The 121,896-nt window shown below is 41.8% G+C and overlaps 3 protein-coding genes across 11 annotated transcripts; 2 read left to right on the top strand and 1 right to left on the bottom strand.

Annotated features, from left to right (window-relative positions):
* Positions 1-22,972: 22,972 nt before the first annotated feature.
* On the top strand, positions 22,973-48,493 carry FBP1 (fructose-bisphosphatase 1). Its single transcript, XM_081066650.1, has 7 exons — positions 22,973-23,613; positions 34,241-34,403; positions 36,357-36,449; positions 41,860-42,000; positions 45,201-45,338; positions 46,358-46,477; positions 48,075-48,493. Exons 1-7 carry the CDS (start codon positions 23,444-23,446, stop codon positions 48,264-48,266), a joined length of 1,017 nt encoding a protein of 338 aa, XP_080922776.1. The 5' UTR covers positions 22,973-23,443; the 3' UTR covers positions 48,267-48,493.
* An 11,432-nt stretch (positions 48,494-59,925) lies between these two features.
* Positions 59,926-89,205, top strand: FBP2 (fructose-bisphosphatase 2). The gene is made up of 8 exons (XM_081065881.1): positions 59,926-60,214; positions 64,656-64,818; positions 66,964-67,056; positions 75,287-75,427; positions 77,594-77,731; positions 84,416-84,535; positions 85,755-85,941; positions 88,552-89,205. Exons 1-8 carry the CDS (start codon positions 60,045-60,047, stop codon positions 88,557-88,559), a joined length of 1,020 nt encoding a protein of 339 aa, XP_080922007.1. The 5' UTR covers positions 59,926-60,044; the 3' UTR covers positions 88,560-89,205.
* A 4,519-nt stretch (positions 89,206-93,724) lies between these two features.
* CTSV (cathepsin V) lies at positions 93,725-98,212 on the bottom strand. 9 transcript variants are annotated; one of them, XM_081066915.1, is made up of 9 exons: positions 98,038-98,212; positions 97,722-97,849; positions 97,048-97,301; positions 96,742-96,864; positions 96,499-96,645; positions 96,088-96,312; positions 95,490-95,652; positions 94,731-94,848; positions 93,725-94,095 (listed from the first exon to the last, which is right to left on the bottom strand). In XM_081066915.1, the coding sequence occupies exons 3-9, from the start codon at positions 97,048-97,050 to the stop codon at positions 93,996-93,998; spliced, it is 879 nt and encodes a 292-aa protein (XP_080923041.1). In that variant the 5' UTR covers positions 97,051-97,301; positions 97,722-97,849; positions 98,038-98,212; the 3' UTR covers positions 93,725-93,995. The 9 variants fall into 9 exon arrangements, with proteins under 9 accessions (XP_080923041.1, XP_080923038.1, XP_080923042.1 ...); XM_081066912.1 differs by having other exon boundaries at positions 97,165-97,301; positions 98,038-98,201; XM_081066916.1 differs by lacking the exon at positions 97,048-97,301 and having other exon boundaries at positions 98,038-98,192.
* Positions 98,213-121,896: the final 23,684 nt, after the last annotated feature.

Below are 121,896 nucleotides of genomic sequence, written 5' to 3'. Positions count from 1 at the left end.
AGGCCTACAACCTAGATTGCTTTATCCAGCAAGGCTATCATTTAAAGTTGATGGAAAGATAAAGAGCTCCCCGGAAAAGAATAAACTAAAGGAATTTATTACCACCAAACCAGCATTGCAAGAAATACTAAAAGGACTTCTGTAAATAGAAGAAAGATGAAAACAATCTAACTACAAATTAAAAACGGCAATAACTATGTACCTATCAATAATCACTTTAAATGTAAATGGATTAAATGCTCCAATCAAGAGGCATAGGGTGGCTGAGTGGATAAGAAAGCAAGACCCTTGTATATGCTGTATACAATAGACTCACCTCAGATCAAAAGACACACACAGGCTGAAAGTGAAGGGTTGGAGTAAGATATTTCATGCAAATGGAAATGAGAAAAAAGCTGGAGTTGCAATACTTATATCTGACAAAATAGACTTTAAAATGAAGAACATATTAAAACATAAAGATAGGCATTATATAATAATAAAGGGATCGATCCAACAAGAGGACATAACCCTAGTAAACATGTATGCACCCAACATAAGAGCACCTAAATATATAAAACAGGTACTGACTGACATAAAGACAGAGATCAACAGTAACACTGTCATAGTAGGGGACTTCAACACACCTCTGACAACAAGGGACAGGTCTTCCAGACAGAAAATCAATATGGAAACCACAGCCTTAAATGATACATTGGACCACTTGGATTTAATCGATATTTTCAGAGCATTTCACCCCAAAGCTGCAGAATACACATTCTTCTCAAGTGCACATGGAACATTTTCCAAGATAGACCATATGTTAGGCCACAAAGCAAGTCTTCATAAATTTAAGAAAATTGAAATCATACCAATTGTCTTCTCTGACCACAGTGCTATGAAATTAGAAATGAACTGCAGGAAAAAAAACTGGAAGACACACCAATTCATGAAGGCTGAATAACATGTTACTAAATAATGAATGGGTCAACCAGGAGATCAAGGAAGAAATCAAAAGACATCTCGAGACAAACGAAAATGAAAACACGACAACCCAAAAATCTATGGGATGCAGCGAAAGCAGTCCTAAGAGGGAAATTCATAGCATTGCAGGCCTACCTAAAGAAACAAGAAAAATCACTAATCAACAGTTTATTTTCACACTTAAGGAATCTGGAAAAAGAACAGCAAAATAAGCCCAAAGGAAGTACAAGGAAGGAGATAATAAAGATCAGAGCAGAAATAAATGAAATAGAAACCAGAAAAACAATACAAAAGATCAATGAATCCAAGAGTTGGTTCTTAGAGAAGATAAACAAAATCGACCAACCTTTAGCCAGACTCATTAAAAAGAAGAGAGAGAGAATCCAAATTAATAAAATCAGAAATGAAAGAGGAGAAGTGACAACAGACACCGCAGAAATACAAAAAAATTTAAGAAATTACTATGAGCAACTATATGCCAACAAATTTGACAATCTGGAAGAAATGGAAAATTTTCTAGAGGCATACAACCTTCCAAAGCTAACTCAAGAAGAAACAGAAAACCTGAATAGACTAATTACCACCAGAGAAATTGAATTGGTAATCAACAATCTCCCAACAAACAAAAGCCCTGGACCAGATGGCTTTACAGGTGAATTTTACAAAATGTTCAAAAAACAATTCTCCTCAAGCTCTTCCAAAAAATCCAGAAAAAGGGATGACTCTCAAACACTTTTTACGAAGCCACTATCACCCTGATCCCAAAAGCAGACAAAGACACCACAAAAAAAGAAAACTACAGGCCGATATCTCTAATGAACATAGACGCAAAAATCCTCAGCAAAATATAAGCGAACAGAATTCAGCAATACATTAAAAAGATCATACACCATGATCAAGTGGGATTCATCCCTGTTATGCAAGGGTGGTTCAACATCTGCAAATCAATTAATGTGATACACCACATTAACAAAATGAAAAATAAAAATCACATGATCATATTAATAGATGCAGAAAAAGCATTTGATAAAATCCAGCAGCCATTTATGATAAAAAAAACCCTTAAGAAAGTGGAAATAGAGGGATCATATCTCAACATAATAAAGGACATATATGACAAACCCACAGCTAACATCATACTCAATGGGGAAAAGCTAAAACCATTCCCCCTAAGATAAGGAACAAGACAAGGTTGCCCACTATCTCCACTTCTATTCAACATAGTGCTGGAAGTTCTAGCCACAGCAATCAGACAAGAAAAAGAAATAAAAGGCATCTAAATTGGTAAGGAGGAAGTAAAATTATCATTATGTGCAGATGATATGATACTATATAGAGAGAACCCTAAAGACTCCACCAAGAAACTATTAGAGCTGATAGATGAATTTAGTAAAGTAGCAGGATACAAAATTAATATTCAGAAATCAGTTGCATTTGTATATACCAGTAATAAAACATCAGAAAGAGAAAGTAAAAAAGAACAATTCCATTTACAATTGCTCCAAAGACTATAAAATATCTGGGAATAAATTTAACCAAAGAAGTAAAAGAACTGTACTCAGAAAATTATAAGACACTGAAGAAAGAAATGAAAGAAGATATAAATAGATGGAAACACATATTATATTCATGGATAGGAAGAATTAATATAGTTAAAATGTCAATACTGCCTAAGGCAATATACATATTCAATGCAATTCCTATCAAACTACCAATGACGGTTTTCACAGAAATAGAACATATAATCCTAAAATTTATATGGAACCATAAAAGACCCCGGATAGCTTCAGCAATCTTGAGAAGTAAGAACAAAGTGGGAGGTATAACAATACCTGACTTCAAATTATACTACAAGGCTACAGTAATCAAAACAGCATGGTACTGGCATAAAAAGAGACACATAGATCAATGGAACAGAATAGAGAGTCCAGAAATGAATCCATGCCTATATGGCCATTTAATCTATGACAATGGAAGCAAGAATGTACAATGAGGTAAAGACAGTCTACTCAATAAATGGTGCTTGGAAACCTGGACAGACACATGCAAAAAAAATGAAGCTGAACCACCTCTTTACACCATATACAAAAATAAATTCAAAATGGCTTAAAGACTTAAATGTAAGATCTGACACCATAAAATACCTAGAAGAAAATATAGGAAGAAAGTTCACAGACATTACCCAGAGTAGGATTTTTACTGATATATCCCCTTGAGCCAGGAAAGTAAGAGAAAAAATAAACATGTGGGATTACGTCAAACTAAAAAGTTTTTTCATAGCAAAGGAAACCATCGATAAAATAAAAAGGGATCCTACTGAATGGGAAAAGATAGCCAATGATATATTTGATAAGGGGTTAATATCACAAATCTATAAAAAACTCACTCAACTCAACTCCAAACAAACAAACAACCCAATTAAAAAATGGGCAGAGGACTTGAAGAGACATTTTTCTAAAAAGGACATACAGATGGCAAACAGACATATGAAGAAATGCTTAACCTCACTAACCATCAGAGAAATGCAAATAAAAACCACAATGAGATACCACCTCACCCCAGTCAAAATGGCTATCATCAATAAATCAACAAACAACAAGTGCTGGCGCGGATGTGGAGAAAAAGGAACGCTTGTGCACTGTTGGTGGGATTGCAGATTGGTGCAGCCACTATGGAAAACAGTATGGAGGTATCTCAAAAATCTGAAAATGGAACTACCTTATGATCCAGTAATTCCACTCCTAATTATCTATCCAGAGAAACCCAAAACTCCAATTCAAAAATCTTTATGCACTCCTATATTTATTGCAGCACTATACACAATAGGCAAGATGTGGAAACAACCGAAATGCCCATCAATAGATGACTGGATTAAGAAACTGTGGTACATTTACACAATGGAGTATTATGCAGCCATAAAGAAGAAAGAAATCTTACCATTTGCAACAACATGGATGGACCTAGAAAACATTATGTTAAGTGAAATAAGTCAGACAGAGAAAGACAAGTACCATATGACCTCACTTATATTCGGAATCTAAAGAAGAGAATAAGTGAATGAACTAATCAGAAACAGTTTTGGAGACAAAGAGGAAAAACAGGGTTGTTAGATGGGCAGGTGGGTGGGGATAAGAGGGAAGGTGAGGGGATTAGAAAATAGTTGGTAACCACAAAATGGCCACGGGGTTTCCAACTATAATTATATATATATATATGTATAAAAAAGTAGTTATGGGGATGTTGGGTATAGCATAAAGAATATAATCAATAATATTGTAATAAATATGTATTGTGTCAGAGGGATACTAGATTTGTTGGGGTAAAAGATGGGAGAGGGTCTAGGGGCAGGGTGAAAAAGGTGAAGGGATTAAGAAGTACAAATTGGTGGTTACAAAATAGTCTGGGGATGAAGGGTATAGCATAAGGAATATAGTCAGTAATATTGTAATAACTATATATGGTATCAGATGGGTACTAGATTTATTGGGGTGATCACTTCGTAAGTTATACAACTGTCTAATCACTGTTATACACCTGAAACGAATATACTATTGTATATCAACTGTAATTGAAAAATAAAACAATTATTTAAAAAAAAGAAAATAAAAAAATTGCTAATAGAACTTCAGCAAAATTAAGAAATTTAGCTCTTTAAAAGACTAGTAAGAGAATAAAAAGACAAACCACAGTATGGGAGAAAATATTTGCAAATCACATATTTGATAAAAGACTTGAATGAATGATACATAAAGAACTTTAAAAACTCAGTAAGAAAACAGCCAAACTTGGCAAAAGATTTGAACAGACACTTCACTGAGAAAAATATATGGTTGGCAAACTGGCATATGTAAAGTTGCTCAACGTCATTGTCATAGAAATGCAAGTTAAAATCACTGTGAGATCAGATTTCCTATCAAAATGGCATAGTAGGCAACTGCTGTGCTCACTTTCTCTAAGGACCACATCAATTACAACTAAACCACAGAACACCCAGTATTGAGAATCACCTGAAATGTAGCTGAACCAAAGCCCTACAACTAAGGACATGTAGAAGAAGCCACCTCGAAAATGGTCAGAGGGGCAGAGCTGCGAAACAAGCTGGTCCCACACATGCGTGTGACAATTAAAAATCGGGAGTGATATCTCAGCTGTAGAGGTTCCCTCCACTGAAGAGCGAGGGATCCCAGCCCCTCCACAGCCCAGGGTTTCAGTGCTGAGGAGAGAAGTCCCCATAATTTCTGGCTGTGAAAACCAGTGGAGTGTGGCTGAGTGTGATAGAGGGCTCTGCACTCCCAGGCGCTCCTGTTAAAGGGACTGAGCATAGACTTACTCGCTGATGGACTCACTGTTTTTGAGCTCCAGCTCTTGGGCAGCAGCTTGAAAATTTCCAGGGATATACGGGGAGGAACTGAGTTGTCTGGCTCCAGGATGAGAATAGGAAGGGCAGCTTTCTCCCAGATGAAAGAGCTGGTGGAAGCCATTGTTTCTTTGTTGAGCTTTGCATGCAGACACAGGCAGATGCCTTATTTGAATCTCCATCAAACAGACTATCACCTTTTGACTGCCCTGCCTAGTGATTCCCTGAGACCATGTCCCATGCAATTTTTAGGCACACCCAAGCAGCTTCCGGTGGCTTTTCCATATAAACAGCCTGCCTTGCCTCACGCTGCGGACTTTCCTAAAATCTCTCAGAGGTTCACAAAACCCAAACAAGCAGCATCTGGCTTTGTCATGTCCCGTATCTCTGGCTAAGCAGCCCTAAGCCCAGCTAGGCAACAGCTAGCCTTGGTTCGCAGCTTGGCCTCTTAAGGTACCTCTAAGTACAGTGTGGGTGGAGGCCATCTGTAGATTGCTTAGTGGCTTATGCCAGTTGGCCCTGGAAGGGTACAGACTGCAGACGAACTGGGCTTGTAGCAGATCCCCTCCTAGGAGGCTCCAGGACTGGCAAGTCTAATGGCTAGCTTCAGACTGGGTTGGAGTATCACCCTGCCATACCCAAAGGGCAGACTGGGTAGGAATCAGAGCCCTGCTAAAGCGAATCCTGCTCTGCAGTGTCACCCCTGCACAAGAGCTTTTCCACTGCAGTCACAGCCAGTCATCACAACCAATCCGCGTGAAGGTCATGCCTTCCCACTGACATTCAAACAGCAATCACGTCTCAACTACAATAGGCCGGTACACACAACCCACACAAAGGACATTCCTGGAGCACCTGGCTCTGGTGACAGGCTAGACTGCACCACTGGGCCCCACAGGATACCTACTATATAATACCGCTCTACTAAAACCAGGAGGCATATCAGCCCTAATAGAAACAAACACAGGGAGGTAGCCAAAATAGGGAGAAAAAGAAACACGTCCCAAATGAAAGAACAGAACAGAGATCCAGAAATATGGTCGAGATGTGGAGGCAGCCTGCGTGTCCATGGATGGATGAACAAATAAAGAGTAGGTGGTACATATATACAATGAAATATTGCTTGGTCATGGAAAGGAATGGTGTGGGGACAAAGCCCCAAAAAACAGTTTCCAGGCTCTCGGCCTCACATAGAAAGGTGCTGGCTCGGGTAGTAAATGGCCATCAACTGTGATCAGATGGCCAGCAGCTGTGGCTAGTTGACCGTCAGCTGTAACCCGTAGGCCATTGGCCACTAATATAACGGCTGTGGCTACGCTAGCAGGAAGGGAATGGGGGCTAGCAAGAAGATGGTGGTTGGCAAGCGTGGACTGCTGTTAGGCAGATTATGTAGATCCTGCTTCTTGTGTCTCCAGCCCAGCCGCCAGTGAGAATATATTGGTTTGACTTCCCTACCTATGGCTCCGTGGGTGTTCCTTTTTGGCCTTACCGTGTCCTGCGTTCTTGGGCGGGGAGTGGGAGCTGAGACCCTGCACGACAAATGGCGCAGCGAGCAGGGTCCCCCGCGTGACACATGGCGTAGTCGGCAGGATACGGTGCTGGCCAAAGCTTTCCGAAGGGCAGTGGAGCAGTGTGTGCGTATGAAAGCTCAGTCTGAGGAAGACCAGGAGGAGCAGCTGCCGGAGAGCTCGACCCCCATGGAGGGGTGGAAAGAAGTGAATGGTTCCCCAACCAGCAGAGGCTGGAGAAAGCGGAGAAAGCGAAGGTTGTTGCCGCCCTGTGGGCTGGGAACTGCTTGCTGAGGCAGCCCGGATGCAGGACTTTTAGTCCCAGGAGGAAACGCTTGCTGAGTCCTCCGTGGGAGATGAGGGTGAGGTCAAAGTCATCCCTCACCTCCAGGACAGCCCTGGCGAATGACTATGGACTATGGGGAATTGCCTTCCATCCCTAATTTATTGGACGCTTGACTGTTTGGGAACATACCACCATGTAGTGGGACTGGTTTGATGTTTGCTTTTGTGTCTTGACTGGCCGCCATTGATAATATGTAAGCACCTTGATGTGAGCCGCTGTTGTTCCAGCACGGTACCCCAAGAGGCCCAGAGAGAGACTGGCAGTGCCCTGAGAGCCCTGGCTGTGCCCAGGAAGTCTGGCTGTGTCCAGAGAGAGTGGCAGTGCCCAGAGAGGCCCTGGCTGTGTCCAGGAAGTCTGGCTGTGTCCAGAGAGAGTGGCAGTGCCCTGAGAGCCCTGGCTGTGTCCAGGAAGTCTGGCTGTGCCCAGAGAGAGTGGCAGTGCCCTGAGAGGCCCTGGCTGTGTCCAGGAAGTCTGGCTGTGCCCAGAGAGAGTGGCAGTGCCCTGAGAAACTCTGGCTGTGCCCGGGGAGACAGGTGGTACCCTAAGAAGCCCAGGATGTCTGGCTGTGCCCAGAAGTACTGTGGTGGTGCCCTGAGAAAACCTGGCTGTGCCTGGGGAGACAGGTGGTACCCTAAGAAGCCCAGGAAGTCTGGCTGTGCCCAGAAGTACTGTGGTGGTGCCCTGAGAAAACCTGGCTGTGCCTGGGGAAACAGGTGGTACCCTAAGAAGCCCAGGAAGTCTGGCTGTGCCCAGAAGTACTGTGGTGGTGCCCTGAGAAACCCTGGCTGTACTCAGAGAGCCTGGCTGTGTCCAGGATATTGCATTCACCTCCAGGCTCCTTGCACAGGGCCCCTCGCGGAAGACGCTTGTCGCGTAGATTGTGAGGCGAGACCCTGTAGGGGTGGAGTGTGGAGACAAAGCCCCAAAAAACAGTTTCCAGGCTCTCGGCCTCACATAGAAAGGTGCTGGCTCGGGTAGTAAATGGCCATCAACTGTGATCAGATGGCCAGCAGCTGTGGCTAGTTGGCCGTCAGCTGTAACCCGTAAGCCATTGGCCACTAATATAACTGCTGTGGCTACGCTAGCAGAAAGGAATGGGGGCTAGCAAGAAGATGGTGGCTGGCAAGCGTGGACTGCTGTTAGGCAGATTATGTAGATCCTGCTTTTTGTGTCTCCAGCCCAGCCGCCAGCGAGAATATATTGGTTTGACTCCCCTATCTATGGCTCCGTGGGTGTTCCTTTTTGGCCTTACCGTGTCCTGCGTTCTTGGGCGGGGAGTGGGAACAGAGACCTCACAGGCCTCCCTACCGGACTCCCTGCACGACACAAGGTGTGGGCAGGGCTGTGCTTTCTTGGAAGACTCCAGGGGAGCACTTTCTGGTCTCTTCCAGCGTCTGCTGGTTCCAGGCGTTCCTCCGTTTGCTGGCTGCAAAATTCCAGCCTCTGCGTCCTCCTTCACATCACCTTCTCCTCTGGGGGTGCTAATCTCTCTCTGCCTTTCTCTATAATGGTGCTTGTCATTGGATTTAGGGCTCACCTGGGTAATCCTGGATGATCTCATCTCACTATCCTGAATTATAGCTGCAAAGACCCCCCCTTTTTTTTCTTCAAATAAGGCCACATTCAGAGGTTCTGGGTGGACATATCTTTTGGAAGGGGCCACGATTCAACCCACTGCTGTCCTCTTTAGCACAATGGTTCTAATATTTTGTTCTGGATATCAACATTTGGTCTAAACTTGAACCAGTTTGAGTTGTATATTGAGTGGTATAAAGACTATGACCAAATCTGATATTCTCATGTGTCTAAGACTACTTACTTTTTCAATACTTCCATATAAAAAAAGGCACCCAATAATTTGCTATACTGGGAGTAGGGGATATATATAGAACAAAAACTTATTAATGACAAGTTTATGCAACCTAGACAAAGAAATAAAAATTTCAAATAGCCTGTGACGCTATAACAATAACAGAAATCTGGCCAGCAAGGACTTGGATTTAATTAAAAACGTTAGAGGAGTGACTGTCTCCACTGAGCCAAGTTTGCTAGAATTGGTGGCCCTGGGTTAGCGACATTTGGATTTCTCCTTCAACTGACAGATGTCTACTAGTCTAAAAAGCTGAAGTTGAGGGCAGAAAGAAAAAGATGTTACAAAGAATGTTCTTCACAGACAACAGTGGCTCATTGTACTTCCTTAGCAGAAAGTCATTAAAATTATGCAAGTATTGGGATGTCCCTATGTTCTCTGATCCTCACTTTAGAGATTGAGCCACTGAGGAATTTTAAGGCCATAGGAGGTATCATTAGAGCCCCAGCCAACATATTTAACTCAGTGTGAAATGTCTATTCTCAGACGATCTGTTGTAAAGTGTAGGGTTGTTTCCATAGCATGAGCAGTCTAGGTGGCCGGATTTCATATTACCTGCAGCCTGTGGACTACTAGGGTCAGAACAGACCCTCTCCCCTTATTCTAGGTCCTCCAAGTCATAGATAATGTCAACCAACCTGATGTGTCCTCCTGTATACGCTGGACCACTGTCCAGTTTCAGAACATCTACTCATCAGTACTCAGCTAGCAGAAGAACCCTAACTTCTCAGATCTCTGTTCCAAGAAGGTGGTATGTACACAACCAGTATGCACTCTCTGAGGGCCATGGAGGTGGCAGCCTGGACCTGGAAAGCAGGGTTCGGCTCTGAGGGCTATGCACTTGGGACTTGCTCTGAGTATCTTTAGTTTGCATCTCCAGTTTCATTCTCCATTCTTCTCCAGCTTCTGTAGGCCCTGAAAGGCCGACCTGCAAGGTGGCATCAAGTGTTCCTTTGATCTCTGGCTTCCAGTAGAGTCTAGCCAATGCAGGTTTTCCAAGAGATGGAAAAAAGTGAGATTGGAGCATTTTATTCATGTCACTTCAGGGGCACCTGGACAGGCCTCAGTGCCTCAACCCCAAGTTCTCAGCTCCTGCCTGGCAACCACTTCCACCCTGCCCTCTTTGTGTGTGGGTTCTGGTAACCTTCGGCCTAGCGGTAATAATGAAGTCCTTCCAGCCTTACTCATTCTAGGGTATTGGATCCTCTCTCAAGTCTTACTTTCCCCCTGCCTACAGCCTTGTCAGCATCCCTTTATGCAAGTCTTCTGAAACCTTCCTGTGGTGAATTTGCCATCTGTTTCCCATAGGGACCTTGACTGATGTGACTCTCATTTATAAAAATTAAAAAATAATGCCCATCTCCTGGTGTCTTCAGGATTAAATGTAATAATACATAAAAAGAACTCAGCATAATGAGCACATAGTTATATGTTCACTAAATGATAGCTCAAGATGTATTTCAGAGTAGAGCAGATATTTAACAGCAATTCAAATCAATTCAATCCAGTCTTCCTAATATTTATTTAGTCCCCGCTAGATGCAAGGAAGAGAGCTAGCCATTTTCTACAAATTGCATTAGCAAAATTCATCACAGGCTTGTTCTTCAGAGAACTCACAACAAGCAGCTTCATTTCCCTCTCTCTTTCCCCATCACATTCAATCATCATTTGACAAATATTTATTGAGGGCTTACAGTCTTCTAGGTCCAACCTAAATAATACTTGGAGATAAAATTTTTAACAAAATAGAGACACCTCTGCTTTTAGAGAGTGAACAGTCTCGTGAGAGGAGAGAGGCATCAATCATGAAATCACAACAGTGGGTGTGTTTTACAAACTGATCATAAGGGTTCCGAAGGAAGAAAACTTGTTTCAGTAATGTATAAAACCTGGCCTGAACCCAGGTCAGGGAATGCTTTGCAGATGATATTGGCTGAGATAAAAGGATAAGTAGGACTAAATCAGGCAAAGAGCAGGTAGAGAAGAGTGTTCCACTCAGAAAAAAAAACTCCATATGTAAAGGCCCCGTGGAGCGAGGGGGCACAATTCATCCAGACTAGAAAGAGTGAAGCAATTGCTGGTGTTGCAATATGGGCGATGACACTTGACAGGTAGACGGGGGCCAGATGGCCCAGGCTCTGTAGGCCAGGTTAACAGTTTGGTTTTTATTGAAAACAAACATGGAAACAAGCAAAGTTATTGGAATATTTTAAACAGGGGGGTTTCGTGATCATTTCGAGGTTTGAAAACATCACTTTGGCTGTAACAAAGAGAATAGGGTAGACATAAGAAAACCAGTTCGGAGGCTTTTTCCATAGTCTGGGTGAAAGATAATAGCTTGGGCTGGAGTGGTAACAGAACTGAAGAAAACTGGATCAATCCAAGATACATTAAGACAAAATGAACAAGAAAGTTGGAGGTGGGTTATATAGAGAAAATGAAGGAGGGGAGTATCAGAGAAGAAGCCTATTTCTGTCTGGTTGGTCATGTCATCATTCAAGAGATGAAATATTGGATGAAGATTTTGTTTGGTGTGGATGTTGAGTGATATTGGGTCTGGTGAATAATGTTGATAATGGGACAGGCTATGCATGTGTGGAAGACCATGAGTTTGACATGCCTTTTGAGACATCTAGATGAAGAAGTCAAGAAGAAATGGAAGTGACAACACCAAATGCTGCTGAGGAAGTGGAGCAACTCTCACACATTGCTGGTGGGAATGCAAAATGGTACTGTCACTCTGGAAGGCAGTTTGGTGGTTTCTTACAAAACTAAACACAATCCATCTATCACGCTCCTTGGTATTTACTCAAAGGAGTTGAAAACTTATCCAGTCAAAAATCTGCAGAAGGATGTTTATAGCAGCTACCAAAACTTGGAAGCAACCATGATGTGCTTTAGTAGGCGAATGATTAAACAAACTGTGTTACTTCCAGACAATGGAATATTATTCAGCACTAAAAAGAAGAGTTATCAAACCATGGAAAGACACGGAAGAAACTTGATGTATATTATTAGATGAGAAATGCCAATCTGAAATCCTACATTTATATGTGATTCTAACTATATGGCATACTGGAAAAGGCAAAACTATGGAGACAATAGAGAGATCAGTGTTTGCCAGGGGTGGGTAATGGGAGGGCTAAATAGGCAGAGCACAGAAAACTTTTAGGGCAGTGAGAGTATTTCGTATAATACTATAGTGATGAATACATGTCATTATATATTTGGTCCAAACCCACAGGATGTACACCAAGAGTGAACTGTAATGTAATCGATGGACTTCGAGCAATGGTATGTCAATATACGTTCATCCTTGGTAACAAATGCACCCCTCTGGTGAGTGATGTTGATAACGGGATAGGCTATACATGTGTGGGGCAGGGGGTAGATGGGAAATCTCTAAACCTTCCCCTCAATTTTGTTGTGGACCAAAAATTTGCTCTAAAAAAAGTTGTTTTTTTTTTCTTTTTTAAATAAAGCAATAGGATAAAAAGGTTGGGAGCTCCAAGGGGAGATCTGAGATTAGAGTTTAGTAACCGTTAGAAAACAGATGGTAATTAAAGTCATGGGCTGGCCTTGGAAGAACACTTATTGAGAGGGTCCATGAAGAACTCCAGAGAGGTACAAGGCAAAACAGGAGATTGTGTTACAAGAAAAAGTGAGCAGCTGACAATGTGTAATGTTCCTGAGAAGTCAAGAGGAGAACTGAAAAATGTCTGCTGAATTTAGCAACATAGACATCATCAGTGACCCTGACAAGAGTTCTTTTTATGGTCAAATGAAGGTCAAAGATAACTTGCAGTAGGGTGAGGAAATGGAGGAAGTTTTTATACTCATTGACACTTTTCTCATCTTCTCAAAAGATTTGACTGTGAAATGGTAACTGGAGAAGAGTACAGGGTGTGAAGTGAAAAATTTTGTTTGTAATTCTTTTAAGTCGTGAGGGATTTGAACGTATGAGGTGTGATTGAAAAATATGGTGAATGTTTAACTAAAAAATTATTACACAAAAGACACATTGCCATTAATCCCCCTCAAAATACTCTCCCTCACTCTGAACACTCTTATCTCATTGTTCTTGCCACTTTCTGAAGCAGTTCTGGAAGTCCTCTTTCGTGAGTGTCTTTAGCTGCGCTGCCCTCACTGCCTCAATGTCCTGAATCATTTTGACTTTGGGGAAGAGTCAGAAGTCACACGGTGCCAGCTCGGGTGAATAGGGTGGATGAGGGCACACCTCATCCACAAATAAAAACCATAATGTTTTTATTTGACAGAGATTGCCATATAACAGAAGCAATGTGTGACACGGAGCCTTTCCATTGTGGTCACAAGATTCAGTGAATGCTGCTGCCGAGAGCCATCCAACAGAAAGACAGGGATCTTCAATACGGGAAGTGGCGCATCAAACCTTAGTCAGGTGTGAGCTATGGTTAAGAGAAGGTGTGTTTTAAAGTAGGCTGTAAATCATCCTCCACATCATGACAACACTCCGTGTTGTCATTGTGTGTCCTCATCCACCTTATTCACCGTATCTGGTACCATGCAACTTCTGACACTTCCCCAAAGTGAAAATGACCATAAAAGTAAAGTTTTGACTCAATTCAGGATGTAGAGGCAGCCAGGACAGCTCAACTAAAGACACTCACGAAAGAGGACTTCCAGAACTTCTTCAGAAAGTGTCAAGAAGGATGGGATAAGTGAGTTCAAAGCGAGCGGGAGTATTTTGAGGGGCATTAAAGCTATGTGTCTTTTACTGTAATAATTTTTTTAATATAAACATTCACCATGTTTTTTGATCATACTTCATTTTTAATTGGTAATGAGACACATCCATTTGAGAGGAAGTGGTTGCATATGCAAGAAGGAGACAGGCAAACAGTGGTGGAGGTTTGCTGAGAAGGCAAATACAGGGCTTCAAAGCTCAGATGCAGGATTGGTATTAGGAGTAGGAAAGGAGGAGTGGACGGGGAAGGATGTAGTTAGATTTCTATGCAGGCAAGAGAAATTTAAAAAGCTCCTACTTGAAGCTTTAATCAGTGAAGTTGGAGGTGAGAGGCTGGAGGTTTGAGAACAGGAGAGAAAACTGATTGGAGAAATGTCCAACAGAATTGAGGGCAAAGGATGGCTTTATTAATTGATGGTGAGCCCCATGTATCCAGTTGGTGTGACTTTCTCTAGTAGTGCCCAGTAGAGAGAGCAGATAGGTGAGTTTTTCCAGGTGGAGGTAATGAAGAGACAGGAAGGCAAGGAGTTGAGAGACTTGCCAAGAATGTCACTGAAATGAAGCCTCATGAGATCTATGCTGGAAAAGGCTGGAGCAAAGAAGGTATTGGATTAGGAAAAAGTAAAGAATGACTAGCAAACTTGAGATCATCCCCTCACTTATTCTGTGAACATTTACACAATTACCTTGGAGAGAATTTATTCTGCCTTCCTCCTGGTTCCTGAGGCATTCAAGTACAGATCATCCCTCACCTAATACAACAGTTATTTGTATTTATGATACTCAATAATTATTTATTGAACCTACCATGTGCTGTCAAAAAATAAAACAAAGACCATCAGAACCATATTTAAATATAATAATAGTAATAATAATAATAATAATAATAATAATAATAATGCTGAGTTTATTTACTTGCCAGGCAAGGGAAAACATCAGTGAATACAGTCACTGACGTGTTTTCTGGGAGGAGAAAACTCAGGGTTTTTAAGAATGAGAAAAAATAGGTTTCGTGGTGGCTATGCTAATTAAGAGTGGACAACGTGCACCCTGGATAGGATGGTTTAGAAAAAGTCTCATTGTTCACTGGTGAAAAGAGTCTTCAGTGAGTTCCAGTGTGGGTCCCTTCCACTGGTTAGAGCCAGTTGAGGTGAAGCAGCTTTCCGTTTTGGTTATCTCCTCAGCAAGTGCTGCCCAAAGTGGAAGTACTTTCTTGTCACCATGTTCTATGCCCTGGGGAAGCAAGACCAGTTCCTGTCCCCTTGGAGCTGAGAACCCAGTGTAGAGGGCAGAAAAGTAATTGGGCAGGTACAGGGCTGTGTAATAAGTAGATGACAGAGGCAGTCCAGGGACAGTGGGGGCTCAGAGGAGGGTAGCTGACCCAGCCCTGGGGAGCTAGCCTTGGAGAGGAAACCTGCCTGGTGTCCAAGAATTACCCAGGACAAGTGAGCTTGCAGAGAGCAGGGGACTGTTTCAGGGGTGAATTGAAGCAGCAGCTGGCCCAGCCTTGAGGCAGGAGAGCACTGGGCCTCACACGTGACCTGACTTGGAGGTCCTGGAAGCCAGACAGGCTAAGAGCATGGATTCCAGAGTCAGCTTGTCGAAGTGTTTTTTTAATTTTTATTAAATTTATTGAGGTGACAATTGTTAGTAAATTTACATAGATTTCAGGTGTACAATTCTGTATTACATCGTCTATAAATCCCATTGTGTGTTCACCACCCAGAGTCAGTTCTCCTTCCATCACCAGCTTGTCGAAGTTTTAACCTGCTTATTAGCTGTGTGGCCTTGGGAGAGCTACATAACTTCTCTAAACTACAGTTTCCTCATTTGTCACGGGGGAATCATTGCTACAATTAATCATGAGGGCAATTGGGACCAAATGAGATAATTTGTTTAAAAGCATGATGCTAGGTGTGTCACTCAACAACATCAGCTGTTATTATTACTCAGAGTCAAGAAGAGAAAGAAGGAATTTTGTGAAAACATTTGGTTCCACCTTTTTGTTTCACAAATGAGGAAGCTGAGTCCAAAGAGATTAAGCGATATTCTTAAGTGAGGTGGCTTCTAGCAGAGCCGGTCCTGGAATCTGGATGTTCTCCTTCTCTGCCTCATCTGATGATAAACAAGCAAATGTTTGTTTAGTGCCTGGGTTCCAATCCCCACTCTGTTGCTTGTGACTATATGGCTTTAGGCACAAGAGGAAACCTGTCTAAGCTTTGGTTTCATCTGCTGTAAGAGGGGCCAAAGCCCTCAGGAGGCTTTGGGGCCTACTGACTAGATGAGTACCTACAAACCCAATTCATTCTGATCCTTCTTATACATGCAAGCTCATATGTAGTCAAGGCCCTGAAGCCTCTGCCCTGATTCCTTCCTTTCCAAGTAGGGATTAACCTAGGTGACAGGCAGCGAGGACAAATGGAAGAAACCCAGCCTATGGTGGTTTCATTATGCCTTCCTTCTGGCCTATCCTCTTGTTTCCTGACATGACGAAGGCGTCATGTGGAAGACAGGACGCAGGTGAGCACCCAGGCTGATGGTGAGATGGTCAAGCTTTCCCTGTGAATCCTTTGGTTCCGGGCCATGGCCTTGGAGAGTTTGGCCAAGTCACTAGGTACAAATTCATCCTCGCAGAGTGAGCTGTCAGAGGACATGAGTGGGACAGCTGAAGAATGTGGAGCTGGGGCTGAAATGTGGGGCTTGGTGACATGTGGTAGTGGTCGTCCTGCTCGAATTGGGTTGTTTTTTCTCCCAGACAATGGGGAGCCACGAGAGGTTTGGGAGTGAGGGAATAATAAGATCTGAGTGCGTCTCCGCATTAAGGGCGGAGACAAAGGGACAGAGGCTGGCAAGAAGGAAAAAGATGGGAGAGCTGATTCGGAAGGAGCACAAAGCTGGCCTGATTGGACGTGGGCCTGGGTATGTGGCACAGCCAAGATTATGGGTCTGTGTGATCAGACAGTGGCAATATCGTCCTGCCCAAATACGTCCTCAGAGTTTCGAATTTATTCCATATGCTGTCTGAAGTGTGGGGCCTCTGAGTAGATCAGTACCTACGTACCCAATTCATTATAATTCTACTTACAAATCAAAACTCCGATGAAGTCAAGACCCTGGTAGAAAAGGAGCCCCTACCCCAATTCCTTACTTCTAAAGATATGGGCTCCTACTGGCCTTTATGGCTCCCACCCAGAGCATCACGGAGCCTCCCATTTGGCGTCTTTTCCTCCACTTTCTCTCCACTTCAATCTACCCTCAGTTTTACCTCTAAGGAAAACAGAATCCTGGAACACGTCATTTGTCAAAACTTTGATGGCCCTCTGCCTCCATGGTGCTTCTAAAACTATATCTGGTGAAAAGCCAGTTTTAAAAAGTATTTCCAATGCATCATGGGTTATTGTTTTTATAAAATGTAATAAAAATGAATTGCTTGAAAAATGAAATAAGAAAGATATAAATACAGGTCCCAATTTTTAATTATTAGATTCAATATATATACATTTATTCAGTCCAATTACTATAGCTTTTTACTCTCAATTTCTGCATTTATTGTGGACAGGTCACAAATACTGCAGACCAGACCCCACCTGGAGTAGCAGTCGCTCTCAGGACACCCTTCAGACTCCGTGCTCTCATGTTCATCCCTTCGTAGTCTCAGCTAATTTACTCTCCAGGCTCACTATTATACCTCATTGAAACTCTCATGTTTCCAACCTAGTTTACTCAGTGTTGCTCAAACTCACCTTCAGCTTTCTTGTGGTTCTTTGCATTCTCCCTAACCCCAGAATGTTGTATCCTGGCTTCCAAGCCTCCATACCTTTCTAAATCCCAGCAACAATAGCAGCAGCAGCAGCTGGAGTCTGAGCATCTTCAAAATGCCAGGCACTGTGCTTTTATTCATGTTTTCACTGAGTCTGTGTAACAGGTAAAGTACTAATGTTTGTAATTATTTGCGTCTTGCATAAATAAGAGCAGATCTAGTGTTATCCCTATGATAACAATCGTGGGCAGAGGAATGGTCACCTCTCAGGGCCAGTAAGAGCTCAACACTGGATTTTTGCTGGAACCAGGGGGGAAAGCTGAGCTGTGTTGATGAAAAACATCCAGCCTAAGAGAAAGCTTATAAGAGTTTCTTTGAGCCAAACTGACAATTGCCGGGAAGCAAAATCTCAACAGACTGAGACAATGCTTTGCAAATTGGCGGTCTGCAGCTTATTTTATACATAGAATCAAAGGAGGAGGGTTACATGAAATCCATTGGTGATGGATTAAAGGGGTGGGAGAAAGCAAAGCAGGGAAATCTCGGATTGGATAGAAGTAAATTGGAGAGACAGTACTTCTTTCACAAAGGTGGGTACAAGATATGGAGATGTTAATCAAGGGACAAGAACAATAATGAGGGATTCTATACTTTTCTGCTCTGGCCTGGAAAAAAGGATTACTGACATTCCAAGGATGTCATCTTAGGTGCAAAAAGACAATAGACAGGCCCACTTAAAGGCACCGGTTACCTTTATGAAGGAAGCTTTTAGCTAAAGATATGACTTCCCGCCATGGCCCACTTAGTTATGGAATTTGTTATGCTCACGCCATCTTATGTGGTTATTTTCAGTCTTCTGAGCTTGTCAGATTTAATATGGGGCCTCTTTTCCGTCCACAGCTGGTAGAACACAGGTCTGGAAATGCCTGTGGCCATGCATGCTACTTAGAGGGGAGAGATGTCTGAGCGAGATGACACAGAGGAAAGGAAAGCCAACATATGCACAGACAGGACCCTGCCTCTCACCCCAGTTCTAGTCTGCTTTGCTCATTATAGTGGATGCTGTAACATGCCACCTAGTTCCTCACTACAGCGAAGAACCTGCTCTCCAGCTCCTGGGACTATTGCTTTGCAGAAGAGAGCCACCTAGTCCATGGCATGCCCCTTCTCAAGGCAGCCTGCAGCCAGTGACTGGTTGGCATGTGGATATAAGCCCTGTCCCCCTGGCTCCAACTCAGGACAATTCTGAAGGCTTGTCCCAGCTTCAGAGATCCCAGCAGGGCTGGCTGAGCCCTTTGTTGCCACCGAACCATGACTCAACTTCCCCGTCTTCCCCACCCTGCTGCTGCAATAATCAGCCTGTTCCCAGTAGTATCAGCAGGAGTAAGGAAAAAAAATTAATTTTTTAGATAGGAGAATGGACCATTGCAACATGGGGTGGAGCAGTTGGAGGAGAGCAGGAATCATAGAAATAGAACAGGGTGTGGGAAGGACCGGCAAGAAGTCAATGGGTCCAAAGCAAGAGGGGACAAACTTTAAAACCTTGCCACATGAGGAACAGTTAAAGGAACTGAAAGTATTTAGTGGAGAAGTAAAGATTTATGAGAAATATGGCAGCAGCCTTCACATATATAATAGACAATCAAGTAAAAGCTGGATTAAACTCATTCTGCTGGGTCTCCCCTTTTCTGCTTTGACCCCCTACAGTGCATTCTCACATATTTGGATCAGGTCATGTTACTCTCCAGCCTAACATCGCCGAGTGGCTTTTCACCACACTGTGAAGAGACTGAGTGTCTTGCTGTGATGTGCAAGGTCTTTCCTCATCTGGCCCTTGCCTTCCTTCCCAACTTCATCTCTTATGGCTCTTTCCTCATCCACCCTTCTAGACACACTGGCCATCTTCTCGCTATTCCTTGACTGTATCAGCTCATTGCTACCTCAGGGCCTTTGCACCTGCTGCTCTCTTTGCTTTGTCTTCTATATGTTCTTCTATGAGCTCTTCACTTGTCCCATTCCTTTTGTCTTATATCAGAGGTCATTTCCTAAGAAATCTTTTCCTGATTAGTTTCTACCTCAATGCCCTGTTTTATGTTCTTCATAGCAATCTTTGCTCCCTGAAATGGTTTTGTATCTTTGTTTTATTATGTGATTCTGTTTCCTAACTATCTCTTTCACAACGAATGTAAGCCTCATGTGGACAGAGATGTGTGTCTTGTATACAGGCTCAGCCAGCCCTGCCAGGACCTCTGAAGCTGAGATTACCCTTCAGAGTTGTCCTGGGTTGGGGCAAAGAAGCCAGGACTTACATCCCTGTCATAACCTCAGAGTGTGATATGATTTTGGCACAGAGCAGGTGCTCAATAACTATTTGTTGAGTGAAAGAATGGATGAATACAGGTTTAAGAAGTAGCCCTAGAGTTAATGGGTGACAATTCAGAGAGCAGATTTTTTTTGAAGCGCTGTCAGCAGGCTCAGAGCCTCACCATGGAGGCCACTGCCACCTAGCAGGGAACCAGCAGGCTGGTGGCAATGTGGGGATTGGAATCAGACCAGGATCTGAGTCTTGGCTCTGCCACTTCCTGGCTGGCCACAGGCCTGGGACAAGTTCTTTGACCTTCCAAAGCCTTAGTTCCTTCATCAGTAAAGACAGGAGCATGAGTACACCACGTCATTGGGTGCTGCGCTGGTTAACCTTTTCACTGTGTTAATTCATTTCAAGTTTGTTCTCCAAAATGTGTCAAAAATCCACAGAAAATAACTACAATATTTATATTTTTAAGTAATACAGTTAAGGTGCTACATTTTATTAAAATAAATGATTATTTTAAAATGCAAAAATTTCTTATTGTTATTTATTCTTGAAAAGCACAAAAATATAGAAAAATGTACATCTGCTTTCCTAAACTTCCTTTCTGGAACACTGAGCTCGTGGGGGAACGTCGAATGCCACAGTTAGCGGCATGGAAATATCGTTTGACTATAGACGAACGTCGCAGCGAAAATGTTTTAAAGCCAAGTGCTGGACATTGAACAAGTGCTAAATAGGTGTTACCTCTACAGCTTGGCTGTTTAGTTTCTGCTGCTTAAGAGATGACAGGTTCTATCTCCATTACTGGCAAGGGGCCACTGAGGCCACAGGAGCTGGGGACTCACCTAAAAAAGCACTGCTACCGTCCCTCTTTGAACAGCCGCTTGGTACCTCTTTCCCTGTCACACTCACTAGCTACTAACTGCACTCTTGTGTGTGGGGGAGTAAGCAGAAGTGCCCTTGGTTCAGGGGTGGGAGTGGGGAGGTGAGTGATCGTTCAGACTTACTTCTCAACTTCCTGTCTCTGACACAAACCAGAGCTGATCTCCTGGGCGGTGTGAGGAAAAGGTGGTCACTATTTCTTTGCAGGACAGAGCTGTTACAAAATGGGTAATATTGCACACAGTACTCAAAAGCTGCACTATTGTGTGAATTGGAGTGTGTTTTGTGATGAGAGAGGAGGGGAAATATTGTATCCAGCACGGAGCAACTGCGCAATGGGGATGGGTGGAGGCGGGAGGGAGAAATACCATGTGTGGAGGTGCCCGCCTTCCTCTGGTCCAGCATCTCCCTGGCTCTCTGGCTAATCCCCAGGTGATGGGTTTATGCATTTTGACCCTGAGAAGAGCTAGTCACAATCACTCTACATGATGGAGGAGACATAATTGCACAACAGGTGAATACAGGTAGAGGCTATCCATGCCCATGCCCCTTCAGCCCCTTTTTGATGGTAAGGGAATTTTTTCTGCTCAGATAAAAATAACAGTCGACACTACCCATCTAATGGAGGAAACACTTACATAGAATGTACTGGCCATGGTTCTTAAATAATTCATCTGTATCACTTGTGTAATCCCATGAGGTGGCCACAAGTTTTAGCCCCAATTCACAGATGAGTGAAATGTTGCTCAGCAAGGTCAGTAACTTGCAAGACTCAAACCGCCAGTGAGGGACAAGGCCAGGACTCCAAACCAGGATTTCTAGTTTCAGGGTCTCTGCACTTGACCAGCATGTGAAGTGGCTTATTCCTAAAGGGATGGTTTGCCTTGTAGGTACTGGGCTCCCCATCCCGATGGGTGACAGGCCTCAGTAATTAAGCCAGACAGAGGTGACAGGAATCAATTACTAAGCTAGACAGAGGTCTGTTCCTCGTATCTGGTGTGTCCTCTGGGTCAGGCTCAGAGCTGAGCACTTTGCCAAAGTCATCTCATGTCATGCTCATGCCACCTCTGCCAGCTAGAACAATAATCCCACTTATGGATGAATAAACTGGGATTCGGGAGACTGTGTAATGACCGAGGTCTCTAGGCTGGTGAGGGCTGAAGCAGGGAATGTAGCATGCCTGCTCAATCCCAATCTTGAGCTCTTCACCTCTTACCAGGGATGGTTTCCAAGAGATTAAACTTCAGGAGGGCAGAGGTGGACTAGTCAACTGTTACAGTGCTGGCTGATCTGAGATCCCGAGGAACTAAATGTCTGACACATAAAGGGGCAAACTCTTGAACAGAGCTGCTATAACTAGTTGCTAGGCCAAAAATACAAGTCATCACATTTCAGATTTTATAGTTAAGGAAATATTTCTCTTCCAAGGCTTCCTTCCCCCCTTTAACACTCTGCAGCGTTTCCCCTGAAAAGCTGCCAGAGGAACAAAGAGTTAAGTGGACCCTTAAAAGGTCTGCTCTCTCTGCAATGGTATCAGTGTCCCCTTGGGCTATGAAGAGACAGTAACCATTTTTCTTGGTAGTACCAGCACCTGCCCTCATCCAGAGGTCCCCATCTCACAACCCTGGGAACCAGCATCAACACACCAGCCAGGTCCCCGTGACTGAATCCAGTCGTCAGTTTTCAGGTCTCGTATTGCTGGCCCCTTCTACAGCAAAGGAGTCGGGTGTTTTATCTATTTTGTTCAGGCTCTATCCCCAGTGCATAGGACGTGCCGGGCACATAGTAGGTGCTCAATAAATGTGTTCCATGAATCAGTGCCTGAACTGCCTTAGGACAACAGCATTGTGGCCACAAAATGATGGTCAGGAAATGGGACACTGAGCTTCTGGCCTCAGTGTAGCATCTTGGAGACATTTCCCTGTGTCTGCTCACACTGTTTTCTCTTTAAAATGGAGGTATTGGAAACTAAGGTCTCCCCAAGAGCTGTCGAATTATAGGAATCTTGAGAAGAGGCCTGACTCTTGAGAAGGACCCAGACGTGGACCATCAGACAGGTGAGGGACAGGGAAATCCCCTTCTTGGGTTTGCCAGGGGATCTAGTTGACAGGCCCAGCAGGGATGGATGGAACAGAGGGCAGGGGGTGGGGACGGGGGCAGGAGGCGACAGTGGAGGAAGGAACGCAGCTGTCAGTGACCAGCTGTGCTACGCTGAAGTTATGTAGCCTTCCGGACTTCCGTTTTGTGTTGGGGGGACATCGTGAACTATCTCCGTGACAGGTCGTTCGTTGCAGGGACTGAAAGTGATAACGCAAGTGGCCCACAGCAACGGTCCCCAATGCCAGTGGCCGTCCCCAGCGGGCGCCGAGGCTGGTTGGGCAACCGCGAAGGAAGCGGAGGTGGTGGCCAGGGCCAGCGGTGGGGACAGCGAGGCTGGAGGAGGAAGGAAGATGAGAAAAAGTGCCGGACGTCCTGTGGATGGAGCGGGCGCGGCGCCAAGTTGGAGGGGGCGGGGCCGGGCGCGGAGGTGTTCCCGAGGCGGGACCTTGACCTGGCGCCTATAGGCTCCCCGCAGGACACACCGGCGGGGACTCGTCTTGGGCCAGTCACTCTAAGCAGCGACCCTCCGCCGCAGTGACCCGTGCTCCCCCCGAGCGCGCCGCGTCCCGCCTCGTCCCTGCCCGCACCTGCCGCCCAGCGCGCGGCAGCCCGGCCCCAGCATGACGGACCAGGCGGCCTTCGACACAAATATCATTACCCTGACCCGCTTCGTCATGGAGGAGGGCAGGAAGGCCCGCGGCACCGGCGAGATGACCCAGCTGCTCAACTCGCTCTGTACCGCGGTCAAAGCCATCTCCACGGCCGTGCGCAAGGCTGGCATCGCGAACCTGTGAGTCAGGCCTCAGACGCCAAGTCTCATCCTGTCGGTCTGTCCCGCTGGGGATGTGACTGGCAGCCTGGCGCCTGGTCCTCTGGCACTCCTGCTGTCAGCCTGTCTGTCTGTGACAGCTGAGAGTTAGTCTCTGTCTCTGTCTCTGTCTCTCTCTCTCTCTCTCTCTCTCTCTCTCTCTCTCTCTCACACACACACACACACACACACACACACACACACACACACAGGTTTGCCCAGCTGCCCTCAAGCCTCTCCCTTAAGCTTGGAGGTGCCCACCGCCCGGGGGGCCTGTCTTCCTGTCCACCCTGCCTCCATCCTGCAGCTCTCTCCCCGGGGGCTTAGCAGCATGCCTTGACATCTCTCTCCGTCTCCTGGTGAAGCTGTCTGGTGAGGTGGGCACCTGCCTGCTGGCCATACCCATCCTAGCCTCACATAAAAAGTGCTGGCCCAGCGTCTTCTTTTCTCTTTCTCCTTTTTGACCTCCTTCATTCCCTATGAAATTGGGGTTCCAAGTAGAGTTTCTAATCTAGTATGTCCTTGGGCATAAATAAATCCGGTTAGGAGCCAGGGAACTCCCAGGCAGGCTGAAAGGAAGCCTGCACTGCCAGAGCTCTCAGGAGCAGCAGTGCTCTGTGCAAAGGGTGCAGTAGGTCTAGTGGGACCTGAGACTATGCATTTCTAAGAAGTTCTTCTGTGGGAGGTGTTACCCATGCTGCAGCTCTGCAGATCACCTTGTATGTAGCAGAGGAATCACGGGACATGGGGATTCAAAGGGCACATTCTTGTGAGGCCTTTGTAAGCAACACAAATACACTTTGATTTATTCTGGTGTGCACAACCTTTTGTAGTTATTTGGTCTTCACTTTAGCTGAAGGGTACCTGGATTTTGAGGTTGCTCCTATTCCTTCCTAACATTTCCCATTAGGGACACTATAAAAATTGCACATGATGCTCATAGCTGATCTGAAAAATTAGAACCTCTGCAATCTGGCGTCCTTTACTGGTAAGTTATTTGGCTCTGGTCCCACAGCACGGGTTGATGGAGTTGACTCTTAAAGAAGGAGTGTCCAGCAGCGGGGTAGGCCTGGCTGGGAGAGGAATTGAAACAGGTATGTTAGGAAGCTGGTGACTCCATCACTATTTCACCTATGGCGCCTCTTAATAATATATTTCTAAGAAGCCATTGCTTTAGGAAACACACTCAGTTAAACTCTTACTTCACATTTAATTTACAACAAGTAGAGGTGGCCTCACAGCTTTGCCTGTGTCTGACAACCAGAGGGTTTTTAAAATAAAGAGTGCTTGTCACTTCCTGTATTATTTTTAAAATGTGTCAGTACCTTTCACAACTCCAAAGTAACTTGGAAATGCAAGATCAGATATGAAGTGTATGTTTCCCACCTTTTAAGAAACCTCAGCGCCTTAGTGGGACTGTGGGACCCTTAGTGATCCTGGGACCTGGACAAAGGGCACTAACATTGGCGATGTAAAATACGTATCTCTGCAGACTAGATAGTTGTGAATGCCAGGTTTAAAAAATATTATTGTTGTTATCATTACAAACTGCTTAATAAGTTGTACTCATTGACAAAAATTCAAGGCACTCAAAAGAACACAAAGGGAAAGGTGAAACTCACCTCTAATCATTCCCTGGGGTGTCCTGCTGATGTAGGAATATTTTCCTGTGAGTCCCCAAAAGAAGGAGGACTATGTCTTTGTGAATCCCCAAATGATGTAGATGATGTTGGATCTGCCAGCAGTTTCTGGGTGTGGGCCGGGATCGTGTCTCGTGAGAATGGAAAGACAGACCCAGGAGAGGCAAAGAGTTTTAAAAAGAGGATAGTTTATTGAAAACAGAGTCAGAGCTCCCAAGTGGGAGGGGGTCCCGAATAGGGGTGCCCTGTGAGTGAGACAAGTGCTCTTACTTTTATACTTTCCCTTGCCTACTTGAAGAAGGGAAACTGGGGCTTTCCAATGAAATTCATCTACCAGGTTTATTCTGCTTGCCCATCCTAAAGGAATTAGCAAAATAACCCTCTCTTATCTATCAGATTTGCTCCATTTGCCAGGCCAAAAGGAATTTTATGATTAACCTCAAGGCCTTTTGTCCTGGAGCGAAGGAGTGATTTCAAAACCTGGAGTTTCAGGATATGGCTGTCTTTGTTTATTCCACCAGGGAACTCCCTGTGTACCTAGGGACATGCTAGCTAATCTGTGTCACTGCCTGAATACTTGACTGGTTATTTTCTCAAGTCCTTCTTTATACTCATCTAAGTTTATACATGGATATGTATTGACATATATTCATATGTAAATAGCAAACAAAATGGGATCACACTTAACATATTCTTCTGCAGGTTTTTTTCATTCAACCGTATATAATGACCATCCTTTAATGTCAGAACATGTAAATCCACCTCCTTTGTTTTCACTGCTGCCAAGTGTTCCACTGCATGGACATATTACAAGCTGTTTTACTCTTTTCCTATGTTAGCACATTTCACACAGCGTGTACTCATGGAACATGCCTGGTCATGTGGGCTGGTGATGGGGAGGACCGGAACTCAGACACTTAAATACTTAAGCACTCCTGTGGGAAAATAAGAGTCTGGCTGTCTCAGTATGACATGCAGCTGGAGTGGCAGCAATAAGACAAGATCTCAAGTCAGGGCTCCAAATTACATTCATTATTAGCTTTGATGTCCTCGATGCAAAGGCTAGCATGCCTGCAAATAGCTTGTTAGTGCTGAAGACTTCCCCTAGAGCGTCATGTACCCAGAATGACAGGATGATTGCCAACTTGCAGGGACCTTACAGGAACCAGTTTATGGGGCTCAGCCATGGATGTCTCATCAGGAAGACATCAGGAGTTTTAAGCCCAGAGCACAGCTGGAGCATTCGTTCTGTCTCCCCCTCTCTCTATCTGTCAACCAGTAGTTGCTCTTTAGCCACTTTTCTTGCTCCTAATAAGATGTTCATAGAATCATAGAGTTTTAAGCTGAAAGCCTCAAAAGTCACCTGGTCCCACCGTTCTTTGTACAGATGGGGATCCCGAGGCCAGGGAAGATGAGATAACCTGGCCTATAGCCCTGGTTGGGCTCTTGCACCAAACACATATCTCTTCCTTTATTTTTTAAAAATCAGTTAAAGCTGACCCAACTCTAAATCTCATCTATTAATCACATTTTTTTATGTGATTTAAGATTTGTATCCCAGGAAGCCATTGCCTTACACCAAACTGTTCTTGAAACCTTATCTCTGTGTTTCTGGCTCCTCTGCCCACTCTCAGGAGAGATGGAGGTCGGCCAGCCTTCTGTCCTCTCATGAGACCAGTCAGGGGCCTGCAGGTGGATCTGATGGATTCATGATTCAAATATCAGTGTTCTCCCACTTCTCTATCTCCATTCCTTTGGGAGAAAGTGGTCTTCCAGTGGCTTAGGCTTCTGCTTTAGGCCTGTTCAGTTGACTTCCCTTGTATGTGTTTCCAAATTACTATTTGAAGAATTCACTGGTTCCATTCAATTCCACAAAATGATACTGAACACCCACAATATACAGAGTTCTAGAAAAGCCTGAGAGATGAGAATGGCACAGAACTTACACTGTAGGAAATATACTATAAGTACAGAATTAGTTTTGAAACACAATAGATATTCTGAAAGATGCTTTCATAGAGGTGCCAAAATTAAAGGTGAATGCAAAGGACTGAGGAGCTTCGAGATGGACATCCCAATGGGCAGGAACAGAGGGTCGTAAGGCCTGAGGGCCGGAGAGCCTTTTAGGCTGGGCTGTCATGTGAGGAAAGGTGCCCTGTGGGAAAATGTTTCTGGAAAATTTGCTCATTCAGTTTGATTGAGGCATGATGCACACATTGGGGTATTTGTGGATATTTCATTGTGGGTACATGGGGAACATCAAATGGCAGGGGTGAATGAATACTTTATGTTTTGGGGGGTGTGCAGTGGAAACAGTAAAGGTTTTTGAGTAGGGTAGTGCCATGATTAGATATTATTCTGGGGAAGATATGACTGGAAATGCAGAGTTGGAAGAGGGAAAGCTAAGACATGGGGAAAACCAGTGGAAAAGGAAAGGGGCGAGGAAAGTGGAAACCAGAGCTAGAACAATAGCGGGGAGGAGAGAGAGGCCCTGGGAGAAGTTTGAGTGTGGAGGGGGTGAGAAGGGCAGTTTCTCAAAGAAGAGTCTTAGCGATTGAGAGCAGGGCCCTGCCATCAAAAACAAAAAGAGTTCCAAAGGAGGAGCTGCTCTTTTAAGGCTGGGGAAGGGTGATAAGATGATTCCAACATTTTGGAAACATTGAACTAGAGTTTTAGAAGGCTATCCAGTTGGAGATATGGTCCAGCCTGCAGTTGGACATTCCAGTCTGGAATATGAGCATGCAGCACTGACTAAAGATTTGGCTCCTGGATATTGGTCCAGTCTGCCCTGAGGCAGACAGGAAGAGCTGAAAATCAGGACCGGATGGAGCAGAACAGGAACATGCATTGCTTAAGAGCACACTTTAGAGAGAGATGAAGTTGGGCTGAAATTCCGGGCTCTGCTATTTAATTTCCATGAGGATTTGGGCAACTGATGTAATATCTCTGAGATTCTGTTTCCCTACTTGTAAGACAGAGACAACTGTCTTTTTCAACCTCAAAGTGTTGGGTGAGGATGAACTGGGTTCATTTAATGAGTACCAATATTACCATCCATTGTTTTCCTCGGCTGAAGATTATTATTATTTTATTTTGTAAACTAATTTATTTTTATTTTGCTTTTCATTCCTTAGTAGTTGCCCACATGCATATCAGCCAGCATATGTTTCAGGCATATATAACATTATATATTTAAAGAATGATGCACCCACAGATCAGTTACAATAAACCTCCCATCATGCTCAAGTGGCGTCCAGGGATTTGCTTTTATATATGGGGTCCTCTCAGTTTCGATGGAAGAAAATAATAAATCACCTAAGTTTTAATTTTGGAATTACAGATCAGTTAACACATGTTCAAGTTTATCTTCAAATTTGCAGACTTTATGACATTAAACTTTTGGGAACTTTATCAGATTTATTTTATATTTCTTGAATTATCTTCTTCATATTTCCAAAGACTGAATTGTGACTTCCTTTCCATCCCAGAAGCACAGCCAGCCACATTGCATCCTACTGGCCCATTTTGGCTGGCGAAGGTTGGGGTTTGTGACCTTTCAAAGCTGTTCGGGTTGGTGCTTCTCATTCAACATATTTCTGATATGACCCTTGGATGTCCCTGGCTTGGGTGAATGGTTGGTCATTTACCTCAGAATCAATTAATAACAAGTCAGTGTCACCTTGGACTTTAGTAATAAGGATTAAATAATAATCTGCCTCCCTTTTTGTTCAGTTGGGTGTTCTGAAAATGAGCTTTCCCACTTGGTTCTTTTGTGTGCTGTCTGTAAAGGACTGCCTGCTTCACGCTGTCGTGGCTTTCATGCTGACATCAGGAGGAAATGGTCTGAAGTTAGCAAATCAAGGACATTATTGAGAATTCTTCCCTAAGTGTGGTCCTGGCTCTGGACCTTATGTCTGGGGCTGTGCTTCAGGAATCGTAAATCACAGGTTCTGTAGCTCATTCCTTTCTAGAAACCATATGCCAATTTAAAAACAGTGTTAATATTTAACCCAAATTTCTAAGGATTTTAAAATACTGACCAAATTAATTTATTTTTCTAAGGCGATCCCCATCATATGAATTAAAATAACAGTTTTTTCAGATTTTTCAATGAGGTTTACAATAAAAGTAAGAGATATTACAGACAATTTTTCAAATTGATTTTTGCTGCTCAAATGCCAGTAAGAGAACTTTTGTGTCTCTAGGGGTTTAAAAAGGAACAGCCACAGGGGCTTAAACCCTGACAGGATCACCCCACAGCCCCAATCTACTTGGGTTGCAGAGCCAACTAATTTGAATAAAATGGAAATTAAATGTCCTCAGCACCTCAAATGAAATAATATCCCCAATGAGACTTTAGTCAGATATGAACTTGGAGCACTTTTTTTTTTATTAGTTTCAGGTGCACAAGACAAAGTAATACTTAGCTGTTTATCATTTATATCCCTCACACTGCGGACCCCCCTCCCCCCATCCACTATCTCTCTGACATCGCACCAAGCCATCACATTTCCACTGTCTCCACTCCCAATGCTGTACTCCGCCTCTTGTAAGTATATACATATACATATATATACATATATATGTATATATATATATATATACACACAATTATAGTTGGCATTCATTGTTGTTCAGCTTCAGGTGTACATTGCAGTGATCAGGCATCTACATCTTCCCTGAGGTGGTCTCCCAAATGGGACACGTGTCCATCGGATACCCTACACACTTTCTTTTAATGTCAGTTGCCTGTGACATGGTTGGGCACTGGCTGTCTTCCCAGAAGTTGCCTGCAAAACTGGTTTAGAGGCTGTGGTTTCCCCTCCCCCTCATAACCAGCGTTTACTTGGTGGATGCCTGGGGTGTCCCATTAAAATCAGTGATGGCTGCTATCAGGCTGCTGTGACTTAGGTGCATCACATGGACAGGCGCTCGTTGTCACAGAACCTGGAAACAGAAGCAATCCGTCAGGGAGCTGAGACACCTTGATACATAATCAGTGAGAAAGAAAGGCCACATTAGGACCCACGTCTCTGTGGCTGTGTTCTTGCCAAGACCCGCCTTGCTTCTCAGCATGGTTGTATGACCCTGGGAGTTAGGGGTGGGCATGGGATGAGAACAGACTCTCCTGCTCACTTTCCAGGCTCTGTTCTAGCCCTTTCCCTGTATCAACTCATTTACTGCCCCTCTCCGTACACTATGCCCCTCTCTGTACTCACTTACTGCCCCTCTCTGTACACTATGACGTAGATATACTAATTTCCCATTTTACAGACGAAGAACCAAAGGGTAGAGGTGCTACGTGGCTTGCCCACGGTTGCTTAGCACATGGCAGGCAGAGCTGGCATTTGGACCCCAGGGGTCTAGAGTCCAGCCCATAGAGAAAAGCCCGTGATGTCGCCTTCCCCTCTATAATCACTTGTGTTTAGGAAAAGCTTCCTCAGCGGATCATGTCACTGGCTCAGTCAAAACTAAGATCCCTGTCCCTGCTTGATGAGCACCCAAATGCTACTGACTGCTTTTCTGTAGGGTGGGGCAGGCAGCTAAGCCTAGAGGTTTACAGCTTGCTCAGGTCCACCTGCTTCTGCAACCTTTCGACTTGTTCTCTTTCTTCATTGATTGTAAAGCACAGTTGGCCTCTGGCCTGCTCTTTGACAGGGTTGTATGATGGTTTCTAGCATCCCTGCAGCCTCATCTGCTGCTTGGTTCTGGACCCAACGAGCAGCACATTTGGAACTGATCTAAAAATGAGCCAGGTGGTGTATGGAAGGTATTGCTTGTCCCATGGAGGGTGGTGGGTGCCACATCCTCCAATCACAGTGGCTGGTACGGAAACTCCTTCCAAGTGAAGCTAGCCTGCCTAACTCACTGGGCTCTCCCAGAGTCTGCCTAGAACTCAGTTGATTCGTTTTCTAAGCCCGGGTTCAACCCGCCCTGCAAAGGCCAGGGTGGTGTCACCAAGAGCTGAGGCCCACGCCTGCTATTGATTCTGTAGGTGGTTACGCTGCTTCTTCGAGTGGCTATTGAAACATATGATGAAGGTTCTTGTTCATCTATCTGTCAAGGCCTTTGAAGAATAATGGCTGGTCAGAATGTAGACATTTATGGTTTCTAAGGGAGTTTCTGAAAACTTGTGGAGAAAATAAACTCCATGTGTTCTTCAGCTAATTAGTTCCTTGAGGATATATCTGAGGGATTTTTCCCTTTGCCCAAGTCGGGGAAGCCTTGCCTGCTTCTGGCTTTTCATTGACCTGTGGAAATAAATTCCCTGGGGACATTTGCTGCCTCCCCAGAGGAGTGTGGGGAGGCGCCTGACTGAGCATTTGCCTAGCCCAACTCATCATGACTGAGCAGAAATGCAGGGCTGTGTGAGAAACATCACTTCATGAGCTGACATGCAAGCAAAGACCGCCCAGTGATAGGATATAAAGTCAGATATCCTTATTGTTGACATGGCAGTCTGGGAACTCATTCTCTTGAACAGTTTCTATCTTAAAATCACTTTCTTGTGCTTTTGTCAAAGACTTTCCTAATACTAGGTCTGAGATGTCCCAGAAAAGTTATAAAGTGCCTGCACTTTGAGTTGGAGGGGCCTAGAATAATCTACCTCCAGGGGTTTTTTTTGTTGTTGTTTTGTTTGTTTTTTATGCTTTACAAGCAACTAGAGGATAGTTGGAGAAGGGTCCTTTTGGTTACAACAGAAGAGAGACCCTCAACAGAGGTTAAAGAGAAGGAAGGGGTGGGCAACCACCTAACCTTGCAGGGAGGTGGAGCCTGAGAAGTGGCCAGTTATCTGTGATGGGTTGGCAGTGAAGAAGGTCATTTCGGTGTCAGCTGTGGTGAGTGTTCCCACAGCGTTCATCCTGCAGTGTTTTATCTGACCTATACAACTCCCATGGTAAACAGGTGGTGCTACCCTCAGTGACCCAAAGGCAGGAGCCACCTTAGAATCCTGGAGCAGCAGTGAGGAACGCAGCTGGTGGTCTTGGCTGGACAAGTCTGCGGCCTTGACACTGACTGTAACCTCTCACAGGCCATGGCATGATCTGGGGCCGTAGGACTTGCTTCTCACTTCCTCTTGGCCTGCCGCTGAGTATGCAAGTTCAAGTAACGCAGTCCAGTAGCTCAGGAACTCTCCCACTTCCATTCAATCCCACTAGTCAAATGATGGGGACTCTTCTTTTGGGACACAGTCACAGGGAAACCAGTCTATCGTCGGCCGGTGAGACTGGCCCAGGATCACCACCAACCAGAGCTGGCCGTGCAGATCTCTCCTCTGTCTCCCTTCTCGTATTTCTTAGCTCTCTGGATCCAGGCATCAGGTTTAGATGCCCAGGTTTAAAAGGCTATGCAAATGTGCACAGAGTACTGCTCCCATTTGGAAATGTGTGAAAAACAAACTCCCTATTTTCTGTGGGTAAATTTCTAACATGGAGCTCTTCTGTGGAGCCATTACTGGTGGACTTATTTGGGCTCTTTTAGGGCATTTTTGTATCCTCCCTTCTGTAATGAAAAACATTTAAGGTATCATTCAGCTTGAACGGCCCCTTTGCAGTGGAACCTTCTTGACCTTCTAACACCGCCCCCTCTTCTCTTTCTCCCCACCCCCCCCCACGCACACCATCCCCTGGCTTATTAGAGCGAAGGTCACAATCTGATATTACCTCACTCATTCAAGAGCACTTGTTTGTTTCTTGTTTGCCTCACTTACTAAAATATAAGCCCCATGAGTGCAGAGATCTCATTGGTCTTGTTCTGCACCGTCACCCCAGCAGGTCAGACAAGGCACAAGGGTTTGGACAATTTCTGGTGTTGGCTCACATTTGTCTAGCCAGAGACAAACAATTCAAGAAAATGCATTTTGTGGAGAGGAAACAGTGGATGCCGTGACAATCAGTTCCCAGGCGAGTGCTCCTAGCAATCCGACCAAGCGTGTAGTTGGCCCCTTATCCCACTCCCAGCTGTTCCGCTGTTCCTTCCACACCTCTACGCTTGCAGCCCCACATCCAGTCTCTTGGTTTGTTCTGTGAATCCCCAGTCTAAAACCTTTCCTCTCCTTTCAGTGTTTCCATTCAGCCTGCCTCTTCCCTCATTCTAATAAACTAATCTGCAGTTTGGACAGGCCACTTGAATTCTGGGAATTCCACAATTACTGACTTGCAGGTACCTTGAAAATAAAGTAGAAACTGCAGGCTTTCCTGTCCGTCCAGCCCTTAAGACTCCTGCCAGCGTCACTGGGGTTGCCAACACGAGAACCCTGGCCTGGTAGTCCGAGTGAGCTTCCCATCTCTGCTCTGCCACTCCTGTTTGGATAAGCTCATTGCTGTCTCAGAGGGAGCATCTGCCTTTATAAAGCGAGGTCATGGGACCAGTCAGTGTTCCTTTTCTTTTAGGATCTTTTCAGCTATAAAACCATTGACTCTTTTGGCTTCACTCACATCTCAGGCTCCTCCTACCCAGAAAAATCCCTTGCTTGCTGTGTCTCTCAACTGATTTCATTAAGCATTAATCCATACCTTTGGGGGTAAAAATTGGTTCTTGGAGGAGGTGAAAAAAATTAATCTTTTTGTGTATAAAACTCAGATATACACACCAGTGCATAAACAGATATACACTATTCTTGTAATATTAAAATTAAAATTTCATGGAGGAGTATAATTAGGAGCAAAAAAATATAAAAAAGCCTCCTTAGAAGCCATAATGAAAAAAGGAGCTTGAGAAGCATGGATTTTACCACAAAGGGGTGCTGGGTACTATGATGGGTACCAGACAGGTGAATGACAATTTTTCCTTCCCTCCAGTCAGTAGCCAATCTAGAGGGACAACCATCCTTTTCTGTTCTCCCAAACCACGTGTCTTCTTTCCTTTTGTTCTAAATTCTACTACATGCTGCTTTCAGTGGGTTTGTGTGTACAGTTACATTGTTTGGTGGTCACGGCTTATATTTTTGTGGCTTTTCTTCCCTCTAGGTATGGAATTGCTGGCTCTACCAACGTGACAGGTGATCAAGTGAAGAAGCTGGATGTCCTCTCCAATGACATGGTCATTAACGTGTTACAGTCATCCTTTGCAACCTGTGTTCTTGTGTCGGAAGAAAATAAACAGGCCATAATCATAGAGCCTGAGAAAAGGGTGGGTCTGCACTTCCACCATCCAGGGTTTTAATGTAACCATTTTTTTTTCTAGTTACATAAATGACTCCAATTGTTCAGCCAAGCTAGATTCTTAGGAATCATCCTACGTCCCTCCTGAAACATGAGTCATTATTTTGCGATTCATCCTCACTATCATATTACAAGCTGTCCTTTCCTGTCCACGCCATCACCATAATTCATGCCATTATCATCTCTCCCCTGTATTCATACATGGGAGATACTCAAATATACTCATAATCTCCACTCCTAACTTTTTATTGTCATGTTCAAGGTTCTTTAGAGTCTGGCTTCGGTTTTCTACCTCTTTGCTTCATCTTCATCTACCAAATTCCCACCCTTCATACCCACCTGTCCTGCCAATCTAACCACTCACAATCCCTATCACTGATTTATGCATTGGAATCCATTTGGAATCCTATTACTGTGATTGATTCTTGAGGGCAGAGAATGAATTATATTCTTCTCTATTTTCCAGCATCTAGCACAATACCTGGCACATTGTAGGGGGTCAACAATAAATTATTGTTGCAAAGAGGAATGAAAAGAATGTATCTAGCTTTTATAGAACAATTATATGATAATAAAGAAAAACTTGAAATGAGAAGTGCATTTATATGGGCTTACTGTCTTTTCCTGTTTGAGTCAGATTGGGGACATGAGGGAGTAGAGTTAGAAAAAAACAATCAGAAGATGAGTTTAAAGAGGCTGCCTGATACCCAGTCTTGACCTTTTGAAGAGCATAGGGAGCCCTATCTGATTAATTTGTTTTACACCTTTCTAAAATACTGCAGACTCAAAGTTCATGTTATTCTCTGCGGGTCTTCTCCAGGTACTTGGCAGTGTTAGGCATGTGGATTGAATTTGTTGTTCCATGTTCTCTATCGGTCAGCCCAACTTCTCTGGCTACAATATGCCTTCTTAATAGGCATGTTCCTAATTTCCAAAAATTGCATGATGTAGTTTCTTCGGCATCAGTCAGAGTGATTTGTTAAGAGCAAGTGGTCAGGGAATCAGAGAATTGTCTTAATTTGATGCAGAAATTTAAAAACCACATCTTAAAGCAGCTAATATGGAGATGGAAATATCCCCAGTGGTATGCGGGTGAACTAATTCTCTCTTGAAAAAACAAATCTCTGATTTCTAGCAGTTGTCAATATCAACTGTGTAAATACTCCCCCATAGTTGACTTCAAGCTACCAACATGACATCACAGAAAGCAGAGTTGGAAGATGCACAATGAGCTCTTGAGAACAGGTACCAGCCACTCCAGGAAACCACTGACAATCCCATTCAAAGGAAGCATCTTTGGTGGTCCCACTACAACAGTAGTTCATTTCCTGTGGGAATTCCAGTTGGGATATTGTTGAGAACTCAGCACTGCAACCCCAAGTGTCATCTATAGACCTCCGTGAGAAGTTTGTTATAGATCTTACTGTTGTCTTTGCTTCACCTAAAGAGTTATGTCTTTTTCCCTTATGAATAATGAGAAATAAATGACTAACTTTGTTTAGCTTCTTTCTTTGGCTGCTAGGAAACACATTTTAAGAAAGGAAAAAACTATTAAAATTGTAATACTCAATATATACCAATAACAAACGATGGATACAAGTCACAAGTCATGTTTGACTTCTGCAATTACAAGAGGTGCTCAAAGTGTCCAGACACTTCTGATTACGGAGAATTACTACTTGAGCAACATTGACCAATGTTCACTTGTATACATTTTTTTGGCGCCCCCAGTATATATATCATTGTTATTTTCATTCTGAATGCCACTCATACTTTCCATGACAGAGTATAAATAAGACTCATATTTTTTGAACTTTCTCCTAGATTCCCTTTTTTACCCCCTTCGTGTATACTCTTTATTTTGCTACAATGTGTTTATTTTTAAAGTAAAATTGTATTTGTTGTTGTTGTTGTTGTTTAGGGGAAATACGTGGTCTGCTTTGATCCCCTTGATGGATCTTCCAACATTGACTGCCTTGTGTCCATTGGAACTATTTTTGGCATCTACAGAAAGGTAAAATGTAATGTATCTTTTTGATCCCTGGTGTGGGATCAAAAAGAAAGTTAAGATATCAATGATAAACGTCTAAGTATTACTTTGTCTTATGCACCTGAAACTAATTTAAAAAAAAAAAAGAAAGTTAAGGTCTAGCATCCAGGCCTGTTTCATTATTGGTGGAACAACCAGAATGTATATCGTGAAACTCTGTGGGGCTTGATGTAGGTTTATATCATGAATTTTTTTCTGCATTAGCTATAAAGTGAAGATCCATTAAGTTGTTAAGAGAAATGAAGTAAAACATGGGTAGGAAGAGAAAGATATTTTACTTTTTTAACTATATCTTTCTTTTGTAATAGAAAATAAAATTAAAAATAAAAGAGACAGTAGTGGGCAGTTGCAGTGACAATACTAATTAAACTGAGAACTGGGAAAGTGTGACACCAACAGAGATTATATATGCCAAAATTGTCCTTTAGATCCCCTAAATCAGGGGTCTGTAACCTATGACCCTCCCCAAGGCAAAATCTAGCCCGTTGCCTGATTTGTATGGCCTCTGAGGAAAAAATAACCCTCCTGCATTTTTAAAGGATAGGATGAGGAAAATAATCTAAAGAATATTATTTCATGGCCCATGACATTTATATGAAATTTAATTTTCACTGTCCACAGTTTTAATGACATACAGTCAACTCATTTGTTTACATGTTACCTTTGGCTGATTTCATGATGCATTGGCAGGGTTAGGTGGTTATGATACAGAATGCACAGTGTAGGCTGTTTACTATCTGTACATTTATGGAAAGAGTTTGCTACACACTCCTGCAGCTTGGGGACGTGGGCCCCTGCCCTCGGTCTTCCATCTGTGTGACCTGGGTAGGTAACTCTAATTCCAGCGCCTCTCTTTCCTTCTTTTTCTTGAAGTCTGTATGTACACATGCATGTCGTGGTGGTGCTGGAGGTGGTGGGTGGGTAGTGGAAGACCATTCAAGTATACAGACAAAATAGAATGAATACCTGTAGATCCATCATAAAACAGTACGAAATCTAAAATCTGTCATCTTGGCTTCAGACTTTCTTGTTTAATTTAGAAGTAAAACTTCACAGATGCTGCTGATGCTGAACCAGTTTCTTTACGTTAGAGGACAAGTTGGCTGGTGTAGCGAACTGTCGAGGTTCCTCTCACCTCTCCTATTCTAGGATACAATGGCCCTGACTTCAGTAGTGAGACCCTAATTTTCACTTTATTATTCCAAATGACTTGTTGTCTGGTATTGCACATCATCTCATTTCAAACATATGGACAGTAGGACCACCATGGGACAGTACCCTTTCCTCTTTGGAATGGTTTTTGCTTTTTTCTTGGCTGAGCAAGAGATGTGCATCAAAATCAAATTGAGTAATAGAAGGTTCTAATACTCATACCAGAAAGGCAAAGGCAAGAATTTCCCTATTTTCCAAGTCATACCGTAAAACATACCATTCTTGTTATAGACATGGAGGCAGGTAATTTTACCTGCTACATATCAAATCGATAGTTTATCAAGAGAGGTTTGTAGCAAAAATTTTCATGTAAAGGAAGACCGCTGGTTAATGATTCAACCAAAACTAAAGCAGTGCAAATGTTTGCCAGCCCCAGTTTCCACCTCGACCCCCACCCTCTCCCAAATAAAAATGCTTTGAAGGGAAAAACAAAACAAAACTAGAAAACTGAGAGACACTGGCTATCAACTAAAAAAAATCAAACCAGCTTGCAACAGCAGCTTGAATTACGAGTGCTACAACTCAACTCTGAGTCTCCATACTCAATAAACCTGAAGCGACTCTCTTAAAATACTGGGAAAAAATAAAAAGATGAATGTGACACTGCCTTTAAGCCATTTCAGTTTTCAGAAAGCTTATTGATTGGGCTTATGGGACATAAACATCGATGTGCCTGATGCTTCAAAGGTGATCTTCCCTGCTTTCTGTGGAGATGGTTCTAGGCTACCATTCAGCTCCCTGGGGCACCTGCTCAGTGGCACAGCACCTGCAACTGGAATCAGCAATAATATTAGGCCTTGCCCACATGATACCTGGAAACAGGCTGCAAAGGGACCTGGGAGGGCATGTGGCCCAGTGTTCCATGCAGTTCCTACTGCAGCACCTGGGAGGGGTCACCCATCTTCTGGCTGGGGACATCCACAAAGGGCAGCATTCCCCTGAGGTGTTGGGCAACCATCATAGCTAGAATGTTTGTCCAAACATTGAGTCAAAATCTATCTCCCTATTTCTCATTTGACATTTTAGAGCATCAGAAAATGAGACTCTTTTACGTGTTTAGAAATGGCTTTTCTGCCATCCCTTCTCCTCCCCTCCTCTTTATAAATCGTCTTTAAGTGAAACATCTTTCAGATGAGATGATTTTTAGACTTCTTGCAAGCGTGGTCACCCTCTACTGGACACATTCTAATTTGCAAGGTCCTTTAAAAATATTCAGTCCCCACATATAAAAGTAGAGTTTTAAAAGTGTTCTATCAGGTTCAGAATCCAATTCACTTCCCTTTACTGAGCACAGGGAGACTTATTAATAATAACATATGGAACAACAGCTATTAATAATAGCTTTCTGACGTTGACAGTTACTAGCTCTATGGGACATTGGACAAGGTAACCTCTCTATGGCTTGTTTCTTTATCCATAAAGGGGAGATACTGAAAACTAAGTATAACTCACTGAAAATAATGCCTGGTACATAAAAAGTGCTCAATAAATCACAGGTATTAATATTATTAGTATTGTTTTGTGTATTAAAATTCAATGGACATATCACAATTCAAACTAACTTAAGGAGGGAAGGAGGGAGGGAGGGAGAAAGAAAAAATAAAATTATTGGTACAGGTAACTAGAAAGTCCAGTAGGTAGATCTTCTTCAGCTGCAACTGCATTGAGGGACTCAGACCATGTAATCAGGACACTTTCCATGTTCATCTCTATTGTTTCCCTCCTCTCTGGTGGCAACATGGCTGTGGGCGCGTCTGGGCTCACATCCAATCCTCTCAGCAACTCAAGCAGAAAATTCAAGTCTCTTTTCCAACAATTCCAACAAGCATATTGTGTGATTGGCTCTGACTGGCTTGGCTTATGTCACGTGTCCATCCCTCAACCGATCTCTGTGGCCTCAGGCATGCAATGATCTGGTTGGCCAGGTGAGGGTCATGTGCCCATCCCTAGAGCTGAGAGTGGGGGAGATAGTATCTTAAGATTAAGGTGCAGTTATCAGAAGAAGGGTGATGGACTCTGGTCAGGCAAAACCAACCAATGTTCACTGCAGATTATAAATTCGTTGAGGGCAGCGAAGTCATCTTATATATTTTTTTGTCTGCCAAGTTTCCTGGTGCAATAGTAGGTAAACAATAGTGGCTGAGTTACTGGGGACTCTGCCAAATGCCCTGTGAGACCTTCTGAGGAGGGTTCAGCTGCCACTCTGAGGGAAAAACTTCTGGTGACATGACAGCCCCACCACATTTTTTTGCTTGACTTTCTCCTCTACCAACTCAAGTCTCCAGGATCCGTGCTGTCTTCCCCTATACTTCTTATGGGTTGGTATGCAATAAAACAAACCAATACCTATGCAGGTGGTGGCCAGGGATGCTTTGAGACAGAAAAGGTCCAGAGGCTTTCTAATTTTGCCAAGTGCTTTATTCACACAGTCTCAAGAGCATCCATGTGAGGATGTAACGGAGCTCTTGGAGCAAAGGCTTTCACTGCTGGGGGCTTGGAGGAGGGGATTCAGGCATTCGCAAGGGAGTCAGGCTACAAAGGAATTCCCCCAAATCCGTGATTCCATGGCATTATTTTCTATTTCTTTTAAGTATGCAGATCCTAGGCAGTGTTACCATTTCTTATTCTATGCAAAGAAGTCGAAAATTAAGATTATTTGGTGACAGTATTTCAGGGAAAGGCAGTTTACTCTTATACCTTCCCCACAGGGAGGCATGGATGGTTCTGAGCGAGGTGAATCTCTGCGGGACTTTTCTTAGTGGAGAAATGATTACTCCAAGCTTTTAGCGGCTTCCAGTCAACTCATTTGTTTACGTGTTTTGCCCTTGTTTGATACAGCGAGCGCTGCACTGGCTGGCAGGGTTAATGGTTGTGATAGAGGACAGTTAGAGGCCTGAGTCCTTCCTTTATGTCCCTGGCTTTGAAAGAAGCTGGTTCCTTTTTCAAGGTTGTGCACTGGCAAAATTTTGGGTTGTGAAAACAACTCAAATTTTCAATACTGTGTTTAGTCTGTGTTTAGCGCTACTGTGTTATCCTGTGAATACAGACCAAACTAAATCAAATCACTTGACCCAACCCAACCAACCAACCAGATGAAAACCATTTTATTAAACACATGGAGTGGGGATTGAGGGGGAAATGGATGGGAAACATGCAGAGAAATGGTTTTAGTGACTCTTCCTTTTACATGAGTAGTTTTTAAACTTCAGGGCATTTTCATTTCTGTTTAAATTCAAGAAGAGAGTACTTAAGCAGAAAGATTTGTTTGGGGTTGTTTTGAGGACCAAAGAAACCAATCAAGTGTTAATAAAGCAGATAATTATCAGTTAGTAATCACTAATTAGGAGTCATCTCCATAAGGTGTTCCATTCCTTAATATTAGGTAAACGGATGTCACAAATCCCTATGGGCTGTGTTTTCAATGACAAAGAGGTCAGCGTGCATGTAATGTTCTAAAGTATACATATTGTTTCGTTAAATTTTTTGTAGTTCTGTGTGCATGTGAGTGTGTGTTGATACTGGTTTGTGTTATGTATTTTTAGTAGATGTGCTGCCGAAGCGAGCACGTGTTATGTATTTTTTACTGGGAGTCCTGGTGAAAAAAAGGGGGAAGTGTCTGCCCTCCCCTGTAATGACTCTGGAGAGATGTTCTAATTTCCCATATTTCTGAGAATTTCTTTGATGTGCGAGTAATGTGGACCACACAGCTCACTGGGGGGTGTGCTGCAACTGGCAGGAGCTTATGAAATTGCTTTCCTCGCCAGATGCTCAGCCCTGCTGCCCAGTCTTAATTTGTTTAAATAAAGATGGAGTAGGCAGGTGAAAGACACTGATGCCTATAATAAGATTAAATTAGTGGGCGCTGGCAAGAAGGCATGCTCTTTTTGAAAGTGATAATGGAGAAATGAGAGAATATCAAATCAATAAATTTGGAGGAGGGCCCTGACTGGAAAGAAGGATCCAGATGCAGGAAATTTGGGATATGTGGGAAGGCTGCTGTGGTCATATAATGATATTACTGATTAGTGGAGGAAGGCCCCTCTGGGAAGATGTCCTATTTCATTAGGAAAGCACCTTGTTAATGCATCTTGCTAAGGGTTGAATTGGAAAAAAGAACCACAGAACAAAACCAAAACACATTTTGTTTTCTCTCTGGTCCTAGAGCTCTACAGGTGAGCCTTCTGAGAAGGACGCACTGCAGCCAGGCCGGAACCTGGTGGCTGCTGGCTATGCACTCTATGGCAGTGCCACCATGTTGGTCCTGGCCATGGAAAATGGTGTCAACTGCTTCATGCTGGATCCGGTGAGAAACTCTGTGGGAGGTTAGGTGCTTGTCTGGTGGCTGTGAATGAGTGGGGTGTGTGTGTGTGTGTGTGTGTGTGTGTGTGCAGGGGTCTATAGAGTGGGAAACGAGGCCTGTGGAAGGACAGAGATGATGGGGTGGAGACGGGGGTGAGCGTCAAATGGAGGACAATGTGTACGTCGAGAATATTATTGAGGTGAGAAATAATATCTGTCCAGAGAATAAGAGGATGTCTTTGTTCCAAGGTGAAATCTTTACAACAGACATCACTCAACTGACTCAAGTGCTCGTTGAGGCCAGGCAAGCCATATAAATCAGTAAAGTGTGCCGGGGAAGGCAGGTCCGGGGTGATGGTGGGAGCTGTGGTGAACTGGAGAGATCCAGCAGTTGGTACTATTCGGGAACGGGGGCCCAGTCTTGCCAAGGCTTCCAATATTTATCAAGAAACACTGACTTTTTAAGAAACACTGACTTTTTTAAAAACGTAATGTTTCTATATTTGTAAAACACCTTGCTAGCGAACTAAGACACATTTATGGACCGGATGGGGCCTGTAGATGGTCTGTTTACCACCCACTATATCCATTACTAGCTTATTTTCCTGAGGTGAATGGGAGTTCCAATTGAAGAACTGCATTGTTTCTTCAACAATAGCTACCAAATTTGTTTGATGTGCACATGCTCGCAACCCTTCAGTTAACCCTTGCAGCTCTGACAAGGCTTTAACGAACTCAAACACGTGAAAATAAAGAAGGAAATTAAGATAATTCTTTAGTCCACTTTAGAGAGAAAAGCTACCTTACGGACAGGAGCCCAAGGTGCCATGAAAAATATTCGTTAGCAGTTTTAATTTGTGGATAATTTCTTCTACGTGTCTATTAATTGGAGTGATGCATTTATTCAGTGAGATGATAGTTTCAACAGAGCAGATAAATTAGGGCAAGGAGTCTCTTTAAATATTCGGCGCAACTAAACCCACCATTGAATATAGACTCCATAGAATAATCTTCAATAGGTTGCCATGTTCATTATGTGTTTGGTCCATAATGAACCATAATGAAAAGAACTGGGTTCATGAATACCTTTTGGTTTTAGAAACGTCCTTGGATGACATTAAGGAAACACGTTATTTATTTGATGCTTTTTGCTGACAAGGTGAACACAAGGGCTAGCAGCCACTGGAACCGTGTGAGGCCCGGGGCTTGTGCGTTGCAGGTCCTACCAGTCGAAACGCAGGTTACTTTTGTGCTCCACACTCTTGCACAACTGGACTTTGCCTCCTTGGAAGGACCTGCGCTTGATAAATAAACAACTGTGGGGAACAGCACTTGTTTAAGCCTCCAAAAGAGGTGACCTCAGGGAAAGTAGTGGCAGAATCAGAGCACAGTTCTCTCAGAGCCCAGGGGACAGTTTCTGAAATCACTGGTGAGTGCTGATTTATCATCTCGCCAGACAGTTCCTTCTTCCCAAGACATTCTTCTGGTGGCTGCTCTGTTACCTTTGCACGTGTAAAGAAAATTGAATCTCTCCTTGTTTCCAGGTTGCAGACTGGTGTCTCTAGGAGTAAGTTTCTGTGTATTTGATAGTCTTTTGCCTCCTCCCACCGAATGGCCACTCAGTATTTGGAAGAACAATGAAGGCTCGCTGTAATATTCCCCTGCTGGCAGCCCTCCTGAATCTGACTAACCCTCTGCTGGCTGATGCCTGCAGGAGTGAGTCTTGCACCAGCTTAGCATTTCTTTCTTTTCATTTTTGTCTTGCTTCAAGGACAGGCTGACAGTTTCTGCTAAAACACCCCAACAGCTATATTTGCATTTCTGGCGGGCTTTAGCTTTCACAAAGTTTTTCGGTCTCCTGTCTCCATGTACAGGAGACTTCCCTCCGCCACACCCTGGATGCTCTGGCCAGGTACCCGGGTGGGGTGTCTGCAAAGCATGGCTTCATGAAGTCTGCAGCATGTGCTGTGTGATGGCTTCATTTTCCAGACTTTTTGCATAAAGATATTTATTTATTTATTTATTTATTTGCTTATTTATTTATTTTTCTGACTACAAAAGAATCTTTCTACATATTCGTGGTGAAAATGTTTCGAAAAAGCAAAAAAGCAAAAAAAGGAGAATCACTCACAAGGACACCTTTCAGTGACTACTGTTAATTCTAGTTTCTTTTTCTCTCCCTTCCTTAATCCCTCCCCCCTCCTCTCCCTCTCTAGATCCAATAGGCTCCACATGGGCAGCGACTAATCTTTGCTATGGGAATAAATGGCTGGGGGGAGATGTATTGAAGGGGCTCCCTTCTTCTTAATTCTTGCCTCCATGGAGCAACTCGCCTCCCCAGATGGGCAGAGCCTCAGTCACCCTCGTGTCAGTGACACTCAGGAATCCTACACTTTTCCTCCAAATTTCAGTCTCTTTTGAAGAAGCTAAGCCCTCAAGGCATCAGCTTAGCGTTAGGACTTTGTGGAAGGACGAGTTCTAAGAAACATTTTGCTCAGCGAGCAAGGCACCTGACATTATAGGTGCTGTGAATCAAAACTCAGGGTTTTATATACAAAAGGGTAATGTCATCGAGGTAGAAATGGAACGCTGAGAACAGCCCTGAGCATGCTGGTGGAACTCAGGTGTCCACCTGTCCTAATAGCCCACCTCTTATCTGCACCAACTTTTTCTTTCTTTTTGTAGTGGCGCACACATCTTGTGTTGCTTTGGACACAATTCTTATTTTCCTTCAGGGTTTGCTACTGTTTTACATATTTCTGCCTTCTGATTTTTAATGCTTTCTTTCTTCTTTTACTGAAACCATTTGAAAGCAAAGTGAAAGGTCTCCTCTATCCCCTGACAATGTCTGCAGCAGCCTCTTGTCTGCCCCCTGGTTCCTTTTCACGAGTCTCACCACTGACTCTTCCCTGGCCCTGTCCTGTTCACAGTTCTTGGAGAGGTGGGCTGGACGTACTGGTGTCCCCTAGGGCCAGGAGAAACTCCCCGCACTGGTGACCGTTTCACAATGTATACAAAAATCGAATCATCATGTTGTACACCTGAAACTAATATAGTTACATGTGAATTATACCTCAGTAACAAAAACCATACAACACACAACCAAGCATGGGCATACCCACAGTACCCTCAGCCTGTCGCATTCTCAAACCGGCCCAGAGGAGACGGCTCATGACCTCTCCCCCTTTCCTTCCTGTTTCACAGGCCATTGGCGAGTTCATTTTGGTGGACAAGGATGTGAAGATCAAAAAGAAAGGGAACATATACAGTCTCAATGAAGGCTATGCCAAAGACTTCGACCCTGTTGTGACTGAGTACATCCAGAGGAAGAAGTTCCCCCCAGTAAGTGAGGACTCCGGGGGAGGGCCCCTGAGCTATGCAGAAATGTGTTGGTTCATGATTTACCCTAGAGGAAAAAGGTGGAAGGGATGAAAGCAGTCCCTGTCAGTCTTTGCCAGTTTCTCTTGGCAGAATTAAATCAGGATAATAAGGCCAGCCAGATGAATGAGTTCATGGCGATAAAACATTTTTTACTTCTGGGGTCCCTGATCCCAGATGGTACAAAATGTGGTTCTGTCACCCAGGCACCTGCTCCATGGTGTCTGATGGATTTCTAGCAGTCGTCTCAAGACTGAGAGTATCCATCTTGGTATCTGTCTAAAGAGGTTACAATTACTGAATACAAAGAGAAGAAATGGCTGTCTGCAGAGCTGGTTCAATGTGGGAATATCCAGTTTTGTCATACTTTTGTCAAACGCCATTGAAGGCTGCTGTGTCCTGGGGAAGAAGCCTACATGTTGTTAGCATGACATTCAGGGCCCTTAGAGCTGGCCCAGGCTCTCTTTGCCACTTTCTCACCTCTCCTTCCACCTTACTTTAGATACCCCTCCTGTCCCCCTGTACTCTGGCTGCACCAGGCTTCTCCCCAGGCCCCAGACAGAGAGCATTTACGTCTCTACGTTGCCACACCTGCCTTTGCTTATACACTCCCTCTCCCTCAAGATGAAACCCCACCCTTGCCCAGCTCCTTAGCTTGGTAAAATCCTTCTCAACCGGCAAGGTCCTGCTAAGCGGTACCATTTATGTGATGCCTGCCCCAACCCCATAACCAGAATCAACTGCACCCTTCTCGGAGCTTCTGTGGGAAATTTGACCCATGTAAGATGTGTGAGAGGCTGTCTCCATTATTCCATTTTCTGCTCCTGGGGAAAAGAGTTTTCATCACATTTCCTAGCACAGCCCCAAACACACCCCTGGTAGGTGCTCACTCAACAATTGCTGTATCGAATTAGTGTAGAGGACACACAGAGTACTTCCTTTCTTTCCCTCAACTCTAATTATTGCTGGTCTTAACCTTGCAGGATAACTCAGCCCCGTACGGGTCTAGGTACGTGGGATCCATGGTAGCCGATGTGCACCGCACCCTTGTCTATGGAGGGATCTTTCTGTACCCAGCAAACAAGAAGAGCCCCAAAGGAAAGGTAAACGAGTCCTCTGAAGAGTGATTGAGAAGCAGTACATTTCATTTGCAGCCCAGGGATTTGACTTAGGAAGAAAGAAAGGTTATGAGAGCTGTTAGACTCTGCAGTAGGGTGCTGTGGCATACTCCTATCTGGAGTAAAGGCTGTCCTGGTGATCAGCTCAAAATGGTCTTTCGAGAGCCCTTCCATTGCTAATGATAAGTAATGGTCTAATGGTCAGGACGGGACTAAAAGGGCTCAGTGCGTCCAGGGGGTATATGGTTTGGCTTGGGCAAAATGAATTCCATTCATAAAGAGAAATGAAGCAGTCCAGTCGCATTACCAAGGCAGCAAATCAAATATGTATTGTAAACAGAGATTATCTTTGATTGCTTTCAAAAGGCATAAAATAGAAATAACTAAAGAGTCGACATTTGCTACTTGGAAAATCATATCTTTCGAGGGGAAAAAAAGACTCTCTGGGGAAACCTAGAGCTTTCAGGTGAGCTGTTCCCACTGACCACCCACAGCATTCGTGCGAGCTGTGGGGTGGCTATGCTGGCTTATGCTGGCTAAGGGGCATTCCACTTTTCTTCTGCACAAAGGGACAGTGGGTTTCCTTCCCAGGTATTGTCCTTTTGTTTTCCCCAATAGACAGACTGTCTTTCTTTTTCAGTGTGAAAGAAGGAATAGGAACAAAAATTCCCTGAAGTTAGTTAGAAATATGTATATTCAGATATGTTCAGATCTCTGTTTATGGCATATGGTGTCCATTTTACTGAAGGCATTCCTATTTACTTAAAAGACCACTCTTGCCATAGCCACCTCGGACAACCCAACCTATGTGATTGGCCTGCTTTATAGCACTTTTCTCTAACGCCCCCCCCCCCAAATTGTTCCTTAACACAAATACGGAGTTTCCTTCTTTTTTTAGTTTTGCAGATCTGGCCATGACACCTGTATGGAAATAGAGTCAGGAAACACCTGCAAAAAGCTGTCTGCTCAGTAGGCAGACTGCATGAAAATATATACAATAAAGAAGTTAATATTTAAAAGTAAATGCCAAGGCGTATAATATACTAAATCCCAACCCTCAAGCCTTAGGAGAATTATAAAAGGAATGTGTATAGAATTGCAAACAATATTATACTGTTTGGAGGAGCTAGTCTGCTTTCCAGATGTCTGCAGCCAGACACAACCATGGATTTTTAAAATGCTTTTAGAATAGGCAAAGCTCCATCCAAAACACATACAGAATCAATCATTAGGTCCAGTTTCCGTGCTATAAAGAGAAGGGAACCATCACTTCTGCCAAAATGTCATTCAGTCCTGAGTCCAGGTGGTCTGTCTCACATTTTCATCAAGCAATCTATCCCTGCCTCTGGCTTGATAAATGGCTTAATTTAACCAAATGACTAAATTAACCATTTGGCCTTATATGCGACCTTGGTGTGTGTGTGTGTTGGGTGGGGGTTTACAACCTTATAAGAAGGAAAGGGAGAGTATCAGTTACCTTGAAAACTTCCACCAGCTCTGCACTATTTTGCTATGGAGTTAATCCCTTTTCTCTGTAATACCTTCTGGTGTGAGGACACTGTTCTCTACTCTTGTTTTCCAGCTGAGACTACTCTACGAATGTAACCCAATGGCTTACATCATGGAGAAGGCTGGAGGATTGGCTACCACTGGGAAGGAAGCTATATTGGATATCATTCCCACTGACATCCACCAGAGAGCGCCAGTCATCTTAGGGTCCCCTGAAGATGTGACTGAGTTCTTGGAGATATGCAAGAAGCATGGTGGCAAGTGAAGAGCCGACCTTGCCCACACCAAAAAGAATTGTCTTTTATCTGGACCTTTTATCTCACATGGCGCTACCCCATTCTGACTGTGCATTGTACATTCCTAGACTGCAGAAATAAAAAGCATGGATATTTCTCACCATCAAATGCTGTGTAATGCCTGGTGCTGCCTAACCAAAATGCTATTTATATAATGCCACTGATGCTCGAAATATATTTTGAGTGGATTGAGGCGAAATAAACATATTCTTCCTTTTTCTAAAAAAACCCCACAAAAACAAAACAAACAAAAATAATAATCTTCGATGCTTTGTGTCAAATACTACTGTGTTTCCCCCAAAATAAGACCTAGCCAGACAATCAGTTCTAATGTGTGTTTTGGAGCAAAAATTAATATAAGACCAGTATTATACCCAGTATTATATTATATTATATTATATTATATTATATTATATTATATTATATTATATTATACCGGGTCTTATAGTAAAATAAGACCAGGTCTTTTATTAATTTTCACTCCAAAAAACACATTAAAGCTGCTTGTTTGGCTAGGTCTTATTTTTGGAGCAACATGGTAGTAATAGTACTAATAACAGTTAATGCATAGAACATTAGATAACTCACTTCATCTTCACAGCAACCTTATGAATTAGGTGCAATGAACAACCCATTTCACAGATGATGAAATCAATGATAGAGAGATGAGGTAATCCCCCTAAAGTCTCCAGCTAATGAGTTACAGAGCTCAGATGAGAACACAGGCAACCTGTCCACTAAGCTGAGTTGGCGTATTATCATTTCTCCTATGTGTTGTCTGTTGAGGTCTGGGCAGAACTAACCTGAGCAAGGCTGTTTATACCTCTGGGAACTGGAGATAAGTTCGTGGTGGACCATCTATGACCTCTCGGCCTCCTATACATGGGTATAATCATCTGAGTCACAAATGAAGGTTTACGTTATTAATGGTGACTTAAATAAAAACATAACACTTTACTGAACTAACAAAGCCTAATAATTTCTATGGTCTAATTACCATAAGGAAAAATATTCATCATAAAAACAAAATTTGAGAAAATAGATTATTATTGCAAGTGAGTGTATTTCTTACTAGGCTCTCTGTATAAACAGTTTCTCCCTTAGTTAACCCTAGCTCTTTCTGGACTAGAATATCCAAGATCATGGCAAATTAGTTATATCAGGTGTTAAGAAACATCTGTGGCCTTTCTTGAGCTCTAGATTTTTTTTAAATTATTTATTCTTACTGGTGAACTTGAAACAGGTTTTTGTGTAAATCCTGCTCCTTTTCCTCCAAACGTTGCTTGTTAATTCCATGGTTTTCCAGAAAGGAAACTTAGTTTGATCTTAAACATTATATCTGCTTTTGTCCACTGATTGGACCCAAAGCCAGTATTTCTCCCACTCCAATTGTGGCTGGACCTCTCAGTAAAGTCCCCAGACTTGCAAAGCACCTTTTGATTTTTAATCATCTTGTAAGTTAGTTCTTATAACTTCTGGTTCTCAAAGTATTGAGGGAGATGTGACAGTCTGGGAGCTGGATGGGAAATGATACTCCCCCTCCTTGCAGCCATGATGAAACCAAGCAAAATCACAAACAGATCCCTTTCCTCTGCTTTTGTTTGTGTATTCTGTGTGGTGTTTTTTGATTGAACCATGGGTTTATTTAACTGACAGTTTTCAATTGATATTTGTTTCTGTTCTAATGTGGATGCAGCCAATCTTTCTCTGAGAAAGAAAGACAGGGACAAACCCAGACAAACAGCAGCACAGCAATTCTTTGATGGTTCTTGGAACCTCAAAGCTGGATTTGACCATGGAGATCCTTTGATGCTCTTCACCAATGAAAGTGAAAGGATGGCGTTCACTGAGCATTGTGTTCAGAATTGGCAGGAACTCAGGTCTGTTGGTTGCCAAGTGCCACATCACTCTGTCCCTAATATGGGAGACCCCCTCTTACTTCTAAGTAAGCATATAAAGGAAAACAACTACCTCTAACCACTCAAATATTTGGTTGTTAAGGATTTTCTATCAAGTTACAGCATCAGCAGGATTTCTAAAGCAGCCCTCATACCTCTCTATTCCCACCTACTGGTATTGCTCTTAAAGGTTCCATAGCCATACCCTTCACCCTCCACATTAAAACAATATTTGACCATTAACCTAAATTCTAATATTTTAAAGCAAAATTCTCTATAATGAAGTACTTGCTGCTTTGTGTCTTTTGCCAAAAGCTAAGAAAGCATCCTTCAAGTTTGACTCCAGGGCACCTATCTTCCCTGGCTTTGCTACCACGGCTATGCCACTGGCATTTGCTGGAACATTTGGTTACCAGTATGGAGGTAGAAGCTCTACATGAGTATCACCGGTTCCCCAAATACCCAGAGTGACTTTGGCCTGATTTCCAACTTTAAACCTCAGAATAAAAAATTACAAGGCATACCAAAGGGCAAAAAATATATTTTGAAAAGACAGAGCAAGCATCAGAACCAGACATAGCAGAGATGTTGGAATTATCAAACCAGGAATTTAAACAATTCTCCAAGAATATTTAAAAATTTTTAGCATGTATGCACCTAACAAAAGAGTCAAAACTGATAGAATTGCAAGGGGAAATAGATGAATCTGCTATGATAGTTGGAGATATCAACAATCCTGTCTGAGAAATGGACAGATACAACAGACAGAAAATCAGTAAGGACATAGTTGAACTTAACTATACCATCAATCAATAACATATAATTGGCATCTTTAGACTACTTCATCCAACAACAGCAGAATACACATTTTTCTCAGGTTCACACGGAACATTCACCAAGGTAGACATCATCTGGGCACATAAAGCACACCCTAACAAATTTAAAACAATAGAAATCATACAGTGTCTGATATCAGATAACAATGGAAATAAGCTAGAAATCAATAACAGAAAGCTAACTGAAAAATAACAAAACACATGGAGATTCAACAACACACTTCCAAATAACATATGGATGAAAGAAGTTTCAAGAGAAATTTAAAAATACTTTAAGTTAATTGAAAATAAAAACACAACTTATGAAAATTTGTGGGATCCAGTGAAAGCAGTCCTTAAAAGGAAATTTATAGCATTGAATGCATATGTTATAAAAGAAGGACAATCTAACATCAATCATTGAGATTTCCACTGTAGGAAACTAGAAAAAGAAGAGCAAATTAAATCCGAAGTAATCAGAAGGAAAGAAATAAGAATTAGAACAAAAATCAATGAAACTGAAAACAAGAAATCAATAGAGAAAAATCAACGAAACCTAAGCTAGTCTTTTAAAAAGATCAATGAAATTATAAGCTAACTAAATTATAGGCTAACTAAATAAGAAGGGAGAGGACACAAGTTGCTAATATCAGAAATGAAAAGGGGGACATCACTACAGATCCCACGGACATTAAAAGGATAATAAAGGAATACTATGAATAACTCTATGCCCATAAATTTTATAACCTAGGAGAAATAGATAAAATGAAAGACAGAATCTGCCACAACTAATGCAAGAAGAAATAAGCAACATCCTGAATAGGCCTGTATCTATTAAAGAAATTGAATCAATAATGAGTAACCTTCCAAAATAGAAATCACAAGGCCAAGATGGATTTTGGTGAATTCTACCAGACAATTAAGGAAGACATAATATCAATTCTCTAAAATCTCTTTCAGAGGATAGAAGCTGAGGAAATATTTCCTAGCTCATTCAATGAGATGAGTATTACCCTAATATCAAACCCAGACAAAGACATTCCAAGAAAAGAAAACCAATATCTCATGAACATAGATGCAAAAACCCTCAAAAAAATATTAGCAAATCAAATCACCTAAAGTATAAAAGGAATTTTATACCACGGACAAGTGAAATTTATCCAGGTTTGCAAGTCTGTTTCAGCATTTGAAAATCAATTAATGTAATCCATCACATCAACAGACTAAAAAAAATATCAATGATCACATCAATAGATGTACAAAAAGCATTTGACAAAATCTATTCATGATACAAATTCTCAGTAAACTAGAAATAGAGGAAGATTTTCTCAACTTGGTAAGAACTGTCTACATAAGACATACAAATAATATCATACTTGATAGTGAGAAACTGAAAGCTTTCCCACTAAGATCAAGTACAAGATAAGGATGTTCCCTCTCACCACTCCTTTACAATGTCGTACTAAAAGTCCTTGCTAATGCAACAAGACAAGAAAAGGAAATAAAAAAGTATACTGATTGGGAAGGAAGAAATAAAATTGTCTTTGTTCATAGATGACGTGATCATCTATGTAGTAAATTCAAAAGAATCAACAAAAGAAACTTCTGGGCAGGATTCAATGCAAAAGTTAATTGCTTTCCTATATGCCAAGAATGAACAAGTGGAATTTGGAATTAAAAACATAATGCCATTTACATTACCTCCCAACAAAATGAAACACTTAGGTGTAAATCTAACAAAATATGTACAAGAGCTATATAAGGAAAACTACAAAATCTGATCAATAAAATAAAAAAAGGACTAAAGTGAGTTCATGTTCATGGATAGGAAGACTATTGTCAATACTGTCAAAATGTCAGTTCTTCCTAACTTGATCTGTAGTCCCTGTCAAAATCAGTTATTTTATGGATATCGACAAACTGATTCTAAAGTTTATATGGGGAGGCAATAGACCCAGAATAGCCAACACAATATTGAAGGAGAACAAAGTTGGAGAACTGATGCTACCCAACTGCAAAACTTACTATAAACTACAATAATTAAGACAGTGTGGTATTGGCAAAAGAACAGACAAATAGATCAATGGAACATAACAGAGACCCCATAAATAGACTTTCACAAATATAGTCAACTGACATAAAATAGGCAACTGATCTTTAATGAAGAAGCAAAGGCAATACAGTGGAACAAAGATAGTCTTTTGAAAAATGGTGCTGGAACAAGTGGACATCCACAGACAATTAAAAAAAAAAGAAAGAATTTGACACAGACCTTTACACCCTTCACACAAATTAACACAAAATGGACAATACACACAATGTAAAATATAAAACTTCTAGAAGATAACATAGGAGAAAACCTAGATAACCTTACGTATTGTGATGCCTTTTAAGATACAACAACAAAGACACAATCCATGAAAGAAAGAATTGATAACCTGGACTTCATTACAATTAAAAACCTTTGCTCTGGGAAAGAGAGTATCAATAGAAAGAGAAGACAAGCCATAGACTAGGAGAAAATATTTGCAAAGACACATCCAACAAAGGACTATTATCCAAAATATACAAAGAGCTCTTAAAAACTCAACAATAAGAAAACAAACAACCCAGTTAAAAAATGGGCCAAAGACCTTCACAGCTGCCTTACCAAAGAAGACAGACAGATGGCAAATAAGCATATGAAAAGATGCTCCAGGTCATGTCATCAGGGAAATGCCAATGAAAACAACAATGAGATACCAGTATACACCTACTAGAATGGTGAAAACCTAAAACACTGACACCACCAAATGCTGGTGAGGATTTGGAGCAATAGGAACTCGCATTCATTGCTGGTGGGAATGCAAAATGGTACAGCCACTTTGGAATACAGTTTACAGTTTCTAACAAAACTAAATGCACTCTTACCATATGATCTGGCAACTGCATTCGTTGGTATTTACCCAAAGGAGTTGAAAACTTATGTCTACACAAAAACCTGCAGAAAGATGTTTATAGAAGTTTTATTCACAAGTGCCAAAACTTGGAAGCCACCAAGATGTCCTTCAGCAGGTGACAGATAAATAAATTGTGGTCCACCCAGACAATGGGATATTATTCAGTGCTAAAAGAAATAAGCTAGCAAGTCACGTAAAGACCTGAGGAAACTTAAATGCATATCACTATGTGAAAGAAGCCAGTCTGAAAAGGCTACATACTGTATGATTCCAACTATGTGACATCCAGAAAAGGCAAAACTATGAAGACATTAAAATAATCAGTGGTTGCCAGAGGTTAAAGGGGAGAGATGGATAAATAGGCAGAGCACAGAGGATTTTTAGGGTCGTGAAAACTCTGTATATTATGATAGACATATGAGGTCTGACAATTAAGTTTGAGAACATGTTGCTAACTTTTTTTTTTTATATCAGGGGGATTATTCATTATGAATTTGTACCAACTAGACAAACAGTTTACCAAATTTACTATTTGGAAGTGCTGAAAAGGCTTCGTGAAAAAGTTAGACGATCTGAACTTTTTGCCAACAATTCATGGCTCTTGCATCACGACAATGTACCAGCTCACACAGCACTGTCTGTAAGGGAGTTTTTAGCAAGTAAACAAATAACTGTATTGGAACACCCTCCTTAGTCACCTGATCTGGCCCCCAATGACTTCTTTCTTTACCTGAAGATAAAGGAAATATTGAAAGGAAGACATTTTGATGCCATTCAGGACATCAAGGGTAATACAATGACAGCTCTGATGGCCATTCAAGAAAAAGAGTTCCAAAATTGCTTTGAAGGGTGGACTAGGTGCTGGCATCGGTGCATACCTTCCCAAGGGGAGTACTTTGAAAGTGACAGTAGTGATATTTAGCAATGAGATATGTAGCAGTTTTTCTAGGATGAGTTCTCAAACTTAATCATCCAACCTCGTATGTCATTACACATTTGTCCAAACCAATAGAATGTACAACACCAAGAGTGAACTCTAGTGTAAACTATGGACTTTGGATGATGATGATGATGTTTTAATGTAGGTTCATCCTTGGTAACACACACACACACACACACACACACCATTCTGGTGAGTGGTGTTGATAACAGGGGAGGGTATACATGTGTGGGTGCAGGGAAAATGAGACATCTCTACATCTCCTCTCAATTTTGTTGTAAACCTAATCTGCTCTAAAAAAGTAAAGTAGTTTAAAAAATTAAAAAGAAAAAAAACATAGTAAAATGAGAATATAAGCAAAAGGTACAATGGGTATTACAAAATTAAAATATAGGTCTAACATATGCCAGTCCCATCTTAACTTTGTTTTTGCATTTGAAAAATGTATGTAGCACTTTCCTATCTACTTTTCACACACTGAAAAGTGGACTTGGTGTAACTATATTACAGAAAGTAGAAATTGTACTTTTTATTTTCCATCTTTGTTTTCTGTTACCCACAAAGTTGATGCTTAAGCATCAAGCTGATTTCACTGGTACATGAGAAAAAGTGGGCACAATCTGCAAAGAATCAGATTCCCTATGTGAAGCCAGTTTAATGTGGCATTTAATATTCACTGCTCAGGTATGTAGTAAGTCCTGTAGACACAAATGTGCAGATTTTTTTTATTTTGCTATAATTGTGTAATTTTTTGCATTTTTACCTGATAGCATTGTTTCTTATAATAAAACCTTTTCTGATTGAAAACTTTTTTAAAAAGTACATATGTGGGGATTGCATGAGAGAGTATATGTATAGCATCTTAGCAGAGTTTTGCTAACAGAGAACGGTCTCTCTGTGGATACTCTAGAGTCACGTAATAGATCTTTGTCTTTGGGTGAAGGACCCTGATGCATGAGTAGGTTTGCCTCGCTTGTCGGGAGGGTGTGCTAGTCCTCATGGACTAAGACGCGGGTCAGTGAGCATCTTTCTCACAGCATAACAAGGCCGTAGATAGCTTTGGGATCACCAGTGTGTCAGTGGCACTGAAATGTGAGTTGGATGCATTTCTCCCTTCCTCTGGGCTTTCACTACAGCTGCTCTCCTAGCTTCCACCCTGTTGTGTGCCCTGAAAGAACTCTGGCATTTGCTGAAAGGTCGTCAGCTGCAATTTTAGATCGCTGGGTAACTTGAACTTCTAACATTTAAATGTAGCTGCAAGGGGTATGATTGCTGCTCCCAGCTGTCAGCAGGGACTGGATGATGGCAGAAATCGCAGACCCTTCCTTGGGTCCCTTTATGGGAGAGTAGTTAACTGCTTAAAAATGACACCAACCAATGCTTCTTCCTCTCAATCCCCAAATTATGCAGTCTTTTGCTCATTTTTTTACATGCTCCGCTTGCTGGGTACCTGTGCTTCTCCCAGTCGTTGTTTAAAGCACTGTTTTGTTTGTTTCACTTCCAATCTGTTGTGAACAGATACGTTTATAGAACATAATAAAAAGAATTACTGGAAAGGCCAATAAACATATGAAAAGATGCTAAACATGACTAATTATTAGGGAAATGTCAATCAAAGCCACAATGAGATAGCATTTCACACTCACCAGAATGGCTATTATAAACAAACAAACAAACCCAGAAAATAACAACAGCTGGCAAGGATGTGGAGACATGGAACCCTTGTTGACTGCTGGAGGAAACGTAAGATGGTGCAGCCACTGTGGGAAAAGTATAGTGGGTCCTCAAGAAATTGAATATAGAATTACCACATGATGTAGCCATTCTACTTATGGGTAAGTACTCTAAAAAAATTGAAAGCAGGGAACAGATATTGTCCAACCACATTCATGGCAGCATTACTCATAATAACCAAAGGTAGACGAAACCAAAGTATTCACTAAAACATGAACGGAAAAACAACATGTGATATATCCATACAATGGAATATTATGCAGCCTTAAAAAGGAAGGAAAGTATCACACATGCTACAACATGGAAGAACCTTGAAGATATTATGCTATGTGAAATAAGCCAGTAACAAAAGGACAAATATTGCATGATTCCACTTATATAAACTACTTAAAACAGTCAAATTCATAGAGACAGAAAGGAGAATGGTGATTACCAGGGGCTGGGGATTGAATGATGATGGAGAGTTACTGTTTAATGGGTCCAGGGTTTTATTCTGGAAAGAAGAAAAGTTCTGGAGATGAATGGTGGTGATGGCTGCGCAATAAAGTGAATTGTACAGTTAAATATGGTTAAAATGGTAACAAAACATTACTGGAAAAATGAAATTAAAAAATAGTTATAAAATATAGGCCCCAATTGTTTAGTGCTGGATTGTAATTTCATTTAAATTTAAATTACATTTTATTTTTTAAAAATTACATTTTACTGTTAAATTTAAATTACATTTTAATAAATATAATCAGAACAAACATAAGAAATTGCTATAGAAATCTCTAAATACTTTCGATTTTTCTACTTACCTTGTCGTGGACCATTGTCCATGATCCACTTGTGTGTTGTGTTACAGTAAAATGACTTTTAGAACATGTAGAGTTCTATGAATTTTAGCACATAGATCCAAGTTGCCATCACCAAAATCAGGATACAGAACAGTTCCATTAGGCAAAATATCTGTTTCCTGTTCCCTCCCCACACTCCTAGTCCCTGGTAACCACGGAATTCTTCTCTATCTCTACAGTTTTGTCTTCTTGAGAATAGTCACAGCATATGGTCTTCTGAGACTGGCTTCTTTCACTCAGCACAGTGCCTTTGGGGTTCATCTCAAAGAGATGCTGCTACGTGCAACAATTGCTTCTTCCTTTTTCATTGCTGAATAGTATTCCATTTTATGGATCTACTACAGTTTATCCATTCACCCTCAAAGAGCGTTTGCGTGTTTACAGTTTCTGACAATTATAAATAGAGTTGCTATTTGCTCCCGAATGTGTTTTTGTGTGAATGCACATATTCATTTCTCTAGGGGAGATGTGACAGTCCACTCTGAGTGGCATTGCTTTGCATCATCATGTGGGAAAACCTTAATCTGAGGACAATGTTAGATTTCAAAGGAAACCTGGAAACTAATCCACCAGGCCACTCTCTTCATTTTGCAGTCATTTACTGGCCCAGCACTCCTAAGAGTCAGCCAAAGTTCCTTCTAGAATTATGTCCAAAGAATCATGGTTGATCTCCCATGTGAAAGACAAAACTCACTTAATTTGTTAAAGGCACCATGACTCATCAGGCCCAAAGAAAGTTCCATTCTACAGTCCTCACAATTCTCAGACGCTCTAGGGAAAGAAAAAGAGTTTTCTGGTTAGATACTAGTGATGTCAAAGTTAAAATGTTCTGACATAGCAGTTTCTCTTCTCAAGCTGTATCTTACTGAAGCCCTTGCACAAGTCCATGCATAAAGATGAGGAATCTGGTTGCAGCACTGTTTGAAGAGCACATGTTTCCACAATAATCTAACTGTCCACGTGCTGGAAGGCAGTACTTTCTGTGTATTGACATGGATGTATTTCCAAGATGTTTTGCTATGGCAGACACTTTCAATGGGTTGAACCAACCCTTGCAGCAACGAATCACCATATGACTCAAATCTGGCCAACACTATGTAAGTGAAAAATCTATCAGGGTACGGGTGTGTTCTGGGGATAATTTTCTTTCCTAATAAAAGAGAACTGATATAGTTGGAGCTGCCCTTTCTCTCCTGTGTGGGTCTTCAGTGTGGGCTAGATGTTCAGAGCTGTGGTGGCTATTTTGTGCCCAGGAGGTGACAAGCAAGAGGGCAAAAGCCAGCGGACTAAGGATTGTAGAGAAGAGACGGAGGTCCCTAGTGGAAACTTTGAACAGCTAAATGAATGGAAGCAGCTACCTCGAAGTGAACTCATGAGAAAATATGAGAAAAATAAATCCCTACATATTTCAAGCACTCTGAGTTTTCTATTACTTGCTGTTAAACACTTTGTGATTGAAATAACTGTCAAAGGAAAGAATCAAATTGCAGAGCAATGTGCATATTCTACTGTTTTGTGAAATAGAATTATACATATATGTATACATCATAGTTATATACATGTCAAAATATAGGAAGGGTAATAATAGTTAACAAGTATAAAGCACCTATCATGTGCCAGACACATCTTATCACTTTAATCCTCACAACCACTCTATAATGCACATGTTTTATGGTTCTTCTCATTTACAAGTGAGGAAACAGAAGCTTTATATAACTAGCAAGTAACTAGCTGGGGAGTCAGAGCCAGGTCTGTCTCCCCCTAGAGAAAATTTTTACATCACCCTATCCAGACCCCCACCAGTTCTAAGGGCAGTTATTTCTAGGGAGTGGGTTGGAGGATGGGCTGGTAGTGAGGACTTCCACTTTATGTGCTTCCGTAGTGTTTCCTCTTCAACAAGCAAGTATTATTTTTTTGTTATAAAAGTGCAAATCTAGATAAATAGATAAAATAACCCTGGTGCTAGTAGTCACTGTGCTAGAAATAGAATTTTTTTTTCCAGATTTGGATATCTATTATGGATACATTCAGTCCTACATGCTTTTTGGAAATAGAGAGCATCCTTTTCAAGCTTATATGAAAGAACCCTGGCTAAGAGTTCCCATGATTATTATTAGTTTATTGTGCCACCCATACCCCAGATAAGAGATCTGCCAATCTGTCTTCTATAAACCACAGGGGAATCAGGTTCTTCAGTAGATAGATGTGAAGAATCCTTTTCAGTCCTCGAATAAGAGAGTTTTATGGATCATGTTTTAGTAGCTGGATTTCTCGTCTCCCACTGGTTACTAAATGGTTTCTTCTTAGGATCTTTAAAGAAAGGAGCCCACAGAGAGAAAATAGGTCTGTGTCTGTGGGCTGCCCGGTTCTATTTATAGCTTGCTTATGGTGCCTTGGCAGCCTTCAGAATCAGCCACGCCAGAGAGATTTCCTTGAGGTCTCGCCCAGTTATCTCAATCACGTGGGCTGGGGCGCTTTTCCTTCAAGGTTCTAGGCCAGCTCTGATACCTCGGAGCAACAGCTCTTAGAGATAAGGAAGGCTTTCTGCAGAGAGAAAAGGACTTTGAAAATTACCTGCCACAATGACGGACAGAAGCCCCTTCGAAACCGACATGCTCACCCTGACCCGCTATGTTATGGAAAAGGGACGTCAAGCCAAAGGGACAGGGGAGCTCACGCAGCTGCTGAACTCTATGCTGACTGCCATCAAAGCCATCTCTTCCGCCGTGCGCAAGGCCGGCCTGGCCAACCTGTGAGTCCCGGGGAACAGGTGCAGCCACACAGACCAGCCCTAATGCGCAGGGATCAGGTCCAGGTGGAGGGTAGGCAGAGCTGCAGGTTCCCAGGCAGGAAATCGGGTCAAAAGCTATTTTCCAATGTGCTCCAGAGGGAAGTTGCCTTTAAAGTATCTGTCACGTGTGCTTTGGTAAAAGGGACTTTGACTTGAATAAGAAAGGAACAAAATGCTTGGAGACATGCTACGGTGAAAAAATATATCTAATTTTTCCTGTTGCCATGTATATGATGATAACAAGCTCAGTGGCTTGTTCCATTAAAACATATATTGAATTATTGTGATTTGTATATGCATTCTCACTGGCACAAAGAAACAGCCAGGAGGCTTGTTCGTTCCCTTTATTTTCTTTGCAGATAACAGCATTTTATTGTCATGACCTTTGCCAATAGTTAGGAGCTAGGCATCATTTACAAAGTAACTTCCCAGGAACTCAGCCCACATCTCTTTTCTCACCATCAAAACGAGTCTTGTTTTTAAAACGATTTTTTAATTTCTTCTCTGTGACTCTTTCTTTATCTTCTCCACTTGGTGGGCAGGGAGCTGAGAGGTGCTGGTCCTGGAAGGAGGAAATGCCCAGTGTTCAATACTTTGTTCTCTTTGGTGCTTTATCCAAGCACAGAATGAGGCCAAGTTCAGGCTATGGCAGCTGGTCAACCAAGACAAGTGTCCAGTTTAAGTCTGTGATAAAAAGAAGCTGTCTTTCTTTGGGCTTCCCTTTTCATTGTAGTAATTCCAGTAGAAGTCCTCTCAGAAGTTGAAGGGAACTACTATAATTATTATTCCAAACTGAAGAAATTACAAAGGCTAATCATTTAAAACATTTACTATTAGCAATGTAGTGCTTTTAACACACACACGATAGCATTCTATAACAAGATGTAATGATCACAAGATAATTACAGAATTATTTATATGTAAAGTTTTGTGACCAGCAGTGGCTTTTTCCCTCTCTGTGTATTGCTGTCACTGTATTATTACTTCATATGGCAATAATAGCCAAGCTCGCCTTGTTTGTGGGCTCTACTATGCTTAGGGCCCTTCTCTGCTGTCTGCCTGACATTCACCAGCGCCTGCTCTGGGCCGGACACTGGGCTCGGCAGCGGCTGCTGTGGTTGGGTTTTATCAGTCGGCTGCAGAACTGACTCCGTGGCTGCTGAGTGTCCAGATGAAGTGGAGTCAGGAGTTTGATAATTAAGGTGCTCAGATCTGATTTGGCTTTTCCTTCCACGCGATCATGGACAATGATCTATTCTTGCTAGGACATTAGTTTCCCCATTTGCAAGATGAAGAGGATACTAACAACCTCTAACTTGTAGGGTTATTGTAAGGGTTAGTGAGTCCACGTGATGGTGATTTCGACAGTGCCAGCCCTATGGTAAATGCTCAGTATGAATGCTCTTTATTACCGTGGCTCTGTGTCCAGACCTGGGGAAATTTGCCGCTTGGCTGGTCGATGCCGCACAGTGACCACTAGGTGGCAGGCGCAGCCCGTGGAAACAAAACGTCAGGATTCCACATTTACTGGGAGGCTGAATTTTCCTTGGTCTGGCAGAGGGCCCACATTCTGCCAATTCAGACGACATCCTTCCCCTGGTCCCTCTGTAACACACACCCAAAGTGGCAGCGGGAGAAGTCTATTGGCTAGAAATTCCTTCTTTATAACAAGATGCTGAAATTATTTTAAGAGAAACCTTGAATTGCTTCTCAGAGAGCTAAATGGTTGCACTCTGTCCCAGAGCAAATCTGCTCTGGAGAATGGGACTTCCACATATTTCTGCCACTTCCCATACATTTCTAAGCACAGATTCAATTAATGCAACTTAAAAGTGATTAGGAATTCTCATGTTTTCCTTCTTTTTTTTCTCTGCTCCTTGTTGTAAGAAGAAGGGAATGTTAGAATGCCTCCTCTGAAAACCTCTCTGAAGCTTTTACTGCCAAAATGGTAGAACTTCCACTCAAAAATGGTCAGGAAAGCTTCCGTGCTAGGAGGTATCGCCCTATGCGTTATAAAGCACCCCTTCACCCATGCTTTAACTTGGAGCATTTGTCAGGCAATCAGGCCTCATTGTGATTGAGCTTCTGTTCTTTCTGGAAGGAAGTGTGTGGGTGGAGGTGGACACAGCAGGATGCCTGGCACCTGGAGGAAGGGTGAGAGGGCCTGCTGAGGGGTGAGTAAGGGTGAGGTTGGTGGGGTGTTGGGGTGGGGAGATTGTAAAGCACAGGACAGAGAGCCTGTTTCTCAGCTCTGCTCACCAACGGCCTTGGGCACCCTGACTCTTCGTTCTCTAGCAGCAGCGGCTGCAAGGATCCACATTAAACAAGAGGTTGGGTTTGCAATCCCGATAAACTCCAACGCAAAATAATCCAGTTTTATTGTTGCTATTGTTTGTTTGCTTTTATTTTTAAATTTTTAATGTTTTTAAAGATTTTATTGGGGAAGGGGAATAGGACTTTATTGTAGAACAGTGTGTACTTCCAGGATTTTTTCCAAGTCAAGTTGTCCTTTCAATCGTAGTTGTGGAGGGTGCCGTTCAGCTTCAAGTTGTTGTCCTTTCAGTCTTTGTTGTGGAGGGCGCAGCTCAGCTCCAGGTCCAGTTGCCATTGCTAGTTGCAGGGGGCACAGCCCACCATCCCTTGTGGGAGTCGAACTGGCAACCTTGTGGTTGAGAGGACACATTCCAACCAACTGAGCCATCTGGGAGCTCAGCGGCAGCTCAGCTCAAGGTGCCCTGTTCAATCTTAGTTGAAGGGGGCAGAGCCCACCATCCCTTGTGGGAATTGAGGAGTCCAACCGGCAACCTTGTGGTTGAGAGCCCACTGGACCATGTGGGAATCAAACCAGCAGCCTTCGGCATTAGGAGCACAGAACTCCAACCGCCGGAGCCACCGGGCCAGCCCTGTTTGCTTCTATTTTGAACCAGAAGCTACACTGTTTGAGGCCAGGCTGCCAATATTGTTTTCCAAGGCAGCTGGCTCAGCACACCACATCACAGCAGACATCAATTGACATAGGGAGGGATTGTGGGAGAGGCTGTCAATCAGGGAAGAGGGTGGGACATGACTTTACCACGGAGGGTAAATCCGTGGTTCTCGACCCTGGCTACCTATTAAAACACCTGAGGATTCCTTCAACAAATAAATAGCGTTAAAAAGGGAGAGGAAAAGAAATTACTTCCCTGCCGTCCTTTCCTCATTATTAAGTGAGCACGTATTGAGCGTCTCCTATGTCCCCAGACACTATGTCCCCAGATACAGTAGCTGTACTTCTTGCCTCAGTGAGCAGACAGTCCAGCAGAAAAGACATTCCTATGAACAGATCGTGAGCCACTGTGGATCGGATTGCAGGGGTGTGCCTGGTGTGTGGTGGACACATGAAGGGGGTCCAGGGAAGCTTCTAGAGCAGGTCAGGAGGGCCAGTAGGAAAAAGCGGATGGCAGATCCGGACCATTCCTACGGGGGAAGTGCCACAAGTGAAGGTGAAAAGGAGGAACAGCTTGCCGGGCGCTGGTGGCCACAGGACATTTGTGACTGTTGGAATGCAAAGGGCTTGGGTGGAGTGATAGCCACATGGTTCTTAGAGGGAAGAGTGTGGGGGAGCAGGGCAGCAAGCCCAAGTGTGTGCCCTGTAGGTCTGGAGGCTGAGACTGGCTGAGTGAGGATGAGGGGGACAAAAGGCATTGTCAGTGTGGGAACAGGGCTTCCCAATGGGGCCCGATGGGTTCCGCTTCCACTGTGGGGACTTGGGAACTCTGAGTGGACCAGAGTGATCTGACTCAAATTTTAGAAGAATCCTTCCCGTGAGGGTGGAAGCTACATAGGAGACTTTTGCATACGAATATTCTAAAACACAAAGACTCTAGATAGAATTTTACAGTAGTGCTCTTTCTAACATGGCTTGAAAAGGTAGTGAAGAACCAAATTAAATTAGTGAAGTCTGTTCCCAGATTTCCTTCTTATTCAAGTAACACCAAGCTACAGCAGGGCAATTTTCAATTCAGCCCGGCAGGCCACTATTGGAGGATAAATAACAAATATTGAAATTCCAGGGCTATAAAGTCATGGTTTTTTGCTTTTTGGAGTCATTAATTATGGTACATGTGACTTTATGACTCTCTCTCTTCACCTTCCAGTGCTGAGGGCAGGTTTGCAATTTTGTAAAACTGAATTTTGATCAGTGCGTTGGGAGAACAAGGGAGTAGGACAATATCCCCGAGATGTAAAGGAAGCAAGGTTGAGAATCACCGCTGTGGGACGTGACATACTTGGTTTGTGTTTACAGTTTGGAGACACCGGAGCCATGAAGGGAAAAGAGGATACACTGGTGGTGTTTTAGTGTCTGGTCATTCAGCGTTTTTTTGTTTTTGTTTTTGTTTTGCTTTGTTTTTGGTCTTCTTAGGTATGGAATCGCGGGGAGCGTGAACGTGACGGGGGATGAAGTGAAGAAACTGGATGTGTTATCCAATTCCCTGGTAATCAACATGCTCCAGTCCTCCTACAGCACCTGCGTCCTGGTCTCCGAAGAGAATAAAGAGGCGATTATCACCGCCAAGGACCTGAGGGTGCGTGCGAGAGCCGGGAAGCAGTTCCGCTTATCACCACTAGACGGTGCTACTGAGTTGGGAAGCCGGTTGCCTCACTTTTTCTTTTGTTTCCGAGATTTTCCTCTGTTGATTCATTTTCAGTTTCCGGAAACAATTGCATATTTCTTTAGTCGGAAATCTCATGCTACCTAGTAAAAAAGACTCCAAAGCAGGGCAGTCATTCATTTAGGAATTAATCACAGTGATTTACCAAAACGCCTCGGTGGGTGGGGTTCATGAGTGTTCACCGAATGTTTCCATAACCACGTGCTGGCATTTGGGGGAACTTGAACATCATCAAGTTCAGTGAAAAGCAGAGTGCGCTGGGAGAGCCGTGCTATAGGACCTTTTATTCTTCCCCTCCCCACATCTGTTCAACCCCACCCTTACCTCTGCATCCACACACTTCCTCATGCCTGTTATAGTTTCAGCAGAGGTTTCTTCATGCCTGACACACTGTCAGACTAACATAGAAAAGAAGTGAAAATGGTGCTTTCTCTTGCCTTAATACAATGGTAAACTTGGTTAGTGCAGGGCATGTCTGGGAGGGCCCATATTCACTATGGTTTTGTGAATAGTTTACTAGAGAGAGTTTTGCTGGCGGCCAAAAAATTCAACCCACGTTCAGCTGTGATACAGTAATATGAAATAAATGCTGGGACTGCTGGCCCATGATTTATACATTGGGTGTTGGGGACAAAGTGTCATTTCTTTATGATACTCCGGTAGGGTAGAAAAGGTAAAGTAAAACCAAATTTATTAAGCACCTACTATATGTCGGGGACTGTGAAAAACACTTTTCTTGTCTTACGTAATTTAAGGTAAATCACACCTATTATTTTCAACTTTCAATTTCTACTGCTATGACCCTCAATTATCACTTCAATCTAATTTAACATTGTCTTTTCTGGTTGGCCTGAGCTACGCCGGTCTTCATGCTAATTTATGAGTACTTCACGCCTACTCCTATATCACCTCCTTGAATACTTTCCAACATATGCTAGATGCTCAGCAAATATCTGTTGAATAAATACATGAATGAATGAATGAATGAACTAAGTTGAATTATCCACAGGGAGAATGGGAAATCTCCAAGTTCATGAATTATCCCACTTTTTGTGCCCTCCACCTCCCCCCCCCCCTTATCTCCATTCCTGTTGAGCAAGGGGGAAAAGGAAATAAAGTTCAACTTAAGCTAGGACATTACTCATTGGAAAGTCAGGGAAAAGTAATTTTAGTGGCAGGAGAAGTGACTCCCATTTTTTACTTCATGTTTTATTACAATGTTTAATTAGCCAGGAGACTCCAGTCCCCATCGTGAAGACTCTCAGAGGGCCTTGCACAAAGGAGGCTTGTAAAAAGTATCTGGTGACTTCTTCTCATGGAATGTTGGCTGGAGCTGCCTGTGACCGCAGTGTGGGTGGGTGCCAGGGACATGGTATGGCAAGACCCCACCTGCTCTGTCTTCTGGTTTTCACATCAGACAGGTAGGTTGGATGCAGCAAAACGCAGAAGAGTATTTTTATTCTCCTGAGATGTCTATCTATGCATATCAGCTATCTTAATAAGACAGACCCAGAGGCGCTCTGGAACATTGTTCTGAGATTTTTTGAAATTTTTTTGGCAAAAATGCTCCACAATGAAAAATAGCTGTCTGGGGAAAGGCTTAGAAGGAATTATCAATAACTGACCTTTCTTTGGATGTTGGTGGAGTGAGTCCAGGTTTATCTTCAGTTTCTCTACTTCTTCCCTGCAAGGTGCCCATTTCAGATCAGGTTTCCTCTCACACCTTCAGCAGCTCCAAGTCCCCGTGGGCCCAAGTTGGAGGGGAGGAAGGAACCAGAAGAGGCAGAAGGAGAGCTATTTGGAGGTCGTGGGACCTCCATTGCCTTGTGTGGGTGTCAACTAATGTGTTATGGGCAGGTAGGCTCTGAGCCTGTGTACAATTCATATATGCTGATATACTCTGCCACTGGTAAGTAATTGCATTTTTTGATAAGGATATCCCTTTGTTCTAAATCATTTTTTGGTGTCACGTCATCTGCTCCATATCACCACTTACATAGACTGTGTTGATCAGAAGATGATCTGATTGGTGGTTCTTCCTTCCCTCTGTATGTTCAGGGGAAATACATAGTCTGCTTTGACCCACTGGATGGATCTTCCAACATTGACTGCCTGGCCTCCATTGGAACCATATTTGCCATCTACAGAAAGGTGAGTAGACAGTCTAATCTTTAATGCCTCTTTCCTCTGGTGGTTTCTGGAAGGTTCCTGAGCTGGAAGCCACATGTCTGGAGTTCTAACCTCTGTCCTCCCACTATGCAGACAAGCCACTGTAGGCAATCATGAACCTCACTCTGCCATGGGCTCCTCGTTGGAGGAACCAAAATGGTAATTTTCCCTTTGCCTTCTTCACAGCATTCGTGAGAAAGTAAAGTGAAAGGACAGATGGGGCCTTGTTTTGAAAACCTGGATGCGACACAAATGTCAGGCAAGGTATTAGGTTCCAGGCAGCATCTGAAAGCCCCTCTGTTTCTTCTTTATGTATCTCAAATCTAACTGCATTACTTATCTATCACTGCTGTAACAATTTACCACACATTTAGAGCTTAATACATCACCCTTTGATGATATTCCAGTTCTGTAGGTCAGAAGTCTGGCAGGTGTGGCTGGTTTATCTGCTCAGGGTCTCCTAAGGCCAAAATCTGGGTGTCAGCCAGCAGGGCCTGCTATTGAGAGGCTGGGGTGTGTGTGTGTTAAGCATTTAATGAGCTTCTGGGCTCATTTAGGTTGTTGGCAGAATTCAGTTCCATTCTGTCGTGGGATGGACGTCCTAGTATCTTGGCTGGCCAACACTGGGGCTTCATGCTCAGCTTCTAGAGGCTTCCTGCATTCCCTGGCTTGTGATTCCTACATCTTCAAAGCCAGCAAAGACAGGCCAAGTCTTTCTCACACTTATCTGTCTGAGTCCCCCACTGTGCCTCATCTCCCTGCCTCCAGCCACAGAAAGTTCTCTGCTTTTAAGGTCTTGTCTGATTAGAGTTGGGCCCACTGGGATAATCCAAGATAGCCTCCCCTTTTAAATTGGTAACTCTAACAAAGTCCCTCTTGTCATGTAATGTAACATAGTCACAGATTCCAGGGATTAAGATGTGTTTGGGGCGATTCTACCAACCCCATATACTTAACAATAGACAGGATCTTATGGATTGGTTTTTGACCATCCAGAATCTTCATGCCAAACCACATAATCCACACTCTACTTCAACCTGAGGACCAGTCCTTGCTCCAATCAGGAGGGCTGGGTCTTTGCCCTTGGGGCTTTCAAACAGGAGGCCAAGGGCACTTGAAGTTCTCAAGGATCGCTCTGTTGGGTAACCTGCCCTCTGACTAGTTTTCTAAGACCATCTCTCTGGCTCCACAGTGCACATTCTTTCCACTAAATTACTCATGATCAAACAAATGCAGACTTCACTTATTTTCTATACTACCAATTTAGAACAAATTATATAATGTTTGTATAATTAACTTTCCATGTGTGTCTTTCTTAGCTCTCCTAGATTATAAACTCGGGAGAGGATTGGGGATGCCTCATGTCACCTAATGTTCTGTCTCTAGATATTGATAATCCAATAAATATTTCTGCTTGGCTGATAGTTGTCCAAAAATGGGGGCAAGAATTTGATTTTGGGGGCAAAAGCTTAGCAGTAAACTAACCTTAGCAGAATATGTGAATTAGCTTAAACCTTTTTTCTGAGAAGAAAAACAAAGAATCGATGAGTCATCTATTTCTTCTGTCTTGGAGAACAAAATGGAAGCTAACTCAGCTTGGGCGAGAGGAAACTTCCAAGGATGTTTCCTAGTTGGTGTTTTTTTAAAATTTATTTTGTTTTGGGTTTTTGGGGTGTGTGTGTGTGTGTGTGTGTGTGTGTGTGTGTGTGTGTGTGTGTGTTTTGTTTTTTCCATTTGAAAAGAGAAAAGGAGACTCTTGTTAAGGGAGCAGGAGAGAATGACAAGATATTTTCTCTGATATCTGAGAAAGCTAAAGACTAAGATGATCTTTCAAGTTTATGCAAAAATGAGCTAGGTGAGTAAAAGAGCTTTGTTTGCCTATTTGAGGTATAGCTTAGAGATAAAAATAAAGAGATAGCTGGTGTGATACTTATGAAAGTCTGCAAAAAGACACCCAGTTGTATCTTTGAGGTGCTTAGTATTGGTGTTTTCATCATGGCTATTGCTCTTGACTCAGCCACTGCTCTACCTACCTAGAAGAACAATGCTCCTAGGTCAGTCCTCACCTCAGCCCCAAGGCAGGTACACATAATATTGTCACTTTTAAAAAAAAGCAACTGGTAAACAAATGGAAGCACAGAGAAGGTAAATAACTAGACTAAAATCATCAGTCAGGTCTATGGCCATACCACACTGAATGCACCCGACCTTGTCTGATCTCGGAAGCTAAACAGGGTCGGGCCTGATTAGTACTTGGATGGGAGATCATAAAATCGTCAATCAGGACATGGCAGGATAGGGATTCAAATGGGCCTTCTAACTTCACCTTCATGGCTCTTAATAGCTTCTCCCCTCTCTCCCAGTTTTACTGAAATATAATTGGCATATAACATTGATATACTAGTTTTAGGTGTACAACATGATTTGATATATGTATATATTGTGAAATGATCAACACAATAAGTTTAGTTAACATCTATCACCTCACATATGTACAATTTTTTTTCTTGTGATGAGAATTTTTAAGATATACTCTCATAGCAACTTTCAAATATATAGTACAGTATTATTAACTACAGTTACCATGCTGTACATTATATCCCCAGGACTTATTTAGCTTATGTGTCTTATAACTTTTGACCAACTTCACCCATTTCCTCCTCACTGCCCCACCGCTTGCCTCTGGCAACCACCAATCTGTTCTCTGTTTTTGTGAGTTTGGTTTTTGTTTTGTTTTGTTTTTTTAGTTCCACATATAAGTGAGATCATATAGCACTTATCTTTCTCTGTCTGACTTATTTAACTTAGGATAATGCCTTCAAGGTTTTTAACATAGAGAATGCCATCCATGTTATTGCAAGTGGCAGGATTTTCTTCATTTTTTATGGTTGAATAATATTTGTGTATGTACACCACATTATTTTTATCCATGTATCCGTTGATGGACACTTAGGTTGTTTCTATGTCTTGGCTATTGTGAACAACGCTGCAATGAATATGGAAGTGCAGCTATCTCTTCAACATAGTGTTTTCATTTCCTTCAGATACAATTCCAGAAGTGGAATTATCATATGATAATTCTATTTTTAATTTTTTGAAGAATCTCTATACTGTTTCCATAATGACTGTACCAATTTACATTCCCATCAACAGTGCACAAGGGTTCTCTTTTCTCCACATCCTCACCAGCACTTGCTATCTCTTGTCTTTTTGGTGATATCCATTCTGACAGGTGTGAGGTGATATTTCATTGTGGTTTTGATTTACATTTCCCTGATAACTGGTGATTTTGAATAACTTTTTACGTAGCTGTTGGCCTTTTGTGTGTCTTCTTTGGAAAAATGTCTTCTCCACATTCAGTTCTTCTCCCCATTTTTAAAATCAGATTGTTTGTTTTTTATTGAGTTATATGAGTTCTTTATATATTTTGAATATTAATTCCTTATCCTATGTAAAATTTGAAAATATTTTCTCCCATTCTGTAGGTTGCCTTTTCATTTTGTTTTAATAGCTTTTTTTTTTTGTATTTTTATTTTATTTTTTTTTATTTTTTATTTATTTATTTATTTTTTTAAATTTATTTATTAGTTTCAGGTGTACAAGACAAGGTAATACTTAGACGTTCATCATTTATATCCCTCACACTGTGAACCCCCCTCCCCCCATCCACTATCCCTCCGACCTCACACTGAACCATCACATTATATATATAAAATTATAGTTGGCATTCATTAATGTTTAGCTTCTGGTGTACAATGCCATGATCAGGTATCCACAGTATCCCTGAGGTGGTCTCCCAAATAGGACGCATGTCCATCGGATACCCAACAAAATCTTTACAACATTATTGAATACCTTCCCCAAATTAATTTTCAAAAAAACCCTGAGGCCATCTTGTGGTTACCAGCTGCTTCCAAATCCCTTCACCTTTCCCCTTATCCCCAACCCCCCCCACACACACCCATCTAACAACTCTCGGTTTTTCCTTTGTGTCCCCAAAACTGTTTCTGATTAGTTTATTCACATAGTCTTTTCTTTAGATTCCATATATAAGCGAGATCATATGGTATTTGTCTTTCTCTTTCTGACTTATTTCACTTAACATAATGTTCTCTAGATCCATCCATGTTGCTGCAAATGATAAGATTTCTTTCTTCTTTATGGCTGCGTAATACTCCATTGTATAAATGTACCACAGCTTCTTAATCCAGTCATCTACCGATGGGCATTTCGGTTGTTTCCATATCTTGGCTATTGTGTAAAGTGCTGCAATAAACATAGGAGTGCATACAGATTTTTGAATTGGAGTTTTGGATTTTAAAGGCCAACTGGTGTAAAAACAAAGAGGAATAATGGGGGAGGCTGTGATGCGAGGGGACAAGGGGCATATGGGAGACTGCTGCATCTTCCTCTCAATTATTCTGTTAACCTAACACTCCTCTAAAAAATACAGGGTATTTAAAACAAAAAGGAGAAATATTATTATACATAATATGGGATAGTCACACTTGAATTTAGGTGATTTCGAACACAGAGATTTTTGTCTTAAAGTTAAGTAAAGCACAGGTTTTGAAGGATAATCCAAATAACCATAGTTTGTCTCTGATAATATTTCTAAAGAAGGGGAGCAAATTTGAGAAACTAATAAACCACTTTTAGAATGGAAATTACGAAAAAGGAAAAAACCCAGAAAAAAAAATCTCTAATGGAATGGAGATAAGTAATTTCTCTCTAAAAAATTCAAAGTAATGGTCATAAGGATGCTCAACAAACTTGGGAGTAGAACAGAGGAACTCTGAGAGAGTCTCAATAAGGAGTTAGAAAATATAATAAAGAACCACTCCGAGATGAAGAACACAGTAACTGAAATAAAAAACACACTAGAAGTAATCAACAGCATATTAGTTAGTACAGAGGAACAGATAAGTGACAGGGAAGATAGAATAGTGGCAGTCACTTAATCACAACAGCAAAAAGAAAAAAGAATTAAGAAAAAGAAACAGGATAATATAAGGAACCTGTAGGACAACATTAAGTGCATTGACGTTCACGCTATGGGGATTCCAGAAGGAGAAGAGAAAGAAAGGGGCAGAAAGCATATTTGAAGAAATCATGGCTGAAAAATTTCCTAATCTGGGGAAGGAACAAAGACATCCAGGTCTATAGGAAGCACAGAGAGTTCCAGACAAGTTAAAAATATTTGGGAAATACCTAAATTTTAAACAACAGAGGCTGATTAAATCTGTGTAATTTCCTATGAATCTATAAGTATATATTTTTTAAGTTAAAAATATTTAGGAAAATCCTGAGCTTTAAACAATAGTGGCTGATTAAATTTTGGGGTGCCCATGCAATAGACTATCCAGCATTCTCATGAAAAAGTATGTATACATATACATATGTGTAGATATATATATGATTTCATATACATGTGTGTATATTCATATATATGTGTATACATATGCATGTGTACTAACTTATATGTATGTGTATGTGTGTCTATCAATTGAATGCAGCAACTGTGGGTCAGATTGCTCTAGATAATAAGAAAACAGACATGAACAAGCCAGTTGGCACCTGCCACTGTGGAGCTGCCATTCTATTTAGGAAGTCAAACATTAAACACACTAATGAAGGTGTGTTGGGAGCTTCAGAGGAGAAGCATTGTGTACCTGGGAGACCAAACCATGAGGTCAGGGAAGGCCCCCACAGCAAAGCTGATGTTTTACTTGAGACTTGAAGGGTGACTATGAGTTCCTCAGGCAAAGTGTGAGAGGAGAAAGGAGAAGGCCATTCTGGCTAGAAAGAAAGCATAGGCGGAGTTCTGGAGTCCAGAGGCAGGGTGGAATGTTCGAGAGAAAAAAAGCTCAGTGTTGCTGCAAGATAGGGTTTGGGGGTTGGGCAGAGAAATGGTGTTGGACAAGGCTGGTCCATCCAGCCAGGGTTAAATCATGGAAGACCTGATAAAATGAGTTAAGAATATTGGACATCAAGGCGGTGGGAAATCAATGAAGTGTTTTAAACAGAGAAGTGACATGGATCTGAGTGGGGCAAGGATAGAGTGGGAGGACCTGGCAGGAGGTGATGGCCACTCGGACCAAGGGGTGGTGGTAAGAATAGATGGGAGGGCTTGGACCTGTGAAGAGTGGGTTGTAGAACTGACTAGACTGAGTGATTGAGTGAAGGTTGTGGGTGAGGGTGAGGAGAATGGTTAGGGAAAGGGAGAGGAGGGTGATTCCCAGATCGCTACTGGTCAGATGACATACCATTTGCTCATCTGGGGAGCAATGGGAGAAGAGTGAAAATTTTGGGGGGTGAGACAGGGCAGATGAATTCCATCTTTGATGTGTTGAGCTTGAGGCATCTGTGGGATACCTGAGTAAGGATGTCTGGTGAGCAAATGGCTCCAAGAGTTGGCTCTCAAAGGAGATGAATATTGAGGTCTGGGAGTCACTGGCACTGTGCAGGCCTTAGAACTCTAGTTGTGGGTGAGATTGCCGAGGAATGTATAGACTGAGAAGAGAGCTTCATCAGTCAGGACTCTGCTATAAATGCCAGCAATGGATCAGGAAACTCCAAGACAGGTATATGGCCAGCCTCAGATACAGATTTCTGGAGCAGAAATTCTGATTGAGCATCTTTGGGTCAGGACTGTATTTCAGACCCGTTTAGACTTGTGGGGAGGGTTGCAGGACTCATAACACAAACATAGCAGCTGAGATTCCAGTTCTCCACTTTGGATAGGGTGGCAGTTAAGAAGGTCCATTTTGCACTGGGTAGATACCTGAGGGTTGGGGAGGAGCCAGGAGGAGCACTTACATTTGAGAAGAGGGGCTGGCAAAAGCAAATGAGGGGGCACATCTAGAAAGAAAGAAAGCCAGACAAGAGGGAGGTGGACAGAAAGAAGCTCTGGAGAGACACGTCTCAAGAAGGAGACAGTAGCCAATGGATCCAACACTGCCTAGAGGTCAGCTAAGGGGAAGACTGGAAAATGTTGCCAGATTTAGTAGATAGGGTCATATCTGGCAGGCTGCTGTGGGGTCAGGAAAAGGATAGCCAATGTAGGCAGGCTTTCTAGACTCCAGGTTAGAGATGAAGACAGAGACAGGGGAGTAACTGCAGGGACGTCTTGGGATCTAGAAAGAGTTTCTTGTTGTTTTTTAAGGACAGAGATTCTACGAGTAATTAAAGGCCCGTGGAATCGGTGTGAGAGGAGAGGTTCTCTTCAAGCCATTGTGCAAGTTCCTGAGGACCAAGAAGAGGGTGCAACGCCGAGGAGAGGCCACAGGATCATGGCTCAGAGAATGGAAAGTCTCTAGTTGGAGAACTCTGATTTTTGTACACACAAAATGGGATCTGTCTGATAGCCAAACAAAGGTGTTTCAGAAGCTTCCATAGGGAATACCAAAGATTTAATTTAAAAAACCTAATACTACCTTCGCCTTCCAGTTCTCTGAAGGTTCTTAAGAGATCATGCTTTAGAGCAGTGTTTCCAAAACTTTCATGTGCATCAGAATTACCTGGAGGGGTGAGTCTGAAGGTCCAGCATGTCCGATTCTGGGGGTCTAGGTCATGGCCCAAGAATCTGTGTATCCAGCCACATCTCAGGTGATGCTGAAGCTGGTCCACTCTGAGAACCACTGCTCTGGGGCCTGGTTCTCAGAATCCGTATGTAGCCTGGGAATCTGAAAATAAAGCCAAATTATTGAGCACATGTGCATATCGAATGAAAACATAATTAGTTGTAAAAAAAAGTATTAGAATGAATGTGAGATTGTAAAAGTAAGGAAAAATATTAAAGAAAATGTGTCATTTATTTATTGATTTCCCTAGGGAAATACTAAAATAATAAAAATATGAAAGGGAAAGTGCCATTTTTAAAGAACACCTTAAAGAAAGATAAGATTTGGTTTTAGAATAAATTTGTTAGAATGTTACTGGCAGGGAACAAACTGGCCCCATATTCCACGTATTGTTGAGAAGGACACTGGCTTAGTGACAGGAGATATGGGTCCAGCCCCAGCCCCAGCTTTATCACTCTCTGGTTTTAAGATGTGTGTCCTTTCTGACCTCCATTCTTCTCTTTCAAATAACACAAATTATTATTTTATCCTTAGAAGTTATTCTTCAGGAAGGTTAAGAAGCCCAAACCTTGGCAAAGGGATGTCTCCAGAGACAATAACACACCATGTTTCTCTCCTCTCTTCCTCAGACTTCAGAGGGTGAGCCTTCCGAAAAGGATGCCCTGCAGCCAGGCCGCAATATTGTGGCTGCGGGCTACGCGCTCTACGGCAGTGCCACTCTGGTGGCTCTTTCCACCGGGCAAGGAGTGGACCTCTTCATGCTTGACCCAGTAGGTACCCAATATTGGCAGTCCCAACACTTGGGACTCTATGGGCCTCTGGGCTTTAATTCCAGTCCCCTGGGATAACTTGCTGGTCATTCTTAATACTTGCTTATTGGGCCACAGTCTAGTTTGGGGAGACAACACTATCATAAAAAACATTAAGGACCTTTGTCCAAATAAGGGCATTTGGGGGTTCTACAGTTTCAGTCAGGCCATGTCCTGAAAGAGTTTATTATCCAAAAGTGTGTTCAACATCTTTGGTTTATGGGAATACAATGGTTTAAAAATCCCAATTATGCCAGTTGCCAGACAGAAACTTGAATTCTTTAGAGCAGCACCACCCAATAGAACTTTCTGTTGCGATGGATATATTCTGTAACCTGTGCTGTCTAATATGGTAACCACTAGCCTCATATGACTAATTGAACACTTGCAATAAGGCTAATGTGACTGAGGAGCCAGGTTTAATTTTTTAATTTCATTTTAATTAACTTAAATAGCCACATGTGACTACTGGCTACCCTGTGGAATAGCATGAGTTTAGAGGACTTTCCCTAATCTACACGTTCTTCTCAATAGGAAGAGCCACTGATAGAAAACTTCTTTATCAGGTTCTGCTTTATTCTCCATACTTCTCACAATGAGAAGATGCTCAGTAGTAGAAGAAGAAACATAGCCTCTGAGTGGATGAAAAATGATAGCACAATGCTGACTGAAGGAAGAAATAATTGGATAAAAGATGTAAGAGTTCAAAAAATAAGGCTGTGCCTTCTGGCAAGTGTACATTAAAAATGTTCAGGAGAAGTTTTGGAAAATCTTTGTAACTTATAGAATGTCTCTTGTATTGCTAATTGCTGGTCGCTTTGCCTATCACTTGTAAACCACTTTGCCAAATATAGTCAGGTCTTCTGAAAACTCTAATGATTTTGACCAAAATCCATTTCAAAGTTTCCAGTATTCAGTAAGTCAAAAGCAATTGTTCAGTATTTCCATTTAATTTGAATTTACAAATGTTTATTGAGCATCGAGTGTGTCCCAAGATACCAGTTGTAGGCTGTGGAAGGAGATACAGCACTCATGAAGCAGACAACATTACAGCCCTGGTGGAGTTACATGTTGGAGCGTGTATGTGAAAGGAAAGGGGGGAGGGTAAAGGAGGGGTCACAAAATTTCAAAACAGGGTTTAACTAAACTTTATAGTATGGAAACACAGTATCTTTTCAAATATAAACGTTTCACATATAAACCCATCAGATCAAAACCCATTGATGTTTCCATTTGCTGATACCCTAATTTCTCCTTATGTTCAAGAAGCAGGAGAAACTGGAGAAATTCTGTAGTTCACAAACATTACTCTCAGACAATAAAATTCCCCTTCTAAAATTGTTCTAGAATAATACCTAACAGTTATATAGCACTTACAAAGTGGTGGGTATGTATCAGTTCCAAGCAATTTACATCTATGAATGTAACCTCCCAGCAGCCCTGAGGGGGTCCTGCAGGTAGTGACTGGTGGCTATAGAGGGACTGGGCACAATTTTATTCATAATTCTCAGGATTTCTTTCGTTTTTGTCAATTATTCCTTATGCTGAGTGAATACAGCTTCTGACTAAAGGGATTTCCTCTTTACTCCATCTAAGAGCCACTGGGGTACCAAGAACTTCTCTAATGGCTTCCAAGATTGAAACCTTAAGCCAAAAAAAAAATAACTGGACCCACACATTAGTGGTTGAAATACATCCCCCACCTTTATGACAAGTCCCATTTGCGTAACTTCTTCTCATTGTTGATGGCCCAAATCTTCCTGAAAACATTAGGAATTATCTGGGCACGAGAACTTGGTGGACAAATACAGCTAGATTATATATATTATAAATGAGGCACCCAGCTGACAGTGAAAGTTACAAAGGAAACTATCCCTCTTCCCTTTGAATTATTTTATCTCCTGTTATATTACTGCTTGAGCTTCCTGTGGGGCTCAACATTGTCACTGTTCTTTATACAACTCATAAAAACATCACTGGGCTGGCTGCAGAAGGACTTGGCAATGCCCTGGGCCCTTCCAGCGGCCCACATCTTCTAATGTTCTCTGATTACTAGAGAGTGTGCTATCGGCTTCTGTTTCTTGGTATCTTTATTCTTCTTACTGGTGTTCCTCTTCATCTTTCTAGGCTCTTGGTGAATTTGTTCTGGTGGAAAAAGAGGTCAAAATTAAAAAGAAAGGAAAGATTTACAGCCTCAATGAGGGCTATGCCAAGTATTTTGATGCTGCCACCACGAATTATGTGCAGAGAAAGAAATTTCCTGAGGTGAGTGAAGAAAGCCTAAGGCGGCAGCAGGGAGAATGCTGTCTCAGTGGGTTCCTGTTTCGTGGCGGCTCTCTGGGCCTGGCCAAATAGGTCGGTGCCCCTGGTGATGGCTTGGTCAGTATGAGAATGGTAGGCTCTGCCTTTCTTCAAAAACAATCGTTATCTTTTCTAGCTAAACTTTACCTACTAAAGGTAATACTCCCCAGTTTAGTTTGCTAAGAGAAATTGTTTATAATCAAAACAGAGACCATATTTTTAAAATTCAGAGGTTCAGGTCAGAACCTCTTTCAAGTCATTTGTTTTCTGTACTACCACCTCTGCAGATTCTGGTCACTCAGTTGTATTTGCTTTCAGATTGAATCATCGTATTTGAAGGTCCCATTCATATGCTCTGATATTGAGGCCTTGTGTTTACCCCAAGTTTTAGGAAGGTCTTTGGCTCTCAACGTGATCACCAATCTGTGGACTTCATATGGTTATTAACACAGCGCCAGCAGTCCATTGAGTGGGTTCACCATATTCACCATACAAAGAGAACTTTTAAGGCAGGTATGGGAGCATAGTCAAATAATTTCCAGATCAAGTGTAAAGTATGGCCTAAATTGGGAGTAGAGCAGAGCTTATTTACAAGTGGGACCTTCTTTCACTAAATTCTGGGGGATGTGCTGAGGGAGGCCCCTTTTCATGTGGTAGAGGAGCGGTGGTGTGGTGTGCCAACCTGGCTCCTCATGAGCTCCCGGGAAAAGGATTTGGGATTCCATGGGACCAGGTGGCACTCACTCAGCAGGATGTGAGACCTGACTTTGCTGCCTCAGATTCAAGCTTTAGAGGGTTTTCTTCTCTTTTTCTTTTGTCTGTTTTATTAAGTGAAATTCTCAGAAGCGCAGTTTCCTATATCTCTGCTTTACGAGGTAGTATTTTGCCATAGTGCACAAACCCGTCAGATATTTTGAGGGCAAAAGCAACAGTATGTGAATGAGGTTGATAAACTTAAAATTATTTACAAGTTCCCAGTCTTGGAGATGGTTTCATAATGGTTTCAATTCTAAGCTAAAAGTGCCCCCTTTAGAACTCATAAAGGAAGATATTTATTTTACCACTGAAAAATAAAACTCCTATGCAAAATAGTCCCATAAATCTTTTTGAAGAAGTTGTAAACTGAGAAAAAAAGTAATAACCACATATATGATATATGACCAACAACATGAATAGTCTGACTACACGAGGATTCTTGTAAACCATAACACAAGGATGAGCTAGCCCCCAAATAGAAAACCATCCAAGTCTTGGAAGACATGTAAATATCCAGAGAGCAACTGGGAAGGTGCTAATAAAAATTAAAATTAAAATGCAGTATCATTTTTACATATAAGATTGGTGAGGATTTAAAAGATGAATAATCAGTAGTTCAGGAAAATAAGCACTCTCATAAATTGTTAATGAAAACATAAACATCACAGTCTTTCTGGAGGGCGATCTGACAATCTGATTTTAAGTATTAAATATCCATACATTTTGATTCAGTAGTTTATCCTAAACTCCCAGGAGTTTATCCTTAGGAACTAATAATTCAAATGAAAAGAGATAAATGCAGAAGGATGTGTTATTGCAGCATTATTTATAAAAACAACAAAAGGAATAATTGCAGTATCCATTCATAACGCTGGGTTAATATATTATGGGCATTCACAATATCCTAGTGAATATTGTGCTACACCTCTATTCATCTATTACAAAGGTAAGCTCTTCTTTATATATTGATAGTGAAACATATCCACAAAATATTCAGTGAAAGAAATGGGGTACAAAACTAAATATAATCATATATATGAATAAAATGTCTTCAAAGAATGTGACATTTTGTTAATAGTGGCTTCTCTGTATGTGTGAATGTGTGCAATGCTCATTGTTAATAAAAATAGACCATTCCAATTCTCTTTATAGAAATTATTATAAAACCATGTCATTTGAAGAGTCCAAAGAATAAGCAACCAAAAAAATTTAAGGGGAAAGAGTATATCAGGAAGTTAACGAATAAAAATAGCATATTCTTTTTTTTGGATTTTATGATGTTTAATATAATGTTAGTCAGCTTTGTAAAATTTGTAATATGTTATGATTTCTTTTTCCGTTTTAAACAAATGCTGTTCTGCACCTTGAAAAAAAGAAAGTAAAATAGATCATTCCGTTTTGAAAAAGAAGTCTCGTTTCTCTCCTAAAGCTTTGCTTTCTGGAAGCCCCGCTCAGGTGTGAGCAGGCTCCTCCCACTCCCAAAGCTTCCGGAGGCCCTTGCCTGTTGTTTCGCTGCAGGATCTTTGTGTTCTGGCGGCCATTCTCCCACACACCAATCCCAGGGGATGGGGAGTAGTGCAGGCACTTCCCTTTCCTCTCTGCCACTGTGGAAAGAAAGAGCATCCTCCTTTGCTGTCTCTGTCCCCTGGCAATAGCAGTTTCCCCTTCCCTGATTGCACTCTTTATTTAGTCATGACAGTAGTAGCTCGTGTATATTGTGCAGTGCTGTTCCAAGTGAACAGTCAAGTAACTTGTCCAAGGTGACCTTACTAATAACTGATAGAACCAGGATTAAAATCAAGACCATCTGGATCCAGAGCCCATGGATACCGTGCAACCCACTAGTGCAGATGAGATTAGTGTAGGGAGTTGTGGCCAGCGTGTACGTTTAGATGAAATAGAAGAGAACAGAACAGAATGGAATGAATAGAATGAAAATGAAACAGAATGGAATGAATAGAATAAAAATTAGTAAATAATTATTGTTGCAAAACACTTGTTTTATTTCAGCCATGTATGTGTTTGAGCGAGCACTGTATTTTGTCACAAAATGTATTTCTTTTTTTAAAAAGTTTGAAAAACATTCCTATACTATGTGGCCTGTTCCTGACCTTTATCAAAACTGTGACATGCCACTCAGTATCTCTCTCCACTCTGAGTTTTGCCAACATCTGGAGTGATTTTAGGGTCCATGGGTCAATCCAGTAGCTAGTTCTTATCATTCTTTAACTCCAGCTATATTCACAGCTATTTCAATTTATCTACCTGGTTCCATTGCTAAATTTTAGGGATTATCATTTCTTAGTAATCACTCAATTATAAAAATGTAAACTCTCATGTTTACTCTTCAAACAACCCCCTAGCCTTCCATATTTCTTACACTGTGTATTAGTCCATTTGGACTGCTATAACGGAATAACATAGACTGGGCAGCTTATAAACAGCAGAAATTTATTTCTCATGGTCCTGGAAGCTAGAAGTTCAAGATCAAGGTGCCAGCAGATTTGATGTCCGGTGAGGGCCCGCTTCCTCATTCATGGATAGCCGTCTTCACACTGCATCCTCTCATGTTGGAAGGGGTGAGGGAGCTCTCAGGGGTCTCTTTTAAAAGGCACTGATCCCATTCATGAGGGCTCCACTCTCATGGCCGAATCCCCTCCCCAAAGCCCACCTCCTACCACCATCCCATTGGAGTTAGGATTTCAACATATGAATTTGGGCAGCGGGGGTAGGAGGGGACCACAAGCACTTGCTCCATAGCGCACTGCCATATTCCCAGGCCTGATTTGGAGTTCATCGTGTTCCTTGATTCTTTCTCTTTGTCCCTATGTATTGTCTGTGTCCTCTTGTCCCTGTCTTTCGCTCCTCTTCTGACCTTATTGACACCCCAGCAGCCTAGATGCTTTGATTGATGACACCAATTCTCTTCCACCTGCATCCTCTACTCCCTTACCTCGTATCCTTCTGCATTCTCCTGACCCTGAGTCAATCTCCAGTTGATCCTACATTTTGATGCATGCCCTGAGGAATATAAGCAAGCAAATGGTGGCACTACGAATGCTGTCACCATATTTACTGGTCCATTAGTGCCCCTTGACATCTAATATTTGACCTTGGCCCTACCTGACATATAAAATAGATCCCATCAGCTCTCCATATCACACCTGCAAACACATTGACAATCTCTTCCTTTCTAAATGACCCCAGGTCCATGGTTCATCCTCCTGCCTGTGCTCTCAGCCCCACCTCTTTCTCCTCACTCCATCTTCCTTCTCCTGTATTTTCATCCTCTTGCTCTCTTCTAGTGATTTCCTTTCAGCCTACGAACATATTCACATCTTTTTCATCTTAAAACTCACCTTCCCACCAGTTTTGCACCTACAGCCAATGCCCAAACCCTCGCCATCACATTGCAATGAACACACTCACACACATACTCAAAACACGCATGCATGAATCATTCAGTCTCCATTCCCTTTTCTCCCAGTCAGTCCTCTGAAATTGGGCCTTTGCCCCTACAGCTCCATGGAAACTGCTCTTGTCCAGGTTACCAATGCCTTCCTTGTGCTCAAGTCCATTGAAACGTGTCTGTCTTTATGTTATTCACTCTCTCTGAGCATTTGGAATTACTGATCACTGCCGTCGTCTTGGAGCTTTCTTCTCTAACTTCTGTGACTCTGTTTTTCTGCCTCTCGTCTCAGGAATCTTTCTTCATCATTACTTTCTCACTGGTAAGAGTACTTTAAAAGTAAAGTTTGAGGTGTAGTTTAGTTTTAGAATGGAAGGAAATAGCCTATGTGAATTGAATTGACCAATTAAAAGTTAATTTTCTCAATTAAAAATATCATCAAGATTTTTTTTGAACTAGACTGATTCTAAAGTTTCTATGAAAAATGAACAAACAAGTATAAGTGATGCAAGAAAATCTTAAAAAGAGGGGAGACAATGAGGTGGAAATAGTGGTGCTACGAGATATTAAAACATATTATAAAGCCTCAGTAATGACAACAGCATGGTACCAGCACATAAACAGACAGAGCAGTGGATCAGAATAGGAAGTCTGGGAGCAAATACAAATATACACAGGAATTCTGTTTATGACATGGTGACAGCCAGACCAATGAGTAAGGATGGACTTTCAAATTTTTAACATCCCCCTTCCTATATTTTCTATCTCATCTTGTCTTTCTGTCTCCTTTCCTTGGCCTATAAATACACTTAAGTGTCCCTTGGTAAATATCAGAAAACAAACTACCCTTCTTCCCTCCCTCCCTTCCTTCCTTCCTTCCTGTATCACTTTAACCATGCTTTCTCCCATGCTTTGCAGCTAAGTTCTCTTGAAAGAATAGTTTTTATACACTGTCCAGTTCTGCCTTTTGAAAAAAATATTTAAAAAATATATTGGTTTGTTTTTAGTTATAAAGTAAGACAATACAGAAGACTATATGCATTTTAATAACTTTTTAAAATGTGAGAAGAAAACGGTAGCAACTAAATCTGCACTAACATTACAACAACCACTGTCCACATAAGGCTATTGAGTGCTTGAATTGTGTCTAGTCGAAATTGAGATGTACTATAAGGTACACACTGGATTTTAAAAGGCTTAGTGTAAGAGGGAATGTAACATAACTCTTGAATAATATTTTCTATTGATTACACATTGAAATAATAACATTCTGATATGTTATTTTAAATGAAAAATTATTTCTAAAACTGTTTACAATTTTGCCAGGGAATAAACAATGCTTGCAGTAAGTGCAAAAGGCGTCATTGTTCAAGGAGGTCTGGTCTCAGAAAGCTAAAAAAGACTCTGAACCGTGGTACGCCAAGAAGGAGTCTCAAGGAGATGCCAAGCAATTGTTTGAATTATAGGAGAGGAAATTTCTTCTTCCCTTCTAGGTTTCTTAGCCGATTTAATAGTTAAATCGACGTAAGACAGATTAACAGGAGAAAACCAATTTAATTTCATACTTATGGAAACACCATTAAAAATATGAGACTCAAAGAAATAACCAAAGCAGGTAGCTTTTATAACTTTTAGACAAAGAAACAATAAATGTGTGAAGAAGTTAGGTCTAGGGGATAGTAAATTAGTGAGGAAGTAACAAAGTTTGTTGATACAGCTTTCTAGGCCCTCAATTCCCTATCTCTGGTGATATGGATGTCTCTCTTCCTTCTGGTACAGGAAGGTTCTTTTCACATGGAAGATTTATTTCCTGTTTTCAGGGGAACAAAGGAAGGTCAGAGTATCCTTCTTGCACTGACTGTTTCTCAAGTTACTTTAATTAAAAATAATCAATATGCCAAAGTAGCATATTCTGCTCTCCTTCACTGTATTCTTCGTTTCCTCTCTTTCCTTTCCTTTCCTTTCCTTTCCTTTCCTTTCCTTTCCTTTCCTTTCCTTTCCTTTCCTTTCCTTTCCTTTCCTTTCCTTTCCTTTCCTTTCCTTTCCTCTCCTCTCCTCTCCTCTCCTCTCCTCTCCTCTCCTCTCCTCTCCTCTCCTCCCCTCCCCTCCCCTCCCCTCCCCTCCCCTCCCCTCCCCTCCCCTCCCCTCCCCTCCCCTCTCCTCTCCTCTCCTCTCCTCTCCTGTCCTCTCCTCTTCTTTCCTTTTTCTCTCTCTTTTTTTGGATAGCTTGTCTCTTAAGATTGTTATATGTGTCCTACTATAAGTAGTCTTACATTTGATGAGTCCAATCACTAGTCGAAGTATGGGGACTCGTAATGAATGAAATTCTCAATTATATAATTCAATTTTTAATTCCTCAACTAGTGGGTGGAGGATGAAGAACCTGGAATGCAAAAGCTATACCAACTGGATGTGTGACCCCGAGCTGGGGCTGGCTAATTACTGAACTCACTGCATCTGTCTCTTCCTTCTTTGCTTTCTAGGACAGCAGTGCGCCCTATGGGGCCAGGTACGTGGGCTCCATGGTAGCTGACGTGCACCGCACCCTGGTCTATGGAGGGATTTTCCTGTACCCAGCGAACCAGAAAAATCCTAAGGGCAAGGTAATTCCCCTTTGTCCACTGTATCCAGTCAGGGAGCCAGCTGGATTTCCCTTTCTCTTCATACATGCTTTTTGGCTACTGCCCTGTCCTTGGCATGTCTTTCTGTGAGTGGGCAGTAGAAAAGAAATGAGGTGTATTTCCCATTAGTGAACTTTGAGGCTGTAGTAGAAGGTTTGGAGAAGAATAAAGTTGTTGATATTGGCGATTTTTCTGGCCTTATTCCCATCGTTCACCGTGAGTCAGCTGTGTTTATCTCCTACTTTCCACATGCTGTGTCTGACTTTTAGCTTTAGAATCAGCTCTTTAGATCATAGACTCCTTTGAGAAGCTAGAAACTTATGGACCCACTTCTCAGAAAAAAATATGCACGCAAACATGCACGTTATATACATTTTTAGGGGATTCACAGATGACCTGAAGTACACCCAAGATCCTCCTGTGTGTGCTTGTCTCTGTAGACCCATGTAGATTTTAACTGCAGAAAAAATCGATCATGTGGCCTGCAGGCTAAGACACCATGAAGACCTGGGCATTGTGTTCAAGATAGGTTTACTACAATAGCATGTGAAGGTCAGAGCAAACCGTGGCTCCAACACAAGCTTTATGTGAGAATGCTGTACCCTTTTTTTCTTTTTTAAAGTATCTAAATCAACAGGGTATAAACAAAGGTTAATTGGTTACAACTTGAGACTTTATTGTTTGATACCCCAAAACCCCTGCTCTCAAGTCCCGAGGGCAAGGGAAAAGGGGGAAAAGGAGCCAAGTTCTCCATGTTGTCAGTCAGACTCTCACGTCAGTCTGTCCACGACAGTGTGGCCTCCAGTGTCCCTCCCATGGACAATCAGGGACCCAAGCTTGAGTCCTCCCAGATAGAGTCTCCTAACCAGGCCTGCACATTCAATTTGCTTCATTACCGAACCAACAAGAAAAGGGTACCAAGATCTCATTCTCCCAAATAAAAAGGCAGGTCTCTCATAAGGGTCGCAAGTCAGCTAGTTACTGACCAGAGGTGCCCGCAAAAGTAAATGTGGTGAGCATCAGCTGACGAAACCCAGCCTCGTGGAGGGTCTAGATCTCAGGCAGCCCCGTCTGGTGAGGTGGGTGACCTACTCTCACTAACGAGACAGACAGAAGTTCAGGAGTTGGAATGCCTGGTCGAGCTTTAGGGGTGTGGCTTGGGATTTTCGGGCACTTGCGAAGCTTGTCTGCTTCTCCACAGCTCCGACTCCTGTATGAGTGCAATCCTGTGGCTTTCATCATTGAGCAGGCGGGAGGCTTGGCGACCACAGGCACCCAGCCCGTGCTGGATGTGAAGCCTGAGACCATTCACCAGCGAGTCCCCCTGATTCTGGGGTCCCCTGATGATGTACAGGAATATCTCACCTGTGTACAGGAAAACCAGGCAGGCAAGTAGTGAATTTGACCCTGCAAACCCTCTTCTCTTTGTCTTGTACCTTGTACTGAGGACCCTAGATGAATGATAAGCAGCCACAGTGGTGATGAGTAATAAACTACCAATCTACTGAATTACAAACAGAACAGGAGAAGCGAACTGCTCATGACAGGTCTAGAGGGCAGATGTGAGTCTGAGATCAGTGTAAATGGCTAAAAATAAAAACCCACATGTGAAAAGAACAACTTTGATTTGTTTTCTGTCATCAACAGTGGTAGATAGGGTTGTAATTCGAAGTCTGTCAGTTCAAGTAATCGGCAGCTATCTACTTGTGGGCAAAAAGTACAGAGATCAATTAAGAATTTGTCATGGTTGGCTTAAAATTTGAACCTAGTGTCTTATCCTGCAATGATTCATTTCCTTTCTCATAAAAAAATACATATGTTGAATATATATATTATACATTTAAATGTATATTTATGTATTTTTAAATGGCTGACTTAATTTCTTAGAAGAGTTTTTGTCTTATTTTGGTTAAGGTTTGAATTAGAAATCTCATGGCTATTAAACTCTAAGATTTTGAATTGTCTTTTTTGGGAGCCATAACTTGAATAACCAGTAACTGAATGGAAAAATGTAGTCACCTATTGACAAATCTATAAACTAAACAAAGGTAATATTTAAAAATTAGCATCACTTTTCTCAACCCCTTAATTTTGCATTTTTATTTTGGGGAGAAATTCTTTAATTAATCCTAGGACTTAACCACAGTGCACTGGTTAAATGACTCTTCATTTGTCCAAATTATTTCAACATTGGGATGGGGTGGCAGATGCGTTAGAAAACTCAGCTTGTTTTAACAAGAATTGCTATATGTGTTTATGAACCTGGAGGCCAAATACCCTTACTGAAATATTGACAAATCAAATCCAGAAGTATTTAAAACAAAAATGCATCAGGATGAAGTCAGGCTTAACTCAAAAAATCAAGAATGATTCACATTAGAAAATCCATTAAAGTAATGCATTAAGTGAAGGCAAAAGGCAGTGGTGTAGAGGTGGGGGTGTTGGAGAAGGCATGGGAGGAAGCAAAGGTCTCTTTTCACACTTTAGCTTTGGGCAGGCTGCTTCAGACAACCCAAAGGCAGATTTCCACTTGACTCTAATTCAGGACTCAGCGTTGTTCTTCAGTCCTCTGCGGCTTGGCAGCAGTAACAAAGGCGGCAATATTTTAATACATAAATCAAAAATGTTTCATCCTTCCAAAAAGGAATAAAGAATTTCTTTTCTAGGAAAAATTCTGATTCTAACCAATGGACTATTAATGCTTTCTTAGACACTCCATCTGAAACTTTTATCTCAAAGATTCAAACTGATTTCTTCACATCAAAATCTTTTATGAATACCTTGATTGGCTGAGTTTGAGGCACACAGTTTAAAGCCTACACAGCCAGGAAGAGGTTTTCTTGGAAACAGAGCTGAGAGATAGCACCTTCAATCATGGTGTATGTTGCTTTGATATATGGTGGTGGCCACTCAGGGGAGGATTCATTCACCATTCATATGCATTCTTCTTCAAGCTGAGACTCTGGGTCCCTGCACATCAAATCTGAGACCAAGGAACTAGGGAAGAGTATGGGACTCTCATTCCATTATCAGAGGCTATCCATCAAAGATGCTAGCACATTAGTGCAATGATGCCTGGGTGACTGGTGTTTCCATAGGCAGGATCCAGAAAGACCATTGGTTGGGCTCTGTGGCCTAAATGAGCTGAGAACCCTTTTCCTCTCAGTTTCTCATGGTCTCCTGATTGCCTTCCCAATTTAGATGTTAATGTCTGTCCCAGGAAGAAACCCCATTGTTTTTTCCATTTTCAAACATTCCTCCAAAATACAATGTACAGGTCTGGCCCCACTTGGGGAAGGTGGGGCCCTTAGCCGGTTTCCATCACACACAGGGCAGATGGGCATCAGCAGCTGGGAGGCAGACCATTAACACATCAAAAAGAGAAAATCATTTAAATAGATTCTTTTTAAAAATAAAAAGAAAGCATGCTGTTTCAAATCAGTTGGGAAAGATTGACTGGTGTTCAAATAGTTAGCTAGTCATTCGGGAGAAAAAGTAAAACTAGATCCCCAAAACATATTGCAGATGAATTCCAGAATTAAATATAAAAAAAAATATATAAAGGTATTTAAAAAAATAAAGGAGACTCTATTTATGATATTAAATCGGACCAAAAGACACAAATCAAAAGGTATAAAAGACAGATGTGATTACATTACATCAAAATAAAACTAACACCTCAAAGTTAAAAGACAACTGGTAGCTGAGGAGAAGATGTCTGTAACATATAACAAAAAAAATGACTATCAAGAATCATATATATTAGAGGAAAAAGATAAACTATTCATGGAAAAATAAACTAAGGATGGAAAACTGCCTTTGCAGAAGAGAAAATATAATCAATAAACATGAAAAAATGATTAATATCCCTGATGACCCATTAATTTTTGTGTATGGTGTAAGACAATAGTAGGGTTTCATTCTTTTGCATGTGGGGGGTCCTGTCTCCTTTTTTCCTTAAAGTCAACTGATTGTAAATGTTAATCACTTCTACACAGGAACTTAACAGCAACCTCTAGACTTGTGTTTGACCATAAAACTGGGTACCATAGACTAGTGTGGACGAAGAAAAGGGCCACATGTTAAACCTTGACAAGCTCAGAAGACTGAAAATAACCACATAGGATGGCGTGAGCATAAAAATTCCTAACTAAGGTGGGCCATGGCAGGAAGTTACATCTTTGGCCTGTGACTTCCTTGACAAAGGTCAATCTTTACCTTAAATGAGCCTGTCAGTCATCTTTTTGCATCTGAGATAACATACCTTTGGAATGTCATCGTAATCCCTTTTTCTAGACCCCTCAGGGAGCACAACCCACCATACAAGAGGAGGAAACTACAAAATCCCTCACTGTTATCTTGTTCCCCACATACCATGTCTATGTCCTGTAAAATGCTATTAACTATTCTGTACCCAGCAATGTAAAAGAAGTGTGTGTCTCTCCGTTTTATTTTTTATCCAGTCCCAGAAATTTTCCCACTTTGCTTTCTCTCACCCCTTAATCTACAACCTTCATGTGACCTTTTTTCTTTGATTCTAATGTATAAAATAAGTTGCAAAACGGCCATTTTCTGGAGCATTTCTCAATCCGTTGAGACTTTGCTTCCAGGCAATTGTCATCAGTTTGGCTCAAATAAACTCTTGTAAGTTTTCTCTTAGGCTGGATGTTTTTCTGTCGACACCAGTCAAGTTGACCCTTAAAATTAACCACCTCAGCTCCTAACTCCAAAAGCTGCTGGTTCGATTCCCACATGGGCCAGTGGGCTCTCAACCACAAGGTTGCCAGTTCAACTGGAGTCACGCAAGGGATGGTGGGCAGCGCCCCCTGCAACTAAGATTGAACACCACACCTTGAGCTGAGCTCCCGCTGAGCTCCCGGATGGCTCAGTTGGTTGGGATACAGATTAGCTAGCATGTCCCTGGTACATAGGGAGGTCCCTGGCGGAATAAACAAAGATAGTCATATCCTAAAACTTCAGGTTTTGAAATCACTCCTTCGCTCCAGGACATAATGTAACAAGGCCTTGAGGTTAATCATAAAATTAATTTTGGCCTGACAAAAGGAGCAGATCTGATAGATAAGAGTGGGTTACTTTGCTAATTCCTTTAGGATGGGCAAACAGAACAAACCTGGCAGACGAATTTCATTAGAAGGCGCCAGTTCCCTTCTTCAAACAGCTCCCCTTCCCCAAGCAGGCAAGGGAAGGTATAAAAGAAAGAGCTTTTGCCTCAGTCATGGGGGCACCCCCGCATTCGGGAACCCCTCCTGCTCAGGAGCTGCAACCTCCTCTCCTGCCTCTAATAAACTATCCTCTTTTTAAAACTTTTTGCCTCTCCCTGGTCCGTGTTTCGATTCTTCGGCTTCACGAGACACGATCCCGGCTCGCATTCAGAAACTGCCGGCAGATCCAACATCACCTACATCATTTGGGGAGTCACAGGAAAATATCCCCACATCACCACCATGACCCACGTTCAGTTAGGATTTTTTATGTTCATGCCATCCTATGTGGTTATTTTCAGTCTCCTGCTTTTCCGTCCTCAGCTTCTTAGAAGTTTATGTTTGAGACAAGACTTTTTTTTAACTGAAATTTGTTTTCAGCTTTATTTAATCCATGCTGATTGGTTTATTTTAAAAATACTTTTATGACAGATGCAGTTTGGAACTGTCACAAGTTTAAATGAATATAAATGTCTTTGGAAGTTACAGAAACTTCTAATGTGTGTTTAATCATTTAGACATCATTTAGTTTGGAACTTTTCTGTAGTTTAAATATAATTGTCTTTGAAAGTTACAAAACTTCTAATATGTGTTTAATCGTTTAGACATCTGAGAGGTCTTCACATCTTCATTCATATCCACACCTAGGCAATTTCTTAAGGTGTTGGGTTGTCCTTCATGAATTCCATGGAGAGCAGTCTGAGCTAGCCTGTCACGGTGAAGCAAGATGACAGTCACAAAGAAATCCTTTCTAGTGGATTTTCAGAGACGAAATGTGGCAGTTTGCATTTTCCAAAGATGTCCACAACCATATCCACTATGTCACATGCTCTTCTGCTAAGTGACCTTCCCTCTCTCCATCACGAGGTGGACTCTCAGCTCCCTGCCCGGGAATCTGGGCTCTCTGGTGCAGTTCTCCAAATACAATACAGCAGCAGAGATTTCACTGGGGCAAGGTGATAAGAAACCTTGCAGTGCGTCGTTGGGCTTTCTGGCACAACCGCTAGGGACATTGCTTTCCAATCCAGCCTTCATGCCATTGAGCGCAAGCCACGAAGGAGCCCATGTAGGTGCTCTGGTCAGCAGCTCAGACTGAACATCCAGCCCACTCCAGCATCTGGAACAGCCATGTGACCGTAAGCCCAGTTGGATATAAGCCACTCAGACTTACAGATGATTCCAGCATGCATGAGAAACTTCCAGGGGAAAACCACACAGATAAGCCCATTAGGAAATGGGAAAGATGTTTTTCTCAAGTTGCTACATTTCCGGGTGTTTGTTTTACAATAACAGAAAACCAGAACAGTCTTTTTACTTCACGCCCCTGTGGTTCCCCTGTGTCCTAAAAACTCACGTGTGGATCCAGCCTCATCTCCCACACTCAACTCACTCACTTCCCACTTTCTTTAAATGCAGTTTTTCTTTTCTCAGGGATTCTGCCCGTGAGTCTCTGCTCAGACACCCACCTTTTATCCTGTCTTATTGACTGGCTCCTCCGGGTTCACGTAAGACCCCTCTTCCTCCTGGTGCTCTCAGCTATCTCCCTGTCCCTAACAGCACCAGCTCCTTCTTGAGGTTGGGAATGTTTCTTCCACACGGTGATGACCCAGGCACGGTGGGGGCCACATCAGTTCCGGTTGTTTCAATATAGTTCCCAACCGGCATAAGGGATTCAGCTGGGGAGCCTCCCAAATCTTCCTGTGACCACACTTGTTAGTACTCTCACAGAACCCACAGAATTTCACTCCCAATACATTTGTCATTTTAGGTCAAAAGTTGGAACTTTAAGGACCTACGAGGGAAGGCCACATGAGGGTCCCAGCATGGCACATGGTCCAGTACAGATGGACTTGATCGGAAGCTGCTGGAGCCTGGGTGACAATCTCAGTTGTCCTCTACCTCATGACCTCATAAGGAATTATGAGCTCTATTAACTAAATACTTCCACCTACTCTGTGTATTTCCTTCAGTGGGAACAGAAGAATTTTAAACACACAAAGAGCAAATGGAACTATATAAAGTCTGACAATTAAGTTTGCAAATTTGCCACGGTGCACTTACATTGGCAGCACTGTCCAAACAGCTTGGTAAGGTTTCATAACCTCGTATATCAGAGTCTCATAACTATGCTCATGTCAACGTGTGGCGGTGTCTTGCTGAGTGGCGTTCATTAATGTTGTTACCTATTTTTGTGTGCTGTCGCAAGAATGTCTGAGTTTGAGTTAAAGCAATGAACAAAGATTAAATTTCTTGTTAAACTTGGCAAGAGTGGAAGTGAAATCAGGGACATGTTAGTCCAAGTTTAAGCGGATAATGCCATGAAGAAAACGGCAGTGTACAAATGGACCGAACGTTTTTCTGAGGGGAGAGAATGTGTCACTGATGAAGAGAGGTCAGGGCAGCCAGTAATGAGCAGAACTGATGAAAACATTGCAGACATTTGTCGAATTGTGCCTCAAAATCAGAGGCTGACTGTGAGAGGCATAGCAGGCCAAGTACACATCGATAGAGGAGCAGTTAGGAAAACCTTAACTGAAAATCTTGGCATGAGAAAGGTATGTGCAAAAATGGTCCTGAAGGAGCTCACCGATGAACAAAAGCAAAGAAGAGTCGAAGTTTGCCAAAACCTTTTGGAGAGGCAAGACGATGTGTTGGGCCGTGTTATCACTGGTGATGAAACACAGGTGTAATAATACAACCCTGAAACAAAGCATCAAGGTACACAGTGGAAGTCAGCCAATTCTCCACGACCAAAAAATTTCTCAGTCCAAATCAAGAGTCAAAACAATGCTGCTAACCTTTTTTGATATCAGAGGGATCATTCATTATGAATTTGTACCAACTGAACAGTTAACCAAGTTTACTATTTGGAAATGCTGAAAAGGATGCATGAAAAAGTTCACCAACTATCCACGGCTCTTGCATCACAACAATGCACCAGCTCACACGGCACTGTCTGTGAGTTTTCAGCCAGTCAACAAATAACAGTATTGGAACACCCTCCCTACTAACCTGATCTGGCCCCCAATGACTTCTTTCTTTACCCGAAGATAAAGTAAATACTGAAAGGAAGACATTTTGATGACATTCGGGACATCAAGGGTAATATGACAGCTCTGATGGCTATTCCAGAAAGAGTTCCAAAATTACTTTGAAGGGTGGACTTAGGCACTGGCATCGGTGCATAGCTTCCCAAGGGGAGTACTTTGAAGGTGACCATAGTGATATTCAACAATGAGGTATGTAGCACGTTTTTTAGGATGAGGTCTCAAACTTAATTGTTGGACCTTGTATGCTTCTTTAGCCTGCAGAATATAGGGAGTTTTAAAAAATAAATTCAGAGATTGGGTAACTAGGTGTAAATTTGGCCTCAACTATCACTTTTCATGCTCTCACATATCTCCAACCTCTAAGATTACAGCACAATTTTTGAAGCCCAGTCTCAAATCCAGGAGCTCTTCTTTCATCCCTTGTGGACCCAAAGACAAACATTGCAATCCAATGTGTCCCGTCCTTCCCTCGCTGCAAAGTAGCCATGTGATCTTCACTAGTTGAAGAAGATGCACTGGAAAGTGGTTCTGTGACTCTTGTCCTGTAACTCAGCTGGGTCTTAATCAAATTTTGTCAAATGACCATAATCTCTCAGGCTCTTTTCTAGTCAGGAAATCCTATGCGTCCATGATCACTTATTTAATATGTGATTCTTTTTCTTATTAAAATATTTTATCTTTGTCCTTATGGATATTTGTCAAATTTTTTCCATTCAAGGGTGGGGTCATGCACAGGCAATGGGCAGCTGAACTAAGATCTGCATACTTCTAACTAGAAGACCCAGAAGGCCACCCAGGCATAGAGGACTACTGCCACACTCAGTTATGTTTTTAGAGCCCAATTACATGTTTGACTTGACAAAAATTTAGTGCTTTAAAAACAAAAAGAAGCCTCACCTCTACTTTGAAATTAACTTTTATTTTTAAAAGGTAAAACTTTATGCATTCTTTTAAAACATAATACAAAAGTTCTTAGGCAAGCCAATCATACAATAATTAAAGAATTGGTAACATTTTACCAGTGTAAAATATCACATAATTCAAATCATCACTTTGATCTTTAATGATTCAAGTGTTTTATCCCACACAATAAGATGTGGTCAGTTTTCAAATCGAATTCCTCCTCTGGATATTCTGTTCTTAATCACATCTCTCTTGATCACCATCATCTCACACAACAGGATAGCTGGCGGCGGTGGCAATTCCACAGTTGTTTTTCCTGTCTTTGGCCATCTTTATGTAACCATCCATGCCCCATTCTGTACCCCAGCTGAAACAAAAGATGGTTTTCCATTTTATACAAAAAATCAAACACATTTGTCTTTCTTAACAATCAATCTGGTACATAAGCAGTGCTCTGGAGGCCCAAAGATTCAGAAAGATGCAATTGTTTTCATCACTTCCAAACCTTCACGCAACTTCTATCCATATACCTTTCAGAACTGCAAAATTAGAAACTGGAAAAAAGAACTCTTGGGGCCAGATACGTTTCAGAATTCAGAAAATTTTCAAATTTAGAAATGAAATGGTATCAAAACTATATCAATGCCCTAGCAAGCTTGAGGCAGCATCTTTTATTATTATTATTAAATTTATTGGGGTGACAATGGTTAACAAAATTACACAGGTTTCAAGTGTACAATTCTGTAATACATCATCTATATATCACATTGTGTGCTCACCACCCAGAGTCAGTTCTCCTTCCATCACCATATATTTGATCCCCTTTATATGGGGTCATATATATTAAACCCCTGTTTAATGTTACGATCACACATTCATATGTTCACCTTAAGTGGGATAAAGACTTCTGGGTTTCCAGAAGGTGCTCAAGGTTTTGAGGACCTGGATCCAAATAGGATACCCTTTCCAATATTAAACGTAACTATTTTTGGCATTTTATACCTGTTCTTGACAATCCAATATTTATTGTTATCCAGTTCTGCTCCTTCAAAGCCGTAGCCAACCACCAGTACTCCATGATCCAGGTCTTCACTGCTGCATTTTGGTTCATAATAAATGCCTGCGAAAGTCAAGTTCAGTCCTGGGGTGACGCCCTCCAAGTGACACATGACAGTAACTCAGCTTAGCAACCACAGTAAGGGAGGCATCTCAAAATTCAGTTAGATGACAGACATCCAGATAAGACTTAAAACGAGATTTTTTTAAAAACAGTCTAGGCTAGGGATTTCGGCCCTCCTGTAATACTAGCAACAATACAAATTGCCACTATCACTTTTGTAAATAACTTATCAAGAGGCATAAACAACCACTTGTTGAAACCTTGTCATTCTATATTTAGTATGCCGGTCTAAGGAAACAGCACAGAACACAAAATTACTTGAAGCAAGGGTTCTTTCCAGTTTTAATTGCAGTAGTAAAAATATTTGAACATTTTAAAGGTCTAACAATTTTTTAAAAAGTAAAATAAGTAAAGCTATACCAATCAAATTATAAAGCCATTTAATATATTTATGAAGTGCTTAAATAATGTCAAATGAAAACATCAGGCACAAATATTACATGTACGGAATATACAGCTAGTTAAATCCACACATCCAGAAATTCTACATTGAATTCTCCATTCCAAAGAAAATATTTTGCTGTATGTCATGGTGGTTTTATAATTTTTCTGCCTAAATTTGTACAAAGAAAAATGCTTACCTTTTTTATAAAACTGGAAGGAGCTATAGCTTGCATCAATACCAACAGATATGGGTCCCACACTTGCCACTGCCTTCATAAGGGACCTCTCCCGCTTATGGATGTCCACGAAACCAGTGTCATTCGCAGCAGAAAACTCAGGTTTGTATTTGCAGGATTCATCCTTTCAAAGGTAAAAGTGAGAAACTTTATTATGACCCACCTCCTGGGGAACATGAGTTCAAGATAGTTTGTAGCTTAATGATTTCCAGGTCAAGTTTGTTTAAAGCATTCCAGGAGGTGCAATGTTATTGGTTCCTTGGAAACTATCTGGTGTCTATTCAATGAGATATACTCAGTCTACTCGTATCTATCCATAGACCTTTTTCCCTCTTTAGAAATACTATACATAGAATGGTATATATATCTCCATGTAACACAGAGGTAGGAGCAGACATATGGTAACCATCTGAACAGAGAACTGTGCAGTTCTGACAGTTTGCACATATAGATTCTACAATCTAAAATGTGAATTATAAATATGCTATCTGTTTTCTCTAAAGTGTTCAACACTCAAAAGCAGAGCTGGTATGATAACAGGCTATGAAGCACCTTTTACCTTTGCATGATATGGGTAGGATTCCTCTGAGTCCAGGCCTCCGTTTTCCTTGACATACTGGAAGGCATTATCCATTAGGCCACCATCGCAGCCCTCATTGCCTTGAGACTGAGAGCAGTCCACCAGGTTCTGCTCACTCAGAGAAACAAGTTTGCCAGTTTTCCGGAACATCTGTCCTTCAAGGGCACCAGTTGCACTAAAAGCCCAACAAGAACCACACTGACCCTGAAAATACAATTTTAAAGTGCTCTGTCTACAAAATAAATAGCAAGATGTTGACAACAGCTGATATATCTGAAAGCTCTTTTAAAAAATAGCAAACTGCATATTGTTCCCCAGTCCACCATATCAAGGACACTAACTCCTTTATGGTTTTGCTCTTGGAGAGAGACCTGCTACAAACTGTCGTACCTGATCCTTCACAGGAGTTACATAGCCCTTCTTTCTCCAATCCACAGAAGGGGGGATCTCAGCCAAGGAAGGTTCTCGGAATACTTTCCCCTTCCTATGCTTCTGGGGTTGAAGGCCATTCATCATCTGCCTGAATTCTTCACTGGTCTTCAAGGAAAAGGAAATAAATGTTGTAAAAGAAGAGATTATTTTGGTAAATCAGTGAGGAGCAGAAGCATGAAATGATAAGCCTTCTATGCTTACCATGTCACCAAAGGCATTCATTGCCATGGTGAAGCTCTGTTTCCCTTGGCTGTATTCCTCATTGTGCAGTTCAATCATTTTCATATTCTTCTCCCACACTGCTCTCCTCCATCCTTCTTCATTCTAGAGGCAAACATATACCGTATTGTCTTTATTTCTATTCAGAATCAACTCACCTTCACCAAGTGGATTTGCAGAGAGAGAGGAACAGAAACCATGGCCGGGGATGGCTTTATACTTCTGGGAGTTGTTCTCCAGCACCCACAAAATAGGGATGAATGCCCTATTGTTCTAAGCAGTAGGTACCATGAAGATATTGCCTTGTTAAGAGCTGGCCTCAAGAAGCTACTCTCTGCTGTAAACTCCCAACAGCTTGGACCATTCTCTGCAGGGTCCCTCTGGACAGTTTCAGTCGTTATCAACCTCATTATATAGTTTCCCATGTGTCTCCGTCCACTCGTTCCATTGTCCATCTAAACTTTGATCAGCTTTTGGAGCAGCTGAGGCTATTCCCAGGCAAAGGAGATTCAGGGTGATGGAAGGATTCATGTTTCAAAAACCTAGGAAGAGCAAAGGAGTGAGTCTCTGATTAGACCAGTCCACCACGATGGAGTAAAAACGTTTAATTTATTTTCCCAAGTAATTACACAAGGACTGTGGAGGCAGGCTAAGGCTGTGGGTGGAGGAAACAGCCCTGGGACCCATTCCAGAGCCCGGACAGGGCCAGGCTCTCCAGATGTGAGACCCCGCTCCGGGCCGGCAGAACCCGGCAGGGGGCGTGCCATCCGCTCCCAACGCTCCAGCGCCAGCCAGCCGCGCGCCGAGGATGTCGTCGCCGACGGGGAGCGGCGGCCCCCACAACACAGCGGACAGCGACATCGACTCCTGGGACCCACTGAACCCTCGATGCCCAAGGTGGCAGCCGCCCTGGTTCCCGAAATAGTCCCGCCGCTCCAGGCCGAGGCTGGGGGGGCGCTCACCTGCGGCGGGAGCAGCTGCGCCAAGGGTGTCAGTACGTGCGGTTCCAGGAGTCTCAGGCGGGAGTCTGGCCCCCAGACCGACGACGTGAGGACCTAGTGTTCAACCAAGTCGGCCCGGCCCCCACCGCCTGCCGGCGCCGAGATTAGCTGAGCCGGCCTGTGGGCGGGGCCTCCGGGTGCTGAGACTCGGGGCGTGGCCGGGCTGGGTCCCAACTTGTCCTAGAGCAAGTTGGACCCTGGGGGCGGCGAGCTGGGGGCCCTGGGACAGCGCTGAGCAGGTTCCCGTGCCTCCCAGGGACCCGGATCCACGACTTACCTCTGATTCATATCTTCGGTGGGTGGCTCACGAAAAGAAGCTCACAGGGAGCCGCAAGTGGATGTTCAGTGTGAGCCTGTCTGCACTTCAGTCTAGAATTTTTGGTTAAACTGTCAAGAGGGCTGAGAACACGACAATCTCGTCTAGTTGTTCCTGTTTATTCCATAGTAAATGTGGAACGCAGTGGAAGAATTCAGAGTCCACAGGCAGATGTGTCCTCATTGTTTCCGGATGGGTGCATCTGGGTTTGGCAGGATTTGGAGTGGAATGGCAATGTCTAAGGCATGCCCTAATCGTGGCAAGGCAAGGGGAGGACTGGTGGTTCTCCACAAAAGGCGTGGCATTTTGTAATGCCCCTGTCCTGTCTTCCACACTCGGGGATTCAGGGATTTTTCTTCCCTCTCAAGCCTGTCTCAAAACCAACAGAAATAAGTTATTTCCAGAAAAAATGTTGAAATGGAATTGGCTGAAAGTAGAAATGCTTTTACCTCCTCCCTCTCCGCTTCATGGATTATTGTCGTCGTCAATATCCAATGTGCTTTTCTTGAGATTTAATTTAAGAAATTTATTTTAATGACTTTTGCTTCAATGATTTTTACAGTTGATGTCAGGATTTAAGTGACAGTTTGTGAAAATGCTTTAAATGAAGGAAAATATATTTATATATTAAATATTAATGCACATAATTAAGAATTTAAGGAACACAAACCAGAAACATTGTATGTTGGTCCTTTTTATTACAAAACATATTCATTGCTGAAAATACCTTCTAGAAAAAAATATCATTACCTCGTTTCTCTTACCACTTCACTTTTTCCCATGCATATTTTGACGTCTTTTGATAAAAATGTGTCATGTTTCATGTGGACTTATAAACTAATTTCTACTTAGGATGAAACTGGTAAACCTTCTAAAAGCGCTAATCAGATGCATAGTTGTTGTTTTTTTCTGTGGTGACATATACGTAATACAAAGATATGTATTTTAATGATTTTTAAGTGTACAAGTAGTGGCATTAAGTCCATTCACATTGTTGCACAACCATCACCACCACGCATCTTCAGAACTTTTTCATCTTCCCACACTAAAACTCTGTATCTACTACACAATAACAATGCATTCCTCCCTTCCCCCAGCCCCTGGCAACCACTATTCTATCTTCTCTATCTATGAATTTAACTACTCTAGCTGCCTCACATTAAGTAGAATCATGCAACGTTTGTCCTTTTGCGTCTGGTTATTTCACTTAAGATACTATCTGCAAGGTTTGTCCATGGTATAACGTGTGAGAATTTCCTGTTTTAAAAGGGTGAATAATACTCCATTGTGTGAATGTACCACATTTTGTTTCTTCAGTCATCCCTGGATAGACATATGGGTTATTTACACATTTGCCTGTTTTGAATAATGTTGCTATCCACATAGTTGTACAAATGTTTGAATTCCTGTTTTCAGTTCTTAGGGTATATAACCAGAAACGGATTTGCTGGATATGATAACTTTATGTTTAATTTTTTTCTGTTTCCCATAGTGGCTGGACCGTTTTACATTTCTTTCAGCATTGCACAGGGAGGGTTCCAATATAACATGATTAGCAAACATTTTCTTGAACTCTGTGAGCTGCCTGTCATTAAATCTATAGCGTCCTTTGATATACAAAGTTTTTAATTTTGATAAGGTTCGTTTAATCTATTTTTCCTTTGGTTGCCTGTTCTTTTGGTGTTATAACCAAAAAGTTATTGTTAAGTTCAATATCATGAGGCTATTCCTTTGTGTTTTCACCTAAAAATTTATTATATATGGTGTAAGGTAAGGGTCCAACTTCATTCTTTTGCATGTGGACATTCCATTTTTCCTGCATCGTTTGTTGAAACGATCATCCTTTCCCTATTGAATAGTTCTGGCAACCCCATACAATTTTAACAAAATCAATCCATTAAAAAATTCATTTTAAAGTCTTTGAGGAAATCAAAGCTCTTCTTTCTCAAACACGACTAGAGGCTGAAGCTCTTAGGTGGTTACAAATGTATGTTGTATTGTAAATGACTGGAGGTTTAAATTTTTTTAAAAAATATACCAACATAATCATTAAAAAAACCTCAGTACATATGCTAATATATGGTTTTTCAGTTGCCCTCGGTTCACAGCTCCACAAGATTGCACAGGGTGGAAAACCTGCTACGGCATGATTGCCTGCACTTTAGGCAATAGCCTCACAGGAGACTGTGTGACAGGTGCTGCTCCAAAGAATGGCATTGAGACAGGTTAGTTAGCATGTTGTTAGGCAGACAAGAAAGTCCCTGGTGGAATAAACAGAGACAGCCATATCCTGAAACTTCAGGTTCTGAGATAACTCCTTCACTCCAGGACAAAATATGACAGCGCCTTGAGGTTAATAAATTATCTCATAAATCCCTTGTGGCCTGGCAAACGGAGCAGATTTGATAGATGGGAATGGGTTATTTTGCTAATCCCTCCAGGATGGGCTAACAGAACAAACCTGGTAGATGAATTCCATTAAAAGGCATCAGCTCCCAGGCAAGGGAAGGTATAAAAGTAAGAGATTTTGCCTCAGTCACTGGGCACCCTATTCGTGACCCCCTCCCGCTTGCTCAAGAGCTGTGACCCTTTGCTTTTAATAAACTATCCTCTTTTTAAAACTCCTCACCTCTCCTTGGTCCGTGTTTCCATTCTTAGGTCTCTCGAGACAGGATCCCAGCACTCACAACAAAAATCTCCTACGTCAGCATCCCCTTTGTTTCTTGGAATGTAGTAAGATACACTGGAGAGAAAGCATGGACTCCTTTTCTACCAAATGTGCCCCAAATCTGGAATGAGACCAAGACATATCTAAGTGCCAGAGAAACATGGGAGAAGGCCCTTTAAGCAAGAAACTTAACATCTATTTACAAAATTTGTTAAATAATGAATTACAGAAAGACGGCATAGCTAACCATTTTGTTCTTATTCCTAATCTCCTGTCTCCATTTCTTCGCCAGACAATCTAGGTAAGTGCTAATTCTTAAAATGGTTATATTTTATGCAAGTGACCAATCCTCAGCTCTGCCTTTTGCTAAAATGCAGTTGGCAGATTTCCCAATTCCTATTTAAAATACAGCATCTGTGAAAGCATATTCTTGTGTGCATTTGTCTGGATTTCTTTTGCTCACTAGTAAAACAGGATGTAATTCTTTACCCCATCTCGAAGTTTCAAGCCATAGTAGAATGAACAAATTTAGCGTGGTGGTATTCAAGACCCCGAGGCCATTTACCTCTCTCTAATATGACAACCCCCTCCAATTTGTTTATATTCAGTGAGCTAGGAATTACTCTTTTTAAAAGTTACTCATTTGTAAAGTAGTTTATTACTGCAATGAGCCCCTTGTAATTTTAATGCCTCTGGTATTTTGGTAGCTATAATAGAATTAAATAATTTGATTCTCAATTAGACCTTTGTTCACATGTTAACTACTCTTCTTCCTCAGCTCCTCTTGTTCTCACAGTATAACTTTGTGTTGCTGATGTGTTGTTTCTTTGTCAAGCAGGAGGAAATAACTTCAGGGTCTCGAGGAGAATTTATGAGTTTGTTTTGCAGAAGGAGGGACTGTCTCCAAGGTAGCTGTGACCAGCTGCAGGCGCCCAGGGGTCTGATGTGGAAAATCGTCATCTATGACTAAAGAGACAGACTTCTCTCTCAGTTCTCTGAAACTCCCTTCTCCCCCTCCCTTTTTAAACTCCTCTGCTTGGTCTGCAACTTCAGAGATGCTCTTTGGACATAAGTCTGCTGTCTTCCCAGGCCGCTGGTTTCCTGAATAAAGCAAGCTTTCCTTTCCACTGACACTTGTCTCTGGAGTATTGGCTTTCCAGTGGCAAGCAGGGTCTTTTTTTGTGGAACCATTACCGTTTACAATTTCATGGAAAAGACCCTTGATAGTTGTATGAAGCCGTTTATGAAATAACTTACTTTTGTAAGATTCTATAACCATGATTTTCCTTTAGGGCTGGACAATCAGCTAATTCATTAAGTAAATCAATCAACAAGAACTAATTAAGCTCTGGTCTTTGCCCTCTGCTTGGTGTTTTTTCAGCATTTCTTTAGAAACAATTTCCAAGTCCCTTTCTCAGGCTTAACCTTTTCATTAAAAAATCTTGAGCTGCGCCCTCCACAACTAAGATTGGACAACAACTTGACCTGGAAAAGCCCTGGAAGTGCACACTGTTCCCCAGTAAAAGTCCTGTTCCCCTTCCCCAATAAAGTCTTTAAAAAAGAAAAATCTGAGGTTACCGCAGTAATCTTGATTTTATAGCATTGGGCACAGTACATGATGGATGTATGTCAATGAAATCCTACAAGTATGTTGGAGCAGTAGGTAACCAGGGAGCTGACTGTGGCACTTCTCCCTACACTCCTCATCCCCATCCCCAGGTCGGTAATCCATGAACTCTCCTTTGGAGGCCAGAGGATCTCTTCTGCAAATCTGACCTGTGTGCTGCCATCCTCTTGACTTCTCCCCCTGGAGAGGGAGAACACCATCTGGGCGCAAGATGCTGTTACTAATAGAATCATTTAAGGGAAGTGTTGTTGCTTCCTTGGGTCAGAACTGTGTTCTATACTGAGCTCTTACACGCTATTTCATTGGGCCATGTTAGCAGTGACGCTGAAGAGAGATGAGATTCCTTATTCAGAGGGCGGTTAGTTCTCCAAAGTGGAAGCTGGGTTCCTCAGTGGTTCCTATGGATTTGAGGCTAAGGTTTAGATGTGCCCAAGACCGCAGCTCCAGGTCTGCTTTGAGGACAATTAACCAAGGTAGGGAGGCAGCAACCACTGGGGGTTATGGGGACATAGAGGACATAAGAAAAAAAAATCATAAACCACCAGATTGAAGTCAGTAAAATTCCAATGTTTAATCTGAGAGGATTTCCTTGGTTTTGGTTTTTGAGGTGATCATGTAGGAAATAGGGACTCAAAAAAAATTTTTAAAGGGATATTTTATGTGTGTCTTTAGAATTCATACATGAATGAATCTCATATGTTTTAATACCTGAGATTGTCACTGAGGCACTGTCATTGGAGCTAGGCTTACAAATGGGACCTTTAATTATCCTAGATAAGGTACAGAGCTTTCATATCTGAGAAATGATCAAGCAAGGAAACACCCAGGAGGCACAGAGCAAAACACCCTGCTGGAAGCTGGGGGGGTGGGAAGCTGCGGAGGCTCAGTTCAGAGGAGGCAGCTGCAGGCCTTCTGCGTGGCTCACCTGTCTTTCCCTCCTTCAGCACGACACCAGGTAAGCTGGCATAAGCAGGGAAATGAGAGCCTGGCCTGGGGGACCTTCGGTGTTTTAGCTCACAATAGCTTCAGTGCTCACATTTCAAGTCTCCTGGTGCCCTCTGGCACCCAGAGCCAATTTGCAATGTAAGTGATGGGAGTTGGAGGTGAGGGATGAGGGCCAAGTCCCCAAAGCTCAGCCTCCTTTTCTAAGCCCGGCTGGCCTAAAGCATGTTTAAGTTTCTTCTTCACTGGAGGGAGGAACCTGGTACCACCCTTGACTTTGTACAGTTGTGACCATCCTCGCCTGTAAAAAGGACATACAATAGCACCCATCTCCTAGGGCAGCGGTTCTCAAAGTGGGTCCCCTGACCAGCAGCATCAGCAATTCTCGGGAACTTGTTAGAACCCCATCCCAGACCCACTGAACCAGAAGCTCGGGGGACAGAGGTCAGCGATGTGTTTCACCAGCCCTCCATGTGACTCTGATGAACGCTCAAGTCTGAGAACTACAGTCACAGGTTGTTGTGACGAGTTCATTCAGGAGGACGTGTAACGTGCTGGGAACAGAGCATGCACATAAGCGTTAGTTAGCTACAGGAATCCTTCTAATTATGCTTTAATTTCCAGTTGTGCTGGGTACCCACATGTGGAGATAACTTTTCTGTGGAACAAAACCCCTGGAACATATATGTGCAAGCTGGGTCTCTTAACAACACGAAAGTCTTCTCTGTCTTGACCATCTGCCATAATCGTACAGTGACTGATATATACAGCATTGTTTTTATTGAGATATACGTCACATAACATAAAATCCATCATTTTAAGTAAATATTTCAGTGTTTTTTAGTATATTTAGTATTTTATGTAACCATCATTACTATCTAATTCCAGAACATTTCTATCACCCTCAAAAAAAGCCTCATACTCATTAGTCCCAGTTAGTCCAGATTCTGTCCTACCCCCACTCCCATAATCCACTTTCTGTCTCTGTGTATTTGTCTATTCTGGACATCTCATACAAATGGAACCATAAAATATATGACTTTTTCTCTCTGGCTTCTGTCACTTAGCATAATGTCCTCAAGGTTTATTCACATAATGAAGGATGTATCAATACTTCATTCAATGAAGCATGTATCAATACTTCATTCCTCTTTTTCTCTTTATATCTGAGTAATATTTCAATGAATGAATCACTATTTTTTTATTCATTCATCAATTGATGGACATTTGTTTTGCTTTCATTTTTTGGCTATTATGAATAATGCTGCTATGAACATTTGTGTACAAGTTTTTGAGTCAACGAATGTTTTCATTCTGGGGTATAAACATAAGAATTAGTGTGTAGCACTATGTGGGGAAATTCCAGACCGTTTTCTATAGTGTTTACACCATTTACTTTCCCATCAGCACATTATGAGGGTCCTGATTTCTACACATCTTCTCTAATACATCTTATTATTGTCCATTTTAAAGTTGTATCCATGATAGTAGGTAGAAGTGATTCATTATAGATTTGATTTGAATCTTCCTAATGAATAGTGTTGAATATTTTTCATGTGCTTATTGGTTATGTGTATTTATCCTTTGGAGAAGTATCTATTCAAATCGTCTGCCTATTTGTGAATTGGGTTATTTTTCCTTTTATTGTTAAGTTGTAAAAATTCTTTCTACATTCTGGATGTTTTATATTTATGAAATTTATGGTTTGTAATTTTGTCCCCCACTCTGTCAGTTGGATTTTCACTCTATTGATAGGGTTCTTTTTAAAAATTGTGATAGAATATATATAACATAAAATTTACCATTTTAACTATTTGAAGTGTACAGATCAGTAGCATTAAATACATTTGCATTTTGTGGACCCCTCACCAGCATCCAACTCCAGAATTCTTCTCATCTTGCAAAACTAAACTTTGTACCCCTTAAATAATAACTATCCATTCCTCCCTTCCCCCAGCCACTGGCAACCATCATTATACTTTCTGTGAATATACTAAAAAACACTGAATTGTATGTTTTAAATTAATATGGTATATTCTCTGATATGTGAATTATATCGCAATTTAAAGAAAAGAGGGCCTTCTATGATGTCTCATAACGTTGCTGTAGTCTAGTGGGCTTGATCAGCAATTGTCTTACTCTTTACCAGGACAGACCTTCAGGGAAATTGAGGAGAAAGAAAAACAGTTGTGGAGAAACGGTAAAAATGAGCATGGAGCAAAGATTTGTTTTAACCAAGTGTCTCATCGGTTCATTTCCAAGAGTACCAGCAAAATAGAATCATATGGTATAATATTGTTTCATTTACCCCTGCTGAACACTCCAGGGTTTTTAACAGCACAAAACCTTTCCATCAGTGCAATGGGTGGTTGCTGCTCAGGATGGATAGTTTGATCATTTTGCCCAATTGGTGAAAGCGGAGAAAATGAGGACTTGTCTGAACTTTCATTTCTATTTTGTTGTTGTGGTTTTCCTTTTGGATTGAAGAAGCAGTGAAAATCATTTATGCTTCTTTTCTTCCTGTTTATTATTTTGATTGAGGTAGAAGAGAACATTGATAAGTAATCATGTTTTGCTAGAAACAGTAAACTTTGATTACCAAAATTATAGAATATCCCAAAGCGTCCATTTAAAAATGTTTCATGTTACTGCCTTGTCTGCACTTAAAAAGTCAATGCAAAGATGACAAACCAATAACAACAATTTTCATACCCCTTGACTTCATGATTTTACCATCCAGTTACACTGGCTTTGAAATGTGGATAATTCCAGTCTCATGTTTGGTGGGATAAACTTCGGGCAGATAACATACCCTTTTCAAGCCTTGTTTTCACTCACTATAAATGTGGATAATACCACTACCCTCATAAGGCTGTGTTAAAAATTGAGGTAATACCAGCGTTGATAGAACAAGCCATCTTCAGAATTTCTCCCTTGTAAATGGACATGTCCTTGAGAAATGATATTCAATCCAAAGACACACTAACATCACAATTACTACTATTGCCATTTAGATATCTTCTATTGATCATAATTATTTCATTTGCCATTCATCTAGAATTCTATTGTAAGGCATTAGAAAAGGCTTTAATTTGACTCAGGAAAAAGTAAACTCATTAACCATAAAACCATGGTAGCCAGCATCCTTCCCTTTCAGGATGGTCCTCTGCCATATTTTTTTCATTGTTTTACCTTTTGTCCTAGGAAACTCACCCCTCCAGAGATTCTCTTGGACCTATGAATGGATTTGAAATCCTCTAAGAAGGGTGAAAGAATTGTAAAATATCCTTCAAATTCCTTTTGAGAAAAAAGTGGTAGGTGAGAGACAAAGCGTCTTGAGGAGTTTAGGCCTAATTCACACAGCTCTGGCCTAGAGTGCCAGGCCTGAGTCCAGAATGACATGAGTGACTTGCCCTTCCCACCCGCCCTTTAGTCAGATCTGTGGGGCTGGGGTTGGCTCCATTTCTTCTTTTGCAAATAACCACCACTCTGTTCCTCTGGGGATACTGTGTAAGATGTTGGAGTGAAAAAGACAAGGGGCTTGGGATAATGACAGCACAATGGCCTGATTCAGGAAACGATGTTTTGCCATTTATTCGTTCCACAAATCCTTATGAGTCCCTTTTATGGCAGACCCTGTACTGAGGAATCATTGCAGAACTAACACCGATACAGTCTCTTGGGGACCTTACGTCCCATGGAGCAATAGGCATGAGTCAATACTCCCTTTGGATGACATATAGATCTGTGCTTCCTTTCTTCCCCATTGACCTAACAATGCGGGAGTTTCTCAATTTGTGCGTTTCCAAGTGATGAGGTTTCCATGTAGCCATCCCATCCACCTGGTAAGGGACCCTGAAAAAGTATCAGCCTCTTCTTCTCCAGATTTTATCAGGAAAAAGAAAAGTCCGGAATGACATTTAATAAAAGACATCTGACCAAGTTCCTAGTGCCCTTTATCATGGACCAAGTATGTCTCATTGACTGGGTATTTCTGAACTAATAATAAGCCCATCATCTGCTACCTGGCTCTGCTCTAGCTCTCCTGACTGTGACCTGGTGTCTGATCTCACTCTTCAAGGAGTCATCTCACTGCACCAATGACCCTCAGGTTGCCCCCGCAGTGAGTCCCTTGGCAGGTTCTCTCGTTTTAACAGAAAAATCAAGGGCTGAGATTCTGATCAGAGAGGTCAGGTAGCAGCAGAATTGAGCAGCCTTTGAAGTTTAAACGGAATGTCTTCACAACTTTAGAGTTCTTATCTGGGGGCAAAATGTTCATTTTAATAGAATGGGTACAGAATCCATCCCCTGTCCACCACTAAAATATTAGCAAAATATCTAGGATCATGAATGGCATCAAGTAATACAAACTCTTCTATTTTAGATCCAATACTAACTATACCATAAACGTCTTTCCTTTTCAGTACTTATAGCATCCCATTGTCCCACCATACCATAATTTCTCTAACAATCCCCTTTTCACCTACTGACGGACATTTAGATTATCTTTTGTTTTCATTTGCAACACTGCAGTGAACATCTTTGCATGTGTGTCTTTATAGATGTGTATAAATATTATTATAAAATTAATTCTGGGAAATGGAACTACTTTCTGAAAAAAAGTTATTCCAATGTGTACTCCCACCTATGGTGAATGAGAATGTTCATTTCCTCGCAACTCATAATTCAGCTCATTTTATCATCAAAATGTGACCTAATTTGCATATTTTGGGGGTTGTCCTCATTTCAAATTAGTTATTATAAAATAAAAGTGTTATAAAATAAAATTATTATTATGTTCACCATCATGTTTATCATTATCATGATCATTACCATAAATAAATGATGTGAACAGTATTTACCATGTATTAAGAAGCCATGTACCAAGTACTTTACGTACAGAGATGATTTAATTTAATCCATTCCTCACAGGAACCATATGAGGTAGGAATTACTCATTTGTTGTACGATTGAAAAATGAGATGTGAGTTACTTGTGTGCCCTTAGGCAAGTTATTTGAAGTCTCTGTGCTTCCCAACCCAATAGAAAAACGAAAATAATAACATCTTCCTTATGTACTATGTGGGGAGGTATCAAAAATTAAAGTACCATATATCTGCAAAATATTTTAGGACACCTGTGAATTGTTGAGCGACAACATTAGACGTGGTACGTTTATAGCTTAAATGTGCTGGGATGGTGGCAGAATAGAAAGAAGACTTAAAAAGACACAAGGTCTGGTTGCTGGCATGCAGCTTGACCACCCGCAAGGTAGGTGATTTTGAGTAAGTCACAATCACTCTCTAGGATCTATTTCCTCATTTCTAAAAGATCAAATATAAAAGGAAGGAGTTGAATTAGATAGAGCTCAACTTTTCAGGGTTAAAACACCTAGAATTATTAGTTTGCTTAAATCCACAATTAGGATTTGAAATATTTTCTTTTTCATTGTCACAGTTATTGAGATATCAGTCACATACAAAAAAATTCACCAACTTTAAGTGTCCAGGTCAATGACTTTTGACAAAAGCATCCATCCACTGGTGTTACCACCACCATCACACTCACAACACAGAACATTTGCATCACTCCACAAAGTTCCCTCCTTCCCCTTTGTAGTCCATCCCCTCCCCCAAGCCTGACCCCTGGCAATCATTGATCTGCTTCCTGTGGCTCTAGCTGTGCCTTTATCCTGGACTGTCACAGAGAACCCAGGGATAGTGGTTCACCAGGCTCACTTTTGCTTCTAAAAGCTTCCAGATGACGCATGCCTATGAGGAAGGAGCTTGTGGAAAATTAGTCCTGGGAACTGGACACATTGAAAGTATTTTGAGGTGAGTCATGTCAGCCAGTTGACAGGAGCACTTGAAGCCTGATGTTTCAAGATTTTAGGAATGGACATCATCCCATAAATAGTACCCTCAAAAAACTGATGTCTCCGTGGCAGGAGGACCTCCCACACAGGTGTCATATTGAGGAGGTCTCCTCCAGCCTTAAGTTACTCTCTCTCTCTCTCTCTCTCTCTCTCTCTCTCTCTCTCTCTCTCTCTCTCTCTTCTCTCTCTCTCTCTCTCTCAATGAGATATTATCTTGTTTAAGGAAAGTCATAGAGACAGAATGTAGTAGAATAGAGGTTACCTGGGGTTTTGGGGGAAAAAGAGTGGAGAGTTATTGCTTAATGGGTACAGAGTTTCTCTTTGGGATCATGAAAAAGCTTTGGTGATGGTTGCACAATACTGTGAAAGTAGTTAATGCTACTGAATTGTACAGTTGTAAAAGGTTTAAATAGCTATTTTTTTATTATTAGTTTCAGATATACAAAACAATGCAATATTTAGACATTTCAACCCTCACAAAGTGATAACCCCCCTCCTCCAATCTGTTGCCCCTCTGACATGTATATAGCTGTTACAATTCCATTGACTCTATTCCCTATGCTGTACTCCATATCCCATGACTACATATATATTAAATTGTAGTTGATATACAATATTATTCAACTTCAGCTTCAGGTGTACAGTGCAGTGGTCAAGTATCTACACCGTCCATGAAGTGGTCTCCCTAATAAGACATGTGCCCATCTGACACCCTACAAAATTTCTACATTATTGATTATATTCCCCAAACTCTCTGTCATTTCCCTGTGGCAATATTGTAGTTACCAATTTATGCTGTCTAACCCCTTCCTCTTCTTCCTCATCCCCATCCCCCTCCCTTCTAGCAACCATCAAATTTTCTTCTATATCTCTGAGACTATTTCTGTTTACTTTGCTCATCTATTCAGATCTTTAGATTCCACATACAAGTGAGATCATATCGTATTTGCCATTCTTATGTTATATTTATTTTACCACAGTTGAAAAAAAAGATAAAATACAGAACAGTGTAGAGTCAAATTCTCAACTGTGCACAGCAGTCTCCAACTTCTTAAGGAACGCTTGCCTAAAAAGTTGAATTCTCTCCACTACTTCTGGTAGGAGGATAAATTAGTAAAACTTTCAGTAGGGCTGAAAGTTTTGTTTGTAGAAAATTTGTGAAAACCACAGCCTGGGTGTTGCTTTGGTGTTTATTCTCTCCTCCAGGTGGGAGGCAAAAGGGCCCAAACAATTCCAAAGGTGAACTGTGGGTGGGCCAAAAATGTTAAAAGTTTGTGTTGCTCTTTCCTATAAAAAAATTAAATCAGGTTCCAGGGTTGGAACAAAGCTTTAGATAAACCAGGAGTAAAAAGCAGGAGAGGGGGATCCAGCTTAGGTGGATGCTGTTTCAACACCCCCTCCCTGTGCCCCACCCCAATTCCTAGGCATTACCTGGCAGCTGTAATGTTAACCCTGTAATCGATAAATTTACCTTTGGGGATTTAAGTAAATTTACAATGTGGGGGCAAAAGGAGAATTTTTAAAATGAGTGTGTTTTGTGTTTTATGGCTATTGCATCGGGATGTATGATAAAAACTAATGTAAAATATTCTATGCTGATAATTTCATAAATGATTTCCTGATTAGTATAGCTAAAAATCCCCCAAAACAAAAAACCCCAAAGGTTACACAACTTGCTTGCTTTTTGCTGCCGGTGAGTCAATTGAAACGTCAAGTCAGTCGTTGGGGATTAAAAACAAGGTAAGTGTCATAAGTGATGATTTTTGCTATAATTTTTGCCTATTGGAACCTCTGAAAAGAGGAAGAAAACATGAAAGAGAGTAACCCCTACATGGAGATACACTTTGTTTTAAAAAGCAATTTTTTGTTACTAATGAACTCTTGTAAAAACAGACGTCTGACAGAGGCTAATTTTCTGGCCTCTGCATGTTTTTGAATGAGTCAACTCGGACCCTAACAATATCGAGATTAGCAGGGTTTAGGAAAGCCTTGGTGTTCACTTGGATTTAGGACACTGCTGCCATGCAGGGTTTTTGTTTTGCCATAACGACAAAAGCTGCAGATTTTTCCTGGAACCCTCCTTCACAGATCCTAATTGCCTGCTCCTGATTCTAAACTGAAAGCAGGATACGATCAGCAGTGGGTTATTTCAGCCTCAATGCAAACTGTGCTGGAAGAAAAGCAGACATAACTCGGACTGTGGTATCATTGCAGATTCAGGACACCCGTGGGTGGGGCTACAGTCTCTGACACATCATACCCTGTATCCCCGAAAATAAGACCTAGCCAGACAATCAGCTCTAATATGTCTGTTGGAGCAAAAGTTAATATAAGACCCGGTATTATATTATATTATATTATATTATATTATATTATATTATATTATATTATATTATATTATATTATATTATATTATATTATTATTATACCTGGTCTTATGTTATAGTAAAATAAGACTGGGTCTTACATTAATTTCAGCTCCAAAAGATGCATTAGAGCTGATTGTCTGGCTAGGTCTTATTTTCGGGGAAACACGGTAGAAGCTGGCTGGACTGCTGAGTCACACACAGATGTCTGCAGGAAAGGGGCTGTGCTCTAATGGGACCGTCTGAACTCAGGATGCTGCTCAGTTCTATATTTCTGACACAAAAACTAATTGCATTCCTAACTTTTGATTTCTGCACCAAACCACAGGTTCTGGGAGGACACATGACAGGGACTGTGAACTCTGCACCCACTCTTGGCCAAACGGACTCTTGACCTACTCCCTGGGAGTGTCTCACTGTTGTTGATGATTATACACTTTTTGGCTTCCCGGATTAGTTGCAGTTTGCAATTGTAGACTGATAAACAGACCCAACTTTCCTTATCTTTCTCCTGGTACCTACACTTTAGAAAAGCTACCCCTCAAAAGGAATTAATATTTTTTAGGTGCTCACTGGATACATCAACAGGATGGAAAGTGGTGATGAAAGCCATTTTGAAATATTTAAAAATTCAAGGTTTTTCTCCTGACAGAATCCTGAACATGACGTGTCTTTCCAGCTAAGTTGTATAAAAATAGTTTTCTGTGAAAATACTTTTATTCCCCTTGCATACAACCCTTCCTGATGAAATACCTGGATGAGAGTAGGGAATGATTAAAAAAAAAAAGTAGAGTTATGATTGCTGAAAAGGACAATCATGATTTTCTAACAATGGGAGAAAAAAACAAAACCTCAGTATCTGGAAGGCATTGGGGTGGGGCACTAATAATTTTCGTTTTGCACAACTGTTCCTGGAACTGTTCCCCTTTTCTAGAAAAGAAAGCTTCCTGTGCTGCCTTTCAAGCTGCTGGGAATGTTCTGATTCAGACTGATCACAGTGCTGGCTACGAGACAGCACGGGTGGCCCCAGCTCTTATGCTTTTCAAGCAAAATACACTCTTGAGATGGGTGAACTGCTGTCACAGCCAAACAAAACTGAAACTGTCTTCTTGCAGTCCTTCTAAAACCAAGTACTCCACTAAATTTTTCCAACTGAACCGGAAGTCCTAGGGCAGGAGGCCCCACTGGGATTCTGTTAGCCTGGGGCCTACTGTGTGCCCTGCTTGGGGTACACTAACAGAGTCCCTTGAGGACTATAATTCTTTTGTATGTCCTCTCACCATTATGACACTGCCTCAGCTGGAAGGTGTTCATGGTAGATTCAACTTCCTGGCCAGGTTTATTCTGTGCCTGAATTGATGCCTCAGGTCACAGAAAAAATGATTCATACAAAAATTTGAGGAGGAAGACACCTGGCTTTGTAAGATAGAAATTTATGCTTAATGGGATTTGTTTTAAATCTCAAGGAACATAACTGAGATCATTAATGTAGTTGCCTGGGGTCGAATCGTGCTGCATGGGGTCTTACTAATAATTATTTTGCTAGAAAGACAGTTTGTCCAAAGGCCAACCGACGGGCTATGCTGAAAAGCGCTAACATAGCAGGACTGAGACATCATCCTTAGGAAGAAGACGGCTTTTCGTTGGCATCTGAGAACTTGCAGTTTGCACCAGTTCTCACCAACCCAAACTGATCAGGGAGGCTCACTGTGCCTAAACTGTACAATGTAGTGTATGCTGAACACCTGCTTTCCTTCTGGGAGTCTGAAATTTTGATAGATGCTAGGCAGAGAATACCTATGTGACCAGCACCTAACCTTGGGTACTGAGTTTCTAATGAGCGCTTCTGGTTGGCAATGCTCGGCGTGTGTTGTCACACATCAGTGCAGGAGAAATTGAGCATATCTTGTGTAACCCCACTTGGAGAGAACTCTTAGAACCTTGTACCCAGATTCCTCTGGACCTCCCACCGTGCGCCTTTTCCCTTTGCTGACTTTCCTCTGTAGCCTTTCACTGTAATAAGCAATAATGGTGGAGTGTAATAACTTCTCAGTCCTGTTCCTTCAAGTCAATGGTTCAGCCCAAGTGTGATCTTGGGAACTCTGACACAGAGGCCTTGCTCTAAACCTGTTCTCTTTGGAGAAATAGATGGGATTCTGTGATGCTCATAGATCATTAAAAAAAAAAAAAAACTTTCAAAAACATCTCCCTTTAGTGATCTCATAAATACCAGAAGAGACTATCCTTATCTGTCCCAGATTATGGGCCACGCTCCTTCTGACTGAGGAGAATCCTTCCTTGCCTCTTCTAGCTTCTGGCATTTGTGGGCTTATAGCTATATCTCTCCAGTCACATGGCTATCTTTCCCCTGTGTGTCTTCATATTGTGTTTCCTCGGTGTGTGACTGTCTCCGTGGCCAAATTTTAAACTTCTTATAAGGATACCAGTCATATTGGAATAGAGCCCACCCTAATAACCTCATTTTAACTTGATTACCTCTGTAAAGACCCTATTTCCAAATATGATCACATTTTGAGGTACAGGTGGTTTGGATTTCAACATATCTTTTTGGAGGACACAATTCAACTCACAAGAAGCTCCTAAATTAATTTCTGTTAGAAGCCCATAGGTAAAATCCTCACTCCTCTGTCTTCCTAATATGGCTGCTGGAATTTCTAGGAATATCCCATAGACAATATTCTCTTTTGAAATTAAACATGTTCTAGGTAGCAGTACAGTGTGTAAGACAGAGCTGGAAATGTATGCTGCACCAACCAAGGGTAGTGACAAAGTATGTGCATGAGGACCCATAGGAGAATTGTATGAACTGGGCTTAAAGTGGTAAAACTTGCATTTGGATAGGTTACTATCTTAACAATGTGAAAATTGATTTTGAAAAAGAGCATACTGGAGATTAATTAGGAGGTAACTGCAACAATCAGACAAGGGGTAATGAGGTCCTTGACTAGGCATAAGTAGTGGAAATAAAAAGGAAAGGGGTAAGAGATTGATGTGGGGATAAACCTGGAACGATGTTGGATGTGGATATTCAGGAAGAGTCAAAGAGCACTGTTTTTTTGTTTTTGTTTGTTTTGAGGGCGCAGCTCACAGTGGCCCATGCAGGGATCAAACCGGCAACTTTGGTGCTACCAGCACCACATTCTAACCAACTGAGCTAACCGGCCACCCAATGTTTTAAGACCAATAATGCAGACATTAATAAAAACGAACAATCCCCCTACTCCAAACCCAAACCAAAACAACAACAAAAACCCAAAAGGCAGGGTTTGGAATAGCAGTTCTAAAAGGAGCTGGGAGATTACATGTAATTCCTGGCCCTAGCCCTACCATGATGATGATTTATTTCCATCACAGTGAGGGCCACAGCCTGAGCCCAGGAACCATAACCAGAGGCAGAACTAAGAACTGAGACATGGGTGTGTCTTGTGGATGGAGACATATTGTGCTGCTTTTGTTATAGCTATTGTGCTGAGGCTCCACTCCCATGTTGTGGCCCACAAAGTGTGTAGACATTCCCAATGTCCATCTCCCAGGGTAAGGGGAATTGGAGTTTATGAGGAAGTCTGGATTGAATGAGGCCCACACATTATGGAGAATAATCTGCTTTACTCAGAGTCTACTGATTTAAATGTACGTAAAGTTAATGAAACTTATTAGATTAGGGATGAGAAAGGTAAGAAAACAAAGTACATACATGCATGCATATGCACATATTCGTAACAAGATAAGGAAAAATACACATTATAGTTACAGTCTGCATTTCTGTAACTGGTCACTTGGTTACAGCTAGTATTTGTAAATACCTTATTCCACTACCATTCTGCATTCCCTTGGCCCACAGCAAGCACCTCAGTTGCTTGTGGTTCTTTTATATTTGATACGGTGATCCAAACCTTAATTCCTGAAGGGTCTGAGACATTAGCAGTCCTGCCTGAATTGGGTTGCTGTAGTTTTCCATTGACTTAAACACAAGACATAGTAGTAGTAACAGGCAATCTAAAGAGATCTCTTGTATCTTAGATATACACTGATGCAGAGCATATACGGCCTCCTGGAGAACCTTGTCGCATTCCTACAAGGTATTGCCACATAGCTGGTGCTGTCAGTGAGTCTTCAAAAGGCTGTTCCCCTGTTCTGTCAAGCCAGATGATTCAGGATGGTGGGAAACATGGCAAGAACAGTGAAGTCCGTGAGAATGGGCCTATTGCCACACTTCACTTGATGTAAAGTAAGTTCCTTGATCCACAGAAGCAATGTTATGTGGAACACCATGATGGTGGATTTGTCATTCTATAATAAGCATTGCATACAGGCAAATCACTATCCAGAGTGAGTGCTTCTTCCAATGTAATTGTCTCTTCCATGATGGAAACAGTACAATGTAATCAACCTGCCTCCAGGTAGTTGGCGGATCACCACTGGGAATGATATCATACCAGGGACTCAGTGTTAGTCTCTGCTACTGGCAAGTTGAGCACTCAGTAATGGGCAGGTGGTCCTTGATGAATGGAAATCCACATTGCTGAGCAAGTACATAACCTCCTTCCTTGCCACCATGGGTGTTTGTTCATAAGCCTACTGGTCAATGACGAGACCGGCTGGAGTCAGAGGCTGGCTGGTATCCACAGAATAGATCATCCAATCCACTTGATTCTAAAAATCTCCTCTGCTGAAGTCTGTTTGGTAAGCATTCACATGGGACTTAAACATCTTCATGGTTTTGGTCCATTCAGAGAGGTCTATCCATATACCATTCTCTAGAACTCCTTGTCACCAGTTGTCCAATCATGTTCCTTCCAAGGCCTTGACCAGATAACACCCAGTTCCTGATGGGCAGCTCAGGTCTCTTGGTAAATTGGTGACTCCTGACTAAGTGTTCAGTCTCTATGAAAGCCCAGTAGCAAACAAAGAGCTGTGTCTCAAAAAGAGAGTAGCTATTCACAGAGGATGGCAAGGTTTTGGTTCAAAATCCTAAGGGTCTGTGCTGGGGACAAACCTCCAGGGGATCTGCCAAAGGCTCCAAACAGCATCCCATCTGCCACTGCCACCTGAAGCACCACCGACTGTCCTGGATCATATGACCCGGTGGTAGAGAAGCTTGTAATTCAGCCTGGACCTGCTGCAGAGACTTCTCTTGTTCTGGGCCCCACTCAAAACTAACACGTTTTTGGGTCACTTGATAAAGGGTTGGAGTAGCACACACAAATGAGGAACATATTGCCTCCAAAATTCAAGAGGTTCAGAAGATGTTGTGCCTTGTTTTTGATTGTAGGAGGGGCCAGATGTGACAAATTGTCCTTTACCTTAGAAGGGTTACCATGACATGCCCCACATCACTGGGCTACTAAAAAGTTTACTGAGATATAAGGACCTTGAATTTTTGTCAGATTTATTTCCCACTCCCTGACAAGCAACTGTGTTACAATGAGTCTAGAATAGCTGCTACTTCTTGCTCACTAGGTCCAAACAGCATAACATCATCAATATAATGAACCCGTATGTGATGCTGTAGGAAGAGAAAGGTGATCAAGACTCCTGAGAACTAAACTATGATGTAGGGCTTGAAAGTTGATAAACCTATAAGGACCATAGAGAAGATGTATTTCTGGCCTTGCCAGATGAAAGCAAACTGGTCTGGTGGTTTTTAAAACTCGTATGGAGAAGAAACATTTGCCAGCTCAATATCGACATACCAGGTACCGGGGGATGTTAATTTGCTCAAGCAATAAAACCACATCAGGGACATGGCTTTGGCGTTACCACCTGGTTAAGTTTAATACAATCCACTGTCATTTTCCAAGATCCATCTGTTTGCTTCACAGGCCAAATAGGCAAGTTGACTGGAAATGTGGTGAAAATCCCCATCCCGGCATCCTTCATGTCCTTGATGGTGGCACTCATCTCTGTAATACTTCCAGTAATGCCATAGTGCTTTGGTTTACTCTTTTTCTACATTGAGGCAGTTTTAGTGGCTTCCACTTGGTTTTTTCAACCATAATAATCCACACTCCACAGGTCAGGGAACCAATGTGGGGATCGTGCCTGTTGTTATTGTGATGATTCATTCCAGAACAGGAGAAATAACCACAGGATGGGTGTGGAGGACCCACTGGACCCACTGTGAGATGGACCTACTCAGGTAGGTCCTATGGGTCATTTAGCTGCCAGAAGTCCCTACTCTGACTGCTGGTCAACTACAGAGCTGTTGTCACTCTGATAAAAGTCTGTAGGTCCCTTCGTGGAAGGCTGAGACAAAGATGAGCTATATAACCTTTTGGCAATGTAGCAGGATCCTTCTTCAAGGGGACCCAGCCTCCCTTTTATTCAAGGGATTAGGAGTCTGTAAACTGGCTCAAGTCTGGGAAGTGATTGAGGGTCTGTGACTTTGTTGTTGTTTTTTAATTCAAATTAGACTTTTGTTCACTGAATTTAGAACTCTTTCACTTACACAGATCAAGTAAAAATTGAGTAGATTGCCCACCTCTTTTACTTCAAGGAACACCATTGTCTTAGTCCATGGGCTGCTATAACAAACACCACAGACTAGGTGGCTTATAAACAACAGAAATTTAATTTTCATAGTTTTCAGGGCTGGAAGTCCAAGATCAGGGTGCCAGCATGTCAAGTTCTGGTGAAGACTCTCTTCCAGGTTGTAGAGTGCTGACTTCTCTGTATCCTCACATTGTGGAAGAGGCAGGGAGCTGTCTGAAGCCTCTTTTATAAAAGCACTAATCCCATTCACGAGTGCTCTGTCCTCGTGATCTAATCACCCTCCAAAGGACCCACCTCCTGATACCATCACCTTGGCATTACATTTCAACATATGAATTTGGGGAGAACACATTTAGACCATAGTTATCATGATCAATCAGCTAATACCACAGGTCTCTGCATGTCAACCTGTTCTGATTGTTGCTTTGACTCTTCTGTCCATTATGGTAATCATGCCCATCTTACTTTTGTGATTAGGTGCCACCATTTATTTCCTGCCACCTAGGGATCCAATTATCCCTCGTTGCATATAGGTTTCCAACTCAGCAGCAGAAGTTCCCGCTGTAATTTCTGACCTATAGAGAAAGTGATGATGATGCTTTTTTTTAATTAATTAAATTTATTGGGGTGACAATTGTTAGTAAATTTACATAGATTTCAGGTGTACAATTCTGTATTATATCATCTATAAATCCCATTGTGTGTTCACCACCCAGAGTCAGTTCTTCTTCCATCACCATATATTTGATCCTCCTTACCCTCATCACCCACCCCCCACCCTCTTACCCTCTGGTAACCACTAAATTACTGTCTGTGTCTATGAGTTTTTGTTTCTCATTTGTTTGTCTTGTTCTTTTGTTGTTTTTGGTTTATATAACACATATCAGTGAAATCATAGGGTTCTCCGCTTTTTCTGGCTGACTTATTTCACTTAGCATTATACTCTCAAGATCCATCCATGTTGTCACAAATGCTCCTATATCATCTTTCCTTAACGCCGAATAGTATTCCATTGTGTATATATACCACAACTTCTTTATCCATTCATCTATCGAAGGACATTTTGGTTGTTTCCATGTCTTGGTCACCGTAAACAAAGCTGCAATGAACATTGGATTACACGTGTCTCTATAGAGAAATGCTTTCAGATTTTTGGGTAGATACCCAGGAGAGCGATTGCTGGGTCATATGGTAATTCTATTCGTAATTTCTTGAGGAACCTCCACACTGCCTTCCATAGCGGCTGTACCAGTCAGCATTCCCACCAACAGTGTATGATGATGCTTTTCAAGGATTTTTGAGCTCCTCTCCCAAATGTATTTCTTCCAGTTGTCACGAAAGGTGAGTCTTCTGGACCCTCCTGAGATATTCAGGAGCTCTAACTGATAAGTCCACTCTAGTATCCTGAGGTCAAAGCCTTTGGATGCCTTCCTCTAAAGTATACCAAAGCAGTTGTGACATTTGAGCCTCATCTAGTTTAGGCCATCTTTCGGCCCTTGTTTCAGCCAACTAATCAAACTGTTAAAGCCCTTTCTAGCCCTCCAAGATGAAACATTGAATCCACAATATTTGTTTAGTAGGCCCATAAATAATTTAGCCTGATTCAACTTTATGTTCCTTCTACCATTATCTCATATCCTTAATATCCATTCTCACATATATTCCTCATATTTCTGTCCATATAAATTAGAAAAATCATGCACTTATTTTGAAGTATGGTGTCCTCAGTGGTCATACTTTGAATCTCCCCTTTCAGGGCCTGCTGGGACTTGAGTCTAGTCTAGGTGTAGAAGCAAAGAGGGGTGGTAAGGATGGGTCCAAAGGAGATTGGTCAGTTTCTGGGTCATCTCAAATATTTCTTATTGGCACTTTCCCCCCTGATTTTGGATCACATTAGCTCCATATTTCTAGTCTTAATGATTTTTGGTCATTGTGGATGATATGTTGTATAGTTTCTGGATTACATTTTCTTCCTTTCTAGAAACTGTGGTTTTTTTCATGAATTACCGGTAGGCTTTTTTTTGTTGTGTCAGGATTTGTGTCTGCTTTGATAGGGTGTATTTACTATGCTATCGAACTTAATCCTAAGGCATGGTCCTTTGCCAGGATACCGACCTTACTCTTAAAGTTTCATTGAAATGCTAAGATATTCATTAAGGTTTCTCCTTTCTGGCTAGCCAGAAGTGCTTACATCTCTTAGCAGTGCATGACATCTGGTATCATGATTTAGCTCTCAGTCCTATCATGAGCCCAGACAAACTCTGCTAGGGCTCATGGAGTTCTGGCCTGTATAATTAGTCCTGCTCTTGTCCATGTTTTCATGTTGAATTCTGTGATGTAATACAAAAATATAATTGGTCCTTGTTCCTGGTTGCTGGCACAGAGCTCCTAAAACTCTTGGAATTTCTTGAGTGATAGGAGTGTCCTTTGTTATTTACAATGAGCCCCTTTCCATCATTCTGGGAGGGAATTAATGCTAATGAGGTGATTTAGGCTGGGGTTCCTAAATAGTCTCAGGATGAGGCTGGTCACCAGAAAGACCAAGTAATTAGAGGGTTAGAACATTTATCCCAACAATGAGATTTAGAGCTTCCAGGTTGGTGAACACATCGACTTGCTGGGAGGGTGGTGTGCCTGTAAGAACCCTGGATACCAACACTTAGAATAGCCAATGTTAGCAAGGATGTGAGCAACTAAAAGACTCATACCTTGTTAGGAGGCATGAAAAATGGCTTAGCCCCTTGGAAACATTTGGTATCTTTTTATAAAATTACATGTACACCAATCATAAGCCCCAGCATGTCAACTCCTTGGTATTTACACATGAGAAATGACAAATGTTTACACAGAGATTTGTACTCAGACATTCATAACAATTTAATTCATAATGGCTCCAAACTGGAAACAAGCCAAATGTCTATCAATTAATTGGTAAGTGGATAACAAATTGTGGTGTATGCATATGAATGAATACCATTCAGGAATAAAAAGAATATACTACTGATATACAAAACAACATGTATGAATCTCAGAGGCATTATACTGAGTGAAAGAAGCCAAAGGTGCTTCTTTCTGCATGATTTCATTTATATGTAATTATATAAAAGGCAAACATCTTATGACAGAAAGCAGAATAGTGGCTGATAGGACCTTGGGACAGTGGAAGGACAGGAATGACTAAAAGGGCTACGAGGAACCTTTCTGAGGTAATGGAAATGTTCTATATTATGATTTTGGTGATGGAAATCAACAGTATGCATTTCCCAAAACTCAATAATTGTACAATGAAAATTGTTTGTTAAATACACCTCTACAAAAATGATTAACATTAAAGAAGAAAAAACATTACATTCTGGAGGGACTCACATGGTAATTCACCCGCTGAGGCGAGATGGCTGTAGCTCTCCACCATGACATCTCTGTAGAGGGCCCTCTGAGCAGGGCCCAGGTGCTGCCACTCCTCCTGGGTGAACTCCACAGTCACGTCCTTGAAGGACACTGAGGCCTGTAACAGCATATTTCTGTTCAATACGAAGTGTTCAGAAACAGGAGACCAGGAAAATAGCTTTAGGAACTAATTCTTACCATGTTCAGTGATGAGAGTTTAAGACAAAATGTTACAAGGAATGCCTATTATGGTCCTAACTTTGTCTTGTACTTTGGGTTACTCATACAATTAGTATAAATATTATTCTCATACCCTAATTAATTTGTATTTATTTATATTACATATATTGTCAGTTAACATTCCGATTGTGGAAAGTAGAATAATGGTGCCCTAAACATGTTCGCAACCTAACCTGTCAATATATTACCTTCCATGGCAAAG

This window comes from Rhinolophus hipposideros, assembly GCF_964194185.1.
Source record: "Rhinolophus hipposideros genome assembly, chromosome: 11".
Lineage (NCBI taxonomy): Eukaryota > Metazoa > Chordata > Mammalia > Chiroptera > Rhinolophidae > Rhinolophus > Rhinolophus hipposideros.
This window is presented reverse-complemented; position numbering and strand designations above follow the sequence as displayed.

What these genes read in the sequence shown, in the direction of transcription:
- FBP2 (XM_081065881.1), top strand. Translation starts at nt 60,045, where the DNA reads ATGACGGACAGAAGCCCCTTCGAAACCGACATGCTCACCCTGACCCGC. An exon ending in TCACCGCCAAGGACCTGAGG is followed by an intron (nt 64,819 to 66,963) that starts GTGCGTGCGAGA and finishes CTGTATGTTCAG; the next exon opens with GGGAAATACATAGTCTGCTT. An exon ending in AGAAAAATCCTAAGGGCAAG is followed by an intron (nt 84,536 to 85,754) that starts GTAATTCCCCTT and finishes GCTTCTCCACAG; the next exon opens with CTCCGACTCCTGTATGAGTG.
- CTSV (XM_081066910.1), bottom strand. Translation starts at nt 97,214, where the DNA reads ATGGACAATGGAACGAGTGGACGGAGACACATGGGAAACTATATAATG. An exon ending in TGAGGCCAGCTCTTAACAAG is followed by an intron (nt 96,865 to 97,061) that starts GCAATATCTTCA and finishes GTTTGCCTCTAG; the next exon opens with AATGAAGAAGGATGGAGGAG. An exon ending in TATTGGATTGTCAAGAACAG is followed by an intron (nt 94,096 to 94,730) that starts GTATAAAATGCC and finishes CTTTTGTTTCAG; the next exon opens with CTGGGGTACAGAATGGGGCA.
- FBP1 (XM_081066650.1), top strand. Translation starts at nt 23,444, where the DNA reads ATGACGGACCAGGCGGCCTTCGACACAAATATCATTACCCTGACCCGC. An exon ending in TTTTTGGCATCTACAGAAAG is followed by an intron (nt 36,450 to 41,859) that starts GTAAAATGTAAT and finishes CTCTGGTCCTAG; the next exon opens with AGCTCTACAGGTGAGCCTTC. An exon ending in ACTGCTTCATGCTGGATCCG is followed by an intron (nt 42,001 to 45,200) that starts GTGAGAAACTCT and finishes CCTGTTTCACAG; the next exon opens with GCCATTGGCGAGTTCATTTT.